Below are 144179 nucleotides of genomic sequence, written 5' to 3' on the forward strand. Positions count from 1 at the left end.
CTGTATTGGGACCACTCTATCTGTTTCAGTGTTATAAGATGCTTCAAATCTATAACACTACACAAAGAAACCATGTGACCACTGGCAAGTGCACTATGAGATATGTCTGAAGCTCATAGCAATAGAAATCTACCTATCTATTGCTTTCCCCTGAAGTCTAATGCCATTGTAATTTCCTAGTATTGATGCATGCTATAAATAGAGTTCACCTTCATGGAACTTTGGATGCTTGACTGATTAGTAGTGGAGAATTTATCTGGTTCCCTATGAGACATGGAAGACTGTCTCCCAATACTGACGCACACCTGGTGCTAAAGTCTATAGCAAAGTCTAATGTGTCCTTCTAGGTAAAAAAAATTTCTGTCCATACTTTTCTCAGTGAATTTGCAGAGAAAGTGATGTGAGTAATATGAATTGTTCTTACTATTCTTTTCAATGTATCTTTTCTTAATACTATACTGCAGCCATGTGGTGTGATCTCACCCCTTGTTTCTCAACTCTGGTGAAGCTACTTCTATCAGTATCTTAGAGCAATGATCTCCCCATTTATTTAAAAGGTCACTATGCTTTGAGTACCTTCAGATATCTGAAAGATTCCTCCTAAGAGGTGTTAGTGTAACTTGAGGTTTTAATAGGATTTTAAAAATAAAACTAAAACCTAACACCTAGATGCTATGTGATTATTTTTAATAGTTCTTTAAATTTTACCATTTATTTATTTAAATTGTTTCTGTGGGAGTGGCACAAGCCTCTAATACCTACACTCAGGAGGCAGAGACGGGCAAATCCAGGCCAGCCTGGTCCACAGAGCAAGGAGCAAGTTCCAGGACAACTAGAGCTACAAAGAAAATCCTGTCTCAAAAAAACAAAAACAAAAGCAAAAACAGAAACAAAAAGAAAAAAAAAAGAGAAAAAAGAAAGTTTCTTTTAAATCTGATTTTAATGACATCGTTTCCCACACTCCTTTCTCCTCTACAACCTTCTCATACACTCTTCCAGCCTCTTTAAATTCCATGTGTGCATGCATACCTGAGTGTATAAATGATCACCACATGCAGTGCAGAAGGGTGCACAGGAGAGGCGGGCATAGTATCAACTGACAGGAATCATATGAGGCTGTGAGCAGACGTATAGAAGCTGGGTACCAAGCCCAGGTCTTCTGTAGGAACATTGATGACTCCTAACCACTAATCCAGCACTCCTGCCCAAAGCTGCCATGCAGTTTTGATTATTTTTATATCTAGACAAGAGAGTTAGTTGTCTCACCTTTCCTTTTATTTTTCTACGTATAGAACAGAAAATGTTTGTTTTTATTTTGTGTCTTATACCAGAATTTATTGGGACTAATACTAAGTGAAATTGATTATGCTGCTAAAGGAAGTAGAACAACCTATCACTGTGTCTTACCCTGGAAAATATTTGCCTTCAGTCTCACACTGCTGCTATAAAATTATAACAAAATATCTGTGTTCAATTGCATTAAGACATAGCAGAAAGGTTAAATGATTCAGAAGGACACAGAATCTCAGATAGAACACTTCTACAAAAAACAAAATAAAATACAATAAATAACATACTGTGATTCAATAGTAACTAGACAAAAAGGTTGAATTTAAGGAACGACTTCTTTTAATGTTAGAAACCAGTCCTTTTTTTGGGTGATTATGAAAGCAGGAGATATTACCACAAATATATATTAAAGCCCATTGTTGCTTTTGTAGGATTCCATTTAATAATTCTTTTATTATCATTTACATCTTTTAACACTATAACAGCTCTCCAAGGTTGTTATTAGTTGCAGCTGAGCAGAAAGAGAAAAACCTACTCAGGTTTTTTAAAGAGCTATGCAGCATGGAACATGACGACATACTTAAAATACAAAGAGCTAAGGTATGCTAAAAAAAAAAAAAAAAGTCCATTTCATAAGCTCTGTGTCAGAGAGTAAAAAACAAAAACAAAACAAAAACAACAAAACCAAAACCAATGTGATATCTGGCCTTGCTGTAGCCAAGAACTCCAGAGAGGGAGAGACTTAATATATAAGCAGTGGCTCACATGTGAATTGTTCATTTTTCATTCTTAAGTCTTTCAAGATGTTATACTTATGCCATGTGCTGACAGTTGCAAGCCAAATTTGCTATAAACAAAGGGGCCACCCCAGTCATGATAGCAGTTTCCTCCAGTGAGGGAAAACAAAAATTTCTCAGAATGTACATTCTTGAAATTTGCCAACATGGAACAAATCAGTAAATCAGAACCAAACAGGATAATTGGGTCTACAGAAATTGAAGTCCACTCAGTTGCAAATGATGGACTTTTAATAAAAGTGCAAGATTTTATTAAAAAATATTGCCTATAGTGACATATTAATCTTTTGAAATATGCTGTGACTTATTGCATATATATATATTTACAAATAAATATATATCTGCAATAAGAGAGAAAGAGAAAGAGAGAGAGAGCACACACCACCATTTCTTCTCCTAAAGATAGGTGTGTTTTGTAAAAACGAAGCATATATTAAGTTTTCATTTTGTAGATCGGCTTTACCAAAGATGTAGCCAGTGTATATGTAGGCTCATCCACTACCTATAAAATAGAAGAAACATTATCAATCAGAAAGCAGTGAGATAATAAAAAGGCAAAATAGTCATATCATATCACATATATCATGTCTTATTTATTATATCATGTCAAGATAATGATACTTTCAGTTCTGCAGTTCAAGCTAAAGAAAGAAGTCATGTAAGAGCTTCATTACAAAGGAGACCCATGTTCCTATTCAAGAATGACACATAGAGAGCTGCATCCTGACCTCCAAGATCTGATAATAATAAGAACATGGAGGGTAGTTAATTAAATTTGCTGCCAAGCATCACCATTCACTCAAGACTGTTTTCCATAAAGAAGTGCACATGCCCAACATGAAAACTGAGCTCAGTGTATCCTCACAATCTGTAAGCAGCAAGCCACTTTCTCCCTAACATGCTACCTTATCCCATTCTTTACATTTATCCTCTTTTAAAATTATGCACACATTTTCCCATAGACTTACATTTTTAGAATATTATAAGATGGTTATTTCAGCAAACCTGCCTCTAATAATTCTGAGCCTAGTAAAGTCAACTTATTGCCAAGGAAAAATCTGTTTTGCGGAAACATCACCTTTAAAAGGTGTTATTTTTCTTTAAAATAGTGGAAAGTTTGAATAAAACAGGCACTTAATGATGTAGACACTAAGAGCTTTTAATTCTGTTATTAATTAGTAGTCTATGAGCCTAAGTAATCTTATAATCAAGGATCATTAAACAATGATAAAGTTATTCATTTAACTAGATAAAATAATAATTTGTATAGGCATGCTTTTTTATTTGAGCAGGATTTGATACATTTTTAGCATTCTGTTTAATCTATGATATCAACATATGTTCACATTTGTTCCGTTATAACTTGCTGGGCTAATGAGAAATATTAAAGTATTTTAACTTTGGAGGAGACATTTTTCTCATGATTTTATTAAAAGTAAATGTCTTTCACAAAATAGATTTAAAAGTTTTAATTTTATATGTGTGGGTATTTTGCCTGCACGTCTGTGTACCCTTGTGTGTGTGCAAAGACTGTAGACGCCAGAAGACATCAGCTAGTGGTACTGGAGTAAGCAGCCACCTGGTGGGAAAGGGTCCTTTAGAAGAGCAATGGTGCTCTTAGCCACCTGTCATGGCTCCACCTCTTATTTTAAGCATTATAATGTATATATGTCTTGCTAGCCTTTTAAACAGATGTAGTGCAAACAAATTTAAATAGGGTGACACAAATGATCCAGAACAAAACATTGAGTTGCATTTTCTACACCATTAAGATGCTCAGTTCCCATAAAATAAATATGATAACTATATTCCACACTACTTTAGAAAACATTAACATGGTTATCTTAGACTTCAATATGGATAGTTTGATATCTGTTATAAATTTCTAGAAAGCCTCTAGAACATATACCATAGTATTTACTCCAGGTTATTGGAAACATACATAGGGATAATGTGATAATTCATGTAAAATGTTTAGCATTGTCACTATTTGTTCAATATCAGTTATTGGAATTAAAATAAAACTTTCTGAAAGGTACATATTATGGTCAATTTTGGGCTTAAGTAGAATAAGTTTATTTATTTTGAAGTGATTTTTCAAACCAAGCATTTTCTACTCATACTTCATTTTTCTGACAGGGATTGGAGACTTCTATTTCAAAGTTTACTTCCATTTAGGCCAGAGAAAGTAGCTTAAGCTTCCATTTTTGTTCATGTAGAAAAATATGGGTATTAAAGTCTAGACACAGTGGTCACTAATATATAAAAACCCGTGTACAATTTTGCCAAAACTCTTAAGTATTATCCAAAATGATGTACTTTTTCTCTAAACTGAGTGACTCAGTTAATTAATTAATTAATTAATTATATTATTATCTTGTAATTTTATATTCTAACTCTTAGACAGTGATTTTTAATTCATCATCAGGATGCTATAGTATTAAGCCCTAATTGGAAAAAGGCATGGCTGGCATCTACAAGCATCCTCCCACAGTTTATGATGATAAACTCCTTTACACCTGTGTTTTATCAAAATTTATATATTTCTACATCTTCATCTTGTTCTTATGAAGTTCAATCTGCTAAAATTTTATAATTATAATTTTTAATAAAGTATAATTTTAATAAATTTTAAAATAAAAGAAATTAGAAACTCTAAATTTGGACAGAAGTTAGCATTGTGCTAATTTTCCTATGGTCATGATTTTAATCATTTGTTTCTTAATTTACAACAATTACATCAAAAATTGGGATATATATTAAGAAATCATAGCTGGTTAAACATGTCCAGAAATATTTGTGCCTTCATTTTTAATCACATTTTGATAAGATGAAAATAGTTAAATAATACATACTTTGCTTAAGAACACTTACTTATTTTCCATTCTTGGATTTGCAAGCACAATATGAAATCATAAAAGCAACAAACATCACCACTCCAATCCCAAGTAAGGCCATCTCTACCATGCCAAGGAGCTTGATTTTCCCAGTCACTTGTGTTTTGAACATTTCTGCTTTTTCATCACCAATGGTCCCAGTCTGCAATCAAAGAAACGATTAATGTTATTTGAGTAAATTAATCAAACAAAATAATTTTATATGATTTTCTTCTTTAAATCTATGCATAGGTGTCAGCTACCTGTGTCAGCAAGACAGTAAAATTCACTTTATGTCCAAAGTGGGTATGCTGGACATGCTGCTCAGATGTGCTGATGATAGGCTTCACATGCTGATGCCCCTGCTGATGCCCCTGCTGATGCACATGCTGATGCACCTGCTGATGCCCCTGCTGATGTCCCTGCTGATGCCCCTGCTGATGCACATGCTGATGCCCCTGGTGATATCCCTGCTGATGCACATGCTGATGATGCACATACTGATGCACATGATGATGCACATACTGATGCACATGCTGATGCACATGCTGATGATGCACATGCTGATGCACATGCTGATGATGCACATGCTGATGATGCACATGCTGATGATGCACATGCTGATGCCCCTGCTGATGCACATGCTGATGCACGTGCTGATGCCCCTGCTGATGCACATGCTGATGATGCACATACTGATGCACATGCTGATGCACATGCTGATGCCCCTGCTGATGCACATGCTGATGCACATGCTGATGACCCTGCCGATGCCCCTGCTGATGCCCCTGCTGATGCCCCTGCTGATGTCCCTGCTGATGACCCTGCTGATGCACATGCTGCTGATGCACATGCTGATGCCACTGCTGATGTCCCTGCTGATGCCCTTGCTGATGCCCCTGCTGATGCCCCTGCTGATGCCCCTGCTGCTGACCCTGCTGATGCACCTGCTGATGCCCCTGCTGATGCACATGCTGATGCACATGCTGATGATGCACATGCTGATGATGCACATGCTGATGATGCACATGCTGATGATGCACATGCTGATGCACATGCTGATGCACATGCTGATGCACATGCTGATGCCCCTGCTGATGCACATACTGATGCACATGCTGATGCACATGCTGATGCACATGCTGATGATGCAAATGCTGATGCACATGCTGATACACATGCTGATGCCCCTGCTGATGCACATGCTGCTGATGCCCCTGCTGATGCCCCTGCTGATGCCCCTGCTGATGCACATGCTGCTGATGCACATGCTGATGCCCCTGCTGATGCACATGCTGATGCACATGCTGCTAATGCACATGCTGATGCCCCTGCTGATGCACATGCTGATGATGCACATACTGATGGGCAGGAATGGTTCCTTTCCCACTGTAATCATGCTTTCTGGTACTCAGCAGTGCACAAGCATCCATTTGATCTTTCAGATATTTTGAAATATTTTGCAACTTTCCAAATATTTCCCAGTGTCAGGGAGAAATTGCAAAGGTCAACATCTGTACTTGGTTTAAAGGTTTGTGCATTGCATTTTCTAATTCTGTGACTATTCAGTTCAGTAGCTTACAGTAAGACAGTTTATTAAGCGACAGGATTGTCAGTCTCATGTAGTCTATCCTGACTCAGAATAATTAGTTCTTTACTATCACTGTTATATTCAACCAGCCATGAATTCTGTGGTGTTGCATTATTGCATGTCTCTTTCTTGAGTACTTGAGTACTCTTACTTGAGTATAAGTAAATATGTAAAATTATTTGTCTGTCTGAAAAGTAGATCTTAAACTTAACAAATGCATCTATGTAATCTAGCTTTTTCTCTAATAGATGTATCAAAGTGTAAGAGCATATATACAGGCAATATAAATACATCTTCACATAGTACTTATGTTATTTTAAGTACCAAAAGCTTTTATATAAAATTGTTTTAATGAATAATGAAATACTAACCTCATTTAGCCACAGTATAGGTACAATGTAAGGTCTCTTCAGATTCTTTAATGCTCTATAATACACATAAAAATAATTGTGAGTATATTTATACATACTTAAAATACATTTATAATAAATAAACTATCAGATATCAATTACTCTTGTACATTGCTTAAGTTCTTTGATTTTGTTCTGTCCAATGAATCAATTTTAATTCATATGTCTCTCATATTCTTTATTCATATATTTAATGTAGATTTCTAATTATATTTTGTGGGTTTATAGCTACATATTTTGGTCTACAAAAGTATATGACCTAGAAGTTATAGTACTAAAAATTGGATATAGGATGCATAGAAGTACCCCCAACAATATCCAACTAATAGTAGTTAAAATACACCATTTTAATAAGCATTAGATCTGATTCTTCTTCAAGTAAAATTCGTCCTAGAAATTTAATAATTCTATCATGACATAAAAATGAAAAAAACATAAGACACTTTCCATTTTCGTTAATCTACTCACATTCCTATAAGAAAATGCTACTAATGACTAAAAATGACAACATTGTTAGGGAGACTCACTCTATTTTTCTAGCTGGCTTGACCAATATGTTGACCTGCAGTCGTTTTGCAAATTGTAGAGTGAATCCAGTTATCTAAAAATAACAAAGTTAAATAATTACAAACTTCTAAAACATTTTTTATAATAGCCAGAATTTAGCTTTTCAGTTATATAATATAGCCATTTTGTATTTAAAAACAGAAAAATTCTTAAGGCTGAGAAATTAGAGTCCTTTAAACTTTGCTCATAAGTACATAAGAAGTCATGTTTTACATGTATTTATATGCACACATTGTATCTGCATACATAACATGTACACACACATATGTATTTGTGTATATATATATATATATATATATATATATATATATATATATATATAGAGAGAGAGAGAGAGAGAGAGAGAGAGAATTTCTTCGTCTTAGCTAATATTACGGTATTCTTTAGATTGTGAAATAAACATAATTTGGTTCAGAAAAAAGAACATTAGTAAAACAATATAAAAAGGCTAACTTGGTTCATTTTGTTACTGAACTATATGTCCAAATATTTATTTATTCAGAGTCTACCGTTACTTAAGGAGAAATGTGTCTCCACAGCTCTCAGATGCTGATAGCCAGTTCCAGAACATACACGCCTAGCAAGTTTTAGACCATTGAGAGCTACATTCATTGTCTCCTTTCAAAGGTTCAAAAAGAGCATCAAGAGAATTTAAATGTTAATAGTACTATAACCACTGTTATATATTACTCTCGTTACATATTTTTTCGAAACTTACATATAATCATAATTGTTTTAATCCCCAATAGCAGTGATTTCTCACAAAAGCAAATCCAGTTAAGTGTAACAACAACAACAACAACAACAATAAAAATAAAAATAATATAGGGTAATTATATTAACTTTTATCATTAGAATTCCTTGACTCTAGTAAAAGAATTATGGAACCATCTTGGTTCCTGGATCCCTCAGAGACTAGTCTACACAGGTGAGAGTGTGGACTACAGAAGTTACACAGCTTCTGGGAAAGGCAGAAGGGACACAGCTTCTGGGGCAGACCCCATTTCGGGCTCCAGACATCCAGGCACCTTCCCTGACAGAGGAGAGGTGTCTGTCCCGCCTGGGAGGGCTTTGCCAGAGCACCTGGGGGAGTCATCTTGGTTCCTGGATCCCTCAGAGACTAGTTTGCACAGGTGAGAGTGTGGACTACAGAAGATACATAACTTCTGGGACAGGCAGAATTGACACAGCTTCTGGGACAGGCCCAGTTTCAGGCCTTCATCTTCTGCCAGAAGGCAGGTCCGAAAGCCAGATATCTGTGCACCTTCCCCACAAGAGGAGAGCTTGCCTGCAGAGAGTACTCTGATCACAGAAACTCAGGAGAGAGCTAGTCTCCCAGATCTGATGACAGAGGCTAACAGAATCATGGGAGGAACAAGCTCCAACCAGAGACACCTATAACAACTAACTCCAGAGATTATCAGATGGCGAAAGGCAAACATAAGAATCTTACTAACAGAAACCAAGACTACTCACCATCATCAGAACCCAGCAATCCCACCTCAGCCAGTCCTGGATACCCCAACACACCCGAAAAGCCAGACCCATATTTAAAAGCATATCTCATGAAGATGGTAGAAGACATCAAGAAGGACTTTAATAACTCACTTAAAGAAATATGGGAGAACACTGCTAAAGAGGTATAAGTCCTTAAAGAAAAACAGGAAAACACAACCAAACAGATAGAAGTCCTTTAAGAAAAACAGGAAAACAAACAAACAAAAAAAAAGGTGATGGAATTGAAAAAACCATACAAGACCTAAAAAAGGGAAGTAGACACAATAAAGAAAACCCAAAGTGAGACAACGCTGGAGATAGAAACCCTAGGAAAGAAATCTGGAACCATAGATGCAAGCATCAGCAACAGAATACAAGAGATGGAAGAGAGAATCTCAGGTGCAGAAGATTCCATAGAGAACATGGGCACAAGAATCAAAGAAAATGCAAAAAGATCCTAACTCAAAATATCCAGGAAATCCAGGCCAAAATGAGAAGACCAAACCTACAGATAATAGGAATAGATGAGAATGAAATTTTCAACTTAAAGGGCCAGCAAACAAAATTATGGAAGAAAACATCCCAAACCTAAAGAAAGAGATGCCCATGAACATACAAGAAGTCTACAAAACTCCAAATAGACTGGACCAGATAAGAAATTCTTTCCAACACATAATAATCAGAACAAAAAATGCACTAAATAAAGGTAGAATATTAAAAGCAATAAGAGAAAACGGTCAAGTAACATATAAAGGCAGGCTTGTTAGAATTACACCAAACTTTTCACCAGAGACTATGAAAGCCAGAAGATCCTGGACAGAAGTTATACAGACACTAAGAGAGCACAAATGCCAGCCCAGGCTACTATACCCAGCCAAACTTTCAATTATCATAGATGGAGAAACCACAGTATTCCATAACAAAACCAAATTCATACAACATCTTTTCACAAATCCAGCCCTTCAAAGGATAATAACAGGAAAAAAAAAAAAACAATACAAGGACAGAAACTACACCCTAGAAAAAGCAAGAGAGTACTCCTTCAACACACCTAAAAGAAGATAGCCACAAGAACAGAATGTCAACTCTAACAACAAAAATAATAGGAAGCAGCAATTACTTTTCCCTAATATCTCTTAATGTCAATGGACTCAATTGCCCAATAAAAAGACATAGACTAACAAACTGGTTACACAAACAGGACCCAACATTTTGCTGCTTACAGGAAACGCATCTCAGGGAAAAAGACAGACACTACCTCAGAGTGAAAGGCTGGAAAACAATTTTCCAAGCAAATGGTCTGAAGAAACAAGCTGGAGTAGCCATTCTAATATCGAATAAAATCGAATTCCAACCCAAAGTTATCAAAAAAGACAAGGAGGGGCATTTCATACTCATCAAAGGTAAAATCTTCCAAGAGGAACTCTCAATTCTGAATATCTATGCTCCAAATGCAAGGGCAGCCACATTCATTAAAGAAACATTAGTAAAGCTCAAAGCACACATTGTACCTCACACAATAATAGTGGGAGACTTTAACACACCACTTTCATCAATGGACAGATCGTGGAAACAGAAACTAAACAGGGACACAGAGAAACTAAGAAAAGTTATGAAACAAATGGACTTAACGGATGTCTACAGAACATTTTATCCTAAAACAAAAGAATATACCTTCTTCTCAGTACCTCATGGTACCTTCTCCAAAATTGACCATATAATTGGTCACAAAACAGGCCTCAACAGATACAAAAATATTGAAATCGTCTCATGCATCCTATCAGATCACCATGGACTAAGGTTGATCTTCAATAACAACATAAATAACAGAAAGCCTACATTCACATGGAAACTGAACAACACTCTCCTAAATGATACCTTCATCAAGGAAGGAATAAAGAAAGAAATTAAAGACTTTTTAGAGTTTAATGAAAATGAAGCCACAACATACCCAAACTTATGGGACACGATGGAAGCATTTCTAAGAGGAAACTCATAGCTCTGAGTGCCTCCAAAAAGAAACTAGTGAGAGCACACATTAGCAGCTTGACAGCACACTGACAATCTCTAGAACAAAAGGAAGCAAATTCACCCAAGAGGAGTAAATGGCAGGAAATAATCAAACTCAGAGGAAAAATCAACCAAGTGGAAACAAGAAGAACTATTCAAAGAATCAACGAAATGAGGAGCTAGTTCTTTAGAAAATCAACAAGATAGATAAACCCTTAGCCAGACTCACCAGAGGGCACAGGGACAGCATCCTAATGAACAAAATCAGAAATGAAAAGGGAGACATGACAGCATATCCTGAAAAAATCCAGAACACCATCAGATCCTTCTACAAAAGGCTTTACTCAATAAAACTGGAAAACCTGGATGAAATGAACAAATTTCTAGACAGATACCAGGTACCAAAGTTAAATCAGGATCAGATTAATGACCTAAACAGCCCTATATTCCCTAAAGAAATAGAAGCAGTCATTAATAGTCTCCCAACTAAAAAAAAGCCCAGGACCAGATGGGTTTAGTGAAGAGTTCTATCACACCTTCAAAGAAGATCTAATTCCAGTTCTTCACAAACTATTCCACAAAATAGAAGCAAAGGCACTCTACCCAATTCATTCTATGAAGCCACAACTACTCTGATACCTAAACCACAGAAAGACCCAACAAAGATAGAGAACTTCAGACCAATTTCCCTTATGAATATCGATGCAAAAATACTCAATAAAATTCTTGCTAACCGAATGCAAGAACACATCAAAACAATCATCCATCCTGACCAAGTAGGTTTCATTCCAGGGATGCAGAGATGGTTTAATATATGGAAATCCATCAACATAATCCACTATATAAACAAACTCAAATACAAAAACCACATGATCATCTCATTAGATGCAGAGAAAGCATTTTACAAAATCCAACACCCATTTATGATAAAAGTCTTGGAAAGATCAGGAATTCAAGACCCATACCTAAACATGATAAAAGCAATCTACAGCAAACCAGTAGCCAACATCAAAGTAAATGTTGAGAAGCTGGAAGTAATCCCACTAAAATCAGGGACTAGACAAGGCTGCCCACTTTCACGCTACCTATTCAACATAATACTTGAAGTCCTAGCCAGAGCAATTCGACAACAAAAGGAGATCAAGGGGATACAAACTGGAAAGGAAGAAGTCAAAACATCACTATTTGCAGATGATATGATAGTATATATAAGTGACTCTAAAAATTCCACCAGAGAACTCCTAAACCTGATAAACAGCTTCAGTGAAGTAGCTGGATATAAAATTAACTGAAACAAGTCAATGGCCTTTCTCTACACAAAGAATAAACAGGCTGAGAAAGAAATTAGGGAAACAACACCCTTCACAATAGACACAAATAATATAAAATACCTTGGTGTGACTCTAACTAAGGAAGTCAAAGATCTGTATGATAAGAACTTCAAGTCTCTGAAGAAAGAAATCAAAGAAGATTTCAGAAGATGGAAAGATCTCCCATGCTCATGGACTGGCAGGATCAATATAGTAAAAATGGCTATCTTGCCAAAAACAATCTACAGATTCAATGCAATCCCCATCAAAATTCCAACTCAATTCTTCAATGAATTAGAAAGGGCATTTTGCAAATTCATCTGTAATAATAAAAAACCTAGGATAGCAAAAACCCTTCTCAAGGATAAAAGAACCTCTGGTGGAATCACCATGCCTGACCTAAAGCTGTACTACAGAGCAATTGTGATAAAAACTGCATGGTACTGGTATAGTGATGATAAGTAGATCAATGGAACAGAATTGAAGACCCAAAAATGAACCCACACACCTATGCTCACTTGATCTTTGACAAGGGAGCTAAAACCATCCAGTGGAAAAAAGACAGCATTTTCAAAGAATGGTGCTTGCACTACTGGAGGTTATCATGTAGAAGAATGTGAATTGATCCATTCCTATCTCCTTGTACTAAGGTCAAATCTAAGTGGATCAAGGAACTCCACATAAAACCAGAGACACTGATACTTATAGAAGAGAAATTGGGGAAAAACCTTGAAGATATGGGCACAGGGGGAAAATTCTTGAATAGAACCGCAATGGCTTGTGCTGTAAGATCGAGAATTGACAAATGGGACCTCATAACATTGCAAAGCTTCTGTAAGGCAAAAGACACCATCAATAAGACAAAATGTCCACCAACAGATTGGGAAAGGATCTTTACCAATCCTAAATCAGATAGGGGACTAATATCCAATATATATAAAGAACCCAAGAAGGTGGACTCCAGAAAATCAAATAACCCCATTAAAAAATGGGGCTCAGAACTGAACAAAGAATTCTCACCTGAGGAATACCGAATGGCAGAGAAGCACCTGAAAAAATGTTCAACATCCTTAATCATCAGGGAAATGCAAATCAAAACAACCCTGAGATTCCACCTCATACCAGTCAGAATGGCTAAGATCAAAAATTCAGGTGACAGCAGATGCTGGCATGGATGTGGAGAAAGAGGAACACTCCTCCATTGTTGGTGGGATTGCATTCTGGAAATCAGTCTGGCGGTTCCTCAGAAAATTGGACATAGTACTACCGGAGGATCCAGCAATACCTCTCCTGGGCATATATCCAGAAGATGCCCCAACTGGTAAGAAGGATACATGCTCCACTATGTTTATAGCAGCCTTATTTATAATAGCCAGAAGCTGGAAAGAACCCAGATGTCCCTCAACAGAGAAATGGATACAAAAAATGTGATACATTTACACAATGGAGTACTACTCAGCTATTAAAAAGAATGAATTTATGAAATTCCTAGGCAAATGGATGGACCTGGAGGGTATCATCCTGAGTGAGGTAACCCAATCACAAAAGAAGTCACATGATATGTACTCATTGATAAGTGGATATTAGCCCAGAAACTTAGAATACCCAAGATACAAGATACAAGTTGCAAAACACATGAAACCCAAGAATAATGAAGACCAAAGTGTGAACATTTTGCCCCTTCTTAGAATTGGGAACAAAACACCCATGGAAAGAGTTACAGAGATAAAGTTTGTAGCTGAGATGAAAGGATGGACCATCTAGAAACTACCACACCCGGGGATCCATCCCATAATCAGCCTCCAAACGCTGACACCATTTCATACACCAGCAAGATTTTTCTGAAAGTACCCTAATATAGCTGTCTCTTGTGAGGCTATGCCTATGCCAGTGCCTGGCAAACACAGAAGTGGATGCTCATAGTCAGCTATTGGATGGAACACAGGGCCCCCAATGGAGGAGCTAGAGAAAGTACCCAAGGAGCTAAAGGGGTCTACAACTCTACAGGTGGAACAACAATATGAACTAACCAGTACCCCTGGAGCTTGTGCCTCTAGAGGCATATGTAGCAGAAGATGGCCTAGTCAGCCATCATTTGGAAGAGAGACCCCTTGGTCTTCCAAACTTTAAATGCCTCAGTACAGGGGAATGCCAGGGCCAAGAAGTGAGAGTGGGTAGTTAGGGGAGTGTGTGTGTGGGGGGGTAGGGTATGGGGGACTTTTGGGATAGCATTTGAAATGTAAATGAAGAAAATACCTAATTTAAAAAAAAAGAAAAGAAAAAAATTTATGAAGTTCCTTGTATTGAAACCAAATCTGAATTTCATGCCATTTATCCATCAGAATAGGAAGAAATAAGTTTTATTCTCCTTGATAGTTTCACTCATATTAAGGATATGATCCAAGAATGTATATATATTTTTTATTTTAGAAGAATATTAACTAAATTCATCAATAAGAGAGTGACTTACGGGTTCCACATCTAAGTATGTCCTATGCTCATCTTCATTTGGATGTAAGCCTTCAATAGGTTCTGAAACATCTGGACTTGCATGTAGGAAATGTGGAAGCGAAATATACACAGGCTTTCCTGAAGACACATTTTAAAAGACAATTGGAAATGGATTATTTTATCACTCATAAATTATTTAAAATATTTACTAAAGTGTGAAGCTTTTGTAGATTAAGATATAGTTGTTTTTGAAATGCTGATAAAGCCAAGCTTGGTGGTGCATGCCTTTAATCCCAGCATTAGGGAGGCAGAGGCAGGCAGATTTCTGAGTTCGAGGCCAGCCTGGTCTACAGAGTGAGTTCCAGGATAGCCAGGGCTATACAGAGAAACCCTGTCTCAAAAAACAAAAACAAAAACAAACAAACAAACAAAAAGAAATGCTGATAAGAGCATTACATGTGGTTATTATTATGCAAAATAACATAAAACTCTGTGACATTTTAAGCAGCCAGTTTTTATTTCTTCATACTAATTTCTAGAATTCAAATGTTCACTGTTGAACCAAATTAGAACATGTTCAAACTTCAAGTGATGATACAACTACACTGAACATCTCATAGTTTGCTATTCCTTATCCTCCTTATTCTACAGTAAATACAAACACAACAAGGAGGACTCTGAGGTCTGTGCTTTTCCATTGTTACTGTTACACAATAACAACTTATTTTATTCACTGTTTTCTAGAAGGAGGGGAGCTACAACAATGGCAGATGATTAGAAAACTTGTTATATACTGGGGCTTTTTTTCTTTCTACCTAACCACCAAACCAATATGGTATAAAGAAAGAAGGAAAGTAGGGAAAAATAAAAACACGTAAAATCACAACAAAATGCACTACCACTAAAGATTATGTTCCGTTATGATTGCTTTCTTTCATTTTAAATGTCCAATAGAAAAGAATTATGGGTAAATATTACATCAGGTGCCTGGATACTTTATTTTCATTCATCCATGTTTTCTTTCTTCTGTACTCAACCACCCAACTAGCAGCCCTTCTCTAAGCTTTCTTGTCATATGAATTCCATTACTAACTCTTTCCCAGCTTAAGGTCTCTTCCTTTCCTTCCTTTCCTATTGTGGTTCTTATTGTAGTTTCAAGACCATTCACACACACACACACACACACACACACACACACACATGCTCACAGAGAGAGAGGGGGAGACCAAGAGAGGGAGAGGGAGATATTTAGCTTTAAGTTCTGCATATAAGAGAACATTTGTGTGATTTTTATCTTTCGGAATATGACTTATTTTGAATAATACAATGTTATCTAGTCCTATCTAACTTTTACATGTTACAATTTCAGGAATAAAACTTTCCAGCATAATAAATATAAAGTCACATGAACTTTGATAATGAGTATATCTACATACCTTCTTTGCATTTGCCAATGTCTAGCACACCATAAGATGTACAGTTATTGGAGATTACTTTTTCAGTGCAGAAACAATGGTTGTCTGGATTCTGGAGGGGTGATGCAAAGGCATTGGCTGGAAGAACAAATCTGTACACGGGGATTCCTTTAAGGTCGATTTCAGATCCGAACACAGCGTAGATAGACCTACATGGGTTTTCAAAAAAAGAGCTTCATACTAGAGAACTCAATCCTGTTCTGGATATCTGATTCTTTTTGATTAAACTAATTTATATTTTTGCTTTAACTTATGAAAAGTCATATATACCTGGTAAAAGTTTAAATTACTTTTTAATTCATAGGAAAAATTGTCAATGTTGTTTTTACACTTTAAGAAATAACATGGTTAAAAGCCTGGGTATAAAATATACATTCTTTGGTTCTTTAAAATATCTTCTAAGGTCAAGTTTACATGTAAACTTTCATGGGGGATAAATGTCAAAGAAGGGTTTTATACTAAAATTCTTCTAACAAATATTTATATGTCTTATTCAAATTATATACTTGTGCTCAATTTAGAATTTTCCATCTTTCAAACATGCTTAAAAAAAGAGCTACTCACTTGCTGGAATATGTACATGGTGGGCTTGGAGCAGATCTCTGTCATTTATCATGTCTACCATGCACAATTCTTTGTGTCAAAGCTCATTCAATATTCTCTCTGATCCACAGCTACCCTTATGTGACAAAGCACTGTTCTCAGTTATTTTATACATAGGGTAATGATTCTGGGGTGTGTAATCAATAAATCTGTCTATAGTCTCCTTTTCAGAGATAAGACTGTAGGTCAAGAGTAATTGTATGGACTTCCGTACTCATGGTTATACTCAGCCCCACCAGTTCAAAAACTTTGCTGTGTGAATCATTAACATAGTTCTGAAATAAATGTGTCATCTTCTTTAGACATCTTCAGAAAGAAAAGATCCCCTTTACACTTGATTTCTATATCTTGAAACTTTATCAGCAAACAGGATAAATATTACTCCAAGAAAATGGCTTGTACTATAAATGTTGAAATGTGTAAGCTAATTAGGAAGAATCAATAAATATAAATTCAATTTGCCACATTTGTTCTTAAGAAATCAAGAGAAATATTTGTCTATTTTAAAAAGAGTGTAAATAATTATGCTTCCAATATTTTGTTTTAAAACAGGAATGGGAAATATCTAATATTTACACTCCAGAAACTTACCTGCAAATGTCAGAGGAAAAGAATCTCAATGTCCGAGACTTTTCAACAAAAGGTGGAAAGGAGGCTGCGTCTGTTAAAAGCCAAGCCAGTGACAAGGATTTGCATGTGATGTGAATTTTAGGAAAATCTGTACATCTCTCTCTAGTATAGTTAATAGAAATAAACATAAACTGCATATAAAATTTCAAAGTTACCCAATAGGATAGTCACTTTTAGGAAATTATAAAGAGGTATGTTTTACTCAAGTATATACAAGGAAACATTTTCAACATATAATCAAAATATCTTTCATTGCTAAGGTATAGTATATGTAGTCTTACAGATCATTTCAATCACAAGGGATGTCCTAGCTACTTTTATCAGTTGACACAGCCTAAAGTGACTTGAGGAAAAAGCGTCCATTGAAGAGCTCCCTAGATGATATTGGCCCATGAGCTTGTCTGTAAGGGAGTATAGTGATTTGAAAAAGAATCACCCCATAGATTAATTTAAATGCTTAGTCATCAGGGAGTGTCAAGACTAAGAAGGGATTAGTAGGTGTGGCCTTGTTAGAAGGAGCAGATCACCCAGCTGGGCTTTCAGCAATAGAATGCTCACGAAGACAGAACTTGGTACCAGGAAGTGGGGTTTCGCTCCTACTGCTTGTTGGTTGAATGTGGACTTCCGGACTTTGGATTAGAAAAGCACTAGAGTGCTTCAAGTGGGTGTTAATGGTCCATACTCGCAGGAGCATGGAAGATGGTCCTAAGGAAGACTTGAGCTGTAGGGGCTTGACTCAAGATATTTGAGAGGAAAAGAATACTAGTAAGTGGCCTAGAGACCATTTTCATGATATTTTGTCAAAGATCAAAAAATAAAATCTATCCGGACCGGAGGACAGGTGCCCGCCCGGCTGGGGAGGCGGCCTAAGCCACAGCAGCAGCGGTCGCCATCTTGGTCCGAGACCCACCGAACTTAGGAAATTAGTCTGAACAGGTGAGAGGGTGCGCCAGAGAACCTGACAGCTTCTGGAACAGGCAGAAGCACAGAGGCGCTGAGGCAGCACCCTGTGTGGGCCGGGGACAGCCGGCCACCTTCCGGACCAGAGGACAGGTGCCCACCCAGCTGGGGAGGCGGCCTAAGCCACAGCAGCAGCGGTCGCCATCTTGGTCCGGGACCCGCCGAACTTAGGAAATTAGTCTGAACAGGTGAGAGGGTGCGCCAGAGAACCTGACAGCTTCTGGAACAGGCGGAAGCACAGAGGCACTGAGGCAGCACCCTTTGTGGGCCGGGGACAGCCAGCCACCGTCTGGACCGGAGGACAGGTGCCCGCCCGGCTGGGGAGGCGGCCTAAGCCACAGCAGCAGCGGTCGCCATCTTGGTCCGGGACCCGCCGAACTTAGGAAATTAGTCTGAACAGGTGAGAGGGTGCGCCAGAGAACCTGACAGCTTCTGGAACAGGCGGAAGCACAGAGGCGCTGAGGCAGCACCCTTTGTGGGCCGGGGACAGCCAGCCACCGTCCGAACCGGAGGACAGGTGCCCGCCCGGCTGGGGAGGCGGCCTAAGCCACAGCAGCAGCGGTCGCCATCTTGGTCCGAGACCCACCGAACTTAGGAAATTAGTCTGAACAGGTGAGAGGGTGCGCCAGAGAACCTGACAGCTTCTGGAACAGGCAGAAGCACAGAGGCGCTGAGGCAGCACCCTGTGTGGGCCGGGGACAGCCGGCCACCTTCCGGACCAGAGGACAGGTGCCCACCCAGCTGGGGAGGCGGCCTAAGCCACAGCAGCAGCGGTCGCCATCTTGGTCCCGGGACTCCAAGGAACTTAGGAATTTAGTCTGCTTAGGTGAGAGTCTGTACCACCTGGGAACTGCCAAAGCAACACAGTGTCTGAGAAAGGTCCTGTTTTGGGCCTTCTTCTTCGGCCAGGAGGAGGTCCAAATACAAGATATCTGCGCACCTTCCCTGTAAGAGAGCTTGCCAGCAGAGAGTGCTCTGAGCACTGAAACTCAGAGGAGAGAATCTGTCTCCCAGGTCTGCTGATAGACGGTAACAGAATCACCAGAAGAACAATCTCTAAACAGAGTCAACTATAACTACTAACTCCAGAGATTACCAGATGGCGAAAGGTAAACGGAGGAATCTTACTAACAGGAACCAAGACCACTCACCATCACCAGAACCCAGCACACCCACTTCGCCCAGTCCAGGGAACCCCAACACACCTGAGAACCTAGACCTAGATTTAAAAGCATATCTCATGATGATGGTAGAGGACATCAAGAAGGACTTTAATAAATCACTTAAAGAAATACAGGAGAACACTGCTAAAGAGTTACAAGTCCTTAAAGAAAAACAGGAAAACACAATCAAACAGGTAGAAGTCCTTACAGAAAAAGAGGAAAAAACATACAAACAGGTGATGGAAATGAACAAAACCATACTAGACCTAAAAAGGGAAGTAGACACAATAAAGAAAACTCAAAGCGAGGCAACACTAGAGATAGAAACCCTAGGAAAGAAATCTGGAACCATAGATTTGAGCATCAGCAACAGAATACAAGAGATGGAAGAGAGAATCTCAGGTGCAGAAGATTCCATAGAGAACATCGGCACAACAATCAAAGAAAATGGAAAATGCAAAAAGATCCTAACTCAAAATATCCAGGAAATCCAGGACACAATAAGAAGACCAAACGTACGGATAATAGGAGTGGATGAGAATGAAGATTTTCAACTCAAAGGTCCAGCAAACATCTTCAACAAAATTATTGAAGAAAACTTCCCAAATCTAAAGAATGAGATGCATATGAACATACAAGAAGCCTACAGAACTCCAAATAGACTGGACCAGAAAAGAAATTCCTCCCGACACATAATAATCAGAACATCAAATGCACTAAATAAAGATAGAATACTAAAAGCAGTAAGGGAAAAAGGTCAAGTAACATATAAAGGCAAGCCTATCAGAATTACACCAGATTTTTCACCAGAGACTATGAAAGCCAGAAGAGCCTGGACAGATGTTATACAGACACTAAGAGAACACAAACTGCAGCCCAGGCTACTATACCCAGCCAAACTCTCAATTATCATAGAGGGAGAAACCAAAGTATTCCACGACAAAACCAAATTCACGCATTATCTCTCCACGAATCCAGCCCTTCAAAGGATAATAACAGAAAAAAACCAATACAAGAACGGGAACAACGCCCTAGAAAAAACAAGAAGGTAATCCCTCAACAAACCTAAAAGAAGACAGCCACAAGAACAGAATGCCACCTTTAACAACTAAAATAACAGGAAGCAACAATTACTTTTCCTTAATATCTCTTAACATCAATGGTCTCAACTCGCCAATAAAAAGACATAGACTAACAAACTGGCTACACAAACAAGACCCAACATTTTGCTGCTTACAGGAAACTCATCTCAGAGAAAAAGATAGACACTACCTCAGAATGAAAGGCTGGAAAACAATTTTCCAAGCAAATGGTATGAAGAAACAAGCAGGAGTAGCCATCCTAATATCTGATAAGATTGACTTCCAACCCAAAGTCATCAAAAAAGACAAGGAGGGACACTTCATTCTCATCAAAGGTAAAATCCTCCAAGAGGAACTCTCAATTCTGAATATCTATGCTCCAAATACAAGAGCAGCCACATTCACTAAAGAAACTTTAGTAAAGCTCAAAGCACACATTGCGCCTCACACAATAATAGTGGGAGACTTCAACACACCACTTTCACCAATGGACAGATCATGGAAACAGAAACTAAACAGGGACACACTGAAACTAACAGAAGTGATGAAACAAATGGATCTGACAGATATCTACAGAACATTTTATCCTAAAACAAAAGGATATACCTTCTTCTCAGCACCTCATGGTACCTTCTCCAAAATTGACCACATAATAGGTCACAAATCAGGCCTCAACAGATTCAAAAATATTGAAATTGTCCCATGTATCCTATCAGATCACCATGCACTAAGGCTGATCTTCAATAACAAAATAAATAACAGAAAGCCAACATTCACATGGAAACTGAACAACACTCTTCTCAATGATACCTTGGTCAAGGAAGGAATAAAGAAAGAAATTAAAGACTTTTTAGAGTTTAATGAAAATGAAGCCACAACGTATCCAAACCTTTGGGACACAATGAAAGCATTTCTAAGAGGGAAACTCATAGCTATGAGTGCCTTCAAGAAAAAACGGGAGAGAGCACATACTAGCAGCTTGACAACACATCTAAAAGCTCTAGAAAAAAAGGAAGCAAATTCACCCAAGAGGAGTAGACGGCAGGAAATAATCAAACTCAGGGGTGAAATCAACCAAGTGGAAACAAGAAGAACTATTCAAAGAATTAACCAAACGAGGAGTTGGTTCTTTGAGAAAATCAACAAGATAGATAAACCCTTAGCTAGACTCACTAAAGGGCACAGGGACAAAATCCTAATTAACAAAATCAGAAATGAAAAGGGAGACATAACAACAGATCCTGAAGAAATCCAAAACACCATCAGATCCTTCTACAAAAGGCTATACTCAACAAAACTGGAAAACCTGGACGAAATGGACAAATTTCTGGACAGATACCAGGTACCAAAGTTGAATCAGGATCAAGTTGACCTTCTAAACAGTCCCATATCCCCTAAAGAAATAGAAGCAGTTATTAATAGTCTCCCAGCCAAAAAAAGCCCAGGACCAGACAGGTTTAGTGCAGAGTTCTATCAGACCTTCAAAGAAGATCTAACTCCAGTTCTGCACAAACTTTTTCACAAGATAGAAGTAGAAGGTATTCTACCCAACTCATTTTATGAAGCCACTATTACTCTGATACCTAAACCACAGAAAGATCCAACAAAGATAGAGAACTTCAGACCAATTTCTCTTATGAACATCGATGCAAAAATTCTTAATAAAATTCTCGCTAACCGAATCCAAGAACACATTAAAGCAATCATCCATCCTGACCAAGTAGGTTTTATTCCAGGGATGCAGGGATGGTTTAATATACGAAAATCCATCAATGTAATCCATTATATAAACAAACTCAAAGACAAAAACCACATGATCATCTCGTTAGATGCAGAAAAAGCATTTGACAAGATCCAACACCCATTCATGATAAAAGTTCTGGAAAGATCAGGAATTCAAGGCCAATACCTAAACATGATAAAAGCAATCTACAGCAAACCAGTAGCCAACATCAAAGTAAATGGAGAGAAGCTGGAAGCAATCCCACTAAAATCAGGGACTAGACAAGGCTGCCCACTTTCTCCCTACCTTTTCAACATAGTACTTGAAGTATTAGCCAGAGCAATTCGACAACAAAAGGAGATCAAGGGGATACAAATTGGAAAAGAGGAAGTCAAAATATCACTTTTTGCAGATGATATGATAGTATATATAAGTGACCCTAAAAATTCCAACAGAGAACTCCTAAACCTGATAAACAGCTTCGGTGAAGTAGCTGGATATAAAATTAACTCAAACAAGTCAATGGCCTTTCTCTACACAAAGAATAAACAGGCTGAGAAAGAAATTAGGGAAACAACACCCTTCTCAATAGCCACAAATAATATAAAATATCTCGGCGTGACTCTAACGAAGGAAGTGAAAGATCTGTATGATAAAAACTTCAAGTCCCTGAAGAAAGAAATTAAAGAAGATCTCAGAAGATGGAAAGATCTCCCATGCTCATGGATTGGCAGGACCAACATTGTAAAAATGGCTATCTTGCCAAAAGCAATCTACAGATTCAATGCAATCCCCATTAAAATTCCAACTCAATTCTTCAACGAATTAGAAGGAGCAATTTGCAAATTCATCTGGAATAACAAAAAACCGAGGATAGCAAAAACTCTTCTCAAGGATAAAAGAACCTCTGGTGGAATCACCATGCCTGACCTAAAGCTTTACTACAGAGCAATTGTGATAAAAACTGCATGGTACTGGTATAGAGACAGACAAGTGGACCAATGGAATAGAATTGAAGACCCAGAAATGAACCCACACACCTATGGTCACTTGATCTTCGACAAGGGAGCCAAAACCATCCAGTGGAAGAAAGACAGCATTTTCAACAATTGGTGCTGGCACAACTGGTTGTTATCATGTAGATGAATGCGAATCGATCCATACTTATCTCCTTGTACTAAGGTCAAATCTAAGTGGATCAAGGAACTTCACATAAAACCAGAGACACTGAAACTTATAGAGGAGAAAGTGGGGAAAAGCCTTGAAGATATGGGCACAGGGGAAAAATTCCTGAACAGAACAGCAACGGCTTGTGCTGTAAGATCGAGAATTGACAAATGGGACCTAATGAAACTCCAAAGTTTCTGCAAGGCAAAAGACACTGTCTATAAGACAAAAAGACCACCAACAGACTGGGAAAGGATCTTTACCTATCCTAAATCAGATAGGGGACTAATATCCAACATATATAAAGAACTCAAGAAGGTGGACCTCAGAAAATCAAATAACCCCCTTAAAAAATGGGGCTCAGAACTGAACAAAGAATTCTCACCTGAGGAATACCGAATGGCAGAGAAACACCTGAAAAAATGTTCAACATCCTTAATCATCAGGGAAATGCAAATCAAAACAACCCTGAGATTCCACCTCACACCAGTCAGAATGGCTAAGATCAAAAATTCAGGTGACAGCAGATGCTGGCGAGGATGTGGAGAAAGAGGAACACTCCTCCATTGTTGGTGGGATTGCAGGCTTGTACAACCACTCTGGAAATCAGTCTGGCGGTTCCTCAGAAAATTGGACATAGTACTACCGGAGGATCCAGCAATACCTCTCCTGGGCATATATCCAGAAGAAGCCCCAACTGGTAAGAAGGACACATGCTCCACTATGTTCATAGCAGCCTTATTTATAATAGCCAGAAACTGGAAAGAACCCAGATGCCCCTCAACAGAGGAATGGATACAGAAAATGTGGTACATCTACACAATGGAGTACTACTCAGCTATTAAAAAGAATGAATTTATGAAATTCCTAGCCAAATGGATGGACCTGGAGAGCATCATCCTGAGTGAGGTAACACAATCACAAAGGAACTCACACAATATGTACTCACTGATAAGTGGATACTAGCCCAAAACCTAGGATACCCACGATATAAGATACAATTTCCTAAACACATGAAACTCAAGAAAAATGAAGACTGAAGTGTGGACACTATGCCCCTCCTTAGAAGTGGGAACAAAACACCCATGGAAGGAGTTACAGAAACAAAGTATGGAGCTGAGATGAAAGGATGGACCATGTAGAGACTGCCATATCCAGGGATCCACCCCATAATCAGCTTCCAAATGCTGACACCATTGCATACACTAGCAAGATTTTACTGAAAGGACCCAGATGTAGCTGTCTGCCGGGGCCTAGCAAACACAGAAGTGGATGCTCACAGTCAGCTAATGGATGGATCACAGGGCTCCCAATGGAGGAGCTAGAGAAAGTACCCAAGGAGCTAAAGGGATCTTCAACCCTATAGGTGGAACAACATTATGAACTAACCAGTACCCCTGAGCTCTTGACTCTAGCTGCATATGTATCAAAAGATGGCCTAGTTGGCCATCACTGGAAAGAGAGGCCCATTGGACACGCAGACTTTGTGTGCCCCGGTACAGGGGAACGCCAGGGCCAAAGGGGGGGAGTGGGTGGGTAGGGGAGTGGGGGTGGGTGGGTAAGGGGGACTTTTGGTATAGCATTGGAAATGTAAATGAGCTAAATACCTAATAAAAAATGGAAAAAAAAAATAAAATAAAATAAAATAAAATCTGTCTAAGGCGAAATTGTTGGATTAATAGCAATGGCAAAGGAGATTTCCAGAGCATCTCATACTGACTTTGTCATGTGGTTAGTAGTGGCGTTGCTTATGTAGAGCTATCATGTAAAGAGGCACACAGAGCAAGGAAATATACATATGTTCATTTTGAGGAGAAAAGGAGCACCAGGAGCTAAGTCCTAGCTTTTAAAGAAAAGACTGATGCTAAATGGAATAAGGGAGTGGTGATCAATCACAGGGCGTTCCCACCCAGCTAAGCTTCCAAGTTGTTAAAAGAAATTAAAGAAAATCTCACACAGTGAAGGAACCCATCAATTACAGAATCTGATGAAAATGTAACTAAAAGAGAGGGCAAAATTCTAACCCCAGCAATCAGCAGAACTTGGCAGCTTCAGCTATCTCCTGGTTCTGGCTTTAAAGTTAAGGATCTAAGAAAGAGGTTATAAAATCTCCCTCTACAACTAATCAGTGCTGCTGAAGCCAGGCATATGTCAGGAATGTCCCTGCATGAAGGCCTAGAGAAGCTATTGCATGAAGCTGAGAAGGTGAAATTTGGTTTGCCTTGCAGATGCCAAGATGCCAGACATGGGATAAAATCCAAGAAGAATTGGAGATGTGGTGCAGAATCAGAGAGAAGTACGTTACTATCAACAAAGCTGAAAGGAGTCAGTCTGAAGTGCACTTTGACATCAGACATGGTAATGCAGAATTTAGAGTTTTCTCATCTGGTTCTCAGTCTTGCTTTGGTCCATTATTTCCTCATATGCTCTCTTTCTCCCACTTTGCAATGGTAATATATTGGCGCTCTTTTATGCTGGAAATACATGTGATCTGCTATTTGATTTTGATTTTACAGTGACTTACAGAAGAGTGGCCCCTGCTGATCACACACTGCAGCACTTGGGAAAGTGGACCCTTCACCTTGCCTGGGCAGCATAGTAGACCTGACCCTGCATGTGGGAGCTGCAGGTGAGCTGCCCCCAACAGTATAAGCACAGGAGCCTGTTCTGCCTCTTGTCTCTTGGAATGTGGCTCAGACTCTGCCTCTTGCCCGCTGGGATGTGGTAAAGACAGCCCCTTCCTTTCCTCATGCCTTCATATCTATGCCAGGTGGGAGAGCTTGCCCTGTGGTCATGAGAGTGGGAGAACTGGCCATATCATTCACCAACTTCAAAACTTGGGACAGCTGGCCCTGCGCCTTGCCTAGCCACAGGGTAGAGCTGGCCTTGTTTGTGGTGGTTGCAAATGAGCCAGCCCTGTGTGTGTGGAAAGTAAGAGAGCTGGAGGGTTGACCAGCCCTGATACCTCTCAAGCCCAAATCCAGGGCTTTGAATTGGCCCACTGCAACACCTACCCTATCAATGAACCGCTTGAGTGCATGAAGTGGTTGGTCCTACAAATCTAAATCTACAGGCTCTCCATGACATAGGACAACAACAGGATATCCAAAAGGAGTCCTAATGAGGTTCCAGGACTGATAGAGTATCAGAAGTTAAAGGTTTAATACCAGGCCAATGAATCATTTTAATGAACATTTTCAAGGAAAGAAAGTGTTATAAACCAAAGGCTACATGGCAGGACACCCTACAAATTCCACAAATAGAGGTTGCAAGGAGAGAGGGTGGGTATGTGGGAAATGAATGGGATTGGGGTACATTGTGTGAAATTCCTAAAGAATCAATTAAAAATTTAAGAAAAGAAAAAAAAAAGAGAATCTCAGAAGAGACAGCGAAGTTTGAACTTTTAAACAGCATTGAGACTATGATAGAATATGGGGACTTTTAAAGTTGGACTTAATACACTTTTATATTTTATGATATGGTTACAAGTCTATGTGTATGGAGTATGGTGGTTTGAATGAGAATGCCCCCATAGGCTTATAATTGAATGCTTAGTCATCAAGAAGTGGCACTGCTTAGAAGGAATTAGAAGGCATGGACTTTTTGGAGCATCATGGGAGGTATGCTTTCAGATTTCAAAACCCCAAGGCAGGTCCATTGTCTCCTACTTCTGGCTTACTCTCCAAGCAGATGTAGAACCCTTAGCTACTCTCTAGACCTATGTCTGCTTACATGCTCTTATGCTATGATGATAATGAACTAAATCTCAGATACTGTAACCAAGCTCCAACTAAATACTCTTTTATAAGAATTGCTGTGGCCATGGGGTCTCTTTACATTGATGAACACTAAAACAGAGAGTGTCTTGACTATTAATCAATGGAGGGGGACCCAGCATACTGTGAATGTTCCTATTTCCTTGGATGATGGTCCCGGGCTATATGAGGAAGTTAGCTAAGCAAGAACCTAAAAATGAACTTGTAAGCAAGCCAGCAAACAGCCTCCATACATACAATTTGCAAAAAAAAAAAAAAAAAAAAAAAAAAAAAAGAAAAAAAGAAAAAAAATCCTGCCCTGACTTCCCTCAGTAATGAACCAGAAAATTAAGATAAATAAATTTCTTATTTCCTGCTGGGTAGTGGTTGTGCATGCCTTTAATCCCAGCACTTGGGAGGCAGAAGCAGGTGGATTTCTGAGTTCAAGGCCAGCCTGGTCTACAAAGTGAGTTCCAGGACAGCCAGGGCTACACAGAGAGACCCTGTCTTGAAAAAAAAATCTTATTTCCTGCGGAGATCTCAATCAGAGGATTGTATCAGAGCAACACAACGAAACTGGGATTATAGCCATATTTCAAGCTCCTGAAAACCAGACTTGGATAGGGGCTATATAAATTACTGACAGATATATACAATGTATATTCACTGTTATGAAATAGAAGAAACCCTAGCAAAGCCACCATTAAATCTGTGAATGTGTTTTTGAAGTATCCCACTCTATTGCCAGGTTGGCACTTTTCTTGCCATAAATGGCTTCAGAATCCCTATTATATCAGCATTGTTCTAACTTTTAGCAGTGATGTGTTCATCTGACTTAATAATTTTTAATTTTTTTTTCTCACTAAAATTTCTCATAAATGTTTAAAGTATTTCTATACTTAAGATGATACTTTATTGTTTATTCAAATTTCAATGCGAATCTTCCATGGCAGATACCAGATAAGCAAAGAAATAGCCAGATAACTTTTCCATTTGTTTCACTAATGAATAAGTCCAAAGTGAACCGCCACTGGCTGTATTTGGGTAAAATGGTCTGACGACATATCCTTCAATTACATGTTCATGTGGTTTTCTCATCACGTTTTTTTTTTTCTAACTTTACGATGTGCTAGTATTCATTTATGTTTCGATGACTAAAGAATCAAGAAAATTATATTGCTCTTGTGACCGATGTTTTATTCTTTCAACTAGAAGACTAAATAGCAAATTTTAGTTTAAATTCTCCATGCTAGTAGGCATTGTCTACACTGTAGCATCCAGTGGTTAATCAACTAAAGGATTATATGTTGCAAACACTTAAATTATTTTTTCTGAAATATCATTGAAGATATGACATAAGTAAATCCACAAATTTCCATTTTCAAGAAATGTAAGATAGTAATTAGCAGAGTCATTGCTTTATTTTGTTTACATGTTCATGTATGTGTGGAGACCAGAGAGAAACTTTGTTCATAACTCTACAGACATTGTCCACCTTTAGTTTTGATCAGAGTTCTCCTACTGGGACCTGAAGCTTACTGATAAGGCTAGGCAGGCCAATGAATGAACTCCAGGTATATACCCATCTCAGCCTACCCACCTGTAGAATTACAACTACACTTAACCATGTTCAATGATTTTTCCACATGGTGCCTAAGAGTCTAACTCCGGTTCTTATACTTGTTATCATACTATCTCCTAACCAAATTATCTCCCCATCATCCAAGATTTACTTTTCTGAAAAGAAACATTCTAAATATGTATCATTTGTTTTAGTGGATGGGTTTCAGAGAAGATGTAATTTTTGATTATGATGGACACATGTTGGCATCGTTGTTTCAAAGGCATTTGCTCCTTCCTAGTCCTATATCAAGCATCCTACTCACAGCGATCATCTCCTAATTACTCATCTCTCTTTCTACTCCTTTTACCTCTGGAGTCTGCCTTTATATCCTTGGTTCCATTACTGAAGTTCCTGTAATTATCACTAATAAATTCTCAAAGCTCTGCTCTCTTCAGTTCAACTAATTCCTTAGATCAAGAACCGAGTTCTTGGTGATTTCTCTCTTAAACACAAAGCATCCATTACAATCTAGGAACGGCAAGTGTATTACAGAGCATTAGACTTATATAGCCAGTATTGAAACGCTTGACAATTTATTTGGAAAAGTGTCCATGGAAAACATTACTGTCATCACTCACGTTTTTCTACGCTGTGAGACAGAACAAAAGTAAGTAAATTTGCAATTGTGCCTTTTGAAAGGTAGCCCCAGGCTTCCTTTGTTATTTAAACTTTCATCATCTTCATTGTATCACTTTCCTATTGAGTAACCCCTCACCTACTTTGTAAATATTATGTATGTGCGTCTGACTAATTAAAGGCTTATCTTTGATTTACATTGCATCATGGTACTTGATTACCATTGTGTTGTACAACCATAGTTCTTACATGAAAGAACAGTGTGTACTTTGCTTCTCCTTAAGGACAATAATAACCCCAACCTAACTATAGCCTAAAGCAAAGATTTAATTGTTTCTTTGCATTCCAAGTCTAATGTAGAGAAACACATCTTTGCATATATTCTTCCTGATAGTAGAAATCTAACATTGTTTTATGTGTTTTTTTTTCTCCCTTCATGCTGACCATTTTGCCCTTCTGTTCTCCAACCTTGCTGCCTCACTGGGGGTGGGGAGACATTTTTCTTTGTGAAATTGTATTTCTTCACATCTACATTGCCAGTCTACTATTGAGGAATGATTGACTAGTAACTATACCTTTACATTTCTTTTTACCTACTTGTTGAATGACAAATCCTTAAGTGAGATACTTTACAAAGAACTTTTCTTGTAATGAAACAAGGCTTATTTTCCATGGTTAATCTAAAAAATCCTATCGCATTAAGGAGATGTTCCATTCCCACCCTACCCAAAACTAGACTCTGAATTATGATGAACGGTAAGCATAGCCCCTCCACCTGGATTTCTTTGGCTAGGAGAGCAGTAGACTTGTTGGGGGAAAGGTAAAGTTGTTCTCATTGTGGTTATTATAAAAAAGATTCTTACCTGTGCCATTAATCATGTCGCAATAGCTTGGCCAATAGGACAAATTCCTTAGGAATAAAAGAAAGAAGATGAATAAATACTCTTATTTCAAAAACACCATATTCACATTACTCTTTCAACTTTGAAACACTACTTTCATCAACATAATAAAGAATAGAGGTGCTGACAGCAAAGACTTAATAAACATTCCACCTCACTTAATCCATGATCGTTTGATCCCCTAACCTTATTGTTATGAAGGAAGTACTGGGTAACTTAAGAGGACAGACATGAACTTAAACAGCTAAATGGCAAGCTCATAGAAACTACTCAGATAGACATGGTTCTGGAAGAGAATAAGAGAACTGTAGATCTCCAAGCAGGAATTGGTTTCCTTGGGAGAAATGAATTATGTGGTAAATTGTTCAGTGTTCATCCTGATAGAAGAAAGGTACTAAAAACATTCCTGAAATGAATGCCATATAGAAGTGGGAAGAAAAAAAGGAAAAGAAGGAGCGAGCACAGTATCAAGCATTTGGAATCAGAGAATTCGAAATATGTAAATATGTAATGTTGACTTTATCCTCATTGTACTTTTAACAAGTTTTGTATTTTTCCCATTTTAGCATTATCAGAGATCCATATTAGAATGAGACAGGACTTATTTATCTTTTGTTATCTAAATTATGTGTATTTATATATGGGAGAGATTTAAAATATTAGCATTAAATCTCTATTAATCTTTTTTAGTCATTTGAATGAGAAAAAAAATTTAACGGTGTCTACCCCTAAAAAAGTCTACTAGGATATCAAAATACACTGTGGATTAATTTATTTAAAGGAAGCGGTGCTAGTTATACTCAGCCAAAACACATGCAGTTAAATCAACTGCATGACCCAACAACCTCAATTATTCGTTTACTCCTGCTACTTATTAGGTTTCTTTATATTTTAGTGATACCAAAAATTAGGCCTCTTTCGATGAATTATCAGGAACTGAGGCACAGAAAAATATAGGTTCATAAACCTATTGTGTTCTTTCACCTTTTCAAATGTGATATATTGTATATTGTGTTAATCTACCTTGAAATACTAATTTCATTTTCTATCAATAGAAAAAAGTTGGCATGGCAGTAAATTTGTTAAAGTGCATGAAATCACTTTAAACACTTATCTGTTTTGATTCATTTGGAAAATGTTGTAATGTATATTTTTTCATACATTCATTTTAAAAAAGCACAATATATTTGCCTACCTCATAGATTATATTGGTGTTTTAATTTGTTATCACTTAATTGTATGGATGTGCTATAATGTTAGATGTGCTGCAGGGGAAATATTAACTGCATTTTTCTGACAAAGAGAACCTATGAATAAAGGCAAAGATTTTATGTGTTCATACTGCTGACTGTCAATCAGGCTAGTTAGGAACAAGATGGTGGCATGAAGAGCTTCATGTCTGGCAAAAAAGGAAAAAAAAAAAAGATGCCAAGATTGCTCTTTAGCCATGTCTTTTTTATAGGTCAGCACTTGTGCATTAAAAGTAATAGTAAAGTAATACAAATAGCATATTAAAATACCCTAGTCTGTCTGTCTGTCTGTGTCTGTCTGTCTGTCTTTCACTCTTACGTAGTGTGTTTCTCTCTAATTTTTCTGCTTCTGTTTCTCTGTGTCTCTCTACTTCTCTCTCTCTCTCTCTCTCTCTCTCTCTCTCTCTCTCTCTCACACACACACACATACACACACACACACATACACACACACACACACACACATACACACACACACATACACACACACACACACACACACACACACACACATACACACACACACACACACACATTACTTACCTTTTCCCTTTATAGGACTCAATTATGGCAACTTTGCTTATGTTATCCTTTCCATTGAAAACTTTATAAACTCCATCTACAGTGTCATTGTACTGAAAAAAATATGAATAAAAGAATTACTCATGGATCAAGTTTTATTTACCATGTCATAACATATATGTAACTTACACATTTTTCAGAAAGGGGTCATTCAGAACCATTTTTTATCATTTGTGATATATAATACAATATGAGTTTTACATTTTGAGCTTTAAGTATTTTAATGTTAGAATATAAAAATTGCCTACAAATAAGTGTTATATGCTCACACAAAATATAAGAGAATAAGTAACCATGGCTATAGGTACCTTCCCAGCATTGCATGAATTAACCAGCTGCAATGGTTTGGTTAAATAAAATTGACTCTAACTCCTTCCAGCTTTTCTGTTAATATTTAACTAATATACCACTGGATAATCTGATGCATTAGCAACGAGGAATTGGAAAATGTAAGCAGTATTGCGACCCAGTGTCAGACTATATAGTGAGACTTGGTTAAACTGTCTCACTCTCATCCCATTAGGAATCCAAACCTTAAAAGCTGAAACGCCCTACAGCAAGGAGTCTACATCCTCTTTATCCCCAAACTGCCATTCTGTGAAGCTGTCTGGCAGTCCTCGCTAAGTGCAGCTTGCTCAATACCTCAAGGGAACATTCACAGTAACCTTTTAATTGAAATTTTACTAAAATTATAGCTCTAGAAAATGAGAAAAGCTATGATCAACATGTTTGATTTTGAATACAAAGACATACTAACCTTGATTCTTTAGAAAAAAATAAAATTAAATCCAATTTATAAATATTTACATATTTACAAATGAATTTTCAATTTTCTATAAGAATAAAATTTGATTAATTTTTAAATTAAAATTAATTTAGTCAAATATATTAAGTAATTTTTCACTATAAAAATTGACAGCATGTAAAATTTAGACTTTAAAAATAATGAATTATATGTTCTCAGATTAACTAGTAAGGAAATATGCAAAACAATAAATGTTTCTATTAACACTTGATTTATATACTTAAAAATATAGCAATCATTTATATTTGGTACTTACAGGATAAAACACACCAACTGTGGTACTTATAGGATATGGAACCAAACTGAGGAATGGATCTTTGTAACCCCACAAGAGTTCTTTCAAAGATCTTGTTTGGAACATAGAAGACTTGGACTTTTTTATAAGAGAGTTGAGCACAACTTGAACAAATGAATTTTGGTAGATATGTGGTGCAGCCTACAATAAAAAAATAATCAGTATCTGAGAAGTAAGTCCATTATATTTCTTAAATAAATTGATTAAATATAACAATCAAGTTCAATTAAAATCAAAATAAACATTCAAAATCTGACAAATCCTGCCTAGTCTAAAATTATAATTTCTGCCATTTTTCTAATCCCTTATAGGATTACTTTTTTAAAGAGCTGGTTTTAAATGAGACTAATCAATCAATTAAGTCAATTGATTAGGCTGATTGGGTCATCTATCCAGATAACAAAATAGCATGAAACATGGTTTTTATGAAGTTGTAAAACAACTAAGGCCAAATGATTAAGGTTCATATGCGATTGTGAGAGGCTCTGAAATGGTCCAAGCAACTGCTACTATGCACTCACTGCTACAGCCAGATTCAGAACTGTGAAGTTGTCATCCTCTGTTCCAACAGACAGTGAAGGCTCAAAGATGGCTCCATTGGGCTGTACAAAAGACACAGTGTGGTCCTCGGGGTCCTGAGTTATATTTTCCTTGGCTAGATAACGAACTCTGAAATAAACAGAAGTCAACAAAATGAGGGGGGGTCAAAATCCTGAGTAACAAATATCTCAATTCCTTCAACAAATACTATTTTGAACTCAGAACAAATCACAATTTACACTAACAGAATTTCATGGTAAATGATTAGCTAGTGAGACATCTCTGGCAAAGGTTGTTAAACCTGGAATAGGAAAGTAGAATAGAATGAGCTGAGTTAGAATAGACATGGGGCTTTGGACTGGGTAAAGTGGAGTGGGTTGAAAACTCATTTTGGTAGCAATTCCATGTGGTGGTCTAAGTAAATGTAAATATACATAAGAAGGACTAAAAGTAGCAAGTTTAAAATACTGAAGATCATGATAATGTGGTTTGAGAACTGTAAGTGCTTGAGTGTTGTTTAATTAAAGAGAGAAAAAGTTGGTGAGAATAAAAGGCACAAAGTGAGATTTCAGACATACAAGGGCAGCATAACCAAACAGCCATCTTTATCCTGAGGTATAGAGGGTCAGAGAGTAGGAATATATTTTTCATATTAGAAAGATCTCTCCAAGTGTGTAGTCTATCCAGCCTACATGTGGTTAAGTACATTCATGAAACCACCATTAAGCAACCAAAAGGCATTTCCAATTTAAAGGGATCCAGACCGAACTCTGTTCCTTCATTTTACACATAGAGTTCTTAGTTCCTTTTTTTTTTCCGTTTTTTTCCGAGACAGGGTTTCTCTGTGTAGCCCTGGCTGTCCTGGAACTCACTCTGCATACCAGGCTGGCCTCAAACTCAGAAACCCGCCTGCCTCTGCCTCCCAAGTGCTGCGATCAAAGGCGTGCGCCACCACAGCCCGGCTGAGTTCTTAAGTTCTTAATCTCTTGCCTTTAACACTTGTAATAGTTTTCATCACTGTGTTAAATGATGATTGCATTGTAGAAAAAGATTTTGTCGGTACAAAGCAGACATTAAAATGAAATAGGGTAGATCTCACTCAGCACATTAATCTATTGCTGGATATCAATTATAAGAGCTGAGTTACAACTACACTATTGAAAAACCATGAGCCTACAAGTTTGATAGGCAACTTTGCATTCTTATCAGATACAGATTATGGGTCCCCATAAACATAATGAGTTTGGGGTAAGTTCGGTATTTTCTTACTTTTTGGTATGTTTTAAGTCAGGCTTAAACTAAGCAGTTCAAATAAGTACAAAGGTGGGCCAGGACACCTGGCTCTCAGTGCTTCATGAAATAACCATATTATTTAAAAACATGCTCATGGTCTAAAGGACAGGAACAGTATTTTAATAGATGCTGTGCAAAGCTTTATCATTTATACTCTGTTGAGTAAGATGCTCAAGCAACCTAACAAATCTGAAACAACCCAAGGCACCAAATTTCTAGTAATGCCTGCACACAAAATATCTATTTTAAAATTAAAATACCTACTAATACTGATTCAAGTAAGGCTACAGAAATTTCAGAGATTTCAATGCAGGTATGACTAAGTGAAACTAAAGCTAAATCAGATTCATTTTTTTCCCTAAATGGCACTTACAACATCAAACCAGTAGATGGCGCTCAGGAAGAGAAAAAATCAGTAAAACATGTCTTAGGAAAGCTCTTATGAAAGAGGAAAATCACTCAGATTTTAAAATTAAAAAAGAAAAATGGATGTCTTCGGATGTATTGGTTAACAAGATCAAGGGCAACACCTTTTTTCACATGGTTACATGATGCCTTTATTACCATTCTTGGCAAAGAACATAAAATTTAAAATGTAAGATATCTAGAAGGAACTCCATAAACTCATAAATTGAGATATAATTTTGATATTAAACCATGCGATTTTATGCTTCGATCATGTCTTATGATGTCAATTACCGCTTCATCAATATCGTCTTCACAGTCATTAGCCAAATCAAACAGCGGCTCTGTTGTATGGGGCATATTTTTCTATAGCCTCAATTTAAAATGGATTCAGAGTGTCGTCACTGGCATGTCATGCTCGCCCCTAACACATAGAAGAACCTCAACATAGTATACATTTTTTTTTAGGATTTCTTAAATCTGATCTTCATTTGAGGCACCTAGGCAAGCTAAAGGAACTCCAGTTTGATGATCCCATGAGACAAGAAGCATACTTCGTCAAGGACAGTTAGAAATTGCCATGTGAAGGAGAACTTGCTGTCTGTGAATTGTACCTATAATTCCTGCTTCTTCCCAGCTTTCTTTGTTGCCTTCACAAGCGAAACAGATATATTTAATTTATCCCCATTCAGTTCCATACAGAAATAGGCTATAAGGTGTAGGAATAAATCCTATAGTGTGTGTGTATACATATATACATATACATATATAACATATATACGGTGTGTATATTATATATGTATGTGCTTTAATGGAGAATATAACTAGGCTAAATTGGTATGTTTACAGTCAATGTAGCTTCACAAATACTTTAAAAGCAAAAATCATTATCTCTAAGCAAACAAAAATCAAACATTAAAACATAAACCAGAGAATCACTATCCTTAAATGAGAGAGATATTCATGAAAGATCCTTAAATAATAAGTTAAATTCTTAAATAATAAAATATAAATTCTAATAACTCTCCTCTTCTCCTTATCATTGGTTGTTTTTTTCATGTTATACCTCTTAGGTATATATTTTAAATTTTATTTCTTAGGACTTATAATGGACTACAGATTTCATAGGTATAAACTATACCAATACATTTCTTCATATTTCTTATATCATGATATTCACATTATATTTTGCTAGTAAGTAATTATAATATCATGAAAAACATTTTCTTTTGCAGTAACAAAAACAGTCTTCTTTGGCAAAATTGTACATTGTTACAGGTATTTCAGGAAATAGAAGACTATTAAAACATGCAGTTCATAAATCATATGGTGGTAGAGAAGGCATAACCCTTATAACAACAATTGATATCTCTTCATAATTTGGAGAACTGAATTTTAATTCAGAAATATGCTTTGGAGAGAATAAAAAATGTACAATCCTACAATGTTCAAACCATAGTGAAACTGTGGATTATGAGATGAAGAAGGAATATAATAAGCTACTACATAAGCTCATCGTGTGGCAGAAGTGGTTGGGTTCTACCTTGAGATGAAGTCACTACACACATAAAGGATGACTGATTGTTTCCCTACATGTATTTATTCAAGATTCCACCTATAACTTTATTAAATAAAAGTGTATCAGAGCAAAATATTATGTTTTAAATTGCTATTTAAGCTAGGCAGTGGTGGTGCACACATTTAATCCCAGCACTTGGGAGGCAGAGGCAGAGGCAGAGGCAGAGGCATAGGCAGAGAGGCAGAGGCATAGGCAGAGAGGCAGAGGCATAGGCAGAGAGGCAGAGAGGCAGAGAGGCAGAGAGGCAGAGAGGCAGAGAGGCAGAGAGGCAGAGAGGCAGAGAGGCAGAGAGGCAGAGAGGCAGAGAGGCAGAGAGGCAGAGAGGCAGAGAGGCAGAGAGGCAGAGAGGCAGAGAGGCAGAGAGGCAGAGAGGCAGAGAGGCAGAGAGGCAGAGAGGCAGAGAGGCAGAGAGGCAGAGAGGCAGAGAGGCAGAGAGGCAGAGAGGCAGAGAGGCAGAGAGGCAGAGAGGCAGAGGCAGAGGCAGGCAGATTTCTTCTTCTTCTTCTTTTTTTTTTAACAAATTGTGTTTTGTTTATTTGTTTGTTTGTTTGTTACAAAATATTTTTATTAGGTATTTTCCTCATTTACATTTCCAATGCTATCCCAAAAGTCCCCCATACCCTCCCCCCCACTCCCCACCCACCCACTCCCACTTCTTGGCCCTGGCGTTCCCCTGTACTGAGGCATACAAAGTTTGCATGACCAATGGGCCTCTCTTTCCACTGATGGCCTACTAGGCCACCTTTTGATACATATGCAGCTAGAGACACGAGCTCTGGGGGATACTGGTTAGTTCATATTGTTGTTCCACCTATAGGGTTGCAGATCCCTTTAGCTCCTTGGTTACTTTCTCTAGCTCCTCCATTGGGGGCCCTGTGATCCATCCAATAGCTGACTGTGAGCATCCACTTCTGTGTTTGTTAGGCCCCGGCATAGTCTCACAAGAGACAGCTATATCTGGGTCCTTTCAGCAAAATCTTGCTAGTGTATGCAATGGAGTCAGCGTTTGGAAGCTTATTATGGGATGGATCCCTGGATATGGCAGTCTCTAGATGGTCCATCCTTTCGTCTCAGCTCCAAACTTTGTCTCTGTAACTCCTTCCATGGGTGTTTTGTTCCCAATTCTAAGAAGGGGCAAGTATTACCGGAGGATCCCACAATACCTTTCCTGAGCATATATTCAGAAGATGTTCCAACCGGTAAGAAGGACACATGCTCCACTATGTTCATAGCAGCCTTATTTATAGTAGCCAGAAGCTGGAAAGAACCCAGATGCCCCTCAACAGAGGAATGGATACAGAAAATGTGGTATATTTACACAATGGAGTACTACTCAGCTATTAAAAAGAATGAATTTATGAAATTCCTAGGCAAATGGATGGACCTGGAGGGCATCATCCTGAGTGAGGTAACCCAATCACAAAAGAACTCACACCGTATGTACTCACTGATAAGTGGATATTAGCCCAGAAACTTAGAATATCAAAGATATAAGATACAATTTGCTAAACACATGAAACTCAAGAAGCAGTAAGACCAAAGGCAGGCAGATTTCTGAGTTCAAGGCCAGCCTGGTCTACAGAGTGAGTTCCAGCACAGTCAGGGCTATACAGAGATACTCTGTCTTGAAAAAAACCAATAAATAAATAAATAAATTGCTACTGAAGTCTCAACACATAGCTGACCTCAACACTTAGTAGGAACTACAACTATGCAAAATCATTTTAGCTCTGTGGTTTCAAAACTGAGTATGTATCTGAATCACACAAAGAAGTTTAAAATGCAGAAAGTTTAAAACCAGTACTTGCTGTACTGGTTGATGGGTGTTGCTATACTTTCTGGCCTAGAAGCCATACCAGGATGATCACAGAAGTAAGATACCGGTTTCATTCTAAGATATCATCATGTATTCATAAAATTCTCAGCATGCCAACTGCACAGTTTGGGACATGACAGAAGTGTCATATAAAACCATAAGTTTTTGAGGAGGGGAGTTATTTTTGTTTGTTTGTTTTAATATTTTTATTAGGTATTTTCCTCATTTACATTTCCAATGCTATCCCAAAAGTCCCCCATACCCTCCCCCCTACTCCCCTACCCACCCACTCCCACTTTTTGGCCCTGGCATTCCCCTGTACTGGGGCATATAAAGTTTGCAAGTCCAATGGGCCTCTCTTTCCAGTGATGGTCGACTAGGCCATCCTTTGATACGAGGAGGGGAGTTATTTAATAGCTTTAAAATGATAATAAAGTCTACATTTCTTTTTCATATGATATATGATAACACTTGGGTAGCACATATAGATAGAATCTAAATCTATAGACTAAGATTCTTTACTTGTAGGGAAAACATTTTGATGTGAATTTTGTTGGCAAGGAAATAAGTATACTTCTATACAATGCGATTCCTAAGGAAGAAGAGTTCTCAGAAACAAAGTGGGAACACTTCACCTTCTCAAGAGCTCACTCACCTGTATGTGTAAGGACCTCTTTGTTTAACCTTGATTTTGCTGCTGTTCTTTGCCACGTCATCTGGGTTTTGCACATCAAAGATCCAAAACTGTCTGTACACAGTGGTGCCTGTTTTAACCCAGTTTTTGAAAGCAGTGGTTCCTTCTTCAAGGACAACTTCCTATGAAAAAGAAAAACAAGTTTGGTTTGTTTTTTGTAATGAACAAGAAAACTTTTTAGGATCTTGTTATGTTTAGTCAAAATAAAAGGACTGCCTGTGAGAACTTGTGAAACTTTGTCACACACTTGAAGCAGGAAGTCTATACACATAAGAACACTCTCTTGGTTAACATTTATGAAGAGAACCAGTGTGTAAATGGTGAAGCTATCCTTGTTGCTTTTAAAGCAACCTTTCAAGTGAACCTTTGGCAACACTCCCTTAGTCAACAAAACAGTAAGTTAAGCTAATTCTGAGTGTTATCAAACAAAAGATTTTGGTCAGGAATAATCTAACTCAGAATCTGTGTTGATGAGGCAAAAGAGAGAAGCTGAGAGACAACTTGAGTACTATTTGGAGCTTTCAACAATGACAACAACAACAACAATAACAACAAAATTTCTTTCTTCCAAAGTTGGGCAATTCAAGGGATTGTAACTAATCTTTATTAAATGAAGATCTTAAATCCTTGAGGCTTAATTACATAAATATGGGGATTTCTTCTTTGGAATCTTTTCCAATATGACCTCTGTGAATCATATGTTTGAGGATTGCTGGATTGTGTTTCTACAAATAGTACAGCTCCTTAATTAGTCATTGCATCACTAGTTCTCAAAGAGCAAAACGAGGAAGGGGTGGTGGTGGGTGTGTGTGTGTGTGTGTGTGTGTGTGTGTGTGTGGTGTGTTTATGTCTGTGTGTATGCATGATACACATTAGAAACCATGTGTATCAGTGGTGCTGAAAATATGAAGCAATTAAATATACAGCATCAGAACTGAAACACCTTTTATTAGAAACTGCCTCCTCTTTAGGAGCTTTGGGACCAAGTAGAAAGCCACTAAACCCCTTAGGGTCCCTTTCGTTGTCTGCAAGGTAAGAGAGTTACCATAGATGCTTGCCCAGCTTCTTTTCTAATGCCTTACTCTCAGAACAGGAAGTCTGTGTAGTCTTAGTAACTAGTGCAAACAAAGAGAATTTATTGCTTCCAATGAAGTAATTTGGGAAGAATGCCCATGTTTAAGAGTGTTCAAGAGGAAGAGGAAAAAACATCTTTCATAGAAAATTAGCCTAAGGGAGTCCATGAACATAGGAACAACCTAACCTACTTTCTTCTCCTAGAAATATCAATTCACTGAATGATAAGATCAGAAAAGGAGAGGGAGAAGTGACATACTTTTTGAGGTTTTGAGTTTCCTTGAAAGCACATGGATGGAATTAAGTGCAGCCTGGGCAAATAGTAGCAGAGTCTTAGGGAAATTTGTATTAGTGAGCCTTAAATCAGTCCTCTCTTGGTTCATGCTGTTACTGGTTTCCCTAACATACACATATCCTGATCAGCTGTTTAGGTGGTAGGTGTGAATTGAGTTTTCTGTCTTCAGGATATGAAATTACTTAATGCTGGGGATAATGGAAGCCATTAGAGAAAAGCAAGGCATCAGGTTAGAATGTGTTTGAAAGTGCTATAAATGCTACAGTACTGTAACCAATGTACACAGGAATAAGAGTTGATCATGTGATGCTCATATAGCTATTGCTTTTCTATGATAATATCCTTTAAAAAATAGGCAGCCAAAATTATTATTTCTACACCAGCCCAGTATTAGATCAAAGTTACAAAACTGATTATACCTAGCTTTCTTAAGATAAAGGTGTTTGTAAATATTAAAGGTGAAATCTGTATTAACTTATGTCACAAGACCGTGAATTTATATGCCATAAAAAATTTTAAGGCCCAACATAATAGTTAATGTTTATCTTTTGTTACATAAAACACAAAATTATTTTGTCCTTAATGAAAATAAGTCAGTATACTATTATGAGATCAGAAATGCAGGCAATGATGGTGCACGCCCTTAATCCCAGCACTCAGGAGGCAGAGGCAGGTGGATTTCTGAGTTTGAGGCCATCCTGGTCTACAGAGTGAGTTCCAGGAAAGCCAGGACTACACAGAGAAACTCTATCTCGACAGAGAGAGGGATAGAGAGAGAGAGAGAGAGAGAGAGAGAGAGAGAGAGAGAGAGAGAGAGAGAGAGAGAGAGAGATAGATCAGAAATGATTTCTGACCATACTTATCATTTGTTCATTGAACAGAGAAACTAGTAGAATGATAGGGTGGGGCAGCTATCACTCAAAGACTAAGGTGTGCACACTAACTTTGACAGTTGCTTGGGTGAGTACTCTTTTAATATAATGGCAAAACCAAGTGTGCATGTCTCCTTCATATAACAGTGAATGTTAGTGTAATAATTAAAGTTCCCTTATACTTTTTTGTATTGAGATAGGTGGCACACAAAATTATAAGAATTGCCCCATTCACCAAAGAACATGTGAAAACTGAGTCATGTTTAGCACATTCAGTATATTTTGAAACTAGATACTATTCTAGAAACTAAATATTGTAGATTTATGTGAGTCTGTGCAGATTATTTAACTTAGTTATATCTTAGTTTCCTTACAATGTAAAGTCAAGACATACATCCAATCTACCCAGGACCGGTTCTAAGTAGAACAGTATAGCTAATCTCTTTCAGCTTAGATGTGAGGCTCCATGGCACAGGAGGTAATTCTATCCTGGTAAAGTAAATCTAGTCAAATGCCCTAGTTATGGAGGTTGCAGACCCTAACAACTGCAGTTAGGCTGTATTATTAGGTCTTAACTCATTAAATTAGGGTATGATCAATTTAAATATGGATTAAAATGTGGACTTGTGTCCTTCCAGCTTTCTTCTTAATATTTTACTTCCATGCTCATAGACAAGCACTCCAGGGAAGGTGGCCTTGGCAGAGGATGGTGGTTATTATAGAGACTTATAACTGAGAAAGTGCTCAGAATAAGTGAATGTTTCTTGCTGGCTCAGTCTTGAATGAGGCATCTATAGGGAAAGAATGTAATGACATGGTATGGATGGTATGGCTGTTTTGCTCACAAACTCATCAGAGTTGTTAGTACCAGAATATAATGTGCAGAAGGTTAAATATAGCAGCATTTCATTAGGGATAGGGGGAGTTCTCATGTAAACAACACTAATTAAACTCATCCACCCTGTCACAAATAAAGAAAAAAAAATCAGGTGGAAATGGTGCTTGAAGAGAAAAGATATTGCTGAGAGAGGACAAAGAGGGTCATGAGAAATGAATATAATCAAAATATATTCTATGCATGTAGGAAAATATCACAGAGAAACTCATTGGTATGTACAATTAATATAAGCTAATAAAAGTTCTTACGTTTGTGGGTTATATCTGTAAAGTGAAAGAGAATTCATATAATTGGTTACAGTTGTGTTAAAAGAACAAATGGCTGTATTATTAGGTCTTAACTCATTAAATTAGGTTATGATCAATTTAAATATGGATTAAAATGTATTAAATTATATTGGAGCATTAAGATTTAAAGTTTCAGCCGGGCAGTGGTGGTGAACACCTTTAATCCCAGCACTTGGGAAGCAAAGGCAGGTGGATTTCTGAGTTCGAGACCAGCCTGGTCTACAGAGTGAGCTCTAAAACAGCCAGGGCTATACAGAGAAACCCTGTCTTGAAAAAACAAAAACAAAAACAAAAAACAAAAACAAACAAACAAAAAAGATTTAAAGTTTCAGAGATCCAAAAGTTATAATTTTAGGATTTATATAAGAACTTTACACGGGAGATTGCCATTCGGGGTGAGTCATGAACTACATGATAATAACCTGGGAAAGAAAAAGAAACATACATGTGCTGAATTCTGTTTCTAAAGCATTGATTGTGAGCCAAAATCATGTGCACTTGCATGTGGTGTCCTAAGGTCTATCCCACTTATCAGCCTTTGGGATCCCTAAACTCCACAGTCCTTTTTGAGGACAAATAACCCACTGAGTCAGGGCTCAGGTTAGGTTGTTGGCCAGAAATCCCTGAGAATTCATCCCTCTCTGATTCTTCATTACTGAGATGTCAACTATGAGCTACCATGGCAGCCCTTAACATAAGTTCTGGGGACAGAGCTCAGGTCTTCCCACTGTGTGACCAGTATATCACAACTGGGCCATCTCTATGTGCCCTAACCACTATTTTCATCAGCTAGGAAATATTTCATTTGATCGTCCCTTAATACCTGTTTTCCTCCTAAATTACACTCTTTTCCCCACACCTTCTTCATAAAACAAAAACAAAAACAAAACCAACCAACCAACCAACCAAACAAACAAACAAACAAAAAACCTTTTCCTTTCCTGTTTCCCTTTCCCTCTGACTATGCACAAATTCTTACACAACCCTGCTTTTTTTTTTTCTTTTGGACACTCAATCCCTAAAAGGCAGAATGCTTGTCTAGGTTTATCTATAATTTCTGAGCAATGATCAAATCTATCTGAACTCTGACCTTTGAGTACAGAGTGATACTTGCATCAGCCACTTGCCAAATATCTATGTTTACACGTCTTCAAATATGTATTCCCATCAACAAGCCAACGGGACACCTTATAATAAATCCATGTTTACACATTTCCTCCCTGATTTAATCCTTCTATCTAAAAGTTGAATGCATCCATACATAAATAGCTTTTCCTTGAACTTCCCCACTTCAGGGCTTTTGCCATGGAATGGACTTATAAGCAAAGAAATTTCTATTATACAAAAACTATTTTTAATTCTCCTTTACAAAGATTTGTGTGACAATACTTATTCTTCTGTAGCTTTTGTTTCTTCACTTCCTAACCCCATGCATTTAAGGGTCATACTATTCAAGGATATACCATTTAATCTCTAAGGAATAATTGATTTAATATCTTGAGATAATAAAATTGATGGAATAATCTCACATGTTTATTTATGACAATTAAATGAATTTTTACATGGGAAGGTCTTAATTATACCACCAGGCTATTGATGGTACTGCTCTCTAAATACATGTTTCCTTTTACTGAAAATAATATAGCAACTATGTTTATTACATCACCAATTTGTTATTCTTCTTATTGCTTAAAGCTTCTTAAATCCAAGTACACTTTGCTTTATACCCACCTTTTGTTTATTCTAATAACCTTGCTAAGTTATCTACCTTTTAATACCTTACAATATCCTTTGATCATGTTTTCCTCTCCCCCAACACCAACTCCTCACAGATCCAACCCTCCTATCTACCACCCAGCCCACCTGACTTCTGCTTGCTTTCTTGCTTTCTCTCTCTCTCTCTTTCTCTCTCTCTCTCTCTCTCTCTCTCTCTCTCTCTCTCTCTCTCTCTCTCTCTCTCTTTCTCTCTCTCAAATGAAAATCAAAACACAGAATCAAAGAAAAGCAAACCAGACGAACCAAAAAAACCTAAACCAAAGCAAAGCAAGCAAAAACTGCATGACAAAACATGGAATCCATTTTGTGTAGGCCAACTACTTCTTGGTCCTGCATAGGACCTTTCCTGGTGTGTAGTTTAAATCACTCAAATTGGTGCTGCATTGAAGAAAAGTGATTTTTTTTTTCCCAGCAGGTATCAACTATATAGATTCTTGGTTAGGGGGTGGGAATTTGTGTTCTCTTCCCTTTTCCTTGCTAGAGTTTTGTCTAGGTTGAACTTGTGCAGGTCTTCTGCATGCTGTCATCATCTCTGTGAGTTCATATGTTGCATATGTTGTGTCTGAAACCCTGCTTCCTTGGAGTCATCTCCTACCTGATTTATACAATCTTTCTTCCTCTGTGAGTTCATATGTGCATCTGTTGTGTTTGAAGCCCTGCTTCCTTGGAGTCATCTCCTACCTGACTTATACAGTCTTTCTTCCATGTAGCCCCTCCGTCTGCCCCTCACCACAGCATTTAGCTGCAGCCCACAGCTTCTCTCCTGACATTAATTAGTCTCATGGGCTTTTCAAATGATATGCTTCTTCAATATCAAACAAAATTTCAGTGTCTTCCTGAATATTCATGAATATTCTCATTTTCTTCCTATATGACATTTATTTTTCTATACTATACAAAATTTCGTTCTATATTCTCAAAGGTTTGTTCATTTTTCCATAAGATATACATTGTTTTAGATATTTCTTAAACTTTTTGATTTATTTTGCTCCCAATAATTCATGCTACAAAAATGAACTTTGATACAAATGATTGTCTAAAACTCTCTTTTTATGAGTTCTCATTATGATCTCAGATAAAATTAGCAAAGATTTATGCAGAATGCTGCTAGCACTCACATACTCCTCAAGAAAGTTTATATGAACAAGTTTTGAAGAAATGAAGAAAAGATTAATTATCAGTATTCAGCCACTGTTCTTGCTAGTTTATAATATTGTATACTTGAAGACTGTGACTATTTTGTTCAAAGAACAGTTCTAGTCTATGTGTTAACAGAGAAAATAATCTACGATGATCTGGGTGAAAACCACAAGTAACAAAATAAAAAGGCCTGTAGAAGTGGAAGCTCCATTCTCCCTCCCTCTGCTCTACAATTCTGGTCAAGCAAGCCTCTCCTCTTCCACCCCCACCTTTCTTGATAATTCTGTATTGATAATACTACCAAGAAAGATAATACTACCCAACATTGAGTTAAAGATCATATATAATATATTTATATATACATATATAATAGTATGTATAATTTAAAACATTTATTGCAGAATATAACATTTTTCATTAAATGCAAACATTTGGAGAATGGATGATTGTATAATTATGGAACAATATAGTGTGTGTATAGGAAATCTTACCTTTGATAACCTACACAGAGAGATGACAGCTAAATAATTCAATGAGAGGGAATATTTCTTTTTTTTTTTTTTTTTTTTTTTGAGGCAGGGTTTCTCTGTATAGTCCTGGCTGTCCTGGAACTCACTCTGTAGACCAGGCTGGCCTCGAACTCAGAAATCCGCCTGCCTCTGCCTCCCAAGTGCTGGGATTAAAGGCGTGCGCCACCACGCCGGGCTAGGGAGAGGGAATATTTCACCTCAAATCCTCAGCATTTGTAATGAAACAAGAAAAATTACAAAGCAGTAACTTCTATTTGTGAATAGCTATATACGAGGGTTTTATGTTAATTCTATTAAATCAATGTTCCTGTGAATGCAAATAATGCTTGCTTATATCTTGAAGAAGGCAATGTAGCAAAAAATTAACAAGTAGATAACAGACTGAATGATCTTGTCAATAACAGAAGTTTCACCACAAATAAATACATCTAATCAATTTCTCTGGTTCTTCTCTCTGCAGTGTAGTTACTGGATGTCTAGGTTACTAGAATCACAACTAATTTGGGAGGTGAGTGCTCCTGCCTATAACATTTGGGCACTATTAGCTGATAACTTTTCAAATGAACATGGGTACTTCTACACAGGGCAGAAACCTTTTCTCTACCGTTCACTTTGTTCTGGGTAGATTTATTTGTAACCACTATTTTCAAACTGCTGAATTTCTTTCAGGACCATAGCAAGTAGGCTTCCCCTTAAAATATCTTCAATTCACTAAAATCTCTTTGAATTTGAAGTTAATTACAATGAACTAGAGAGGGAGATGATTTTGTCCATATCCATATATTTAAATCATTCCAATTTGAGTTTAAGTTTGATTTATTGTGTTTTTGTTTTTGTTTTTGTTGTTTTGATGTTAGCTTGACGCATCCTACTGAACATTTTCCCTGAAAGTTTAACAAAGCCAAATCCTAAAGCGAGTAAACAGAGACTTCTTATTATTAATGACTATTACACCTATTTAAATGAGCAGTTTTCCAGAGCTTCTCAAATAGATACATGAATTTTCATGGTTAATTAAAATGCAACTACTTTTATAATCATACCCTTATAAAACACTTATTTGAATATTTCTATTCAAAAGCATGCCAGTCTACTCCAGAAGTAAAGAAAATTATTTCTACTAAATTACACGACTCTGATCTGAAGTCTTAACAAAATGTGATGTATTTAAGATTAGTAATGTATTCTAGTCCAATTTACATTATATTTATACGACTGTATGTGAGCCCACTTCGCATTACATTGTAATGTTTCCCAAATGCTTACTTTATCTTGTTAGGTTACAGTGATTCACCCTTCTTACTCAAAGCATAAAATTACCAGACAATATAAAACAAGCAAGCATCCAGAACAATAACACAATAACAACAAGAGACACGGGAGAATAAGTAAATGGTACACCAGGTTCTCGCAGTCGTTTTTACCCTTTTGATTGTCTTCTCAATAAGCATGTCTCCGACTGGCATGAGAATGCCTCCAAACACAGCCAGGACTGCACCAATAACAGCTCCAGCAATGAGCCCACAGTTCCGATCACAGCCCATTCTCCTCGTGCAGCAGAATCAAGGGAGAGCACTGGTTTTCTCGCCAACTCCCAGGTACAATCACAGTGTTTTCTACGTGGCCCGGTTCTACTATTAGAAAGAGGTCATAAAAAAGAAGCTTAAGTATTAGCACAAAAAGATCAAAGTACAAAGAAATCATGCTACTGATACAGATGATTTTGCCAACTAACAAACAAGTCTTTTTGTTTGTTTCACCACACTGGATTTCTAGGTTCTACTCCTTCTTTTTGTTCATAAAAAAACTCACCAGAAGCAGAAGGAGTAACAGAGAGAATGCTTGGTTTTTAAACTTTTCTGTTTTGCACATTAATCCCTTCGTGATTAACATACTATAATCTTATCTAAGGCGAGCCATATAAACATATTCCCATCCCAATACTCCTTACGACAGTGTGGCATGCTTTTTTATACCTTCACGCCCTATCTAGTTTCTCCACCCAAACAGAACCCTGAGTGCTTTGCCAGGAATTCTCCTGCAAAACAAATGTGGCTGGACTGATATACCTTGTCTATTAACCCATGACCGTAGTGGTAACGTACCTAATTCATGCATAAACAGCAATGTATGAGCTGTTTAAGAAATAATCTGTTGAGACTCTGAAAGGATCAGCACTTCAAATCATTTGTAAACTACCTGTCAAAACAACAACAAAAAAAATGCAGAGGAAAAAACATTATCACAAAATCAATACTACTATTTTCTTTAATATAATCATAGCATTAATGAAAATTCCACTTCCTTTCCAGTTTTTATGTTCATGCCTGAAACTTTCCCCATACAGTGTGGAAAACATTCCAGAAACTTTTAAAAGTATATGGTTTCTGATTTCATTATCAATGATTTTGACAAAACATATGCTAAAGAATTTGAAGATACAAATATAATATGTATATATTATAGTTGGTTTTTTGTTATTCTTAAAGATTCCCTTGTGTATCCAATTCTAGTAGCATTATTTTTTTCCTATGTAGAGATTCATGTCAATGCTCTTAAATACAGTAGTATTGCTACTATGCACTCCATGCAGGCAGTTTAATTTGCAATATCTTATTTTGTGTGGGTATTATATAACATTGGAAAGAAGCAATTTACAGAACAACAGGATCCTGCTGTAACAAAACTGATAGAATCGTGTCTTTTTGATCAATACTTGAAGAAGAAGTTGGGCTTCAGTGACAGTTTTATGATGGTGTTTAACCCTTCATGGTGTGGTGTATACCTGTGGTTTGTACTTTAGAACAGTTTTGTGTAACATCAAAATGCCCATAGCCAAGAGCGCTACACAGATGCCAATAGAACCAAGAAAAGATAAGGCACACAGAGAGCATTTATAAAATACTCTGAGTACAACCATAAGCCTTTCTCAAAGATGGAGAAGCACAAACCGCCCAGACCCTTTCCTGGCAACTGTACTCCCTCTGTAACCCCCGAGCTTCTCTTTGTTTAGCCCTACTCCTTTCATGCAGTTGGAAGGTCTGAGACTTTTCCTTGATACAATCTTACAAGCACTCACAGAACTGACTCACAGAACTGGTGTGAAGGCTGGATTCTGCCAACTGTAAAGGAAGAATCATACCTGTAAGGCAGAAATGAGAGCAGAGGGATCCAGCACTCAGCACAAATAAAAGGTTGGAGATGAAATAAACCCGACCTTTCTGCCTCCTTCTAAGAGGCAATAAAGAAATACTGGCTCTCTATATTTTGACTTTTCTAATGTTTCAAAATAGGATCTAAAGTGAAAGTGGCAATTTCCTATGTTAGTAGCCGAAATGATATTCACCCAGTTTTGGATGGTTTCCAAGTTGTTTCCTGGGAAACCAAAAGGTATGGCAACTATGATTACACAGCAAGGTGACAACCCAGAGATCTTTGTTCCTGACACACTTCATATCTGCCTAACTCTTCTTAGAAAAGTTAAAAGAGCCTCTTTAAGAAAATGTGCCCCCTCCCCCCCCCCCAAAAAAAAGGAAATGTGGCCCATGATCTTAGAACTGGGACAGGAAATCCTGTGTGTTATAGGAGTTTGGTGAATATAAATTACTTAGATCTAAGTAAAAGCACCTACTGAGTTACTTTACTTGGAAAGTTATTTAATGTCCATATGAACATCATTAAAATTATTTATTTGGGGCAGGGAGATGGCACAGTGCATAAGTACACTTGCTGCCAAGCCTGATATATTGATTGGCATCTATAAGGCAGAAAGAGATAATTAAACCCTGAAAGTTTAATACACACACACATACACACACACACACACACACACACACACACACACACACAAATTTTATAAATAAAAGCTAGAAATTATTTAGTAAAATCACTTACAATTCTGACAAGTAGAGTATAAAATGACCTTAAAATTGGACTATTATTGCTTTTGAACTAGGAGTGCACATATTTGTCCCTTGTTTGGATCTATATTACCATAAATATGAATTGTGAGTATTCCATTTCCACATTTTTCTTATTGAAGTATTTCTATTATTAAAAGCAAAAGGTTTCTACAAGAGATGAAAAGTTATAACAGCATCTACTGAAGCATCCAAAAAACAGAACCTGTTTTCCATTGCCAAGAAATCAATCACAGGACATGTACCCCTGACTAATAATCAGTAGGTAGAGGTAGGTATGGTCTGAGTTATGTCTGTTCAAACGGAAGTGAGAACATGCATGTGTCCCACTGATGTACAGTCAGACTTCTTAGAAAACGAGGGTATCAATAAATATATTTAGTTAGATTATTATGATAAACCTTAATATAAGCATTTATATAACATTCTTTCAACCATGTGCTGATATTTGACAGAGTGGAAGAAGTTAGCTTATCCACTGGTTCATATTTTCAATGATTGATTTATTATCATTACATCATGTCATAATAAAGTTTCTGGGATTGCCCTAAAAATAGGAAAGATCCTTTTTTCACTAGGGCTTACTGATTATCATTTAGTCCCTTAACATTTCGAGGAAGGAGGGGTTTATAGTGTGTTCGTGCTTTTCTTTCTCATAGTACATGACATAAAACTGAAGGTGTTTTATTGACCTCAAGAGATAAATGCTCAAGTTAGCACATTCTAGCCAGCACCTTGGCCATCCATACTTATCTTCAAAGAAACATATAGTCTTTTTAACTATTTTCTGTCAATTTAGATATTAAGGACTCCAAAATTTGGATCTGAGAAAATTACATTTCCTCAATAGCATACCTGCTCATATTTTACATTGTTATTTATTTTCTAACTTAGCATTAATTTTGCTAACATTAATTCTATAGTGCAAATATTTATTTACAACAAACTGTTTCCTGCTTAAAGTATTGAACTTTAAAAGACAAAGAATAATCAGGACCAGAGAACTGTTTGGACTAATCTAAAGGAGAAGAGGGAATAGGATGCCATGTTTTAAAATATCACTAGTTACAAATCTGTCAGCTGCTATTTCTTATCCACTGTACAAAGTACATTTAGATTGCATTTTCAGAACTTCAGAGTGAATTCAAGAAGCAGGAGAAGTGGTATTATTATTTTTTTTCCTGGTGTTGTCTGATTGTCTATTATGAACTTTGAAACACAGGGCCCTTTTACTAAATGAGAAACCTAGTAGAACCCAATAGATTGGGCAAAGTCTGAGGTAGGATGAACTATAAGCAGACTCCCTGGTAAATAGGCCAAAGTGTAGAGCAAATTCCCGGGAGGAATCTCTTAATTATTCCCACAGGTGTTTCAAACTCTGTTCCCTCAGAAACTCCACCTAGAAAAGACATGGCCCACAGGTAACGCATGCTGAGATGTGAACAGTGAAGATGACAATGTTCCAGAATCAGTCTGGCACATGGATTCTCTTTTCCTCCATCTACCAACAGCTAAATATTCTTATTCTTAACATAGGAAACCAGGCCATAAAACTCTAAAAACTGTCATCTTTTCCTATAGACCCTTCCTTTCCCAAGAAAAGAACAGCACCTACCCATGATAACCTAATATGGAAATACAACTTGAGGTAATTTAATGAATAACAGGTTAAATATGAACACAGGATTTTTAAAAAATTTATTATGTGTTTTTATACATTTACCCTCCACCCTGTCTATTGGTATTTATAAAGCCATGATTCTATAGAGACAATATATACATTTAAGCATAGATTAACAGGAAGGTGTAAATGTAATTTTATTTGCCAGATGCAATTGTCATCTCAGAGGCCTACTGCTGAATACACTTACCTTTTCTAGTTCTTTCTGAATTCTGGCTGCTTGATTCAACTCAGCTTTTCTGGCCCCAATTCTTTTCCAGACTGACTGACTCAAACTGGCTTCTCTCAGCTTATAGCTGAATTTCTCTGCTTAGCCTCAAACTAACTCTGTCAATCTATTCTAATCTTCTGTCTCTTTGTCATTCTTTGGCTCCTTCTGTCTTCACCTACAACCCATCTCTTTAAAACTATCCTGGTAAAGCTGACTCTATGAAGTGAATTGCCAAGAACTCCTCTCCACTGCAATGCCTCTCAACTCATTGATTCAACGGAACTGACTGACTAGAACTCAGAGGTCCACATGCCTCTGTCTCCTGAGTGCTGGGATTAAAAGACACGTACCACTATGCATGGAGCTAAGCTTTTCATTACACTAAACTTGCTTTATCCCTGGATGGTCTTGAACTGCTTAAACCCAAGAGAGCTGCTTGTCTCCTAGGATTAAAGATGTGTCTACATCCCAGCCACATCACATAGACCTAGGAGAACCTTGGATATGATCATTTGCTAGAGCAGCCATGTTGCTAGATTAAAATTCCTCTATAGGAAGATGTTCAGCTATTTGGTAGTAGTTGACCATGCTGAAACAAAAGACCTAGGAAAATTGTTATAAAATTATGTGTAGAAATAGAACTCTCTGGTTAAATAGCACATATGATTCAGTGTTAAATATAAGCTCAGAGAAGGGCTAAAAGGCAGAAGATGGTAAGGATTCAGTTGTGTTTTTTTGTAAATTATTTTGTTATTCTATTTTCTCCAAGATTGATATAGATTAAGAAAGATTACAAGTGTACACAAGAAGAAGTTAAAATGTGCAAATAATGAGTTTCATGTATTATGTAATATTATTTTAAGCAACTGCAATGTAGTAATAACTAATGTTTTGTTGCCCAATACCATAATTTGGAAAAGTGCAGTAATTGTAGTTATATAAAAACTGCATAAATATTTTCAAATTTTAATAAAATCTGATTGTATACATTGCACGTGTAATATTAAATTTTTGTTCAGTGGTGAAATAACTACTCTATCAGACCATGCAATTGAATATTTTAGAAAGTTAACTATAAAACTGTGAATTAAATCACAAAATAGTAACAAAATTGGTTCCTTCAGGAAATGAAAAGCAAAGTAGGCAAAAATATTAAAATTATTCAAATTTAGAGAAATATAACCATAATTTTTATTAATGGTAAGAGGAGCAACTGTGACTTTCAAAATTAATTCCAAACTTTTCAGTACACTCTGTACAAATACCCCACCCATTGTTAACTTTAATATTTTCTCCAGGCCAGCCTGTTATCTGTTAATCTAAATTTGGTTTATTGTTCTGGTTCAATAATGATTTTAGTGGAAAGGGTTTTCTACATTGTTCATTTATATACTCTAAAAGACTCTTGGAAAATCAACTAGTAAAATTTCTTGAGGATTTTATTTTTACTTATTTACAAAGTAGTATGTACAGCAAGGATCTCTTAGACTTTCAAAAGACATTGCCAACTTAAAATTATTTATGAAAGGACTGGAAAGTCTTGGATCCTTACATCTTTAGAAACATTTCAAATTTATTATTAAAAATTATGCCATTTATAGTTACTTAGTTAATAACAATAATAGTTAATAATTAGGTAGTTAATTTTTTTCTAAAATGTGTTATCTATTCTTTAAACCCAAAATTATGATTTAGGGAAATAACTTACTAGTATTTGAAATGATTTTTTTAATTTTCAAAGGCATTAATTTTCTTTCATTTTTACATTTAAGTAGTATACTGATACACATTAATTAAATTTAAAGTAATTATTTGAAATTACCCACTCCTTTTGGGAAGTAAAATATTTTTGTTCATTAGAGAAAAGTGCTCAGTAAATGTATATGTAATTCCTGCCTTACTCCTAACTGTGGAGAAAATAATCAAGTTCACCACAAATTGTCCACTGAAACTTCAACAAGCTAATGACACTGAACAACAGCAAATAGTTAACAAATTGCATTCAAGACAGAGTGCTCTATAAGATTTACAAGTTGTTTATATACTAATCTCACTGTATCAACACTCTTGAAAAATGTTCTTATATTTTAAAGTAAAAATCATGTTTAAATAGAGAAGTTTTGAATAAAACCCAAATTGGCCTATAAATCATTTTAAATATTGACAAAGGAGTGTTGAAAATATACATGATATCAAAAATCATAAACTAAAATATCACTTGTCACTGAACAATATTTTAATACTATCCAGCAAAAATATAGGTAGATCTGTAAATAACATATAAGCATTCAATAAAGCCTAAAGACTGTAAGAAAACAATGGATTTATTTATTCTTCATTTGACATTTTTCATAGTAAGTGTTTTAAAATGCTATTATCTCCTCTCAGTGTAAAGGCAGACAAATTTTTCTTTCTTTCTTTTTTTAATGTAAAGGGAAAATCCCATATAACTTACCTTTGAAAGGCTAGGAAACCATCCACCAGTTGCTCCACACATTTCAGAAGGCAGCTGTGAAGAAGAAAAAGTCCTCAGTAGAAAACCCCTACCCTGAATTCCTCACTACTTATGTGTGTGAGAGTTGAAACGAGCTTTAAAAAATTCAATGTCAGATGCTAATTTGTGGTTGGTTGCCAAGGGAATTGAAAAAAAGAAGAGAAAGAAAAAAGTCACACTTCACTGCTAGTTAAGCTCACAAGGGTCTATTTCTGGTGAAGACCCATCACCTACATTTGAAATACTCAGCAGTCTTTTTTTTTTTTTTTTGGCCATGTTCCCATCCAAGTAAGTCAGAGGCCAGAGAACCAACGGAACTGATTTGAGCCGCCCCTGATTTGAGCCGCCCCTTCTATACTTTGTTTTCCATTGTAATTGTTATTCCAGATGCTGGAGTGTAGCAGCAAGGGGGAAGTAAATTAGGGAACTGATTGGTCTGTCCCAACAAAGCCTGAAAATCTCAGGTCATAAAGTGCAGAGAAGAGTGTTTTTCTATACTACCTAGCATGAACCTGAAGACTTTCAGATTCATAATTTGGAAAACAATTGGAAACTCTTGTCAATCAACAGGGATGACAAACAAATTTTACAAAAGGAAATGGCCCATTGTTCTAGATGGAAGTTCTTAACTATTTGTCATTTTTTGTTGTTAATTTAGCTGAAATTTCAAGAGGATGGTGATATGCTTATAAAAAAAATAGCCTAAATATATTCATCCAAAATAGAAAGCACAAGTACCAAACAACTCTAATACTACTGAGCATAGCATGTCATCAACCTCAGCCATTCTAGATCTACAATGGGAAGAATATTCTCACAAAAAATCCACTAGCAGACAGGCAAAACCCTCATAAGGTTATCACGGCCAAAAGCTGGCAAGCTCACTAGAAAATCGTCTCCAGGTCGCTCCTGAAATGAAGCAACTAAGAGTCACGGGCAAGAATATATTTAGCTCATAAGCTCAGGGATAAGCCATTCCTTGGTCTTACATTGTGCCTGCCATTGGTGTGTGACCCTGGCAGATCTCCCTCTCACTTACAGGGGTGAAAAATGACTGGAGAACATCTGAAACTCCTTCTTAGCCTCATGAGGTTTCCCAGGGGATAACACCAATATATTTATTTAACTACTACCAAAAGGTCATTAACATACTTCAGGGTTATAGGGGTTTTGACTTTGATTTCAGTGGGAAAAGTGATGACACCATCTTGTAAACCCTCAATATAAGTTACTTATGCGTTTCATATTGAACGAGTTACTTATAGGAAAGGAAACCTTAAAACTGTGAAAAATGTATCTACATTGCATGATATGACAAGGAAAGAAAAAGAATACCTTAAGAAATATTTTAACCAGGATTGTGAATTTTCTACAAATGTATTATGGACTTCAATCTTTTTGATATAAATACTTTTTTTCCCTCAGATTTAATTCTCATGCATATAAATACCAACACAGCCATCTAGAGCTAGGTTTCCAACACAAGTACAGATAAAGTTAAGTCATAAAGAGAATATTTAACAACATTGGGAAGATCAATACAAATTTAGGAAGATAGGGGCACTAACAGAAAACGATATTTCCTGCAAATAGATGTGCACATGAACATTGCATTCACTTGACTGATTATTAGTCACACTAATGTCATATGTATCTTCTGACTTTCTCTGGAGAGTAAAATGTTACATCTTCCACTGTACATGCCAAAACACCAAATTTACATTCACTAAGACCACTGGTAGATGTTGTCCAACCTCATAGCCAACAGCTCTTGCTATTCAAGATGCAAAAGGCACACCATGGAATTGAATCCACAACATGAATTTTTTGTAATCTTTTTTTATTATTATTTGATATTTTCTTCATTTACATTTCAAATGCTATCCCCTTTCCTAGTTTCCTCCCCAAAAATCCCCTATACCCTTCCCCTCCTCCTGCTCACCCACCCAACCACTCTCACTTCCTGGCCCTGACATTTCCCTATACTGGGGCATAGATTCTTTGCAAGACCAAGGGCCTCTCATCCCATCAATGGCTGACTAGGCCATCCTCTGCTACATATGCAGCTAAATAACAACTTGAGCACTAAGGCAGTGTATGCTATGATCATTTAAGAGTAAAGAGTTGGGTTGCTTTTTATGTATGTGTATATAGAGAGAAGGTATATACATATATGTGTAATCATGTATGTGCATCAGTACAGGTGAATACATGTGTTGATATACACACATGTATGTGGAGGAGAGAGTACAACTGTAGGTGTTATTCCTCTGTATGCTATCTACTTCTTTTTTGTTGTTTTATGAGACAAGGTCTTTACTAGCATCAGGGACTCAGTGACTATGCGAGGATGTCTGGCCATAAGCTCCAGGTATATGCCTATCTCATCTCCCCAGCACTAAGACTAGAAACCTCACCTTTTCACATGGATTCTGAGTACAGGGCTGTCATCTTCAAATGCTTCACTGACTGAGCTATCTCACCAGACCCAGGTTTTCATCCTTAAATATCACTTGATTCAGTATTTTGAGCCAATACGTTCCTCAGGAAGTTCCCCTAGCCTTATAGATATCAGTTCCAGCCATAAATAAACAGATAATGAATGGTAGGATAGGACATCAATGGCCATAAGTCAACTGAGCTTCGATTCTTTGGGAAGTCTCCTTGGCATGGTAACATGAGTAGATGTTGGTTTGAATCCTATTCTTATAAAATATGACTAGCTAAGTGTGCACCAGGAGCTATGGAAGCATCCCTTACTGCCTGCTTTTGTTTGGTTTGTTCTGTGGTTGTCTTGTTATACATGAAAAAATGCCAAAGTTGTATATGGAATGGTGACATGTTTACACTGTGAGGTGATCGTCAAACTTAATGTGCCTTCTACAATCTTTCTTTTAGTCAAAAAATGATGAAAATTAAAAAGGGCATTAAACACTAAGTTGTTTAGTGTAAAGCACTTGAGAACGCCTGAAGCTGCCCGTCAGTCAGTCAGGGTTCTATTCCCGACACTCCCATTCCTGAGCCTATAAATCTTTCCTTCTTTCTTGCTTTGCTTTCCCAAAGATCACTTATCATGGCTGGAGAAGGCCTACACCTGATTAGCCTTTATGACCTGTTTACGCGCCTGCTGGTATGTTTTGTCTATGGGGAAGGATTATGTCTGTTTAGCGGTATTCCCCAGAGCATTGAACAGGATGGTAAGCACTCCACAATATGTGAGAAGCCTTCAATCACGGTCCACATGGACTCAGACAGACCTCTGAGTTTTAAGAAGTACATTGATCAGGCTCTGTTGTTGACCTCGTGGTAACTACTTAAGTAAATTATATCCTATTTTCTGAAGCCTATTTGTCATTTTTATCTTAACACTTACTGATAATAGTGCCATTTTTTCCTTCAAAGGTCTTTTTATATTTTTCTCTTATTTATTAGTAGAAAAGCAGAAAATGACCTTTGTGATTTTTAAAACTGTTCAACTAAAAATGTCAGCCTTTTAGATGGACAAAGGCCCTTTGCATATGTAGAGTTATTCAGCTGGGCCTTCATATAGGACTCCTCAAACAGCAGTAGGTGCTGTCTCTAACTACATTGCCTGCCTTAGAATTGCTTTCCCACTACTGGGCTGCCTAGTCTAGCCTCAACAGAATAAGATCAGACAGTCCTACTGCAACTTGTTATGCCAAGGCTGGTTGATATCCATTGGAGGGCTCAAGTTTTCAGAAGAAAAGAGGAAAAGAGGTGGATGGAGGAGGGGAAGGGAGGGGGAGAGACTGAAAGTATAGCAGGGAAGGGAAGTTGCTATCTGGATCTAAATTAAACAAATAATTATAAAAAGCAGTAAAAATAGTAAAAATCTTACCCTTTTAAAATATTTTTTACACTATAGAATTTAGTACTTCATTCATTAGTGTTCTGTTATTTGCTTTTAAAGGTCTTGGCACAGTTACAATGTCTCTCTTTGTTTTGAGATTATGAAAATTATACCCTTTACCCCGCAGTCTATGACTATTTAAAAATCCTTCATGGCAGTAGTTTAGACAGCTGATTTATGCAGTTCAACTCTTGTGAAAAGAGGAAGTGCAATAAGTTGACTACACAAATATTGGGACATATTTAAGAGGCAGATGACAGATGTATTACAAGTCTCTAGAAGAGAGGGGTCACATGATGCATGTCTAATTCTCATACATTCACAATAGGATCTGACACAGCACATGATATAGTCACCGTGTCACTGATGTCTTTCACCAGTGGAATGGAAATCCATACAGTCTACCTACACCCTCAAGCTTAATAAAACTCATATAGTGGCTATAACCTTTAAAATGTAGGTTTACATTAAAATTGAGGTTGTTGGTGAGTCACAATAATTGACAACTGTTAAGGATATTTGAGTTGCTTTCTCTGAAACTTCAACAAATTAAAAGCAACATCTCTGTATGACTAAAATTATAAATGTATATTTATACAAAAATTCTTAATATTAAGGTAGCCATAATCTGACAGTATTGACACACTGGGCACTTACTATCTGCTAGACATTGGACTATGTTTGGATTCTTTCAGTTGACCACCACGCTCTCTCATTAGACTTAAGAAAACACAAAGATCTCCCAGGGTGACGCTTGTGAAAACAAACATCAAGTCCTTTTGGGGGGAAGAAATAATGAATGGCCCAGTTAGATGGCTCATGGTAAAAAGTACTTGCCATGCAAACCAAAGTCCCTGAGATTAGTGCCTAGAAATCATGGTAGACGTTGGAAAAGACAGCTAAAAGCTGCATTATGACCTCCGCACATGAGACATGCTACATACAAACCCACACCCCAAACAAATACAGTAACTATGCATTAAATAAAATAAGAAATGCTAAATATAGTCTTCATATCTAGTTTGATGTATTCTTTTCAAATTAATGTTTAGAAATAAAATTAAAATGATTTGATATTATATTAAGAAGAAAATTATATGTGCACATTATAAAGAATGAACAGGTAGTAGTTAGTAATCAAATAAGATAAAATAGCATTCTAATGTCCTATAAATTAAATCAAAACATTAATTAACAAAGTAATACTAAGGAAATCATTTATTGTTTAATGTTCTGAGAATAATAAAGATTGTCCATGGCAGACTTAATTTACAAGTGTGTATTACATGGGAAATTATATACAATATGATATCTAGGCTTTTCAATGTCTAGCCTATTTAGTTATTAGAAGTATTGAATGCATGCTATATTACATTTGTCTCATTAGGATACAGAATATTAATTTGTTGTAGTACAATTCAAAAAATTACTGAAACTATAAATCAGATTGCTAATATTGCGTTCAAAAGAAAATTTTGAGGATCCTCTCAAAGAAAAACTACAGGATACTGAGGCAAGCTGTAGGCTAACATCACATGACCCAAATGAATCAAAAGAATTTGTGTCAGAAGCATTAAGAACACAGAATATCCTTACTTCCATGTTTAATAGAAGCCATAGTAGGAGCTATGCATAAGTGAGAAAGAGTAAACAGAGGCCAACTCTGTATTTGAGGAAGATTCTCCTGTGGGTTTGGCTAGGTCAACATGCAAATCTCACGAAGCAGTGAAAAGTATTGGCAGACCCAATTCTTACGTGAACAAGTTACTAACACAACTTAACTCTGTAAGGTAAGGGAAAGGAAAGTGATTGTTTAAACTATGAAAGATATACCCTAAGGAAGTTCATTTCAACATAATTTGTGAGGATATTTGTTCATATGATACAAGGGAGACCACAAGGAGGAAAGAAAAAAAGATCTAGTAAAACAAAGAGGACTCAGTGGACAATAGGTTAAAATAGCAGGACATAGCACTAAGTAACAGCTAAACCAAGCATTAAGACAGTATGTAATTAATAACACATGAAAAAGTGTTTATTCAGTGTCTTAATTTCAAGGTTACATGACAGAAAGTAAAGCATTTATTTTAATTGAGGAAAAACAAATATTAATAATGAGTTATAGCAAGGCCAGGCTATAACAGAATTACTGAAGTGTGTGTGTGTGTGTGTGTGTGACAGAGACAAAGACAGAGACAGAGAGACAGAGAAACAGAGAGAGAGAGGTGGGGGTGGTTAAAAGCAAATTTAATAAAAAATAATACATTAGGAAAAAGAATAATGGTTTGGCCCTTGGGTTGAACAAAATAATATGCTTTGTGATTCAAAAGTAATATCACAATTTTATGCTGTTTAAAGAGTAATATAATTGAAGCATATGATAAATGCTTTAAAAGAGAAAGATTTCCATTTTTCATTAAACATTAGACTTAGTGATTTTGTTCTGTTTATTAAGTATCATTTATGAGACTTGTAAGTTTGTGCTAAAAATAAAATGTCCATAAATAACTTTTGATATTTGTATCTTATATTTAAAGTCCCAATGGCAGAATATAGCTTCTGAAAGAGTTAAATAAATATACAGACACAGAAGCAGAGTCACTGAGTGTTCCCAAGGCATGGATGGAAACTTAATTAGACTTCCTTGTAAAGCCAGGGGAGACATATTCTAAGAAGTAGCTTACCTAACAACAGCTCAATTCAAATGTTACCACATAGAAAATAGTACGTCTTTTATGCTTTTTGTTGTTATTGAATGAGGAAGTGTGATCCTTCCCGCACCCTGACATTCAAAGAACCACTTGACACAAACATTGCGTCTGAGTGACACAGCAACCTCACATAGGTTTTATATGCATAAAGCAATGTGACCCGCCTTACAGTGAAATAAACGCTCATTTCTCTACTTTGGATCTTGAAGATATCTTCTCAGAAAAGTCAATAACTTATGTCTTTCAAGAACCTGCTACTTCTTAAACCAAACCTCAGAGATCTTTAAATAGTATGCTTAGGGGATCGGAAAGTTGACTCAGCAGTCAAGAGCACATGCTGCTATCGCAGAGAATCAAGATTTGCATCCTAGCACCTTCATGGTATTTCACAACTTCCTATAACTCTAGTTCCAAAGGATCTACTTGATACATTCCTTTAACCTCCAGTCACACTAAGTACACATGTGCAGATAGATATACACAAGCAAAACAGTTGAATCAATAAATAAATCTGAGAAAAACAGTGTGCTTAGGATTTTCAATCCTCACATGAAAAGTGGGAATGTATTATACTCCAAGAATATTTTTTGTTTCAACAAAGCATGATTCAATACTTTCCAAACTACATAGACATGAAAATTTTATATGCTGTTAATGTATAAACATATAGAATATACTGAATGAGGTCATAAAGTCTCCAGAACAAAATACTTTTCTTGGATTGCTATGAATCATTTAGATGCCCTTGTTATTGTTACTATTATTATTACTATCATTATTATTATTACTATTATTATTATTACTATTATTGGTGGTGGTGGTGGTTTTGAGACAGAGTTTCACTGTGTAGCATTGGTTGTCTTGGAACTCATCTTGTAGACCAGGCTGACCTTGAACTCACAGAGATCTGCCTGCCTCTGCCTCTGGAATGCTGGGATTAAAATTGTGTGCCACCACTGCTCTTTATTTCATTTTTTTTTTATGAATACATCTCAGAAAACAATAGACTCCAAAAGAGTAACAAATGTCAGGCTACCAGTCTATAATGAATATGAGAGTATAAATTCCAAATCACCCTAAAATAAAGAACCTTCCCATGGATGTTTGTGTGTGTGTGAGTATGTGATTTGTGGTGGACGTTGTTACTTGAGTAGATTAAAGAAGTTCAAAACTTGTGGAGCAGAAGAGGAAATGATCACGTAGGAATCTCTACAATTAACCAGTGGGTAACAGAAGTTTAAGTCATTCATCCTTTTCCTGGCCCTGACAGCATAGCAGAATCATTAACGATTGCTTCCCATTATTGCACGATGGCAGTGATTCAAGTATTTCACCCTGTGAGCTACAGAGAAAAACAAAATAACATCTTTCTGTCTCTTTGGGGTAAAATTAGGCATCATAAACCCTATCTTTACGCCATTGTCTGTCAACTCCATTAACTATCTTCTCTTATCCTCATGAAGGTAACTTTTCTCTTTTGCTCCTGGTTATAACTTTTGTAAACAGTAATAGGTTGTGGAACCTTATGAGCTGTGGAGTGTCACCTTCAAATGACTTTACTACTGAACGAGTTCTGTGACCTTTGCAATAAATAAGGAGTAAAAAGGTCATGCTAGACTTTCAGGACACATCTTTGTTTGTTTGGGCTCTGAAAGCTCACAGCCTCTTAGCTATGGATAGCAAACCATTCTACAAACCGGTCTTGTTCTATAATGCCTCTAGCTCATGGGTGAGAGCATAATGCTCATGAAATCAGAGTACATTTTGTGGTGCTCCTTAACACTGTCTTTATTAGCAACAGTGTTGCTGTTCGGAAGGGATATGCTAAGGGCCAAGCTCTATGTATAAGACTGGTAGGACCATCCTCAATGTGTTCTACGCTCTAAAAATACCTTTTTGGATGTGCTCCAACATATTGCTAGGCCTGTTTTTCCTCTCATTTTCAACAACTCCTTGGGGAAAGCTTGATAATAACACTACTTGGAGGAAAGAGGATGGAAGTAAGTAAAAAACTGTAGTGAAATGAATCAGTACAAACAGCAAATAATCACATTTTATGCAAACCTATTTAAAGCTATGAAGATGAACATCCCAGAAGATAGATTGCATAAAACGTTTTTAGAATGGTCCTAGATTTTTGGCCTTCCTTAGTTGCTTTTCAGTCACTGTGTACTTGTTTATTTTTGAGTACTTGAGATCCTGTTTTGAATTTAATTTTCTTTCCATATGGCATCTGCTTTTAAGTATGTGAGTTTGGGATTACATCCAAACCAATATATTCCAAGTCCACATACATGCGCACAAGTTCTTAAGTCAGAAGAAACTGTACATTCCTGTGGTCCTTGACTCCTTTAATTGATATGCTCATTTTATCAGTTTAGCGGCTGTTTATACTATGCTTTGCTGCTTCCGGTGAGAGCTCACCACATCTCAATAGAGTGAAATGTGTCTCCGCCAAAACTGCAGACAATCTGATGCATATTCTCATGCTTCCTCTCTTGACTTCATACATGTCACTCTGTAGACCAGGCTGGCCTCGAACTCAGATATCTGCCTGCCTCTGCCTCCCAAGTGCTGGGATTAAAGGCGTGCGCCACCACTGCCCAGCAAGGGTTTCTTCTTGAACCTAGAGCTCATGGATTCTTCTAGGATGGCTATACAGAAAGCAGAAAGAATCTGCCTATCTTATTCTTTTATTCTCTAGTGTTCAGATTACAAATGTGCACTACTGGGGTTGGCTCTCACATGAGTGCTGGGGATCTGAACCCTTGCCCTCTGCTTGCACAGAGGAGCTTCACCAGCCTAACCACACAGACTTAAACAAAAACAACTAACTTGTAATCAACCATTTAATTCATCAAATGTGGTCAAGAAGACTGCTTGAAATTTTGTTTTGTTGTTGTTGTTGTTTTTTTGTTTGTTTGTTTTTTTGGAACAGAAAAAAAGAGAAAAAATTCTACACAATAAATATGTAGTAAGAAGCTGTATGACTACATTTTAAAATTCTGTGTGTGTTAATAACACTTTAGTATCCCTACCATAGAAATCACAACATATCCCCAAGTTCAAATTCTGAGTAGCAAGGTAGAAGGTTACAAAATGAGTCTCTATAACGTATTTACTAGGAATTGTTTTGTAAATTTGTATAATTTATCCCGCTGTTTAAAATTGTTAGCAAACCACAGTTTTCTCCAAATATTCACTGAATATTAAATAGCCTACTATCAAGATATACATTTACAAGAGACATGTTTATGTTAAATACTTGCCTTTTCCAGTTATCTGATACAAAATTTAAAAGGGTGGTAATTTCCCAGATGTAAATTTTTTGGTTTAACAGACATTAAACATACAATGTGACCAATAAAAGCTGTAGTTTGCTTAAACAAAAACTGAATGTGATTATATATATATATATATATGCAGGTATATATCATATTTATGTCACATTAGCAAATATTTACATGGGTAGCTTGAATTCTTTCATTCTATAAAATATTTGGCACATAATTAAAATGAACAAATGAATACTACTGTAAAATATGCTCTCCCTGAACATTTTAGATGATCTTGTATGCAAATTCTATAAAGAAAGTCTATAAAAGAATGCTTTAAATTGATAGTTGTAAAAATGACTTTCAAGATGTAAAGCAAAAGGAAACATGGCCACCATGCATTCTTCTGAAACTTTTGATGGCAGGCAGAATGTGTCAGCTATATCGGCTCTTAGAACTTATTAGCTCAGTGATGGTAGTTCATATGTATAGCTCCAGCACTTGGGAGGCAGAAGTAGAAAAATCTCTGGGAGTTCGAGGCCAGCCTGCTCTACAGAGCAAGTTTCAACACAACCAGAGCTAAAAGGGAAACCCTGTCGTGAAAACTAAAGCAAAACAAAACCAAACAATACAAAGTGAATTTTATTGTAAACTGTTAACCATCTAAACATAGATAAAATATAGATGGGTTTGTACTTTCAGAGGAACTGGGAGGAGTAGAGAAAAAGGAAACTGTTGTCAGGATATATGTATGAGCTACAAAAAAAATGTAATTTCTTTTCTTTTTTATTTCTTTTTGTTTTTGTTTTGTTTTTGTTTTTTTGAGTTTTGATTTCTGAAGACAGAATTTTTCTGTGGAGCCTTGGCAGAAAAAGGAACTCACTCTATAGACCAGGCTGTCTATGAACTCAGAGATGGCTGCCTTTGCCTCTCAAGTGCTGGGATTAAAGGTGTGAACCACTGCTGTGCAGCTAAGAATCTATTTTTATATAAAAGGGGAAAATATTTATGTAACACATGATTTTCTTAATGAATGTTCATTAGAATCTTAAAGAGCTCTGGGTTAGGCTTTCAGTAGACTATTGACTCCAGGAAACAGCCCAAAGTTCTGTGTGTGCCCTTCTCTACATTGAGGCATATTACTATCTACAAAGACACCATCTACCTGTGCTAACATACTAAGACGTTCACAGAGGCTGACCATTTACAAAATCACAAATATGGAAAAGTATAAAAATTTTAGTATCTCTATTAATTGAGATATTTTCTGTAATAACCTAAGTCAAGTTGTTTCTTCTCTCAAGAGAAATATTAACAGGGTGAACACTTAAATATCAAAACAAAATGCATAAATGATAATGCCCAGGAGGAAAGAACAGCAATAGAGCCTGTGGCGGCTTGTCTCAGGAGAACCTCGGCTACTGATAGTGATAAACACAAAGTTGGAATTAATACAGAGATAAGCTAAGCACAGGACTTACACAGGGAGAGCTCCAGAAAGAGCAAAGATTCTACATGGTCCGAATGTGAAGAACGGTGAAGTTCCTCCCTGACTCTAATAGCAGAGCTAGCCACAAAAGACCACATTCTATAAACACACTGTGATGAGGAACTTCACAAACTAAAAGGATGACAGTCTCCCTGTGCCTTTGCAGTGACTTCCAAAATGTGCTCACCAAAGGAATTTGGTTTCTAGTATAGCAGATTACATAGTTATTAGTGTAAGATCTTGAGAAACTATATAACAATATACATATATATGATCTGCAAATGAGTTAGGAAAACAAAATAAAATTAACAGTAAGTTGTACTATATTCATAGAATATGTAAATATAACTAAGGAGTCAAATTTATAAAACAGTTGATATACTATTTTAGTAACATTCTGTTTTAATTTTGTTTTCATATTTTATTGTACCATACGTAGTTATCTCTCTTATAATACATACATACACACACACACATATATATATACACATATGTATATATATATATACACAAAGGAAATATATATATATATATACACATATACATAGAGAAAGCAAACAGCACACATCATTAATTTGAAATAGAACACATATAGGAGTAAAAATCAATTTCATGTATAAGCTATTAAAATAGCTACTTTCATATCTGAGTGTATTAACATACCATTTATTCTGGTTGCATAACTAACAAAATTACTGAGATTATGGAAGCTATTATCTGAATATTCTTACCAGTAAAGTATGGAGATGTAGCAGAATGCCAGCTAAGTTTGCAGCCACTGATAACTTGGGTTGCCATAGCAAGCTCATAGCCACTGAGTTTCTAAGCAACGTAAGGCTCCACAGACTGCTCTAGGACTCTACTGATCTTTCATCATCTTTAGAGAACAAATATCACTGTTGTGGTACCAAATCCAATAAAGGATTCTTTAATTATCCAGTAAAGCAGTGACCCTCACAGGTCCCCTGTGTGGATATCCTTGGAGTTTATGAAACAGTATTTGCACTGGGAATTCTTTGAATGTTTACAGTGCTAAGTGCATAAAATTAAGTTTAGAAAATAATCAGTATTTCATATCCATTCAACAAACAAGATAAAACACAACATCTAGCTCTTCAGAGATAGTTATTTATATCATTCTAAAGTTAATGAGTTCATTGTCACTTAATATAAAATATGTTTTGTAGCATTACTACACAATACAACACTGGTTTGTAGTTAGTATTTAAAGCTTTAGGTAAGCTAGATTATATGAAGTAGAAATTACCTGAGATTGTGAAAGTATAGTTTACAATATGTAAGTACCACTTCTAGTTGCCCAAGGGAGAAAGAGAATTGGACAGATCTAGACACAAGCACAGCTTTGATTTGGGGGGAAATATGTGTTAGCATTATCTCCTCCAATCTAGAAAGACATTCAACCCTGCATTCTCCCAGTGCCCACTGAGGCTAAGTATGCCTGTTGCCCCATGGTCTAATTCCCTAGGCAATATTGCCAACCCTGTAATGTAACTACAGTCAAGCTGTTCAAATATTGCTATAGAGCATTGCATCACAATGTAAGTCAAAACATAAAGCACTGAGTAGTAGAAGTATTATATATAGCCAATAAAGCAATTGTGCCTACAACTTTGCTTAATTTCAATACCTGATTTCGTATACCTTCGATTATCAGCAAAGTATTACCATGAAAACACCTTGGTAATAATTTGTGGATTGAACACTTTTTAATTTAACTTTAGGATTTTAGTATTTCTTATTACCCTATTAACTATTTCATTATGTTTCAGTAGCTTATGTTAAATGAGTTACATATCACAGTGATGAAATTTTTAACTTGAGAAAAAAAAGACAAAGTTGCAAAATCACCTTACAAATATTTCCCAGAGGACCTGTTGACTTGCACCATGCCAGGAAAGCCAGTAGCAAGGACTGCCTGTGACCTCTGTTTATTATAATCGGTCACCAGAAACAGGCAAGGTTATAGTCTTCTTTTTGAAAGATTTCAAAGACAAACACTCTGCTGCAAAATCTTCCTAGGCTAAAGCCTTGGTTATAATGTTTATTATGATTCCTTCTTTAGAAAAAAAAAAAGACTATCCGCTGTTTAACAGTCTTCTTGGGATACATAAATAGATAGGCAGATAGGTAGATAAACAGGCAGATAGACAGATAGATAGGCAGATAGAGAGACAGACAGATAGATAGACAGATAGACAGAAAATAGAGATGTATTTAACCCCATTAAGATAAGATATGCCTCTAATACAACATATATGAATATAGATAAATAGATAGATAGATAGATAGATAGATAGATAGATAGATAGATAGATATACACATATATATGGTATTATAATTTTAAATATTTCTGAATCCTTTTTAATCGCTTAGTAACCTAAACATCACTGTCAAAATTAGAGTATAATTAGTATAGCTGACAAAGTGTCTACTTTCCTTCTCAATTACAGATTTAAGCAGGATAACTGAATACATATAATACTTCCCACTTATCCCCCTTTCTGTGAGAAAATCCCAATTATTCTCTAAACTGTACAAGAACAAATCAAATAATCCTATCAAAAGAACTGATTTTAGATTTGCAAGCACAAGTCTGGATCACCAAATTTTTGTCTAGTTAAGTTTTACTTACTACACAGAAGTAATCAGCTAGAAGTCCGATGAGAGAGTGCAAGGCCACAAGTTTAAAGGAACCATCAAAATGCAGTTGCAAGGTTACAGAGTCCCTGATATCTCCAGCCCTGTTTGCCACAAGTCAAATCACTGCTGCTCACCACTTAGCCCCACCTCCAAGTGTCCTAGAATGGCTGTGGAATTTTGATTGACACTCTAGTGCAGCAGTGAAGTTTCTGAACCAAAGTAAACCTGGCATCCAGCATTTGCTAACCTACCCAGCTTAAAAATGAACTGCTCCTTAGGAAAGGAAAGGAAAGGAAAGGAAAGGAAAGGAAAGGAAAGGAAAGGAAAGGAAAGGAAAGGAAAGGAAAGGAAAGGAAAGGAAAGGAAGCGAGAGAGAGAGAGAGAGAGAGAGAGAGAGAGAGAGAGAGAGAGAGAGAGAGAGAATCTGTGATACTTAAAAGAACAGAGGAGTAGATCCCTCTCTAGGGAAACACTCCACTTAACATCCTCACAGCAATCCCCTTGACAGTATGCTGTATCTTAGCAATACATAGGACATTATAATCATAAAATTAAAAAAAATTTTATTGATTCTTTGTGAGGTTCATATCATGCACTCCAGTTCTCCTCATTTCCCCATCCCCTCATATCTACCCTTTGCCTTTGTAGCATCACCCTCAAATAAAACACACACTCAAACACACGCGCACACACACACACACACACACACACACACACACACACACACACACATACACACACCCCAAAAGCAGAGAAAATATCTCATCTCATCGTGGGAGCTCTAGCATGCCGGGGTGTCCCACAGCAATCTCTCTGTTCACTCATCTTCACTTGCAAATGCTCATTGCACTGGCCTAGTATGAGATCGCTGCCTTCTGTGACACCATCAATACTGGATCCTCTCCAGGACTCCTCTGGGTTATCCTGTTGTTACCCTGTGTCATAGAGATCCTGCAGCTTTGGAACAGCACGACTGCTCCTTTTGTGCATTGCATACATTCACAGATATTCACAGATAATATAGATTTAGGTGTAGGCCAATTTAGAGCTCAGGATCTGGGCCTAGATAGTAGCTGAGTAGGTCAGTTCCCTGGGTCTCCCTTAGTCTCACCACCAGGGAGAGCTCTCAAGCACTGCTCTGACTAGGCAATTTTGGAGACCAGGTCTACAAGGTTTGGGTCCTGAGACAGGCAAGGGGGATAGACTCAAATAAAGACATGGATCACTTACTGACTTTCAAGCAAGTGGTCCCAAACATCTCAAGACATCTTTACTTATACAATGGCAATCCTGCTGACCTGACCAGTGACTTCATCGGTTATTTTACTTAAAAGAAATCCTAATAGTAGCATTATAAAATCTCCATCATTACAAATCACCCCCAATAATTTGCCGTCCTCCTTTCTCACTATTGCCAGGACACTCACCCACCCCTGACTTTATGTTGCACTACGAACCACAATTTTAGGAAGCCAAAAATAAATGTCTAGCTAGACATGCCCTATAGACATGAACCCATACACAGCTGATAGCAAATTTAGTTATATAGTTAAGCAAGGTGAGAGACAGATTAAGTATTTGTGGGTATAAGTCCAGTTATCAAATAGCACCCTCTGACATAATCCTTTATTAATTTGCACCCAGAGACATGCTTACTGTACCAAGCAACCTTTTGTGATATACACTTATCAATTTCTGATACCATTTTTCCAAGAAGCATTTTTAAGTCTCTACTGATCAGACATAGTTTCCCTATTTCCTAAGTCTCAGTTGTTCAGACAGAGCCTCCCCACTTTAAATTTCCCTTGGTCAGACACAGCTTTCTCAAAACAGTTATGGAAGCAGAAATTACTGTACTCCAGAACTGCCATGGTCTTACTCAGCATGACTGTAGCTCTTTTTCAATGGACATGATTACAAGTCCCATCATACCCAGGATTAATTGTCACATCTGGAGGATTGATAGACACAGAAAGAGAAAAGGAGGGTTTTACCCCTCAAAAGAGTTTTCAGAAAAACAGAATCATCCACAGGGCTTTCAGCCTGCATGATCCTAGCCTTGTCCATGACCAAGAAAGTGAACTAAAGATTGCTATGAGAATAGAGAACATAGCAAGAACAAGGACAACTTATAGCACATGCGACCTAGGTAATAATCATAGAGGCCACCAAACTTGTCAATGCTCCTTGCCAAGTGAGAAGGAGTCTCCATGGGTCTTGCCACAATAGAGTGCCAAAACTAAAGCACTCGTATGCTTTGACCTGAAGATGCTGCATGCCCACATCTGATGGCTTGAATATGCTTGGCACTATTAGCAAATATGGCCTTGTTGAAGGAAGTATGTTACTGTGGGGGTGGACATGAGACCCTCCTTCTCACCACACAGGAGCCAGTCTTCTCCTAATGGTCTTCAGATGAAGATGTAGAACTCTCAATTCCTCCTGCACCATGCCTGTGCATGGTGCTGCCATGCTCCTGCCTTGATGATACTTGACTGAACTTCTGAACCTGTAAGCCAGCCCCAATTAAATGTTGTCCTTATAAGAGTTGCCTTGGTCATGGTGCCTGTTCACAGCAGTTAAACCCTAACTAAGACACCAGCACCATCTCCCCCCCCCCTTTTATTTTTTAATTGAGGATTTCGGACATCATGAGATACAACATGGTGACCTAAACTTACTTGTTGGAGGATAACTGCGAAAAAAAATACAAAAATAAGAAACAGAAATAAGAAACCACTGTTGAGCAGTTCCTAGATAACTGAGAAAAGACTAGAAATCATATTAGAAACATAAGACTGGATGGAACTGAGAAAGAAGGCAGCCACCTATTCAGCCGAGGGAAGCTGTTAAGAAGCATGCAAGACTGCTGCAATCTGCTCACAAAGCATATGAATATTTAAATCAATCTTAGAGTTATTTCATATGTATCTATAATATGAGTCTGAACTTGGTCCCAAGTATAATCTAAGGGAGTAACACAAATTCATTTATAATTATTCTGACAGGCAGTGGTAAACCTAACCTTAATTTTGAATTTGACTTTCCACATACAATATAGCTTCCTGTAAAACACTAATTCTATCTATACCTTCATCAATTCTTTCCTGCATAAAAAAAGCTATGAAAACATTTTTAGAAAGTGTGAAAACATGTTCTGCAGTATGGACTTGCTGAATCAAGGCTGTGGTGGAAGCAGCAACAAAAGGTAGAGATCAAAGAGATCCACCTTTCAATTCCCAACATAAGAGCAACAGTAAAAACACATGAACTAAAAGAGCCACACTCGCCATTGCATACACTCCAGGATCATCAAACCATGGAGACAAGTTTGCAGGCAAAAGAACCTAAAGAGGTTGCCTAACAATAAAAAAAAAAAGAAAGAAAGAAAAGAAGAGAAGAGAAGAGAAGAGAAGAGAAGAGAAGAGAAGAGAAGAGAAGAGAAAAGAAAAGCAAAGAAAAGCAAAGAAAAGCAAAGCAAAGCAAAGCAAAGAAAAGAATGCCAGGGGAAAATGTCTGATTAGTACAATTTGTTATAACACAAGTAACACGGGAGGCATCATAAAAGGAATTTTTTTCTCAAATATTAGAGCACTGAGCAAACTTTCAGTCAAAATTGCAAAAGAAAAAATAATATAGGCTTAAAACCCAGAGTAAAAAGAAGAACATTTTAGCAAAGGACATTTAATGACAATCTAGTTGGTTGCAGAAAAAGTTTATATAAATGTCTTTGGAGGACAAGATGGTCAGATGGTTTAGCTAGAAAAGTAGAAGGCACTCATCCAGCAGAAAACCAATAACTAATTGGCGAAAGCCTTTTAAGTATATCCTCATTCCAGGAAAGCAAACATTACTGGCATTCAAATAATTCCTATAACCATAACCATGACTAGGAATAGAGCAATTATATATGTTGTCTGGGGATTCTTTAACATAGAAGTAACTCCTTTCCTGGGAAACACTCAGCATAACCATTGTGGGTAGCCTCTTCCTGGATCAACCATATCCCAATTGTGATTAAATTGTTCAGCTGGCAAACAGCTGGAGAAGGAACTAGGGGGTATCCTTAGCATTGTAAGGGCCCCAGGAGAAATCTCATCAGAAGGAGAAACAAAGTTCCAAGTCCAGGGGTATCTGTCACCATCTGGTCCTCTTTTAGGAAAATTAGTCAACAAGGTTCTATAATTAAGAGAAATACAACCATGCTGAAGAGAAATCTACAGTGGCAAAACAGATGGGTGAGCCATCAGCATATCCAGTGTAATTTAGAATAACATACATCTTGTGAGTAACAAATGCAACACAATCCCACCCCGCATCCCATCGGTTTAGGGTCCTTTACCACAACTATAAAGTCCTCATGATCCCAAGTGACAGGATGGAACAATGATGGCTCAGGAACATAAGTCCAGAATTGACCTTCCTCGGCACAAAAAAAAAAAAAAAAAACAAAAACAAAAAAAAAAAAAAAACCCATAAAGGAATACCTGAACAGTGAGCAAAGCAATTGCAGCTATAAACAAAAAATGTGAGGCAAATTCTTGGCTCGTGAGGGCTTTGATCTGACCCCAAGTGAACAAAGCAGTGTTCTGGGTGTTGTAGACACAATGGTGAAGTGAAACTTTCTCACCATTATCTCCTCCTCTAGAGCCAGTGGGAGAAGTGTGGGTGGACCCGGCTAGCTCCCCAGTAGTGGGTGTTTGTGTTACCCATTCAGCTTGGACAGCGGTGGAACAAGGTATTTTGCTGTGATGATGTCTCATCATCAAGAACTCAAACAGGTGTGTCAGCATCCTGGGTAAAATATCCAGACCCTTTCCAATGAAGGAAAGTGAGTCAGGTCCAATTTAGCATGAAGACCCTGGGGTTCTACCTAGAAAAGAAGAGGATGCAGAGACATAGGGAAAGTGGAACAGTCTCTAATAATAGCATGTGCTGTTTCATGTGGAATGTGAAACTCAAGTTGAAGAGCAGAAGTACTTTGATGGTGCAGAGCATGGTCTCTATGATGTTCCTGCATTGAGCAAACAGTGGGCTGAGTAAGTCAATCTGCCAAATGTCAAGGACCAGGAAGCTAAAAAGGAGCATGAATGTGCTCAATGAAAAATGAGAAAGACTGAGAAGGAACTGCAACTTGAAGCTGTAGTAAAAGTGAAAATACAGAAGTCTATGTAGCAAGAAACAAAGCATTTTCAAGATGAGGAAACAGTGTAGCAGGAGTCTGCATATAGGTTAAAAGTCTTGTCTTAGGGGCAATCATATACTACAAGAACTGCTCTGAGCTCTACCCTCTGAGACAAAGTTTCCTCTGTGGAAAAGGAATGTGGCTTAGCATTAATGATAGATGCTGCTGTGTCATTAGAAGAGTCATGTGTAAATACCAAGGCTGCATGAGAAGGTAAAGGAGAGATATGGCAAATGGGAGGGAAAAAATGTTTATGGACAAACTGCAAAAGAGGGGACAGAAGCAAATGATATTTATAAATATCTGTGAAACCCAAAGTAGCAGTCAGCCAATTATCAGATTCAGAGAGCAAAATAATTACTTGTTCAATACTGTAATAGTAATAATCTCTGAAACATCTTGACCAAAAAATTCCTTGCTTCTATGTCAGGCTTTTATTATGACTGTGGCCACCAAATCAGTGTATGAAGCTAAAGCCTTCTTGGAAGACACAGGTAAATGAAGCCATTCCAAAGAACCCTCCTGTCATAAACAGCCAGTAGGTATATTGTATGTTGAAATAAGGACCAAGAGCCTGGACTTAATATAATAAAGTCTTGTCACTTTATGTAAGGCAATAGCTTTTTCTGCTATCCTTGGGGCCTCTTGGGCCCCAGTGGTAAGTGTCTTAGGATATCTAGGCTCTAAATAATCCCTGACTATATCAAACAGAGGTCTAAATTAGGAAGTGGATAATTTTAAATATGGTCTGAGCCAATTAATATCACCCAATAGTCTTTTAAATGATTTAAGTCCTGTAGCTTATCTATTCTGATCTGTAAAGACTGAGAGGTGACAAAGTCATTCTCTATACTTCTTCCTAAATAAAAAATATCAGGGTTCAATCTGGTTTGATGTTGGTGGTGTTTTTTTTTTTTTTTATTTTGAGTTTTTGTTTGTTTGGGTTTGGTGGGGGTGTGGGGGAATGGGAGGGCAACCCTAAGCCCAAATTTATCAAGTGCTATTATGTAAAAAGCAACAGACAGAGTGAGAGATTAAAATATATTACTTTCAACAACAGGAGTGCTCCAGGGACCTATCTTAAGTTGTTCCTCTGCCAGTTGAAAGGCTACCTGCAACGTTTCCTGTGTAAGGATCCATAATTACAGTAGCCACTGCAAAGCTTCTGAAAATCCTGTTCTTAGGGGAGTTTACATTTAACCTTTGGTCTCTCTGTGCTCCTGTTAGCTCTCCCTAGAGGAGGCCAATCTGGATTATGATATAGAGCTGCCTCTGTTTCTAAATCAAAGACATCTCTGGTATCTGTGCCATAGAGGTGCAAAACAATCCCCCACAATGCAAAAGTAGGAATAGGGACTTCTTCATCCTCATGTTCTGAGAACTAAGCCCTAAGATCAACTCCTACTCTCTCCGAAGCATCTAAATCAAGAGTTCCCTAGTAGGCAAACTAGGGACAAATTTTCTGAACAAAATGTTAAGACCCTAAAGCCCAATTAGTAGAAACTTTAAGAACTTTAGGTTTGACTATTTGTTTTATGATATCTGCATTGAGAATAATTTCCTTTGACTCACGCTTTCCCATTCTGAAGGACAGGGAACAACACTTCTCAAGTTATTATGTAATTTCCTTTGATGTATGCTGTCCTTTTCTGAAGGACAGGGCACCACCTTTCTCAAGTTTCTTTTATTTCCTATGATTAACTCTGTCCTGTTCTGAAGGCGAGGGCACCATACTTCTCAGGTTTTGATTCTCTGCCTCTTCCTCAAACCAGGCTCCTCGTGGCAGATGTGCAGCACCCTTAGGCAGAATCCTAGCTCCTTCAGTCCTCATGTTCACCTATCATCTCCAGGTCCCTGTTCAATGTCACTTGCTGGAGACCAGCGCCAGCTGTCAGGCTCAGGTCCTGAAACAGGCAGGGAAGGTTGCCTCCAGTGAAGACACTGACTACCTGTTGATTTTCAAAGAAGTGGTCCCAAAAATATCAAGCCATTTTTATTTATACAATGACAATTTTGACCACCTGAACAGTGACATCTTTGGTTATTTTATTAAAAGAAATCATAATATCACCATTATGAAAGTTCTATCATTACAAAAAGGTCCCAATAGATACCCTGTCTCCTTCAACATCACCACTGGGTCAATTACCCTCATTCCCAAATTTATTTTGTTCTACAATACACAATTTCAGGAAGCCAAAAATAAATGTCCAGTTAGGCATGTCCTATAGACACGAACACATGTCTAGCTGGTAGTAGATGCATTTACACAGTTATACAAAGTGAGAGACAGATTAAAATTTTGTGGGTATAAGTCCCATCATCAAATAGAACTCCTCTTTCATCGACCTTTTTAATTGCAGAGACATGCTTACTGTACCAAGCAACCTTTTCTGATATACACCTTTCAACTTCTGATACCATCTTTCTAAGAATCATTTTTAATGATTTGATCATTAAAAATGATTGATCAGAGATAGCTTCCGCATTTTATGTCTCTGTTGATCAGACATAGCATCTCCATTATAAGTCTCTTGATCAGACCTAGCTTCTCCATTTTAAGTCTCTTGATCGGACATAGCTTCCTCATTTTCTAAGTCTGTGTTGATCAGTCATAGTTTCCTCAGAACAGTTATGCAAGCCAGACCCACTCTTCTTTACAATTGACCCAGGCTTACTCAGTATGACGGTAGTTGTTTCTTTAGGGATATGATTACACGTGCCAAAATACCCAGAATTAATGGTCATATCTGAAGGATTGATAGAGGCAGAAAGAGGAGAAAAAAGTTTTATCTCTAGAATGAACTTTAAGAAAAACACAGTTTCGTCCACAGGATTTTCAGCCTGCATGATCCCACCTTTGCCCATGACCAAAAAAGTGAAACTAAATATTCCTATGAGTATAGACAGCATAGAAAAAGCGAGGAGAGCTTGTAGCACATGCAATATAGGTAATAAGCATAGTGGGAAAGGATTTCCATGGGACTTGCCACAGTAGCGTCCCAATAGTGAAGCAATCATATGCCTTTCCTTGCAGATGCTGCATGGTCACCGTGTGGCCACCCAATACTGCCATCTTCAGGGTCAGCTCTCATGCTTTCATGTTCTCAGAACAATCCAACTACCTCCATGACTCCAGAGTCAGCTTTCCTGTACCATCCTGTCTAGTGGGACTAGGAACTTTCTCAAGTTCTGCTGACTGTGAGGAGCTGGACCAGCCCTCGTCCTCTCACACCTTCGAAGCTGACTCACCCATGCATTCACTATCATGGCTCTGCTGTGGTGCTCAGGCTAGGGCTAAGCCTCTCTTCCTAGTGGCACAGCTAGTGATGGGACAGCACTAGGTCTCTCATCACTTCAGGGCTAGCTGTCCCCACATCTGCAGGTGGCAAGGCATGAGGGGAAGAAGTAGACATAACCCCTGTACCCAAGCCACCTCATAGGAGAAGAGTGGATAGTGGCCAGGAACTTTCTTGTGTTCTCCCTCTCCCTACATCTAGGGCCAGCACTATAGTGCTGCCCAGACAAGTGCAGGGTTCACTCTCCCGAGCGCTGCAGCTATACAGGAGCAGGAACAGCTTATCAGTTCTCATGACCTCTTAGACTTGGGGTCAATTCTTCTAACTGCCACAGGTGGTGAGGGGTGAGGGGGTAGAAGGGCATCACCCCAGCACCCACGCCACCTCCTGAGAGACAGTGGCAGGCCAGTCGTTTCTTGCTCTCTGAGGTCAGCTCTATCCCACTCATGACCTTAGGCTGGTTCAGCCACATCCTACTACTAGGTCCAGCTCTACTGTGTTGACTAGGCAGGGTACATTCTCACTCTGCTCTCCAAAGTGCTGCCAACAGTGAGAGATGGGGCCAGCTCTACAGAGCACTTCATCTGAGAGAGGTGGGATCACAGCTCTTAGACATCCACATGAGCCCCTAACCTGGGAAATCCCCTGTGTTCTATTGTGGTAATATAAACCAAGAACATTGACAGTGACCCCTGGCACTGCCCAAATAGCCACAGACTCAGACATGGACTTCAGTAGCAGCTCAGCCTATGGCCTCACCATGTCCCCAGGTGGCAGAGCTGGCCATTCACAACAGGCTATTTGACTCCACCCTCGAGTCCCAGTTCTACCTCCCTTCATATTTCTCTTACTGCTCCATTCTCTCTTTCATCTGACCACCACATATACTGTGGTGGCTCATGCTGCAGGCTGGCCCCCGGGTGATATCCTCCAACCATACTGCATGCCTTGGTAGCAAGTGGGTGTCTATGGCCCACCTGTATCTTGTGCTAGAAGGCAGGTCTATGGGTGTCCTGAAGGTCTTCCTCCTGTGTATCACTGCTGGATTTGATATTTATGAATTCTAGGCATAAGATAGCATTGACCACCAAGCCAAGCATTAACCTAGGATGAAGAAAGGACTGCCATCTTCTCTACCTCTGACTAATATAAGAACACTATCACCAACATCGTGTCTCTTTGCTCATTGTTAGGAGGGTGTAATCGTAATACTTAGAAAGACATGTGCACTTGCATGTTAGATGAAGAACATTACTGCCTCAGTTAGGGTTTCATTGCTGTGAGGAAACACCATGACCATGGCAACTTTTAGAAAGGAAAACATTTAATCAGGTCTGGCTCACAGTTTCAGAGATTGAGTCTATTCGCTTCATAGAGGGAGGCTTGGAAGCATGTAGGCAGACAGTGTGATGGAGAAACAGAGAGTTCTACAGTTTGATCAAGAGACAAGAGAAGAAAACTCTCTTCCACATGGGATGGAGCCTGTTCTCAAAGCCCACCTCCACAGTGACACACTTTCTCCAACAAGGCCATACCTACGCCACTAAGGCTACACCTCCTAATAGTGCCAGTCCCCACAGGCCAAGAATTCAAACATAAGTCTATGGGGGCCAAACATACTCAAACCACCACAATTACCTTCAAGGATAGTATTGTTCATGAGGACAGCACTGCAGAAAGGACAGCAAAACTACCAAGCTCAGACTTAAAATAATTTTGATCTTTTGGAACATATGCCACTGAGGATAATAGTATTTGGTAAGTCTAATTCTCATGCATATATGTGTGTGTGTATATGTGTTATATCAAATAAGGTTTTATATATATATAGATATAGATAGATAGATAGATAGATAGATAGAGATGTAGATATAGATATAGATATAGATATAGATATAGATATAGATATAGATATCACAAAGATACTCCAAAACATAAGGTCATTATAATATATCCAATATGCTAAATTTGCTAAATAGTATATTTATATATTAATGTTATTTAGAATGTTAGTATAATACGCTAATGTGCTAAATAAGACCAAATATTCATGATTTTTCTTCCTAATCATTTAAGGATATAAATCTCCAAGGAACAATATTGATAATATCCTTCCTCATGAGTTTATTTACTATGTGAACCCTTTGTGCTTAGAACACTGCCACAAAGAGGAAGAAAACAGATACCTGCTGCCAATTGTTCTGTAACAAGTATCACTATAGTTCTCCATGAGGCATTGGAGACACCAGTCCAATCTCATAAAGGATGCATTATCCTAGTTTAGAGCATTTAGTCTAGAGCTGGCTGACTAGCATTTAATACTTCCTAACTTAGTTACATTTATAGCTTCGCAAGACTGATATCATGATATGACCATGAGATTTTTACTGAAAAAAGAATGATTTTAAAGCTTTGTTAATTGAAAAGAAATATTACTAAATTCTACCCTCACATATCGGGGTTTAAAAAAAAAGCAGAGTTTTCAAAAACCCGACTTGGGTTCCATGTGTGGACTAGTTGTTGATTTTATAGCAGGCATGAATGTCTGGGATCAGAAGATCAGCTATCTACAATTAGCCTTTTAAGCACATACCTTGGATTAACTGCCCTTTATTGAATCTGCTAACACAGCCAAGCAGATGTCCTGATAGCTTCTGTCAAAACTTGCTTTTCTTAGAAATTTTCCAGTGGCTCACCTTCAAGAGATACATTTTATACTTAGGGGACTTTGTACCAGAAGGTTTTCTGGAGATTGGAGGCCAAGGGATGATGCCCATAAGTTGTGTTCTTGATTAACAAGCATTACGTTTTGGGCATGACACCTAGTATGACATAAAATGGGCATGGTGGTACATGTCTGTAGTTCTAGACTAATCAGTGGAGGTGGAAGCAAGGTTATCAGTATCAGAAGCTCAAGGTAATTATATAGTAAAATCAGTGGCAATGCAGAGTATGGGCAATCCATCCATCCATCCATCCATCCATCCATCCATCCATCCATCCATCCTTCCTCTCTCTCTCTCTCTCTCTCTCTCTCTCTCTCTCTCTCTCTCTCTCTCTAACAAACAACCATTGCCAAAATAAAGAACATGAGCTTCCTCAATTGTCAAAAAGCTACATCTATACAGACATGAATGCTTATTGCTTTAACCCATAACCCTTCTCATCTACTCTGCTGTGATGCATTTCTTCTCATCTCATTGTCTCCATATTACAGGAGGAGAACAAACTCTAGGAAATTACTACCTGATCCTCAGCATTTGACAAAGGAGGATCCAGAGGTCCAAGAATCAAGAAACACTTGGAAGTCACTTAGTGACTTGAAAGCCCACAGAGCATGCTGCCTTGCTCCTGGGGTGGCATGATTTCCTCTTGTTCTCTCTTTTGTCATCTTGTATCTAAGGTTTTGCCCCAAGCTTTGATAAAGAAGTACTCTCATTCTCTGTCATTTATCATTGAGTTTGGATGACATGGATTCCCCTAATTCACACCTCTGGGATTATGTATATTGCTTTGGGTTTTCTATGCATCGTCAATTGTACTCCGATGCTAGGACACTAATTAACTTAAAATTTCCCATTTCAGTGGACTTTGATATTTAATTGAAACGTTCTTTTAATTATTTGAAATTAATATGCTTCAGTTGACATATCCTGTACTAATTGTATGTTTTAGGACAATTCTCATTATTATCATGGACAGATTACAGCAAACTTGTCTTTGGTCATTTACTTGTAAGAAAGTAGTCTTTCTCCATTATTTCTATTTCCTGGTCCAGCGTAACTGAAAGTAAGTAAACTGTTTAATAGAAATAAATTTCAACATAAAGAAAAATTGACATGAAGTACACAAGGATTGTGCTAACAGAAGGCAGACTGTAGTAAAACATAAGAACAGAAGCAGTCACGAAGGGGGGATGTGTAAGAGAGAGAGAACATGGCACAGGACAAGGGAGCTTGACCCCTTTCTCAGGTGAGTCAGGAGTCAACTAGTTGTCACCTGCCAGTGCAGAGGAGGAATGGAGAGGGAGGACATTTCACCATCCCTAGAGAGATTTAGAAACATCTTAAAGAAGTTCCCAAGGAGGAACATCTGTTTTTGTGACTTCAGAATCAATGAGAAACTTTTCATTCAATTTAGGTACTGGTAGAAATAACTTAATAACTTATTTATTTCACTATAGAATTTAAAAAGGAATTAGTATCAAGTTGCTAAACATGCTAACTTCCTACAAAAATATTTTGTCTCAAAATTTATAATTAGTGGTAAATACCCAACACATTGAAAACATTTAAAAGCCTTTTTTATTTCGATACTTGGTATATTGAAAATTTAAAGCAAACCCATTTGGATATAGAAAAAGAGGAAATATATATTGTAATGTTATAGAAACATAGCAACTTGAATTTGAAATGATAAGGCCAAAATTAAAGGGACATATAAATAACTGGAAACACCTTAATTAGTTTTTAAAACTAAAACTTTTTAAACTAAAAAAAAATGTCTCTAGGAAAGTGTTTATGGCAGCTTTTAAGTATTACAGTGTTTATAAAGATCTTAGCATATTTTCATCTGATTTACAGTATATAAAAGCATGTTGCCCTACAGCAAAGTCATGGAAAACCGACACTCATGATTAAGGAAACAAATAAACAATCAAACAAACAAACAAAAACAAAAAAACAAAAAAAACCAAAGCCTGAAGATGGATGAATAACAAATAAAACATGACATAAGTATTGTATCATTATTTAAAAGCCAGTAAATGCCAGCAAAGAACTTTTTGTAAATATTTAAAATCACAAAAGAAAAAATATTGAAATAAAACTCTTTATTCTCCTCTTTTTCACTCACTCTACTCCTAATTTGAGGAGAGCCTATATTCTAAGTCTGTTTAGTCATAGTTTTCTAAAAGCTGTAATATAAACTCCTAGGGATCTTTTTATCCTTTTCTATTAATAACTTTTTTAGTTCCTACAGTTTAGTCATTTCATAATTACCCAGACACACCAAATGGACACAAGGCTCTTCTGGTAGCAGACATTCCTAATCTTTAGTAACCTTCCTAGAACTGAGGCTAGCACGGACAGTGCGAGGACAGGAATGCTTCTCCATGTGGAAACTACTCCTGGCCTTTGTCCCCAGTTTGTCCTGGAAGCTCTCCTATTTCTCAACCTCATTAGGCAATAAGAAACAGCAGGTGGATTACTCAGTCATATGAGGGTTACTGATCACCCCAATACCAAGGCTGAGCTGATTTAAGTTTAATTGAGTATGCCAATGGCCAAATATTTAGATATCTGAGTAAATTTTCAGAAAAAGACAGCTAGGGAAATAACATTGTAAATCAAATAATAAATTCTACTTAAAGGTTGTCTTATAGCCTTCCGATCCAGAGGCTAAGTAAAACTAAGGCTATTGTGTTTTAAAAGTCTCTGCGCATGTGGACAGAATCTGATTGGAAAGAGGGTGGCAAAATTGTGTAGTGTACTGACTGACATTTCAAATAATTGCATCAGTGTTACGCCCCTATGCCTAACTTGCAAAATTGTAATAATCCTTTCAGAAATATCTTTAATAAGAGGCCTATGTTGTGATATTATATTGTTAGCCAAGATAGTGCTTTCCCCATGTTAGAGAGCATTCCAGAAAGAGGTGCATCATATAAAGTAATCTTGCTATCACTGCTTGAAGGTAGTGCAATTTTCTCAATCACTCAAGTAGCAAAAGTGATACTGTGAGGTTGGGAAACTTACCAAAGTTTTAGTGGAGTTGAATGAAAAGTGAAATGCCTGCTGCTCAGTTCTGAAGGTTTCTCTATATCACACCGTTACCAAATACTGTCAACATGAAGCAATGTATGATAAGACCACCTACAAAGGTGGTCTTTACTCCTGAAACAGTGTTATACATGATAGAAAATAATACCTAAAATAGGAAAATAAAATTCTGTCTAAACTGAAGTTGTTTTTGCATGACTTACTTAATACATTTGTACTTTCCAAAGCATTAAACTGCTCTAAAGAAAATAATTACGTTTTAAAATGTTGAAACAAAATGAAAATTTAAAAAGGAATTAATTACATGTTTGCATTACTCAGAGAATCAGAATGTTCCTCCTGACAAGTGGAATGTGAAACAGTAAGTTTACTTAGACCAAAGGAGAGCTATAATGGATAAGGAAACTGCCCTCATGGTCACTGGCAGGACAGAACTGTCAAAAGGGGTGTTTGTGAAAGCAAATGTCATTTAAACAAAATGCAATTTCAGAGCACGAACTCAGGTCTGCAATAAAGTGAACTTATATTCTACATTTTATTTTACCAGACATCACCATTCTGTGCTATCCAGGGTAATTTCTATTATCATTAAGATGCTTGAAAATATTGACAGGTCTAGTCATTTTATCTTTAAAATTCAAGCCCTATTTTTCTCAACAGGTATTTCATTTTTAAAGGTAGGAAGACAGGACATGCACTTTCTAAATTCAGTGTTATGGTATCCCTGTGTCCTCATGACAGGTATTTTCTAGATAGTAACAATCTTTTCCTTGATTTAATTATACAATCTTTCCAGAGCATTGAACAAAATTTTAAGATCTAGAAGTTCTATGACTTGGCATTTAGCCAAAATACCTGTTTGCTTTACCCAGCCCATGATACTTCAATGTTTTGTACTGTTTGAGAAATACTTCTGTTCTGAGACTCCCACAGCCACCCATTGGATGAAAGACATGGGCACTTTGTCTTCGGGTGAAATTACAATGGTTTTCCCTTTCTAAAAGCTGAATTAGTATCATAAGATCGGTTTCTTAGCTCCACCAAATTCCCTTTTCCAATTTTCAAATTCATATATATCCAATCCAAAAAGAGATTGAAGAGAGTAAGAGAGACAAAGTTTTAAATTAATGCCAGACTATATTGGTTTGAATATGCTTGGTCTAGGGAGTGTCAGTATTAGGAGATGTGGTCCTGTTAGAGTGGGTGTGGGCCTTTGGTAGAAAGTGTGTTACTGTGAGTGTGGGCTTGTAAACCCTTGTCATAGCTGCTTGGAAGTCAGTCTTCTCCTAGTGCCCTTCAGATGAAAATGTAGAATTCTCAGCTCCTCCTGCACCATGACTTACTGGATGCTGCTGTGTTCCCACTTTGATGATAATGGACTGAACCTCTGAACCTGTAGACCAACTTCCACTTAATGCTGTCCTTAGAAGAGTTGCCTTGGTCAGGGTGTCTATTCGCAGCAGTAAAACCCTAATTAAGACATATGCAACAGCATATTTGAAAGGGTAGGAGGAGATATGTAACTTGGAAGTTAAGAGAGAGAGAGAGAGAGAGAGGGAGAGGGAGAGGGAGAGAGAGAACAACAAGCACTGTAATCTGATGAATACATTCACAGAATCACTAAAGCCTTAATCTGCTCAAGAAGATTAGTTGGACCTAAGTAGAAGGAAGTAAAACTAAGAGTAAATAAAGGTTGGTGCTGAAATAAGACCTTGTGTGACTGTGTTAGCATAGCAGTTGGTGGGATTGGAGAAGGCAGGTGAACTTCTGAAGCCTTGTTTGATTGAAAAGCTCACAGCTATGGGTACAGGGAAACAGACTATAATCAGCTCACATATGTGGGTGCAGGAAAATGAATATCATCAATCATCAATCAATCATCAATGCCTGCCTGCAGTCCAGTGTGAATCAAGGGCTGAAAAAAATGAAATTGAATATTGGGACCAAGCATCCTGGTTAACATGCCATACTTAGACGCAGCATTTATTTTCCTTTTTGCCTGAAATTCTCACTAGGATGCAACTAATACAGTTCATAGGAAGATGAACATACATTTTCCCAGAGATGTAGATGACAAGGAACAAAAGCTGAGACAATATTTAGAAAGGAGATGTAGAAATGATTAGCTAAAAAAACCCTAAAAGTATCAGATTTAAAACGCTTCACCTCAGACAGAAAGCATATCAGAAGTCAGAAGAATGTGGCAAATCATTTTAGGAAAGACAATGAGCTAGCGAAAAGGGAAGCCCAGGGATCCACGTTAGAAAGCTTTAGGAGAAGTCTTAAACTCCAGATTTCTTAAACCATCAGCATGGCCTGTCTCTTCTCATGTACACCTTATCAAAAGACCTGAGATTTCTCTTTTGAGCCAGACAGTGACATAAGAACAAGAGGCTAATCTTGATCATGTTATGGATGAGATTGTGTCTAAAAGAAACACATGGACAATTCTATACTATGACCACTTTTCCAGTGCTATTTGCTGAGTTCTACCAAACTGCTCATTTTAGGATAGCTTTGCAGATAAATAGAATAATACAAGAAAAAGCAATGGTTTCTGCAATTTTTAATTTTTAAAAATTATAATAATAATATTCATTATTTGAGAATTTCATATATGCACACAAAATATAAGAGCAAAAGCAATTGTTACATACTTCTGCTAGAAAAACATTATAGCAACAATATACAGTAGCAAAACAAAACCAACAATAAAAAATGGTGTAAGTTGATCAGTTAGAAATACAATGTGGAGAGGTGGTATGGATATGACATAATATCGCTGCAATAATACAAAAGCTGTTTTTTCCAGATAAAGATTCTAACAATCAAATTTTAAGTGAACATGTAAAAGAAAAACCAGGTAACTCAAGAGTAGTACATCTGGAAGTTCAAAGTGATTCTTCCTAGAGACAAGAAGAATAAGGTTTGAGGAAAACAGTGTAATTCTCTCTCTCTCTTTTTATTTTAAAATATAAACATTCTTTATCATTATATTTTCATTATTTAAAACAAATTTCAAATACAAATATATTTTGACCATATTCTTTCCCTCACTGAAGTTCCTCCAGATCCTCTCCTCCCTCCCTACCTACTCAACATTAAGTTCTTTCTCCAAAAAGAAATAAAAACATCTGGGCACGATGGCTATTGCCTTTAATTTCAACACTTAGGAAGCAGCAGCAAGTGACTCTGTGAACTCTAGGCCAGCCTGGTCTACAGAGCAAGTTTGGAGGTTCCAGAACAGTCAGGGCTACACAGAGAAACCCTGTATTGAAAAACCAAAAAAGAAAAGAAACAAAAACTATATACAACAACATCTTCCACTCCATAAAAGAATAGAATAGAAAAGAAAAGAGCACATCCAGAAAGAGAGAGAGAGAGAGAGAGAGAGAGAGAGAGAGTCAAAATTGTAACCAAATAAAAGCAAGCATCAGAGCGCGAGCACACGCGCACACACACACACATTTCTGTTTGTCAACTACATTTATACATGGGTCCTCTATTAAAGAGGTTGATAAACTGATTTCCCCTCTCCCAGCAGGTATAAGTGGCAGTTCAGTTGTTAACCTCTACCATAGCAGCTAGGTTTTCAGTCATCCCTTTGTTCAGTCATTCATGTTTTTCATTCATTCACAAAATAAAATACAATAAGATAAAATAAAAGCTATCACATCAAAGAAATCTGAACAGAAGGAAAAGAGCCCAAGAGTAGGCACAAGAATTAGAGACCTGCTCATTTGCACACCCAGGAATCCTATAAAAAAATACTAAACTGGAAACCATGATACATGTGCAAAGGATTGATGCAGACCCATGCAGACCCTGTGCAGAGATTTAGTCTGTGACTCCCCATGAGCTTTGCTCGTGTTGATTTAGAGGGCCTTGTATTCTTGGCTTCCTCTGTTCCCTCTTACACTCTTTCAGCTGCCTATTGCATGGGGTTTCCTGAGATCTGAGGAGAGGGATTTGATGAGGATGTCCCATTTAGGTCTGAGTGTTTCAGGGTCTCTCACTCTCTGAATGTCTGGAGGCGGCGCTTTATATTTGTCCCCATCTTCTGTAGGAGGAAGCTTTCTGCTGATAGTTGAACAAGGCTGTGACCCAACTATAGCAGTTTATCATGAGAAGTCATTTTATTGCTACATTTTGTTTTCCTTTTTTAGACCAGTATTATTTGATTTTACCCTAGTTCCCTGGTCCATCTTGTCTCAGGTGTCAAGTAGTGTCAGATACGGGTTCCATCTTGAGGAGTGGGTCTTAAGTCAAATAAGATATTGGTTGGTTAATCCACAAGCTTTGTGCCACCACTCCCTAGTATATCTTGCAGACAGTACATCATTGTAGATAAAGGAGTCTTGGTGTTAATATTTCTTTTTTGAGAACATGAACAGTAGGTCTTGAACCAACAATACTAGAATATCAAGCATAAAGTTTCTATATAGAAAACTACTTGATATTTCCAGTTTATAGAGTTGTGTAATTGTTGTCTTAAAAAATGGGTACTTGCTATTAACTGGTAAAAAGCAATTTATTGAAGAGCAATTTATCATTTTTTCGTGAAAATGTTATAAATGCATACTATACTGTATTTACATAATTTCTGATCAACATTCCTCCATCCCTGTTCCTTCCATGGGTGTGCTCATTCTCAACTCCATGACCATTTAATTATGATTGTTTTACACACACACACATATATATATGTATATATATGTGTGTGTAAGTGTGTGTGTAAATGCACTTTGCTGAATCCATTTAGTCTTGCTCATATGCATATGAATTTTCAATAAAAATCACTCATTTGATAAACATTTTGACACAAGATTATAGGTGAATTGACCAGTGAATGATAACTCTTGACTATTGTTTTCAGTTCCAGCCATCTCTAATCTTCTCCACCACTCTGGGGATTTTCCCATGGTTTCTCCATTTTCTGAAGAAATTCTCTGGAGATCAGGCTTCCTAGTGTACATCTATATTTTATATTTTGTATTTTATGGAACAGTGAGTCCATGTGCTACTTGTTATCAACCTCTTGACAATCTCCCTACTATTCAGCTTCTTGTTTCTTCTTGAGACACTATTGATTCTTCCACTGTGGTTTTGACCATCCTGCACACTGTGATGGCTTTGGTCTGAGTCCTCCTTGAGTTTGCCCTCCAACGACTCTAGGTGCTCATAGTTCTATTTCCTTAACCTATGATGAACATTTGAAGTATATGGGACCCATTCCTGTGGCTCACCACTATATGAGCTTGGATCGAAGAAACAGGCTTATTTCTGCTTTTATAGAAACACAATAGCATAGAAATAGAGGTGTTCAGTAGGTGGGGCTACTGCTTGACAGTCACAGAAGCAGCTGTACTGCCATGTGCTCATTCAACATAAAATTCACGTTTAGTAACTTGCCAGAAGGGAAAGAATGAATAAATTATCCACATAATATTAGGGTAAAGTTAACTCTTTCTATAATGTAAATACTTAGAAATATATTTTAGAAAATTAATTTTTCTAAACCTTAGCAGATTGTCTGATAAATGAGTTGCTAATTAATATCTATTATGGATAAAAGTCACCCCCACACAAAATTGTTATACAAACATTGCTTTCCTTATAAGAAAGATTATAAAGTATTGGTCTTGCTGATGGCTATAAAGTCAATGTGATAATGTAATAATAGTCTCTTATGAAAACTGTGTCTAAATTTCTTTTATAGCCTGTTTCAAGCTTAGCTAATTTTCTCTAGTAACAACTTGTTATGCATTAACAAATAGGATTTTCTTAATAACAAAAAGAATATGAAGTAATGGCGCTCACAATCCTGAAAGAGTAAAAATTTTACCTAAATCATTTACAAAACTAAAAGTTGAAGAAAGGAAAATGTAAGATTTATTGCTTTCAGATGAATACCAACATATAAACAGCGTTATCATGTAATATTTTTAAGATGCCAGGAGGAATGGTAGAGATGTATGCATGTTTGTACTGGCAACACTTGTGTGATTTTTTACAAGCCATTGGCAAAAATAATATTTTATAATCTTTCTTACAGAAAAAGCAGTTTGTGTGGGTGACTTTTATCCATTAGGCATTAATTAGCAAATTCATTTATCAGACACTTACATTTGCTAAAATTAAAAAAAATAATTTTCTAGGTTCTAATTCATAACTTATATTTCTAAATGTGTAGTACTGAATTTTTCTCCAGTTTATATCATTGGTTGCAAATGTTTTTATCTATTATTTTTCTGTAGTTTTAATAGCCCTTAAACAACTCATCAGTATTATTAAAAAACACATTTAAAACACAATTATATTCTATTGCAAATAAATATTATTAAAGTTAGATGTTAGTTATATATTATAAATAAAATTTCATTGAGATTTTCATTTATGATTTCTACATTATTCTGTACATATAAAATAAATTCACAACAATTTTTGTTTGGAAGTGGAATATTTTAGTAGATTCACAGTGTACTAATTCAGTTACTAACTTCATAAGCTTATACTATTTTCTCTTTTAAAACTGTCTTTGTTGCCATTACCATCTCTAAAGGGATAGGAAATCCACAGGAAGACAAACCAAGCCAACTAAGCTGGACCCTTGGGGCTCTCAGAGACTGAATCACTAACCAAAGGACATACATGGGCTGGACCTAGGCCTCCCTGCACATATGTAGCAGATGTGTAACTTGGTCTTCATGTGGGTCCCAAACAACTGGAGCAGGGGCTATACCAAAAGCTTTTGCCTGTGTGGGAGATACACACAGCTGGGCTAGCCTTGTCTGGCTTCAGTAGGAGACTTGATATGCCAGGGTGGGGTTATACCCAGTGGTACCCCCATCCTCTCAGAGGAGAGGGGCATAGGGGAAGGATTATGGGAGGGGTGACCATAAAGGGACAGTGAACAGTATAAAGTGAATAAGTTTAAATATATATATATATATATATATATATATATATATATAGTCTTTGTAAATAACATTAAAAGCAAAATTCGTGCTGATAGATCACCTCCACAATGCTTAGGAACCATCACAGAAGTGGGTCTGGAATGAATGTAAGAGCCAGACTAAAAGGAAGAGGGTTGTCATGGGTCAAACACATGACAAACCTTTGTACATATAAACTGAGAGTAGCAGGTAACTGACTAGCTGGGCTTCCTATGAGCAAGCTGACTTGGGCTCCTTAGATGGTACCCATGGTAGGTTGTACATCCCCAAGTGATCCCACTCCTATGCACTAATCAGTGGTGCTAATTGGTTTATGTATGCTATTGGTTAAACCATAAAGGGAGCACTAAGTAAGGAGAGAGGTGTATCGAAATTTTGCAACTGGGATTTTAGCTGGAATTTCTCTGCTTGCTATAACCACCTATTTAATGCTGCCATCAAATATTTTGTATTGCATGTTTTATTATTTTATTGGTTTTTTATTATTTTATTTTGCATATGAGTGTTTTGTGTGCATATATGGAGTTTGAGGGAATATACAGTTGGTATAAAATCAAAAAAGGATATATATATATATATATATATATATCCATCCCAAGGAATAGGTTTTAAAATAAATAAACTTTAAAATATAGAAAACATCAATGTAATTTTATATAAAAATTAGAAACAAAGATTCATTGATTTGGACCACAATAAAGCAAATAACCACAACATTAAAATGTTGTTTATGTAGCATCTAGGACGACTGCTTCTCTATTTAAGAAGTAGAAGTATAATATTAGTATAAATCTTTTCTTTTTTATTTTTTTATAGAAAAGTTACAGATTTTTACTTATTATTTGTTTTTATTTATTTATTTATTCATTCACTTTACATCCCACTCACTGATGCCATACTGTTCACCCTCTCCCACAATCCTTGCTCCTATACCCCTTCCTCTTCTCCTCTGAGCAGGTTGGGGTCCCCCTCAGTATCCCCCCACCCTAGCACTTTAAGGTTCTGTGAGGTTAGGCACATCCTTTCCCACCAAGTCCAGACAAGGCAGCCCAGCTAGAATATATCCCACAGAGAGGCAACACCTTTGGGGATAGCTCCCACTCCAGTGTTTGGGACCCCCATGAAGACCAAGCTGCACATCTGCTACACATGTGTGTGGAAGCCTAAGTCCAGCCCATGTATGTTCTTTGGTTGGTGGTTCAGTGTCTGAGAGCCCAAGGGTCTAGGTTAGTTGACTCTGTTGGTCCCAATCCTTCTTGTTCTTAAAATTGCTTTTTCAATGTCAAGAGAGAGTTAAAGAATGAGATCAAATATCATGCTTCCTGGTTCTGTAATGAGAGAGACAAGAAGTTGCCTGTCAGGGTCGAACTAATGCCTGCTTTCTTCTGTCTTTCTACGATTCATAAGGGATTTTCTTACATATAAGCAACTAAGCAATCCTGTAGAAGACAAATTTACTGATGAGAAACAGCTGACTACAGAAAGCTGCACCTAGTGGAGGCAAAAGGTTAAACACTATCTGTATCGCTCTCATCTGTATCTCTATGTCTATCTTTTTTTTTTTTAGGTATTTATTTCATTTACATTTCCAATGCTATCCCAAAAGTCCCCCACACGCTCCCCCACCCATTCCCCCAACCACCCACTCCCACTTCTTGACCCTGGCGTTCCCCTGTACTGAGGCATATAAAGTTTGCACGACCAATGGGCCTCTCTTTCCACTGATGGCCGACTAGGCCATCTTCTGATACATATGCAGCTAGAGACATGAGCTCTGGGGGGTACCGGTTAGTTCATATTGTTGTTCCACCTATAGGGTTGCAGATCCCTTTAGCTCCTTGGTTTCTTTCTTTAGCTCCTCCATTGGGGCCCTGTGATCCATCCAATAGCTGACTGTGAGCATCCACTTCTGTGTTTGTTAGGCCCCGGCATAGTCTCACAAGAGACAGCTATATCAGGGTCCTTTCAGCAAAATCTTGCTAGTGTATGCAATGGTGTCAGCGTTTGGAAGCTGATTCTGGAATGGATCCCTGGATATGGCAGTCTTTAGATGATCCATCCTTTCATCTCAGCTCCAAACTTTGTCTCTGTAACTTCTTCCCTGGGTGTTTTGTTCCCATTTCTAAGAAGTGGCAAAGTGTCCACACTTTGGTCTTCGTTCTCTTGAGTTTCATGTGTTTTGCAAATCGTATCTTATATCTTGGGTATCCTAAGTTTCTGGGCTAATATCCACTTATCAGTGAGTACATGTTGTGTGAGTTCCTTTGTGATTGGGTTACCTCACTCAGGATGATGCCCTCCAGGTCCATCCATTTGCCTAGGTAGTCAGCTGTTTCTCATCAGTAAAATCACAAGTAAGCGAATAGGGAGTCTGTGCTAGACTATGAATAATTTGTAATATACCCATTGTGTCTTGGTTAGGGGTCTACTGCTCCATTGTAAATGTAACTTTTATTCACCAGATGCCATTATCATCTGGAGGCTTCCTATTGAATAAGATCACCCTTTCTGGTTCTTTCTGAACTCAGGTTGGCTGCTTCAACTCAGCCATTCTGTCTCAAACTCCCTCTTCAAGAGGACTAATACAAACTGGCTTCTCTTGGCCTCTGACTTAGTTGCTCTGCTCTGCTTGGAAAACCTGCCTCTGAATTCCAGGAGCTGAACTGCTCCCAACTGAACTAAACTGAACCAAATTGAGATGCACTCACTGAACTGCCCCCCTTCTCCCTTCATTGCTCTTAAGTAGCCTCTCCTTCCTGTCTGCTCTTGTGAGAGCTGGGAGGACCCTATCTCTGACTCATATCACCAATTCTTTCTGATTCGTTACTTTGTCTGCTCCTCCCTTAGATATTATTGTTTAGGATTAAATGTGTATACTAAGGGTATCTGTGTATTCCAGCCAGATCAGATCACACAGGCCTAGAAGGTCTTTGGATGTGATTGCATGCCAGGACAACCATGATACTGGATTTAAATCCTTCTACATCTTTTGCCACTATTTGTCTGTCCCTGTTGTCTTCAGTTGGAATTATGTTTGGTCATCGCACTGATTTTATCTGTGTTCACAGTGTGTTTTTGCTTCTCAGGTCGAGTGTTAGTCTGCCTTGGCCCATTGCCCACCTCACATTTGTATATAAGCCAACTGGGAAAAATATAGGGGAACCAGCAGTTCCCAGAGGAGATTTCCAACTACCTCTGTGTGCCTGAAGATGCTTCCCTTTTGAAGCCCCACCACCACCACCACCACTACCATCACCACCAATCCCTCTGCAAAATATTGTTAGAGGCTTTACAGACAGTGCTTCTCTGTAAAGCATGACCAATAATTTATAGTAATGGTTCTTTCTTTATTGCCCTTACAACTGTGTTGTGAAATGTAACAAAAGATTTTAGAAGCGGTTCCAATTACAGGGAAAAATTAACTGCTGCTGGGCCACAACAAAACTAAAGAGTAATAAGACAAATATATATATATATATATATAAATATATTTAATGCAAAGTTTTGTATGACACAGAGCACTGACAACCTAAAGAGACAGGGAAACTTACATATCTTTATGGCAAGCCATGTAGAAATATCATCAGACACAGGATATGACCCAGTCGTAATAAACTAGAGGCAGCTAAGCAAAGCCAGACTGTTAGGATTCTTGTTGCAGCCTTTAAAGCTAAGATGTTTCTTCCTTCTGGATATAAATGTTTTATGATCTGCTCAGAGGGGACATGGGAGGGAAAGAGAATGACAGTTCTACTTCTGCTGCTTTCTCAAAAGCCGAAGTATATTTTTCAGTGCACATTCCTAACTCAATTTAAAATGAAGTAAATGTTTTCCACAATTGTTTACCAAAAATCTCAAAAGTAATATGTGAATGAGTGTTGGTAGACTGAGTGTAGACTTCCATGTTGAACAGGCAGAGCTACATGAGGATATCCACATGGAGACAGGGGATTGGGGAGGAGATATGGAATGTGGAACAGTTGGAGGGTGGATGGGGCAGTTGAGAGAAGGGAAGGGGAATAAAATATGGAGTGTAAAAAATAAAATATAAAAAATAAATAAAAAAGAAGACAAATTTACTGTTCTCTAATTCAGTTCAGGTCTGACACTATTGAAAGTGAAGATAGTCTCGAATAAATCTGCATTTAATTTTGGGCAGTTGATGTAGGTGACTTTAAAAGTCATCAGTACTGGCTTATATTGTTTGTTAGATTATTATAGCTAACCATTGTCTTATTCTTCCACTGGCTTTTCTGTAGCTGATACTCTGACACACCAGTCATGGTGACAATGGTTTCCTAAGCTGCATCTAACATCTTATGGGCTGCTGTTGTCCATTAGAAAAGACTGATCCTGTACTTGGGCCTGAGAAATCACAACATGCACAGGTGTCTTTTTTATGTAACTCCAACCACTAAAGAACTCTAGAGCTTCTGTCTTCTGAGTGTGTTTCCAGTGAAAGCCATGAAGTTGGATTATATGCAGAGCAACACACTACAATTTTTCCTTGCCTTCTTGTACAACCTTGATTCTTTGTTCTATAAACATCTCTAAACACTTCTTTCTGGAAATGAACTTGACATTTCTTTTTCTATGGTTACCTGGTGAATAAATCCCCTTTAATGAACTCTGCATTTCAGTGAATGATACACTAAGTGATGGGCAAAAACCTAGCTTTGGTACCCCTACCTACATGGAGACAGACTCAGACCCTTTATAATGAAATCTCCATCCCCAGTGAACACATCCTTCCAAGCTTTGCATGCTGGTTCACAGCCATGGAAACATTTTCTTGCTATATTTTTACTGTTTGTAAATTGGGTTTATAGTGTGAACGTGATTAATTTGCTAGACCAGATGAGGGAACACAGAGGAATGCTTACCACAGTTGCCAGCTTATAAGAATGGATATAATAAGTGGCATGAATGGGGAAAAGGATAGATGGAGCTACATAAGAAGAGCTACTGAGTTTCCATGCTGTGTTACTTTTAGTTCATGTCGCAGGTCCAATTATATAGAAACTCCTCAAATGTACTGACTAGTGGTTTGTGAAGACACTTGCATGGGCATAACTGCATGAATCTATGCTGAAGAGGAAGCTAACAGATCACTGAAACACTGGCTCTCTACAAATTCTCTTGAAAGACAAACGCAGCAACTCCCAGAAATGAGGAGAGTCCTAGCACCTACTGTCAGCTAGGATGAGGACAGAGAAGTTTTTAAATCAACATGGGTATAGAAATGTGACGCAAGATTAAAATTTCTGTGATTTGTCTTGATGTAGAGGAGTTCTAGTTTATATGGTATATATTAGAGGCAGAGTTATCAATGAAGACAACAGATACAGATGAAAATGTTTGTATCTTAATGTCTTAATTTACACAAAGATTTTCTTCTCTCATGATAAAAGTTTCAAATTTCCCACATCTTGTTTGGTTTCCACAACCTCAAGCACAGGATACTTCCATGCTCATTTTCAAAGGAGATGCTGAAGTTAGAGAATTTATTTGTGGTCATGAAACAATTGTGCTGCAGAAATACCATTTAAGTTCAAATACAGCCCAATACCACATATATGCAAGTTTTACCTTTGAAAATAGCCATTGGGGAAACATCATGAATTTTTATAAAGCAATTTTGTAAAGCTTTTAGAAAGAGAGTTATAAAAAAAGGAATGAAAATGTTCAATTTCACATTAAGAAGGAAGAAATCTCTGAAGGAACAAGCACCAGAATTCAAAGAAAAGAAAATAGTTTTAAAAGATACTGGGTTTGATGAGGGGAGGTAGGCTAAAATAATGAACTTGTTTCAATTCGTGAGCACACATTTTCTAGTACCACAAAAGGAAGAAAAGATATTAGGGGCGGAATGTGTCATTTCAGAAGCAGGAAGGGAGTGACACATTTGGAAAACTGACAAGAAGCTAGCATATTGGGTGCTGACCAGAACTTTGTGTGCCTTGTGCAATATTCTAAGGAGTTTGACCTTTATGCTGAGAGCAGAATGACACTATTAAGTAATTCTAAGTAAAGAATGTTAAACAGGATACGAATTTGTAACTGAAGGGGATATGAAAAGGAGAAAATAGGGAAGATTATTCACCCAGAAGTATTAATACAATAACACCAAAACCACATAAAGGTCCTGAACTGACATGTGTAGGCAGTTCTAGAAAAGTACGTCGTGCCTAGTCTAGACGGAGTGTGGATTACCTGGGAATGTGCTTGACGTTCAATGTGACAACAGAAAGAGCTGAAAAAGCAAAAAGCAAACTTCAAACACCATTATCATACATGAGACACATGCTTTTCCTAACTGCTTCTGAGGATACTTTGAGACATAACAGGCAGGGTAGAGAAAAAAGAGGCAGTGGAAACCAGATAAGAAATCAAGCAACAGTCTCAGTAAAGGCAGATGATAAACCACTAAAGGTCAAAACAGCGATCTTAGTACTTACTGTACACCAGCAGCTCTGCTTGTTGGCGGAGCAGTTCTGAATGGCAGCGGAGATAATAAAAGGTGACTTTAAGGCTTCAGTTAGTGTTATGACATGAATAGAACCCTAATTCTTCCATTTTCTCAGTTTGTATAACAGTGATATATTTAGCTACAAAAAGCTTAACTTCAGTGTGTTGTAGAATAGTAGTTTAGTGTCTCAAATATAACTTAATATAAATATAAGGTCAAGTGGGGGGTCTTGAGTGGAAGATAGAAGAGGTAAGAGTTGGGAGAAAAAGTCAAGAGACAAAGTGCCTTCCCAAGGCCAGAGACCAATAAGCAAGGGATATCCACCATTCTTTTTTACATCATCTGGGATCTGGAAACAGATTCAAACCTCTACAACCTCTCAAAGGGGAAGCAGTGAATGATATTACATAGACTTCTGGCTTCATAGCAAGTGTTTAGACCATCTTATTAGAGAAAGGGTATACAATACAAAAATGTATCATGATTATTTAAGTATATAGGATGAAAGAGGGAGAGATATAGGAGAATGAAAGCAGCCAAACAAAGTGCAAGACAAGGAGATTCTCCAGGAAATGACCAGGCCAAATTTACAGTTGAAAACTTCTATAATGATTGAAGGAAAAAGCTGTTAAGACACTGGCGAAATGAAGAGTAGACATAAGCAAAGAAATTTACATAGTTATGTTAATATATTTAAGGTATTTAAAAACTCAACCATAGAGTTAATTGCATAAAGAAAATTTGTATTTTTTTTCCAGTTCAAGTGACTCTCTATTGCAAAACTAGGCATACAGAATAGCCTTTGACCACCAGGAAAGTTTGCATTTTTCATTGTAATAACATTGCAGACAACAATGTTAATCAGTAGATGTATACAAATAATAATAACCATATGTAAATCTGATGCTGAAGAAAAGGACTCGAAGAGTAATATGTCCCCAAATCACTAATACAACTTTATGTTTATTTGTAATGCACATTTTATATTGCTACTAACAAAATATCAACTCAATGGTCAACACATGATTCGTTAGTTTAATATTGTAACAATCAGAGTAAAGCATTAAAAGGGCAATTATGGGTTGTATTGGATATAAATAAACCTATGGCCTGAGCAGCTTTAATATTTCAAAGTATTTATTCTATACATGGCATGCCCAAAACATGTGCACGCATGAGCACACGCACACATATGAGACTCTAGGAGGAGTTATAAGGTTTATTTATATAATTATGGAAATGTGTGTGAGACAATAAAGATAACCAAAAAGAAAGCATGAATTTGAGAGAGCATTAAAGGCGGAAGGAGAACTTAGAGAAAGAGGAAATGAGGGGCACAGGAAAGAGGAAAGGGAAAGAGGAAAGGGAAAGAGGAAAGGATGCAATCACATTTTAATTTTTTGAAGTTATAATAAAAATGTAATATTTTAAGATCACAACACAGTATTGTATTCAATAAATGGTTATTTTAGGTTTTATGAAATAGTCATATGTCTGACTTGAAAGCAGCAACAATGAACATCCACCCTGGGAGAGGATAGTCCTTGAATAGAAAGAATGAACATTTTATTTGTTTAGATGTCATCATCAAAAAAAAAAAGGCAAACTGTGAAGTTTAATCAAAATAGCTTTTGATAGAATACAAAAGGTTGATCATCTTTCATGCCTCTTAACAATCACACTCGTAGCAAAACAACGACATTTTCTATTGAAATATCCAGTGTGTTTTCTCTATCTTATGAGCTAGAGAGGAAATTACAAGAGGAACTTTCTTAGAATCTTATTCCAAACTTGTGTAGAAATGGTGTTTTTTATACAGCCTTTATAATGTAAGTTTGCAGGGTGTTGTGGAAAACAGCCAACTCGTGAGAGCTGACCTAGTCCTACCAATAGACACTGTTTGGCATTCATAACTAGGCTTTCATGTTCTTCTTTAGATAATACCTCTCTGAGATCATAATGAATAAATACTAAAGAAAACCACTCTATAATCATATGTGAACACAGGGAAATTATGAACATCTAAGCCACAGAAACCACGACTTTTTCCACACACTGTGACAACTGCTTCCTTGTCAATTACATCTTTAGCATCATTCTAGTCTCTCCTCTGCCTAGAGAGATTAAAATTGTCTTATCTCACCATCAACTTCAGCTCCCCAACTTTATATTCCTTCCCTAATTTACCAACTGTAATTAAATTCCATCCAATTTTTTAAAAATTTTAGAGTTTCTGTTATTGTTTGGATGTTAATGGAACCAAAAATTCCATATGCTGAAAACATTGTCTTATGAATCAGTGTTCCAACTGGGACAACTGAGAGCTGTTTAAGACATGAAGGCCATAAATTCATGAATGGATTAGTCCATTCATGCATTCATAATTCAAAGGGATATTATAAAGGTATAGAAAATTTAGAAGGCAGAATTAGTAAAAAGCAGGGAACTGGTTTCCTTTGCCCCTTTTCCTATGCTCTTTCTCTCCACATTTGCTCTAGCAAATTAACTTTGTTAAAATTCACTTTACATCCTGATTGAGAACCCCATTTCTCCTCTCTTCCTAGTCCCATGCTTACAAATTCTTCCCCTTTCCCGCCCCTTTGGGTACCACCCCATGCTGCTCTGCTATAATGCTCTGATTCACTGCAAGTCCAGAAATAATGGAACTTCTACAGCATCTAATGACATCATTTCCCCTTTAACTTGTTATACTCAGCTATTTCTTTTTTTCAGTGATGGAAAAATTGCTCAACACAAGTGCTTACTGAGTCACTGTCACTTTGACATACTATATGTTACCTCCTTGTAATAATTAACATCTTCAACCACAGATGTTTTCTGGCAGTCAGCAGAGACAGTGTTAATAGGAACCTAAGTATGAGGAACTCCCAATGCTCTGTATGTTTGGAAGCATAACCTTTGAGAATTTTCAAGAAATCTAAATGTACCTTCTAAGAAGGAGAAACTCTGGGCTAAGAGGAAGAGTAGTGTTAAGAAGTCATCGGGAAATCACCAGGAGGTCACTGGGATAGAGGCTACCTACTCAGGAGTCATGCAGCACCTTAGAGCTTTTTCATAGTTCTATTTCAAAAGAAGGCCAGGAACTGTTCATCTATATGAGCAAGATATCACTCAAAGGAAAAACCCTGGCCACAATGTTATGATGTTGTTATTATAGAAATGTCCATCAGAAGAGTATAATATGGTTTGAGAACAAAACATTCTTCTATCTAGTAACAAGCAAACTCATGATTTTTGAATAGCATTTAAAGAAGAAATAGACAGACACAATATAGAGAGGAAGTTAAAATCTTAAATAATCTGTGTCTCAGTAAACAAGGCACAAATTTCTGGGTTTTTTTTAAAGCAACAGTGATAATAATTGTTACATTATAATTATGACAATTATTTTAAAGCAGGCATCAAGAGTGCCAAGTTCAGTACTCCAGTGTCTACTACCGGTTTTTGAGAAATAATATTCTAAGCCTAGCCTGGTTTACTCCACTGTCAGAGCAAGCTGCATTTTTTCACTGCCTTGTGCCCTATATTTGTTTTCCAATCCCTAGTAGCCTGGAAAGATTTAAAATTAACTCAGACTCTGAGCACGGCACTCCCTGTATGATGCATGTCCTTCCCTAATCTTATCTTGCCCTCAACCCTTTGCCTACATAGCAAGCACCTGCTGGCCAGTCATGCCTGCAACCCAAACCATATTCTGATATGTCTCTCCTCACTGTCAGATTAACACCAAGCACACAGACAAAGAGTGTGTCAAACCTGTTTGATCTTATTTGCATTTTCTGGTTCTGAGGCTTTTATCCTGCCTTTTAAGTTGTTTCTGGTATAAATTGGCAGAATATATTTGAACTTTACAGTCCTCACGTTGCTTGGAATTTACTTTTTATTTTCTTTTTCTAAAATAATATTGTTTATTTTTCGTTTAATGTGTATGAGTGTTTTGCCTGTAAATATGCTGCACAGTATGTGTGTGGTGCCCAGGCAGGCCAGAATAGGGCACTGGATCCCCTGAAATTGGAGTAACAAGACAGTTGTGAGCAGCCATGTAGATGCTGGCAATTAAGCCCTGGTCCTCTGGAAGGGCAACCAGTGACTCATCTCTCCAGTCCCTCAACTATTATTTTTTAAAGATACAATTTCCTCTGTTGTTTACACTCAAACTTCATGATGATCTGCCTGTCTCAGCCGTCCCAGTACTGTGGTTACAGAAATTAGAGACCTCATTCACATGATTCTGGACTTTATTTTGGATACAAATAAGCACAAGCCTGGGATCCTCCCCAAGTAGATCACAAGTCATCTGAAGGACATAGTCCTAAACCATTGATTGAGTTAGAATGTGACAGACACTCCCAGGTGTTGAGAGTGAATGCCAGAGAGAGCAGAAGGAGGTGCTGTGGCACAGGTAGTGGAAGGAGCCATGACATACTTGAGGACTGCAGAAGGCAAGCCCAAGTATAGGGTGGAGTGGCGTGGTTTTGGTAAGGTTTTAGTATAATGTATGAATCACTAAGAAAATGGGCTTTAAAAATATCTTGGGCCATGTAATAGCATCTAGTGCTGCAAATTTCCTTCAGTAAATTTTCATTCTATTATATTTAAGTCAAAGAACAGAACAGCCATTGAACAGAACCAGTTGGTGGTAAGACCAGAGTAAGCTGCTAAAGAAACTAGGAAGGAAATGTAGAGCTGACTTAGCACGTGGGTGTAGAAAGGAGATATTGGGAAAGGTTTCAGAAACATGGACAAGTCATGGATCACCATGACAATGAAATTGGTAGCTGGACCATGCACACATTTAGCTAGTTGGGGGAACTATCCCAGGTTTGAGGACTAAGTATCAAAATTAAAGGAGGTACCACTGGCACTGAAGAAAACATTTGGTTAGTACTGTTTGAGTTTTTTGAGTTAGTACATGTTTTCTAGATGAAGAATCCTGACTCAATCTTTTGATCTTTCTGCTTAATCATTTAAAATAGTATTAATATTTAGTACTTTTAATTTAGTGTAAAAATTGTACTTAGGCTGTTAAATTAATTAATACATGAAAGTCACTGGTATAATCATTATATATATATATATATATATATATATATATATATATAAATATATATATATATAAAACAATATTATCTATAATGTATATATATATATATATATATTAACTCACTAATTTTCTAGAATTACCCTATGAAATAGGTACATTTATCACCCAATTTTACAGTACAGGAGCAAAGTCACAAAGAGTTTTACTAACATGCCCAAATTCACAGACCTGGGGACTTTGGAAGATCTCGGCTTACACCTACATAAAATAGTAATAAGAGAATACTTTAACCAATTATTTATAATTATTTTCATTAAATAATAATCAGTTGCATAATTGTTATCATATTCCATTGTGGTTATCCAATGAGGTCAAATAAGCATATTCTACCTATTTATTTACAATGTAAGAATTTATAGAGTATAATTTATATGCAGAGTATAAATTATTGGCTTTACTGATGTCTAAGACACATTTATGTACAACAAGGCACACAGATTCAGAGGTTATTTCTCATTTATTTTAATGGAAGCACAGTCACCATGAAATTTCAGAATGGCAAGCATGTATATTGAAAGGATTTAGACAGTTTTGAGTCAGCATGCAGCATGCCAGCATCTGAAACTAAAGCCACTAGACATAGAGATACCTGAGTAGACAAGGAAGTGGTTAGAGATACAAGATGTAGACCAAACAATGATCTTAGATAAGATCTTTTAGGAGAAGGGTTGGTGTGAGGGGCTAGGCTTAGATAATGTGAAACCTGGAAAGAGAATTACAGTGAGTATATAAAAGCACTTAAAATGTCTATTAGTCTGAGTCCTTTGCAAAAGTCGGTAGACATTGATTTAAAACTATGTGCAGACTCATTCCCACTACTAATGTTTGATGCATTTGAAGGAAAACAACATGTAAGCACTAGGGAATAGTTGAAACTAGACTTCTGTCCCTAAGTCTTATAAAACAGACCGAGATTTGTTTCTGTGCCATGGAAAATAACCACTCAGCATTCTCTTTTAATGAAAGACCATTCATATTGATTCAATTGCTTTTGTTTACTCTACAGAACTTCTGCTTCAGAAATGCTCCCCGTTACTATGTACGGAAGCTGTGGATGGGAGATTTGAGAAGATAAAATGCATCCTGGACACTCAAAAGGAATATTAATGGCTTAGGGAAAATAATGAGATGATTATGGTCAACTCTTTTATGTTTACCCTCCAGTGCAAAGAGTTTATTTTCCTTTGCTTATCCTTCTGTTTCCTGGTGTTGGTTGATAAAACAATGTTTTACACTATACTGTCATAGGCTGCAGGGCAAGGATGCTACACACAAAAGCATAGAAGACAGAAGGAGTAAACTTTGTGTTATCTTTCAATAGAGTTAGAAGGAAACCAAGAAAGGAAATAAGAAATAGGTGATAGTTGGATCTCTTTTATTAGTCAGCCACAGCAACTACACCCAGAAAAATGTTAAGGAGAATGTGGTCGGGCCAGAAAGACGATTGACTGTACAAATTGTAGTCGCTCACAAAATAAAAGCAAGAAAAATCACAACCAGACACGAGAAAAAGCCAATAAATTCTTAAGAATATCTTTGGATAAACAGTAAGAAATATTGATTTCAGTGTTTCCATTGATTTTATCTTGAGAAAGGTACACATAGCAAAAGGAGTCTAGAAAACTGAGCATGGAAGAAAGATTGTCTATGTCATGCATGCAAGGGGAGAAAAAGGACTCAGACATTGTTGGCTTAATCAATGAACTTGTGGACAGAATCGCTGGAGAATGGTCAGTAACTATGAGGTGCCCATAGAAGCACAGAAAAATTGTAGAGCATTTTTCTAGTAAATTTTAGAGCTATTTTTGAGTGGATGAAAAAAATGAAAGTAAATCAATAAATGTCTATAAAAGATGCTACCAAATCCAAAAGAATGAAAGAATGAGAAGAAAGAAAGAAAGAAAGAAAGAAAGAAAGAAAGAAAGAGAGAGAGAGAAAAGGAAAGGAAAGGAAAGGAAAGAAAGGAAAAGAAAAGAAAAGAGAAAAGAAAGGAAGAAAAAGAGGAAAGAAGGAAGGAAGGAAGTTAGTTTAAGCCCAAGGGTACTGAGATAGGTAATTCTCTAACAACTAACTCCATATTTTATTCAATTGTTTTTCACAAATCTCTGTGTTTTAAGGAAAATGCACGTGGATGTTTTACAAAGTTATGAAACATGAGATGGAAGAACCTCATTCTTAAATTATTCAAACAATTAATTTATTCTAACTAATTGGAGTTCTCAGTGAACATTTCAGATTAGAAAACCTTTACTTGCATTTTGAAATTAGAAAGAGTCTATTTAGTGGGTGCTTGTTCCTGAAATACTGCTGATTCGAGCAAGTGAAGGCCTTGCCATTATGAGACTGTCATTTTAGCCAACAGCACCCACTCTGAGCAATACTGTCCACCTCTGAACGGGTGTGGAGGCAAGTCTCACTTCACAGGACACAGACTTAATTAACATTGCCTACCGGGCGTTGTTCTAAAAGTTCTCTAGCATTGTAAAAGGAAGCCAGACATTTGATGAAGAAGGGAAGCAAACAACTCCGCCCCATACCGATTTATGCTGCTCCCTTAATGTCTCAATTGCCTGTTTAATACATTTTTCCTTCAGCAGCTTGCTCCAGTGTCTATGGGAACGGTTTAGGAAAACTGTACAAATACTTTCAATGTTTTCATTAATGTTCTGGTTTTGTTTATATTTTATTTTGTTATGTTTTTGTTTTTGTTCTAAAAGTTTTATTCTATATGAGCAAAACTGAGAAGTTATGAAAAGGTATTGCTTAGTTATAAGAGGCCAAGACAGTCTATTAATATTCTGTATTGCCTAGAAAAGACACCATAGGACTCATTTCATGAGTAGGTGAGTCTAAAAGACAATAATCCCATCACCAACTGATGCTTTATGCTTCACTCATGAAATCGCAACGGAGAAAGGCTGGTTTCCCTATTTTATGTTTGGGGTTCTAAGCCATGAAACTCCTGTATCAAAAAGTGATTCTCTGACATCATTTCTCAACTTCCCAGATTCAGATGGAGCAATTTCACTTTATGATGACATTGATTACAGCCCAAATAGAGAAGTACAAACCTTCCAGAAAGGACAAAACCAGTATCTAAGTGAATTGTAATCAAATTGAAATGATCTTAATTAAATCACCTTTTAAACATGAAAGAATGATCGACAGTCTATTTTGTGGTGGTAGTCCTTTTCTTTTGTCCAGACAGAGACTCATTCTGTATCCCAGGATCTGTGGCCTGTTAGAGCGATTGCCTCAGCCCCCTGACCTGATGTTCTACACATTCCTGATGGCAGTGTGAAGAACATGTCCTCTCTGCCCCAAAATACTTTTAAATTTGCTATAAAAAATTTGAAAGTATAAAATTTATACTTGAAATATTTGGAGACAATGTATATCAAGGACAGATAATAATAATAATAACAATAACAATGATAAATGTCAAAAGTTGTCCTTATCACATTTTTTAAACCTTAGAAGCACTGAAAGGCGAAGCAGTTTATTTCTAGAAGATCATGCTCTGGCCCTTGATGAATGCTGCCAAGTTGTCTCAGATGTCCCTTCCATCGCCAGTTTTCTGTCATTTCTTCTTTCATATGGTAGTGCTTCTGTGACAAAGATCTCTGGACACACCACATCTTCAAATACTTAGTAGAGAATTACAAAGCACCTAACTAAAAATGCTATGTAATTTTGCACATGGTCCATTTTTAAAGGACACAAAATGGAATTTAACCTCTTCTTCCCTTTTATAAAAGCTTATTGGAGCTGAGGGTATAGCTGTGCATGAAACCCAGGGTTTGATATGCAGCAACGCATAAAGTGCTTGGAACCCCATACCTATAATCCCAGCAATTGGGAGGTAGAGAAAGAGGATCAGCACTTCCATTATCCTCTGTCTACATAATGAGTTTGAAGCCAGTCTGTCTCAAAACAAACAACAAATAAATGACTTGGATCTATGGGAGACTGTTAGCCCTTCATACACAGTGTCTTAGCTACTTTCTGAATCTCTACACAAAACAAATGATATACTAGAACTGTTTACTGAACTTAATTCTTTCTACATTCCTGTGCAGTAGAGTTTCAGACCATTTCCTGTTTTCACTAGCTGTTTATAAGAGAAAGGATTTCTAGGACTAAACACTGTTTCTGGTATCCTGTTGTAAAAAGTAAGGCACACTACAGCTTCCCTCCAAACAATGCTATCGGGAAAATCACAGTAACGCACAAACGCATTCACAGAAATTCTTTGTCCTTAACATTTCTCTTTTATTCAAAATGGATTTTTTTTTCTGACATCATCTACTCCTTCCTTCTCCTCACCTCCCACCCAGATGGACTCCCTTTGTTTATCTCATTAGAAAAGAAAGAGGATTGTAAAAGATAATAACAATTATAATGTAATTCATATAATACAAAAGACAAGACAAAGAGTAACACATTGGAATTGAACAAAACAAACAAACAGAAGAAAGAGTCAAAGAGAAGCCACAAGAAAGAGACCCGCTTATTCACATAGTCAGCAACCTCATAAAAAAGCTAACCTGGAAGCCAGAGATGGCATGATGTATATGTAAAGGGCCTGGTGCAGACCCACACAGACCCTCAATTTACAGAAATTCTTAATTTTAAATTCAGTAAATTTTTTTCATCAAACATAAAATAACTACGATGGTAAATTTATAGACACTAGTAGTAATATTTGATTAAATTTTTAAGTGTTCATCTTAATGAAGAGTAGGCTCCATAAGCACCATGCATGTCCGTCACATCAACCATCTTACAGTAGGTCGTCTTTGCTGTCACTCGCTGAACGGCCAACCCTATACTTCCCTCTGGCACTAACTTTGCAGCACTTGAAATGTTTTTTTCCATTTGCTTGTTTTTGTTCTTTTATTTTTGCTTCTTCTAACAACAAACAACCTTCGGAGACCTGGAGCTTGTCATTTGGCTTTTCTTCCCAAGTGATGTTGTTTTACTATCCTCTGCTTCTTGATTTCCTTTCTAAGTTATCAGATCAGCCCATTACAAAGCTGTTGTTGCCCTTTCTGAAAGGATCCAGTTTCAAATAATTGGTGTTTCTGGGGTACATCATTTAGAGGCATTTCTCCTTCCCATTCTCAGGCTCACAGGAGTCTCACTGATCCACAAATCCACTTGTATTACTTAGGTACACCTGAGAAGAAGGCAGGTGGCCTGTTTGTCTCCATTTGATCCAGATTCCTTCCAACCAGAGAGGGACACAGATGTCTACACTTTCATAATAATAAGCCAGAAGTAAGCAACCATGCCATTATCCAGAGACAAAAAGCCAGTGACCTTTTCCCAGTAAAGAAACATATCTAATTCAGTCCTAAACTCTACAAAATCGATTGGAAAGTTAGAGTGAATTGCTTTTTTTGCACAAGCAGCTATTCAATCCATAAGTGAGCACACAGTTGAGTTTACTTTATGAAACGTTGACACTTTTTGTTTACTTGGCTGTACATGAAACACACCTGCAGAAAGATATCTGCTATATAATCAAACCTTCCACTGACCCACAAAGGACCTATCTGGGAGACAACAGTCAGTGTCAATTGTGTGATCATCAATGATGAGTATGTCTTTCCCATTCTTCCTAGGAGTTAACTAGCTAAGAGTACAAGCTTTCCCATTATTTTTTTTATTCACTAAATCAGGAGTGACACAAAGCCAGAAAATGCTTTCAAAGCATGCAAACAAAGTCTACTCAGCCTCTTTTCTGATTTTTAAGAACGACATTTTGTAATCTTAAAGCAAAAATTACAAAGTCTAAATCATGGTTTTAGAGTCATATGACCAAAATATTAATATTCAAGAAGGTCTAAAAAAAACAGATTTTAATAAGATATGAAATAAGATTTAGGCATAAAACATAAATTTTGAAAATAAAAAAGAAATATAAAATTCAAGGATAAGTCTGTTTCCACAAATTCTCAAAAGAAAATGAAATTCCCTAGCCCCCTCCTAAAAAAAGAAAATTACAGAACCAACTGGGAGATTTGGCAATGTAAAAATAAGGGCTCAAAATAAAATGTCCCTAGCTCCTTAACTGCAAGCAAATAAACTTCTTAAGAGAAGTATTGCACATTAATTATTATACCAGATGGCACACATCAGAAAGTTCACATAATTAATTCATAGATAACAGGATATCAACACAAAGACACAGACAGCTATACTCCTAAATAAAATTTCGGCTCACCAACTTCTAGAACAGCTTGCTTGCCCAGTCACAGGATCTTAAGATTGGCTTCAGGGAGACTGTTGAAGGAGACACAGAAAGTAAACACACCATTTCCACAGCGGAGCAGCTGAGAATTCTGGGAGGAGGCACGGGGTCTCAACCATTCATCTATCTTCTAGGTTATCCTGACGCCTGACAGCCATTGACATCCTGAGCATTCCAGTCCTTCAGACCCACGCCTACTAGGAGATAAATATAGGTCTCTGACACCTGAGCCAAATGAAATGAAAGCTAAAGTGAAAAATCACCCTCATTTTGTGCCTCAGTTGAGGAAAATAAAACCCTTAATCCTCTTTCTGCTGAAACCCTGTTGTGTTACTTAAGAAATAGTTGCTGTGCTTATGAAATACAGAAATACTAGTCAGTTTGCTTCTCTTCTGATGATCATTCGCTTTGATAGAGACAATCTTGGGTACTTTCTTGATCAAGCGTAATAGCAGGACTGCAGTTTAGTCAACAGATAGGGTTTTGCTCTAACCACTTGGGGAAGCTGTTAGATGCCAGTCCCTACAATGTGTATTTACGTTGTAAGCTTTCTTAGGATGTTTCCCCCTATTTTTAACAGTGCCACCATTCTTCTTTAACTCAATTAATGTGTCAGAATGTGCCACTCATGGCTGTGGTGGTTACATCTGAACTACTGTTATTTAAATATCTTTTGGATGTTTTTTGGCAGCTGGGCTTAATATTACTAATAGGTACAAGAATTAAAGCATGGCCCTCAATCTGAATAAATCTGGTAATAAAAGTTAAACTCTGATCCAATAGGGGCATGTATTCTATCAATGTATCACTAGTTTAGTAAATAATCCATGTATTAAGAATTTCTTCATAGTTAAACAACTGAGAGAGGCCAAAAAAGCCCAACACAATCAGACCTACATGCTCCTGTGATTCTTTTGAGATGATACGTATTTTCATTTAACAATTCAATTCTACAAAGGCCTAAAAAGGTACTAAGGGGAGGAGAGGGCATAGAGTTCCACATCTTATATGAAATTCTGATGCAATAGTACTTGCCAGATGCTTGGTCAAATCATTAAAAACAACACTCTCATAATATTTTAACTACTGTTCTCATGTGCAGAGAAATCCATCTGCTTAGCATTTTGCCGTGTGTGAGTGACAATCAGTTTTTGTTCCCTTATCCCAAATGAGCCTTTCAATCAACTTAATAGTTATAAGGCAATTCTACAGTAAAGAAACTTAACTAAAAAATATAAATGTGGCATGTCTAAACTGTGTAGTTTTGACTGGATCTTAGTTGTTGCAGGCTAGCCATCAATTTCACCTGTGCTTTAGCTTTGGTCAGATTAGTTATTCTATGAGCAATTCCAACATTCAAGTATTTGTAGTTATATACTAATCTATTTATTTTTGTTTAAGCAAATTTAGAGAAAGCATAGAAATCTTCCCCCCCCACCCCGCACCCCCTAAAGAACTGCTCAGATACCAGGTAAGTTTGAGAAGCATTGAGCCAGAAAAAACACAAAAAGGCAAGACAGTAATCTCCACTTGTAGAGGGGTCTCTGACATCTCTGGTAGTTGTGTGTCAAGTTTCTCCTGACAACATTTTTTTAAGACTTTTTAAGCATTTCTGGTAAAAGCACCCCAGAGGCAATCTGAGGTCTAATACGTGACAGACTGAAAGGGTAAGCAAGTGACAATAATTTCAGCTGCTGACTTCTTTTCTCAATACCAGGAAGAACTTTTAATGTGAAGTTTGAACCATATATTCCAAAATATAATTCAAGATAATTCATTATTATAGAAAACATTTTATGCCCATCATTTAGATGAAAAATTACTTTTATTTTTATTTGAAGAAAACAGTTGAAAATACTGTCCAGAACCTACCAGTAGTTACAGAACACTATGGGCATTCGGAGCATTCTGAGCTCTAAGCAGGGATTATTCTCTGTAAATAAAAATAGAAGTTTTGAATGTTCTATTCAAAAATTACAGGCGAGTATTATTTGCTCATTGGTTTCTGTACATAAGTTTCTGGGGAGTAGAATGTGATGGCTGAGAGCAAAATACCCATAGCCAGGGTTGAACTTCCAAGTGCTGAGGCTCTCTGTAATATCACTGGACAAGACCACTGACCCCATGTGCTCAGGTCATCACCAGAGATGTTTTTGTTGTTTAATGTATTAGTTTTGAAAACAACACTTCACCATGGAATATGAGTGTAACCTAAACTTAACCTGTTGATTGTTTTTGTAGTGTTTATAAACCTAAAACTTTGAACAAGTCAATATAAGCCCTTCCGGGGGTCTTTGTTGTTCAATGACTGGCTTAACCTTCAGCTGTTGAAATAAGATTCTCATAGAACATTATCGTGTACTACTCATTCCTGTCTGAAAAATCTTACTCCAAAGAAGCAAGGAAATCCACCTGGACCTTGACAATGCCACTCTGATGTTGACATTGTGGTAGCGTTTATGCTCTCTTCCCTATTCTGGAGGGATCTTTTTCTCTTATATGTCTTCCTCTTCCACTTCACCAGCATTAATTATTAATGAAGTTCCCTTACTCATTAATCAATATGTCAGGCTGCATATGTTTGGGGAACATAAAGTGATATAACATGGTCACTTTCAAAATCATTTCAGACAGGCCAAAAATGTAAATTACAAATATCCTCCTTTGTATTCCCTTGTCCATTGTTTTAGAGTTCATGGTGAACTGTTTCGAATCCTTGGCTCAGTAACATAACACGGAAGGAACAGATTGTAGCCTTCTAGGGGAAAAAATGGCATAAACTCCTTGACCCACTTGAAAACAATGTGTAATTGTCACTGAGATATGAAAACCTTAACCTTGCTAACTTGTGTTTCAGAAAAACATTTTTGAGAAACACCCTTGGATAATTATCAGCTTGCTAAGCATGAACAACATAGGATCAAAAAGATATTTGGTGGCAATATTTACAACTAAATATGCCAGCAAAATCCTGTTGGAATTTTCTGTAGGTTAATAAGACAACTTTGCATACCACTCAAAACCATCCTTCCTAAGAGACATTACTTAAAGGAGAATTGTGGCAAATGTTTCCTATTAGACTTCTCTGCTTAACTTGGTCTCACATCTGCCATGCATGTTATATCCTTTTCCTAACCCTCAGCTTGCGGCAAAGGCTTTGTTGGGTCTCTTTCTCCTTAATTCTTTTGGCTTTGGAGGAGAAGAGTCCTAACTTTGTAATAGTACATTAGAGCTCTCAAGGCCTCATAACTTATGTAAACAAGGTTTGCCTCACACTCATAGGAACTCTCCTGTCTCAGTCCTACAAGTGCTGTGATTAAGAAGAAATGTGTGCCATAGAACTGACTTTAATTTTTTTTTCTTGAAAAACTTAAAAAAGAACCTAAATAGTTTCACTCCACTACACGTGGTAGAATGCCCGGAAGGATTCATGTTAACTAGTGGATTTAGTCATTCTACAAAACACATAGATGGTAAGAATCACACTGGCTATGATTAACATGTAATATTTCTGCTTATATTTAAAAATTGTGGTATTATATTTGTAAACTATTAGATTTAGAAGAAATTGCTTCCTATTTGCTCAGTATTAAGAATGGAGATTGAAGGAATCCATACTATTAAGATTAACTTCTACTAAGATCTCTAGTATTTTCCCAAAGCTTAAAATTTTCAGTAGCTTTATAAGCCATTTAATCCCTACCTCCATCCTCATCTGCACTGATTACAAAAACCTCATCAACAATTAACATAACACATCAGAGCCAAGAGAAACACTGTTTTGTTTTGTTTTTCATCAGGTGGCCATTTATTCTTTGATACAGCAGGAGGCTACATTAACATCATGTACATATGAACATCTTCTTTTAGGTGATAAGTTGGGTACCAAAGATTGTGCATCTATTTTATTATTTGGTGAATGCACATCTATATATGGATGTTTTGCATTTGTGTACACATAAAGGAAATGAACTGAGGTATAAAAGTAAATAGGTTTTAGTGGGCAAACAATTAGGAAAGTATTTAAAGACAAGGGCAAGCAACTGCAGTGAACCATGGAGGGAAAGGAGCATGATAGGTTAAAACAACTAAAAGCACAAAGACGCAGGATGAGAAAGAAGAGCAAAGAGTAAGAATAGATGGCATAGGAATATGTATGGATTATCCCTACTCTAGGAACAAGAAAAATCCTTTGAAGTATTTTAATGCTTTGAAGGACTCTAAGGAAGGCATAATAAAATCTCAATTGCATTGATAAAGTCTGTGTGAGCAATGCTAGTGGATACAGAAAGGTAGAAATGGATGCCAGAAAGAAAAAAAAAAAAAAAACTGAGGCTGGATAGAAGGGAGACTTGGCCAAAGTGGATCTAAAAGCAAAAGGGAACACATAAGGATTTTTGAAAATGTATTTTGAATGCAAAATAGACATCCAATTATGTGTTGGTATGAGGGAAATTATGAGGTTCATTTAAGAAGTCTTCTATGGAGTTGTAGAAGTCGTGTTCCTTGGGCAATCACCAGAAAACATGAAGCTACAGTGGCTGGCACAGACCAAGTGTTGAAACACCATTTTATGGATGAAAATGAGAATAAGTGAGAGAACAAGTTATTGAGGAATTGTGTCCGAGGAGATGCCAGTGAACAGTGAAACATGAAGAGCAGCAGTCCTGGATGCTCTCTGAAGTTCCAATTCAGACTCAACCAACACCACATAACTTGTTATTTGAACAAAAACTGAATCTATACTGGAAATCGACAGACATTTTCTTGTCATTATCTCTAAGTAATTCAGAAGTTTATATTTTATTTATATTAGTGAAAGTATTATAAGTAATCTAGAGATAAGTTGAGATATAGGAGAGAATGTGTGTTGCCTATAAGCATGAATTTTTTAACACAGGTTGTGGATTGTGGAAACATTACCCATTGAGAAAGAAAAAATGCCCTCAAGGAAAAATGGGAAGTTGTGAGGGTGTGAGTTACTGTTTAGTTTTTGTTCTCACAGAAAGATTTCACAAGGTATAGCAAACTAAAGGGCACCTTTAACTCTTGTACACCAATAAGTAAAATAATCCAGTACTTGAAAACCAACCAAAACTGATTTAAAGAAATGTTGCAAGAGCTTTATACACGTCTGGGTATGTGTATAGAGCTTGTAATCTAATGGAAACTCAAGTCCCTCTGGACCAAGGGGAGAGAATATACACAGGACACAAGGTCCCTCTTCCAGCAGAACAAAACAACAGGCTGCTAGCCAATTATGGTAGCAGCCAAGCAGATGTCCCCACTGGTTTTTAAATCAAACACGGAGCCTGCATTTGTTACAGTGATTGCTTTTATATTGTAGGCACTTTCTGTTTATAAAACTGTTTTGAGGTGTTCAGGTAACTTATCAGCAATAATAATAATCATCTTCAAACACACTTCTGATATATTTGCTTGGTGAGCAACAATACACAGCACGATCCACTTTTCTTCTAGAGAAATACACGCAGGTGAAGAAGCACCGATGTGAAGTCCACGGTAATTCTCTAGCACTGACATATTTAGCTACGAGAATATGTTTCAATATATTGTTATTCTGCTTCTTGTAAAGTTCAGATTCCTGTTTTGTTTCTTTGTTGTTTTTTTTTTTTTCCTGTATTTTCTTGATCCCCTGTTGGGGCTATTTTGCTCTATGAATATTCTAAATATAGGTATCTATTAGTTTCTAGTCTTACTCTTTCATTTTTCTTCCTATATTTTTTCTTCTTTAATATTCTCTCTTTCCTCTCTCAGCTTCTGTTTGTGTTTCTAGAATGATCCAAAATTTATTTCTTGATCCACAAAGTCTATTTTAACTGTAAAAATGGTCATTGAAAATTTTTATACTCTGGTATATTGTATTTTTTAAAGATTTATATATTTTATATATGTGAGTACACTGTTACTCTCTTCAGACACACCAAAAGAGGGCATCAGATCCCATTACAGATGGATATGAGCCACCATGACATTGCTGGGAATTGAACTCAGGACCTCTGGAAGAACAGTCAGTGCTCTTAACCCCTGAGCCATCTCTCCAGCCGTATTGTATGCTATTTAATCTCTTTGATAATATAAATACGTACCATTTTTAAAATTAAGACAAAAATAAACCTATCTTATCCTTGGGAGGCAGGCAGTGAGTTTCAAGCAAACTGGTCTACAATCCCAAGAATATCTTAAAAGAAAACAAACAAAAATGTTTAGTGAGTGATTTTATTGACTCCATATTCATTGTGGCATATTTGGAGTAAATGCCCCATAGACCAGTTGGAACCATCAATCATTCTGTTGAGATGACTGTGGGAATTAACCTGCTCTCAAGAGCATAAATGATATCAAATTAAGTGAGAATGTAGAGAAATGGTACATATCTACTGCTGTGGGTGAGAGTACAAACTAGCATAGATACTACAGAAATCAGAATATTATATGAGGGCCCCCAAGACCTAAAAATGAATTTACTACTGTGCAATTCTTCCAGTCCTGGGCATATTATTAAAGGTTCCATGTCCTACGATATAGGGATACCTGCTTACCCATGTTGACTGCTCCTCTGATTACACATCTACTCCCTGAATGCAAGGAAGACTGCATTTGTAAAAGAAACATTGCCAAAGCTTAAATCGTACAGCAAACCCCACACATTAATAGTGGGAAACCTCAATATGCCCCCCTCACCAATTGACAGGTCATTGAGACAGAAACTAAGAAGAGAAATTACAAAACTAACAGAGGTTATGATTCAAATGGACCGAACAAATATTTATAGAACATTTCACCCAAACACAAAAGAGTTTACCTTCCTTTCAACACCTTACAAAACCTTCTCTAAAATAGACTGTATTTGAGGTCACAAAGTAAACCTCAACAGATGCAAGGATATTGATATAGCCCTATGTGTCTTATCACATAACCATGAATTAAAACTAGACTTCAAAATCAACAGAAACAACAGAAAACCTACATACTCATGGAAACTGAGCAACTTACTACTCAATGATCACTGGGTAAGGAAATAAATAAAGAAATTTAAGACTTTCTAAAATTGGATGAAAGTGAGTTCACAACATTTGCAAACTTATGGTACACAATGAAAGCAGCATAGAGAGGAAAGTTCATAGCACTTAATGTTCTCATAAGGAAGTTAGAGAGTTCTCATACTAATGAATCAAAACTAAATCTGAAGGCTCTAGAAGAAGAAAAAGAAGATGATGATGATGAAGAAGGAGGAGAAGGGGCAGCAGCAAACACACTCAGGAGGAGTAGACAAGAAATAATCAAACTCTGGGGTGAGATCATACAATTAGAAACAGAGAATGATACAAAGATTTAACAAAAACAAGAGCTAATTCTTTGGGGAAATTAATAAAATAGACAAACCCTTAGCCGAATGAACTAAAAGACAGTCAGAGAGAAGGTACCTAAAGTAACAAAATCAGAAATGAGAAGGGAGACATAACAATGGACACTGAGGAAATTCAAAGAATCATTTGATCTTGCTTCATAAACCTATACTCCTCAAAATTGGAAAATCTAAATGAAATGGATGATTATCTAGACAGATACCAATTACCAAAGCGAAGTGAAGATCATATAAACCATCTGAACAGCCTTATAACACCTAAGGAAATAGAAGTAATCATTAAAAAATTAAAAGTCTCCTAACAACAACAACAACAAAGCCCAGAGCCAGAGATAAATGGATCTTGGTAAAAGTAAAGATCAGATAAACTATCCGAATAGCCCTATAACCCCTAAGGAAATAGAAGTGCCATTAAAGGTCTCCTTACAAGGACAACAAAAAATAAACAAGCAAAGCCCAGAGACAGGGGGTTTAATGCAGAATTTTACCAAACATTCAAAGAAGAGCTAAATCCAATACTCCTCAAACTATTCTACAAAATAGAAACAGAAAATACACTGCCAAACTCATTCTGAGGCCACAGGCACGCTGGTACCTAAACCATGCAAATACTCAACAAAGAAAGAGAATTTCAGACAAATTTCCCTTATGAATATTGATGCAAAAACATTCAGTATAATACTCACAAACTGAGTCCAAGAACACATCAAGACATCATCCACCATGATCACAGTAATCCTCATAGCATCTCTCACTTTTCATATATTTCTGTTATCTAGAATTTTTAATTTTCTAGCTAAATGTTGGTCTAAATTCAATCATGATTGAAAAATAATACCATATCTACTCTTATCTGTTTACAACTTATTCCTGACTTTAATGGGTACTCCCATGATAAACTGTACTATAAACTGTACAGAACTTATTACAGTTCTGTAATAAGCCACTTGCTAATGTCCACATATCTTGAGGAAATTTCAATTTACGCTACAAGACACTTGTCATAATACATTTCTACAATATGCATTATATGGAATGTCTATTATATATACCATATCATATGTAGTGATATGTTAAATATAACTGCCACCCTGTAGTTTTCTTAAGTAGAACACAAGCATTAATGTATTTAGTACCAAACTTGCCATGTCTTCTGTGTATCTGTTATGGTTGTATTTGGTGTTTTTGTGAGACTCCTAAATGTAGGAGGGGGGTCTCTGAACCTTTTGTCTACTCTTGGGATCCTTTGCCTTCTGCTGAGTGGCCTCTTCCAGCCAGCTGATATGAGGGTTTGTGCCTAGTCTATTTACATCTTACTATGCCATGTTTGGTTGCGATCCCTGGGGAGAGGAGGATACTCTTTTCTGAAGAGAAACAGTAAAGGTGTGGATCTGGGAGAAAAAGTGCAAAATAGGAAGAGTGGAGGGAGGGGAAACTGTGGCCAGGATGCATTATATTGAAGAAGAATTCAAAAGAAACAAAGTCAGTGAGACCATCCCCTCTCTGATACCTTCTTGAACTTCATAACCCAACAAAAGTTTCTTGGGCACATTTTACATAATATTAAAAATATGCTCTCAGTTTTCTTTCAGATTTACATGCGTATTTACAAAAGTTAGCATACATATTTATCATCATTGGAAGAGTGAAGAGTTGAGTATTTATTTATTTATTATTCATTTATTTATTTGTTTGTTTTTTTCAAGATGGGGTTTCTCTGTGTAACCCTGGCTGTCCTGGAACTCACTCTGTAGACCAGGCTGGCCTCGAACCCAGAAATCCACCTGCCTCTGCCTCCCAAGTGCTGGGACTAAAGACGTGCGCCACCACCGCCTGGCTGAGTTGACTATTTATTCATTTTTGCTTAATCTACAGTCATTTATGATATTAAACAATTATCTATCTATCTATCTACCTATTTATTTATTTATTTATTTATTTATTTAAGACAGGGTCTTTCCTAGTGACCTTGGCTATCCTGGTACTATCTGTATAGATCATTATTTGAACATAGGTCAAAGGTCAGGAAACTGGTGAATGTACCCATTGCACCTAATTATGGACAAAACATTTTATTGATAGGCACCTAAGTACTATTTAAACGCAGAGATCAAAATTAAATCAAAAGGGAAAGAAAGAATGAAAGAAAGAAAGAAAGAAAGAAAGGAAGGAAGGAAGGAAGGAAGGAAGGAAGGAAGAAAGAAAGAAAGAAAGAAAGAAAGAAAGAAAGAAAGAAAGAAAGAAAGAAAGAAAGAAAGAAAGAAAGGCAGACAGACAGAAAGAACACTAACTTTAGATAACTAAGGAGTACTGAGAGTGAGAGAAATAGTCTTCTCCAGCAAGGAGCACTCCAATTAGTTATCTAATGCCAAATGGACAACCCTGAGATCATTCACGCAAGTAACATTATATTGACTGAGCAGGTTATACTTAGGAATATACATACATGTACATATGTGTGTGTATGTGTGCATGTAGCAACAATTTTTTAAAGAGACTATGAATTTGAAAGACAGTAAGGAGTAGTATGTGGGAGGGTTTGGAGGGAGGTAAGAGAAGGGGGAAAAAAGATGTGATTAAATTATAGTCTCAAAAATTAAAAAAAAAAGTGGCTAATAATGTTGCCAATGGTTTATAGTGGAAATGCTAACTATACAATCATATTAAGCATTTGATATAAGCAGTCGTAACTGAAAATATGATTGTTAGTTTTTATTTGAATATTAAAATAAACATATAAATATTTTCTATTTAAATTGGAACATTTTCCCATGGAATTATTTTAGATTGTGTTTACTGTCAAGGGTTCTTTCTATTTTTTTCTTAGCATCATCTGGTATTACCATACACTGTGGCTTTTTTTTTTCCCTTGTCTTTTCCACACTTAGAGCTTCCTTCCGTCTCCTTGAGGCAAGGAAGTGCCAAGTCTCCAGTTCAAGGTTTCAACATGATAATGTCCCTCAAAGCAGATGTTGGTTGGCTTCCACGAGAGGAAGAAAAGGCAGTACATAAGTATCTGTCACTTACTCTAAAGGAAACATCTGCTCCCTCACATAAGTGATAGAAATTTAAGCTAACAATGGCTATGCTATACAAATGAGTGGATTCAGCAGTAAGGATTCCAAGACCCAACTCTTAATCAAGGTTTACCAGATATTGCTCCTTCTAGGAGACTTCAAACTCACAACGTTTTTCCCTTTCATATAAAAACAGAAGTGCATAGGAAATACATGAAGTGTGTGTGTGTGTGTGTGTGTGTGTGTTTAAAGGGATAATAGACAGGCTTGCTTGGTCCCTCCTGCCCCCAGAAACTATGTTTCTTTCTGTACAGTTCAGGTCAGTGGCATCTGAATTTTTTCTCACGAAAAATAATATTTGAAGGTCACTGGTTTTTATCTTGCATCACTTTTTTTTTTTCAGAACTGAAACCTATAATGATAATAAATGCCAGTGTTTATTAGCTTTTAACTATGTGAACACAGAGTCCTCAGTTAGGATTTAGGTTCATCAGGACCTTCAATACTAAAGGGAACATGAGGTCCACAGACAACAATTAGCAGATATGCTAAAACAGAGAGAGCTTGGACTGAGTCAGAACTTAGATTACAATTGTAATAAACAAAGGTAAGAGAAATTGAGGTGGGAAACAATCTTTTATTTATTTATTTATTTATTTATTTATTTATTTATTTATTTAGGGGGGTGGTTTCAAGACAGGGTTTCTCTGTGTAGCCCTGGCTGTCCTGGAACTCACTTTGTAGACCAGGCTGGCCTCAAACTCAGAAATCTGCCTGTTTCTGCCTCCCGAGTGCTGGGATTAAAGGTGTGCGCCACCACAGCCCAGCTAGGAAAACAATCTTATGTTGGCTGTTTTGCTTGCAGACATCCTATCACTACCAAGATCCCTGAGTGGGCTTATTTAGTTATTTGGTATTAATTATACTGTTCAGGTGTCCAGGACATCATTGTTTAAAAAAAAAAAATCAGAGTCCAGAAATAAGTCTCTAATAGTAGCTCAAATGAAAACTTAGTTTATTGCTTATGAAATATTGACTTTGAAACTCATCCTAGTTAGGTGCTGGTGACTTTTCAGTGATTTTGGTAAACCCCTGTTTGTAACAAATATCAAAGAGTTATAACTATCTGATTGGATGAATTATTCCCATGATCTATAAGGATGGCAATCAAAAGTCAGGTATGTTACAAATGAAGGATATACTACCATCCAATACAGTATAAGGTCAGTCTGAGAGTGGCGACCTCTCCATTTCCCTTTTGAAATAACAGGCCAAGTGACTACCTTATAAAAGCATCCTTTATTCTCGTGAAGCAAGTGTTATTTGTAGGCTTACTGCCTCTGTGGGCTAACCTAGGCATCATCCTAGAAGCTTCTACTCTCCATATGGGGAAGCATCAAGCTGTGAGAAGCTGCAGGACCCCCACTCCAGGGGTGGGGAAGTGCAGTCTGGAGTCCTGCAGAACTGCAAGGACACAGCTCTTGGGTCCCCAGGCCTGCATGGAGGCCAGGGACCGCAGGTTCTAGCTCTTGGGCACTGCAGATGCTGCTGGATGCTGTAAAAGAGCTGAGAACAGAATGGGGCCCAGCTCTAGCCTAGGGCCAAAGGGAAAAGGGTGGGAGGAGAGAGCTCCAGCTGTTTGCAGGGGCTTATTCAGCAGGCAGCTTGACTTGGTGGAAAAAGTGGCCTGGAGTACAGAGAGGCCTCCTGTAGGAGATTAGATCCGGCTCTTTAGAAGGGAAGACCTGCTCCATTGCTCGCCAAGGCAGATCCCAATGAGAAGAGGCGGATCATGGTTTTAAAGCAGTTGTGATGAGTGAAATGGTACCCTACTTTCTCAGGCGAGCCTAGAGTTAATTACCTTTTGCATGGAGGAGTGTCTGAGAAGGAGAGCTTAATTGTCTAAGCCCTTCAGGCCTTTAGGTTCCTCATTAAAATGGAGATCATGTCCTCTACCTGTGGAGGGGCTTGGTGTGTTGCCCTCCATGCCTAATGGCCACAGACCTATGGAAAGCTGCAGTCTCAAGTCAGGAGCCTGATGTCTAGGAACATGTGGCAAACTAAGTTGTTATGCTATCATGTCTTCATATATTGTTAAATAAAACCAGTTAACATGTTTATCATTTTGTACACCAGTTTTCTGAGAAAAGTCTGAGGCTTCTAATTTTTTATCAGCACACACACACATATATGTGTGTGTGTGTGTGTGTGTGTGTGTGTGTGTATGTGTGTGTGTGTGTGTGTGTGTGTGTGTGATTTTTCACCTTCCCCAAATCCTCATAGACCTTCCCTACCAGCCTACCTACCCACCTATCCTTCTCTTTCTTTCAAAAAGTACACAAAAATGAAAAATAAATTAGACAAATTTGAACCAATGTTTAATGAAAAGAATGTATGAAATTTTTCTTATATTATGACTGGCCACAAAATAGATGTAAGGTGACTCATCTGAACTGTTCACACTATCACCAACATCCCATCATCATCGATTTACAAGTCCTAGTAGCAGTCACAACACAGGGAATCATGCAGTCTTTGTCCATCTTTCCTTGGATAATTTTGCTTAGAATAATATCCTCCAAGATCATTCACTGTGCCACAAATGGAAATATTTTTTTCATAATTAAGTTATGTCAAAACTATTGCCAGGAAATGCTGGAAAGTGTCCTAGTCAAGCTTTCTGGGCCTTAAGTTTCCTGTCTTTTATCTTTAAATTTTAATATTTTTTAATTTAAATAGTATTGTATTGACTTTCTTTTCCCTTTACTCCTCCAGTCTCTTTGGCTCCCCTTCCTTGAACTCCTCCCAGGTTCTCTGTCTCATGCTATACGTACGTAACAATAATAACCAAAGAGAGGGAGATTTTCTGTTGGTAAGTGAAAATAAAAATATCTGCTTACTGATTTTATAGTAAAGCCATTTACTTCAGCCAGACAGCTATCCATTTTTCTGGTATCCCACTGTCTTAGAATCAGTTTATTCATTGTAAAAAGTTCTTGTGGCTTCTTAAAACCTTCCCTTCTTTATAATAAAGTATAATTTTGCTGTTCACTTGCTAGTAATCAGAATCTCAAAGTCAGACTTAATTGACTTGGAGAAAAATTTATTTTTATTTCGTTGTTCAAATTCTGTCCAAAGTGAGCACTGGTCTTTCAGTCAAAGCAAAGGTCGGAATAAAAGGGTCCTGTGCAAAGCGATGGGAAGGTGATGTCTGGGGGCCAAAAAGCCTAAAGAGCTGGAGACACAGAAGCAGCAGCAGGTATGCAAGACATGCAATGCCCTCCATACTTCACAGCTAAGTCCTCCTAGGTTCCCTACTGTGCAAAGCCCGAGGCTGCCACAAGGCAAACCCAGTACACTAATTTGAAAAGTTACATATTAGAAAAATGAAAGCAGGGGAAAGCAACGGCAAAAAGACCATGTAAAATTCTGGGTTTGCCTGTTTCCATTAGCAAATAAAATGCGCTGTTTGAAGGATATAAATGTCTTTGTCAGGGTTTCCTTTGTTGGAAAGAAACACCATGACCAAGGTAGCCCTTATGAAGGACCACATTCAATTAGGCCTAGCTTACAGAATCAGAGGTTTCGTCCATTATCATCATGGCAGAAAGCATGGCAATGCCCAGGCAGGCATGGTGTTCCCGTTTTGTCTAGGCTCTACAGTACCGTTACCTGGCAACAGTCAGGTGTGCCTGATTCACTATAAAAGGGACTACTGCCCCCCCTTTTCTCTCTTTTCTCTTTCTCTTCTCTTGCTCTCTTTTCTTCCCTCTTTGTCCCTTCTCTCCAAATTCCCCTCCACCCTCTCCACATGCTTATGACCAGTCTCTCTCTCTCTCTCTCTCTCTCTCTCTCTCTCTCTCTCACACACACACACACACACTCTCTCTCTCTCTCTCTCTCTCTCACACACACTCTCTCTCTCTCTCTCTCACACACACACACACACACACACTCTCCCCTAATTTAAAAAAAATGAAAAAAATAAATAAAAATGGAAAACAATTCTAAAAAAATATTGTAAGTAACAAGTCAATTAGTAGTGCTAAAACTGGGACTTTTAAAGGTGGTTAACTGAGAGATGTGAATGCAACTACTAATTACAAAAAAAATTCTAAGTACTTAAAATGCTTTGAAATATCCTTGAACAGTTATAACGTATCTTCTACAAGTATCGATGGGAATCTATGTACACTACTAAAATGAAAAACAGAAAACAACAATATGAGGCTCCATAGAGTATTAACAATTTTTCAGTTGCATTAAAAATCATCATAGCTTTCCTCCAGATCAAGAATCATAGACAATCATTTGTTAAAAGAATCAACATCATTATTTATAATAGAAATGTAACTTATTTAGCATATTCTCATGGAATAGAATAGCACACAAATAGTCATGGAATATAAGAGAATCATATATTTCTGGCCCTCAAGAATTTCACAGTCTGATGACAAAAAAAAAGTGACATGAAAAGAGAATAATAGTAAAATAAGACTACATGACAAATCAGGGTAGAAATATATTTTTGAAGGACTGAGGATGAGACCAATATAGTTTTCAGGAGTGCAGGAGGCCAGCTTTTCAGAAGTAAATCTTGACTTGTGTGTCAAAGCAAAAGTAGCACAAAGCTGAGGAGCTAAACACTCCACACACCTCAGAGAATTGCTTCCATCGCACAGAAACATACCAGCTTAGCTCCATTCAGAGCTGCAGTACTCTTGCTGCTACCCTAGCAGCTCATCGTACAGTTTTACCCATTGGCGCTCACCATGTGCGATAAGACATGTTAGAGGACATTGTTAGCACCCTAAATTAAAACTCGTAAAACTGTTCTTTGGAATGATGAAAACCTGGAATAATGCAGTCAAATATCAAAACTTAGCCATAAACACCTGAAGCACAAGTTTATTAAAATTTCAGAAAATTCAAAAAGCATGTATCAGAAGAATGAAGACAAGAATGGAATGTGTGTGTTTTCAAAGGAGTTTAAACTTACCTCTGTTTGTTTTTTTTTTCCTTTGTTTTCAAGAATTAACTAGAATTCTAAGTCAGCCAATTTCACCTCAGCCAGTCCTCTTACTTATCACCCCCTTAGACAAATGGATGGATCTGGAAGATATCATCCTGAGTGAGGTAACCCAAACACAAAAGAACTCACATAATATGCACTTTTTAACGTTTTATATGTCACCGTATGACATTTTTTTTCTGGCTTCAAGAATAGTATTTTTTGACTATTCTAAAGTGTGTCTACTATCTATTTTTATTAATTCAAATGCTTTCATCATTCAAAATTTAATACATAATCCATATCTTATAATAACCTAATTCAGAAGGTAGCTAACATCTCTCTACTACCACTCACGGGACAGAGAGCCAGAGCTAAGAGCAGAGCTTAGCTGTTTAGAAAGCCTCCACAGAAGGATATTTAAGAAGCCTCCACAAAAGAATATTCTAAAAACAATTAGGAAATACCATCCATTTATCAGCAATAAAAGAGCTGATCTGACTGCAGTGACATGAATCGAGTCCATCCACAGGTATACAGCTGAGTTTTTTTGTTTGTTTGTTTGTTTGTTTGTTTGTTTTGTTTTGTTTTTTAAGTTCTAAGAGCTAATATTTTATAACAGAAAAAAAAAAACAAAACCAACGTGAGAAAGCTTTCCTTTGCGCATGCTCACTGAAGAGCTGATTATTTTAAGCAGGAGAGGTCTTCAGCTTCCTATTTTGATTGGGACAGAAAACATTTCATGGAATCTCCTATCAGAAGTGTAGTTGTCACCGGTCGCTGTATACACGTGTGCTTCCCTTCGCTGTAATGTGTTTCTGATTAGAAGGGCAAGGGTCACATTCTGCTGAAATCCAGATAGTTTTTCCTGTAAGATAAACCTATCTTTCAATTAAAATATCAACATTCTTAGCTTCCAAGTCATTGTCTCCAATCTCTCTTAAATAACTACCCACCCATGACTAGATTGGTTCCCTGGGCTCACAGATACTACGAGTGGGAAATATTTTTAGGGGACCTCTTAACTCACTAGACACTAAATCACTAACTTGGTACTGAAAAAGCTGGCACATCTAGGTCAGAGGAAGTCCAGGCTTTCAAACCAGGCATAACCACTATGCTTCTGCAGGCTTTGTTTATCTGATTCATAATATTCCTTCCTTGGTACTGAGAATTTAAGGGATTAGATCCATAATTTTGTCATAAATGTTTGAAAAGATGAACTACTTTATAATACACACACACACACACACACACACACACACACACACACACACACACACTTGGAACAAACAAAAGACCTTGAGCTTATTTTGTTTTATCTGGGACCTGAGTGAGAGTTATACACATTCCTATGTACATTTACCCATCTGAAATAGGACAGAATAGGATTATCTGTACAAAACATGGCTTTGAGGCGTGTATCACTGTAATTGAATACGATGAATACTATTCTATCTAACAAATGTTTCTCCTGACAGTTGCTGACAGGGGACACTATTATACTTATTTAAGAGGAGTAAGGTAAAAACTGACTTCTGCCAGTGAGCTCTTGGTTGTTTCATATATGCTTATGAAAAATTCCCAAATCCTTTAAGAGTTAGAGGAATGACATGTGACATAGTGTGAATAATAACTGTCCCTCGGTGGTTACCATAAAGGACAAAGCAGAAGTACATAAGCCCAGAGAAGAGACATATGTATGTTGGGGAGGAGGAGTAGCCCTTCATATCCTGTCAAGTGCCGCCCCCCCCCCCCCACACACACACACATCTGTAACTTCCACATGGTTAGAGCCTGAACATATGCAAACATGATGCCATGGACTTTCAAGAAGACATCTGTCCATCGTGGGACAGAAGCTTGGGAAGCAGGGTAGACTCATAATGGGACAAATGATAGAAGTTTGGACTAATTGATAGAGGGAAATCTCCTGCCAGTCAGAAATCTAGCCAAAGGGCTCAGTACCCCTTCTTTGCTAGAATGAGTTCAGGACTTTGTTTAGTTTTGGAATGGGAACAGGTGCTCTTATCATCTACTATCAGAGCAAAAACCTCTGTGTTCTAGAAGACGTTGTTTAGCTCCTTGCCCTGTCTTGTGAAGGGGCTGATGATCTAGGAACTATGACCAAAAAGAAAAGAAAACATACAGAGGATTTTACACGAACCACCAGAACAGAGGAAAAGACAAGAGATACAACTCGGATGGAGCATGTTTTCTGTATTAGGGAAACACTAACACTCGATGAGAACAGAGTGATGGGAAATGGCCGAAGTTTGAAGGTAAGTAAGAACCCACAGTGGCAGGTAAGGAAGCAGGAAGGGAAGTCCGTCTTAAAAGGGGTATGGACCACAGTAGTGGTTTTAAATTCATGCTGTGTGTATTGGGAAATATCATGGAGGAAGGCTATGCAGGCAAAGGAGGGGAAGCTAGGGAGATTTGATCCAGAAGAATCTATGTTATTTCCAGATTTACTACCCAGACATGAGCTCAGGAGAAACACAAATGGCAAGGTAGGAGCCACAGGATCTGCTGTGCTGGGCATAGTTTGACAGAGAGGGAGACAGGCATTTCCCAGGAAAACAAACCCAGGGCGTTGGAAGGACCGCATAAATCAGCTTGTTTGCCTGCTTTATTTTTAGTTTACTTAATTTTTTACCAGTTCATTGTTTTTAATTATTTTTGTGGTTACATACATTCTTTTTGAATTCTATTATTTTTGAGATTATAATACAATCACACTACATTTTCCTTCTCTTTCCTCACTGCAAATCCTCTCAGAGACACCCTTGCTCTCTTTCAAATTCGTGAACTCTTTTTTCATTAATTGTTGTTGCATACCACTTTATTTTACATACATAAAGACAAGCATAAAAAAGTTAGTTGACATTAAAGTAAATATGCATGCATTTCTATGTTCTTGTTTCCCTAAAATAGCTACAATTTATCTTTCTTACTCTTGGCTTCTGAGGGAAATAACTATATCTGATGAAATTAACATGCTAATATATATTTTTATTAGTGTTTAAATTAATATGCAAAATAGTTTCACCAGCAGTTTTAATGCATGTTTACTTTAGATCTTTCCCCAATGTCCCCCCTGTCCATCCCTCCTGCTGCTGATGTATTCTCCCCTAACCAACTACTTTCAGTATTCATGAAGAGGCTAATTTTTCATTATCATAATATTTTACACTTGCATACCTTTAAAAACTCAATACAATAACAACAAAATATAATAAATTCATAAACCATAAGCCTAATTGAATGGGAAGAGACCCCTAAGCTTACAGGAGATTTCATCATATTTCTCAAGTGAAGACTTGAGGTGTTAAGGAAGTATGAAGTAGACAGAAGGTTATCCTGCTATGAAATAGATCCAAGATATAACAGAGTGAAAGTGTCTCTGCCTGAGTGGAATCTGTATTTCATCAACAGAAAACATTCTAAGTGATTCTGAAATCAACATAGAGAAGTCTAAATTATAGGAAATTTTTGATTTACAAGTATTCTTTTAGTGATATGTACTGCATATCATTTGGAAATACATGCTAACATCTATATATTTCTAAAAACACTGTTTTTTTTACATGTATTGGCATACTACAATTTTGAAGTGTCTCTTCTCATCTTTAATAGTTGTGAAAATAGAAGCAGACTATATTACAGACTAGTTAAGCTGATAAATGGAGAATTCAGGATTTGATCTGAGAGTACATTGCTAGAATCACATTTTAGCTACCACATTATGCCAGTTTGTGAAAGGGATTATTTTGATATTTGTAACAGAAAACAGCTAAAAGAGGTTATGACAGGAATTAGGGTAGGAAAACATGAACTAAAGGTTATATGGTTTCTTTTACGAGTTTTGTGCTTTTTCAAGTTTTTAATTTAGTTTTTGCAATCTAATTTTAAACCTTTAAAATATCAATTTAATTTAAACAAGTACATAAAATTTATCAAAAGATACAATACCTAGAATTTAAAAATCATTAAATGATACTAGTAATATGGATTTTTTTCTAGTTATACTAACCAGAACACAGGGGAAGCTTTCTCTCTTCATCATTGCTAATATAAGACCAGGAAGCTTAAACTACATTTTAACTTTGAAATGTAGAATTATTCTGCAAATATTAACAGTCTAATATTTTCAAACTTCATATCCATCTATATCAATGAGTATACTATTCACGAGAATGTCAAGAATGAAATATTCAGTCCTAAAAAATGAAACAAAAATTAAAGAGTCTAAACAATTCAAACTGTTATAAGAGTTTATTTATTTTTTCTGTCTGAACTTAGATTCCAAGAACACAACTGAAGAGAAAATAGCCCATTATGTAACATACATAACACTAGGAATTAATGGCTTTACTGTGTACAAGACTTAGAGTTCCAAGAAGAAAGAATAAGATTGTGTACTAGGAAAGAGAATTATCTACATTTGAACAAGTTTTAAATACTTAAGCCCCATGCCATCCTCTGAGTATGTGTTGTATTAAAGACTGATAAATAAAATCAAAATAAGACTTTAAAACCTATAGCTTATGAAACATAAAATTAACTCTACCACTCTTCAGTAAAGCAAACAAAAATTCAGATGTGATATTTGATATATAAACAAGCATAAGCAAATGAGAAAACATCTTCATGGCCACAATTTAATACTGAGCTGTCCAGTAAATTGTTCAGGTTTATCCGAACAGGGAATTCCCAGTATGTGGGGGATGGGGTAGAAGCATGCAAAAAATATTAACCATCCAAAAAAGAAGCTAGGGAAAATCAGGGTCAGGAGTTCACTTGTTCATTATTATTTTTTTAATCATTCCCATCAATTCTAGGAGAAAATAGGGCAGATGGAAAATACACATTAAAAATTATCTGAGGTATTTCATGAAACAAAAATCTGGCTGGCAGTCTGACAGTCCTCAACAATCAGCCACAACCAGATATTATAGTAATTTGGAATCCATTTTCAGTTTTCTATACTTCTGTCGTCCAAGGGTAGAGCTGTGTGTGGCAGACACTGTATGAGATATTCACATATCAGTAACTGGGGCACACAAAGACTTGGAAAGTACAGATAGGCTTATGCTTTAAACATTTGACTCTGCCCTATAAATCTTTTTGCCTGGCTATAAATCATAGCCAGATGTTTGTGTCCTTAATGGCAGCCTTTGTGATAACCAGGATTATAGTAAGAGAACTATTTTAAAATCTGACCTGTGTGAGGCATTTGAGTAAATCATTGAATTCAAAGGAGTTTATGGGAACCTCCAATCTATAGCCAAAAGCACAGATGACATCTTGGAATATAACTAGCCTGGGAAGCAGTGGCAAATTTATGGGACTAAGCCCTAATCCTTGAAGTCTAACACTCAATAGAGACAGAGTGTCAGAACTGACTTAAACTGAAAGATGCTGAGGGATCGCCTCCCCAGACCCTGCCCTCACACACACACACACACACACACACACACACACACACACACACACAAATGGTGAATTGCTTGGTGTAAGAGAAAAAGAAGAGCCCTTCCGCTCGACTCGAGACTCGAGCCCCGGGCTACCTTGCCAGCAGAGTCTTGCCCAACACCCGCAAGGGTCCACACGGGACTCCCCACGGGACCCTAAGACCTCTGGTGAGTGGATCACAGTGCCTGCCCCAATCCAATCGCGCGGAACTTGAGACTGCGGTACATAGGGAAGCAGGCTACCCGGGCCTGATCTGGGGCACAAGTCCCTTCCGCTCGACTCGTGACTCGAGCCCCGGGTACCTTGCCAGCAGAGTCTTGCCCAACACCCGCAAGGGTCCACACGGGACTCCCCACGGGACCCTAAGACCTCTGGTGAGTGGAACACAGCGCCTACCCCAATCCAATCGCGTGGAACTTGAGACTGCGGTACATAGGGAAGCAGGCTACCCGGGCTTGATCTGGGGCACAAACCCCTTCCACTCCACTCGAGCCCCGGCTACCTTGCCAGCTGAGTCGCCTGACACCCGCAAGGGCCCACACAGGATTCCACACGTGATCCTAAGACCTCTAGTGAGTGGAACAAAACTTCTGCCAGGAGTCTGGTTCGAACACCAGATATCTGGGTACCTGCCTTGCAAGAAGAGAGCTTGCCTGCAGAGAATACTCTGCCCACTGAAACTAAGGAGAGTGCTACCCTCCAGGTCTGCTCATAGAGGCTAACAGAGTCACCTGAAGAACAAGCTCTTAACAGTGACAACTAAAACAGCTAGCTTCAGAGATTACCAGATGGCGAAAGGCAAACGTAAGAATCCTACTAACAGAAATCAAGACCACTCACCATCATCAGAACGCAGCACTCCCACCCCACCTAGTCCTGGGCACCCCAACACAACTGAAAATCTAGACCCAGATTTAAAAACATTTCTCATGATGATGATAGAGGACATCAAGAAGGACTTTCATAAGTCACTTAAAGATTTACAGGAGAGCACTGCTAAAGAGTTACAGGCTCTTAAAGAAAAGCAGGAAAACACATCCAAACAGGTGATGGAAATGAACAAAACCATACTAGAACTAAAAGGGGAAGTAGACACAATAAAGAAAACCCAAAGCGAGGCAACGCTGGAGATAGAAACCCTAGGAAAGAGATCTGGAACCATAGATGCGAGCATCAGCAACAGAATACAAGAAATGGAAGAGAGAATCTCAGGTGCAGAAGATTCCATAGAGAACATCGACACAACAGTCAAAGAAAATACAAAATGCAAAAGGATCCTAACTCAAAACATCCAGGTAATCCAGGACACAATGAGAAGACCAAACCTACGGATAATAGGAATTGATGAGAATGAAGATTTTCAACTTAAAGGGCCAGCTAATATCTTCAACAAAATAATAGAAGAAAACTTCCCAAACATAAAAAAAGAGATGCCCATGATCATACAAGAAGCATACAGAACTCCAAATAGACTGGACCAGAAAAGAAATTCCTCCCGACACATAATAATCAGAACAACAGATGCACTAAATAAAGATAGAATATTAAAAGCAGTAAGGGAGAAAGGTCAAGTAACATATAAAGGAAGGCCTATCAGAATTACACCAGACTTTTCACCAGAGACTATGAAAGCCAGAAGAGCCTGGACAGATGTTATACAGACACTAAGAGAACACAAATGCCAGCCCAGGCTACTATACCCGGCCAAACTCTCAATTACCATAGATGGAGAAACCAAAGTATTCCACGACAAAACCAAGTTCACACAATATCTTTCCACGAATCCAGCCCTTCAAAGGATAATAACAGAAAAGAAGCAATACAAGGACGGAAATCACGCCCTAGAACAACCAAGAAAGTAATCATTCAACAAACCAAAAAAAAGACAGCCACAAGAACAGAATGCCAACTCTAACAACAAAAATAAAAGGGAGCAACAATTACTTTTCCTAAATATCTCTTAATATCAATGGACTCAATTCCCCAATAAAAAGACATAGACTAACAGACTGGCTACACAAACAGGACCCAACATTCTGCTGCTTACAGGAAACCCATCTCAGGGAAAAAGACAGACACTACCTCAGAGTGAAAGGCTGGAAAACAATTTTCCAAGCAAATGGACTGAAGAAACAAGCTGGAGTAGCCATTTTAATATCGGATAAAATCGACTTCCAACCCAAAGTTATCAAAAAAGACAAGGAGGGACACTTCATACTCATCAAAGGTAAAATCCTCCAAGAGGAACTCTCAATTCTGAATATCTACGCACCAAATGCAAGGGCAGCCACATTCATTAGAGACACTTTAGTAAAGCTCAAAGCATACATTGCACCTCACACAATAATAGTGGGAGACTTCAACACACCACTTTCTTCAAAGGACAGATCGTGGAAACAGAAACTAAACAGGGACACAGTGAAACTAACAGAAGTTATGAAACTAATGGACCTGACAGATATCTACAGAACATTTTATCCTAAAACAAAAGGATATACCTTCTTCTCAGCACCTCACGGGACCTTCTCCAAAATTGACCATATAATTGGTCACAAAACAGGCCTCAATAGATACAAAAATATTGAAATTGTCCCATGTATCCTATCAGACCACCATGGCCTAAGACTGATCTTCAATAACAACATAAATAATGGAAAGCCAACATTCACGTGGAAACTGAATAACACTCTTCTCAATGATACCTTGGTCAAGGAAGGAATAAAGAAAGAAATTAAAGACTTTTTAGAGTTTAATGAAAATGAAGCCACAACGTACCCAAACCTATGGGACACAATGAAAGCATTTCTAAGAGGGAAACTCATAGCGCTGAGTGCCTCCAAGAAGAAACGGGAGACAGCACATACTAGCAGCTTGACAACACATCTAAAAGCCCTAGAAAAAAAGGAAGCAAATTCACCCAAGAGGAGTAGACGGCAGGAAATAATCAAACTCAGGGGTGAAATCAACCAAGTGGAAACAAGAAGAACTATTCAAAGAATTAACCAAACGAGGAGTTGGTTCTTTGAGAAAATCAACAAGATAGATAAACCCTTAGCTAGACTCACTAAAGGGCACAGGGACAAAATCCTAATTAACAAAATCAGAAATGAAAAGGGAGACATAACAACAGATCCTGAAGAAATCCAAAACACCATCAGATCCTTCTACAAAAGGCTATACTCAACAAAACTGGAAAACCTGGACGAAATGGACAAATTTCTGGACAGATACCAGGTACCAAAGTTGAATCAGGATCAAGTTGACCATCTAAACAGTCCCATATCACCTAAAGAAATAGAAGCAGTTATTAATAGTCTCCCAACCAAAAAAAGCCCAGGACCAGATGGGTTTAGTGCAGAGTTCTATCAGACCTTCAAAGAAGATCTAATTCCAATTCTGCACAAACTATTTCACAAAATAGAAGTAGAAGGTACTCTACCCAACTCATTTTATGAAGCCACTATTACTCTGATACCTAAACCACAGAAAGATCCAACAAAGATAGAGAACTTCAGACCAATTTCTCTTATGAATATCGATGCAAAAATCCTCAATAAAATTCTCGCTAACCGAATCCAAGAACACATTAAAGCAATCATCCATCCTGACCAAGTAGGTTTTATTCCAGGGATGCAGGGATGGTTTAATATACGAAAATCCATCAATGTAATCCATTATATAAACAAACTCAAAGACAAAAACCACATGATCATCTCGTTAGATGCAGAAAAAGCATTTGACAAGATCCAACACCCATTCATGATAAAAGTTTTGGAAAGATCAGGAATTCAAGGCCCATACCTAAACATGATAAAAGCAATCTACAGCAAACCAGTAGCCAACATCAAAGTAAATGGAGAGAAGCTGGAAGCAATCCCACTAAAATCAGGGACTAGACAAGGCTGCCCACTTTCTCCCTACCTTTTCAACATAGTACTTGAAGTATTAGCCAGAGCAATTCGACAACAAAAGGAGATCAAGGGGATACCAATTGGAAAAGAGGAAGTCAAAATATCACTTTTTGCAGATGATATGATAGTATATATAAGTGACCCTAAAAATTCTACCAGAGAACTCCTAAACCTGATAAACAGCTTCGGTGAAGTAGCTGGATATAAAATAAACTCAAACAAGTCAATGGCCTTTCTCTATACAAAGAATAAACAGGCTGAGAAAGAAATTAGGGAAACAACACCCTTCTCAATAGTCACAAATAATATAAAATATCTTGGCGTGACTCTAACTAAGGAGGTGAAAGATCTGTATGATAAAAACTTCAAATCTCTGAAGAAAGAAATTAAAGAAGATCTCAGAAGATGGAAAGATCTCCCATGCTCATGGATTGGCAGGATCAACATTGTAAAAATGGCTATCTTGCCAAAAGCAATCTACAGATTCAATGCAATCCCCATCAAAATTCCAACTCAATTCTTCAACGAATTGGAAGGAGCAATTTGCAAATTTGTCTGGAATAACAAAAAACCTAGGATAGCAAAAAGTCTTCTCAAGGATAAAAGAACTTCTGGCGGAATCACCATGCCAGACCTAAAGCTTTACTACAGAGCAATTGTGATAAAAACTGCATGGTACTGGTATAGAGACAGACAAGTAGACCAATGGAATAGAATTGAAGATCCAGAAATGAACCCACACACCTATGGTCACTTGATCTTCGACAAGGGAGCTAAAACCATCCAGTGGAAGAAAGACAGCATTTTCAACAATTGGTGCTGGCACAACTGGTTGTTATCGTGTAGAAGAATGCGAATCGATCCATACTTATCTCCTTGTACTAAGGTCAAATCTAAGTGGATCAAGGAACTTCACATAAAACCAGAGACACTGAAACTTATAGAGGAGAAAGTGGGGAAAAGCCTTGAAGATATGGGCACAGGGGAAAAATTCCTGAACAGAACAGCAATGGCTTGTGCTGTAAGATCGAGAATTGACAAATGGGACCTAATGAAACTCCAAAGTTTCTGCAAGGCAAAAGACACCGTCAATAAGACAAAAAGACCACCAACAGATTGGGAAAGGATCTTTACCTATCCTAAATCAGATAGGGGACTAATATCCAACATATATAAAGAACTCAAGAAGGTGGACTTCAGAAAATCAAATAACCCCATTAAAAAATGGGGCTCAGAACTGAACAAAGAATTCTCACCCGAGGAATACCGAATGGCAGAGAAGCACTTGAAAAAATGTTCAACATCCTTAATCATCAGGGAAATGCAAATCAAAACAACCCTGAGATTCCACCTCACACCAGTGAGAATGGCTAAGATCAAAAATTCAGGTGACAGCAGATGCTGGCGAGGATGTGGAGAAAGAGGAACACTCCTCCATTGTTGGTGGGAGTGCAGGCTTGTACAACCACTCTGGAAATCAGTCTGGCGGTTCCTCAGAAAACTGGACATAGTACTACCGGAGGATCCAGCAATACCTCTCCTGGGCATATATCCAGAAGATGCCCCAACAGGTAAGAAGGACACATGCTCCACTATGTTCATAGCAGCCTTATTTATAATAGCCAGAAGCTGGAAAGAACCTAGATGCCCCTCAACAGAGGAATGGATACAGAAAATGTGGTACATCTACACAATGGAGTACTACTCAGCTATTAAAAAGAATGAATTTATGAAATTCCTAGGCAAATGGATGGACCTGGAGGGCATCATCCTGAGTGAGGTAACACATTCACAAAGAAACTCACACAATATGTATTCACTGATAAGTGGATATTAGCCCCAAACCTAGGATACCCAAGATATAAGATATAATTTGCTAAACACATGAAACTCAAGGAGAATGAAGACTGAAGTGTGGACACTATGCCCCTCCTTAGATTTGGGAACAAAACACCCATGGAAGGAGTTACAGAGACGGAGTTTGGAGCTGAGATGAAAGGATGGACCATGTAGAGACTGCCATAGCCAGGGATCCACCCCATAATCAGCATCCAAACGCTGACACCATTGCATACACTAGCAAGATTTTATTGAAAGGACGCAGATGTAGCTGTCTCTTGTGAGACTATGCCGGGGCCCAGCAAACACAGAAGTGGATGCTCACAGTCAGCTAATGGATGGATCATAGGGCTCCCAATGGAGGAGCTAGAGAAAGTAGCCAAGGAGCTAAAGGGATCTGCAACCCTATAGGTGGAACAACATTATGAGCTAACCAGTACCCCGGAGCTCTTGACTCTAGCTGCATATATATCAAAAGATGGCCTAGTCGGCCATCACTGGAAAGAGAGGCCCATTGGACTTGCAAACTTTATATGCCCCAGTACAGGGGAATACCAGGGCCAAAAAGGGGGAGTGGGTGGGCAGGGGAGTGGGGGTGGGTGGATATGGGGGACTTTTGGTATAGCATTGGAAATGTAAATGAGTTAAATACCTAATAAAAAATGGAAAAAAAAAAAAAGAGAAAAAGAAGAAAACAATACGTGTGGTCAGAAGCACAATGTTTGATAAGCCTGAAAAATTCAGCTTCAGATGGAGACGATTGAATTTTATGTAAAGAAACATTTGAATGAACTTGAAGATTTATCAACAGTGGCTCATAGAAAGGTCACTCAAAAGGGTCTTATGAGTTCAATGGGGCATGCCCTGTAAGGAACAGGACAAGTTACTAGACCTTGGATCTGCTATCTATAAGAGATCAGTGCTCAATTTGGATTTCGTAAGCAGTTTATTTCTAAGAAGAGCATTGGAACTCTATCAAATGAGTTGCAAGCTTTGAATACAATATATATTAAGGGAGTATTCTGAAGAATCTCAATATTGAGACCCAAAAAGCATGCTGAGGGTAGCAGACTAGAAACTTGTGGAGAAATCAAGTCTATGACTCCAAACCGATGTAATAGTGGAGAGAAAAATAATCTTTATTTCATATTTTTGTAATGAGACATTTGTGGTCTATATATTATTGTTCTGTGTTTATATAGTTGCATATATTGTAAATAGCAGTAAGGATCAGATCCCTGTTATTGTATAAACATAACAAGTAATAATATAACTTAGTGCAAATAGATCTGTATATCCATAGAACCTACTGTATTGGCATGTGAAGCCATCTTTAAAGTAACACGAAACAAGATACGTTGCAAGTGAACTAGTATATTTGTTTTTATTATTTTAATGTACAGTAATTTTGTGCAGAGTTGTGAAATTTAAAAAAATGTTGAAAGTGGAAAAAAAAACAGGAAAATATGGTCCTTTTTATCTTCTAGAAAGGTTTATAAATGTATCCATTCTAGTTAAGAACACAGACTGGCTGGTGTGCTGTCTTAAGCCTTTAGTCAACAGCATTTGGGGCCAGAAGCAAGCAGATTTCTATGTGTTTGAGAACATCCTGGGCCACACAGTGATGTCCTGCTCCCCTGCCCACACACCAACAAGAGTACAGACTGCACACCATTTCATGTTTTGCACTTACAACATATGACTTTACGTTACCCGAACTTTTCTGAGGACACAATATATACAATTTTGTAAAGTTTATGGAACCATTTTATGGCTACCACAAAGTAAGATTGTGCCTGCCTGCCACAATTCAGGTTACCACTGTTATCTCCACTCTCCTGAAGGCATATGTGTACAAACACGTTATAATACATCTTTTTCTATATGATAGCAATGAAGGTATAATTACACCTATCAAAATCTCTAAATCCTCATCTTTTAAATACATAATTTTTCCTGTTTTCTCTCCAAAAGGATATTAAGAGTTTTTCAGCAAGGCATGGTAGGTTGGGGCTAGTTACTGGGTACCTATTTCAGTCTCTGCAGTTTCTTTCTTCTGTGGAACTTGCCCACAATCATTTTGCCTATGACAATTTCCATACCCTCCTTCACAGACAAAGACTGAAGGACACACTGGAACTGACATGTTCACCCTTTAACAAATAGTTTGAGCCTACTTTCTGTGATAAGGAACAAAATCCTTTTCTATGGAACCATACTACCTAAATAAAACATTGAATGTTACTGCTCCACCAAATATCCCATGCCAGATTGAAAGAAACGTACTCTAGTAATCAAAGTAATTCCAATAATATATATCTTTAGCCAGATTTCCCTCAATACACCTCAAATAGACTCAATCTACAATTCTTGACATTGAGGCTACACATTTTAAAGAATGCTTTCTCCTTTCTTCAAATATCTGAATTCCACAGACTGTTACATAATTATTTATTGTAATATTCTGACTCATATTTCTTAATTATTTAGGAAAGACAGTTGGAAATGGTGAAAGCTGCTTAAAGATAAGTGAGATTCCTAACAGCTTTTTCTTAGACACTGGCAATATAACCCAGTCACTTAATAACCAAGAAAGAAGATCCTCAGAAAATTCAGACTATTTCCAAACATGATTATTTCTCATTTCATGTTTTTCAGTTAGTATGCTGGCCCATTATTAGCATTATTTATACGACGACCCTAATCTGACAATTAAAGTTATCTTTAAACTTTTAAGTGACAATGTTGGCTGACTCTTTTTCTAGTATGAGACGGGGAACGCAAAGCTTCATCTGTGGTGAAGAACAAACTCTCTGCAAATGGGCTACAGCTTTGTGACTCTAATTGTTTTATCCTGCGATGAATATTAAAAGACACCCACCAGGTTCAGTAATAATTAATTCAATTAATTAATTAATTTAATTCAGCATTAAAGAGTGTTATATTTTAACAAAATCAAACAACAGATGTTTATGTCACTGTTGTGTAAGCAGTCTAAATTTTAAGACATATACATGAGTCTTTTTTGTTTAGGAGTTAGCTTCTCTGGGGAGTCTTTTCAATGAGCAATAGAAGTTCCTATGGTCCTTATCTATTAAACTAAGGCTGCTATGTAGTGTATGTGGACAATATAATTTTCATCCCATAGTTAAACTACATTAATTCTTAGCTTTCATCTGTAACTCTGGAAGTCACAAAATTAGTCCCATCTTTGATATATCAAATTCTATTTAGAAATTGGAAGGAAAATGAGGTTTAATTGGAATTTTATATGCATTAGTGTATTTTTTATTTCAAAATTTTAGACAAATATTTTTGGTTTTCAGTTAAGTACATTTACATTCAGATAGACCGAAGAATATTGGTTTACTATATAATTAGTTTTAGTAAATAGCATAATTGAGATTAAACACTAAATGGCAATGTATAAAGACTCCCCTCTCAGCTATGTAAGACATTTACCAGAAGAAAAAACAACCAATAATAACCTATTTATAAAAATAAGTATCTAAGATAATAAAACATTAGAACTGTAGAAAAGAGAAGAAATTTACACATTTTAGGAATGAAATTGAATAAAGGTCATCAAATATTTTGAAATGACAGATGAATCAAACTCAGCATATTTGTGTCAAATGGAATGTGTTCATCAAACAGCATGAATCTCCGCATGAATCTCCGCATGATCTCGGGGGAAACAGGTATTTGCTTCCTCGCCCACATGGAATGAATCCAGGACCCTCCAGTGTTCCTGACCATGGGTGTGTCTCCTGCTTAAGTCAAGGCTTCCTGTTTTAGAGACAGCTGTGGCCTTTGCTTTCCATCTGTCAGGTAGGAAGTAAAAATTGTCCCTCAGGGACAGTTCTTGGACGATACACTTAACACTTCACCTATTTCCCACTGGCTATAATTTTGTTGCACAGCTCCTCTATCTACTGAAGAAACAAGTACACACATTCCTTTTGTGTTTCCCCTAGATAATCAGCTACTCCTTTAACACTGAAAGATAATTGCCTTTGGAAAAAATCTGGGTTGAAGGTCAGTCAGAGTTCCTGATGTCTCGAAGACTTTTTTTAAAATTTTTTTTATTAGGTATTTATTTCATTTACATTTCCAATGCTATCCCAAAAGTCCCACACACATTCTCCCACCCACTCCCTTACCCACCCACTCCCACTTCTTGGCCCTGGCGCTCCCCTGTACTGAGGCATATAAAGTTAACTTTTTTTTTTGTCATCTTTAATAGTGATAGATTACATATATACCAAAAATTGTTTTTACCAAAAATAAATCTCTTTATGAATAATGATCAGCCAATGTTTGATTTATGTGCCTATCTTTTAGAACTATATACTCAGGATGATATAAAAATTTCTCAGCTCAAGAGAGTCACAGGTAGAAAAAGCCTATGAAGCCCACTCTGAGGAAAAGTCCAAAGTATGAACCACTGACGGAGAGAAACTGAAGCCTCCACTCAGGCAGCAATGCCGTGAGGAGTGCAGCAGAGTCACAGGTGCTGGGGCCTTCCAGTTTCCAAGGCTCCTTCCTTCCTGTTCTTACAAATCTGCAGACTCAAAGCTGGAGAGAGAACAATTGGTAACGTACATGTCACACAAGACGAGAACCCAAGTCAACTCTCCAGATTCCAAGGTTTTAAGAAAATCCAGGTGAAGGGCTAGAGAGACAGATAATTGCTCCTCTTGCAGAACTGAACTGAGTTCAGTTCCCAACACTTACCTGAGGTGGCTTCCGACTACCTGTAACTCCGCTGGCATCTAACACCTCTGCTCTTTTTTTTTTTTTTCAATTTAGCTATTTTTTTTAATTAGGTATTTTCCTCGTTTACATTTTCAATGCTATCCCAAAGGTCCCCCATACCCACCCATCCCCCCCAATCCCCTACCCACCCACTCCCCCTTTTTGGCCCTGGCGGTTCCCCTGTACTGGGGCATATAAAGTTTGCAAGTCCAATGGGCCTCTCTTTCCAGTGATGGCCGACTAGGCCATCTTTTGATACATATGCAGCTAGAGACAAGAGCTCCGGGGTACTGGTTAGTTCATATTGTTGTTCCACCTATAGGGTTGCAGTTCCCTTTAGCTCCTTGGGTAATTTCTCTAGCTCCTCCATTGGGGGCCGTGTGACCCATCCAATAGCTGACTGTGATCATCCACTTCTGTGTTTGCTAGGCCCCGGCATAGTCTCACAAGAGAGAGCTATATCTGGGTCCTTTCAGCGAAATCTTGCTAGTGTATGCAATGGTGTCAGCATTTGGAAGCTGATTATGGGATGGATCCCTGCATATGGCAATCACTAGATGGTCCATCCTTTCGTCACAGTTCCAAATTTTGTCTCTGTAACTCCTTCTATGGGTGTTTTGTTCCCATTTCTAAGAAAGGGTAAAGTGTCCACACTTTGGTCTTCGTTCTTCTTGAATTTCATGCGTTTGGCAAGTTGTATCTTATATCTTGGGTATCCTAAGTTTCTGGGCTAATATCCACTTATCAGTGAGTACATATTGTGCGAGTTCCTTTGTGATTGGGTTACTTCACTCAGGATGATACCCTCCAGGTCCATCCATTTGCCTAGGAATTTCATAAATTCATTTTTTTAATAGCTGAGTAGTATTCCATTGTGTAAATGTACCACATTTTCTGTATCCATTCCTCTGTTGAGGGGCATCTGTGTTCTTTCCAGCTTCTGGCTATTATAAACAAGGCTGCTATGAACATAGTTGAGCATGTGTTCTTCTTACCGGTTGGGACATCTTCTGGATATATGCCCAGGAGAGGTATTGCGGGATCCTCCGGTAGTACTATGTCCAATTTTCTGAGGAACCGCCAGACTGATTTCCAGAGTGGTTGTACAAGCTTGCAATCCCACCAACAATGGAGGAGTGTTCCTCTTTCTCCACATCCTGGCCAGCATCTGCTGTCACCTGAGTTTTTGATCTTAGCCATTCTGACTGGAGTGAAGTGGAATCTCAGTGTTGTTTTGATTTGCATTTCCCTGATGATTAAGGATGTTGAACATTTTTTCAGGTGCTTCTCTGCCATTCGGTATTCCTCAGGTGAGAATTCTTTGTTCCGCTCTGAGCCCCATTTTTTAATGGGGTTATTTGATTTTCTGGAGTCTACCTTCTTGAGTTCTTTATATATATTGGATATTAGTCCCCTATCCAATTTGGGATAGGTAAAGAACCTTTCCCAATCTGTTGGTGGACTTTTTGTCTTATTGACGGTGTCTTTTGCTTTGCAGAAGCTTTGCAATTTTATGAGGTCCCATTCATCGATAAAGTTAACTTTTAACGTGAAGATTTGTCAACTGCTTTTTTAGCATCAAATGAGATAATCGTGATTATTTTCTTTCAGTTTGTTTACTTAGTGGATTACATTGATGGGTTTTTGTATATTGCATCATCCCTGAAAACCTGGGATGAAGCCTACTTGTTTATGGTGAATGATGTTTGTGATGTGTTCCTGAATTCGGTGTGCAAGAGTTTTTTTATTAAATATTTTTGCATTGATACTCATGAGCAAGATTGGTCTGATGTTTTCTTCTTTGTTGGGTTCTTGGTTTAGGTATCAGCGTATCATGGTAACTGTGACCTCAAAGAAAAAAATTAGGTAGGGTTCCTTCTATCTCTATTTCGTGAATTAGTTTGAGGAGACTTGGTAGTAGGTTTTCTTTGATGGTCTGGTAGAATTCTTCACTAAAACCTCTTGACCCTGGGCTTTTTTTTTGGTTGGGAGGTGTGGGGAGCCGCCCTCACATTCGCCGTTGCAAGATGGCGCTGACATCCTGTGTTCTAAGTGGTAAACAAATAATCTGCGCATGTGCCAAGGGTAGTTTTCCACTACATGTGCTCTGCCTTCCCCGTGACGACAACTGGGCTGATGGGCTGCAGCCAATCAGGGAGTGACACGTCCTAGGCAGAGGATAATCCTTAAAAGGGACGGGGTTTCGCCATTCTCTCTCTTGCTTTTGCTCTTGCTCTCTTGCTCTGGCTCTTGCATTCTTGCTCCTGAAGATGTAAGCAATAAAGCTCTTGCTTTTGCTCTTGCACTCTTGCTCCTGAAGATGTAAGCAATAAAGTTTTGCCGCAGAAGATTCTGGTTTGCTGCGTCTTTCCTGGCCGGTCGCGAGAACGCGTGTAAGAGGGAGGATTTTAATGACTGCTTCTATTTCCTTATGGATTATGAAACTGTTTAAACACTTTACCTGACCTTGATTTAACTTTGGTACATGGTATCTGACTAGAAAATCATTCATTTTCTCTATAGGGAGAAGCTATCTGGTTTCATAAGAAAATATCTAAATGCTTATTTGTATGTGCATGTGTGTATGTATATATGTGTATGTGTTTGTGTCTGTGTACATGCACACGTTTCTTATTTTGTTCTGTCTTGCCCTTCTTTTTGAACTACAGTGGCTTCTTACCCTTAGCTAGAGATGAACAATAGATTAGGATGAAGGTAGAGAAGAGAAGCAGAAGGTGAGAAGCCTAAAATGGAAATGGAACCTGAAAGAGGAATGGCATCCAGTGAACATGGAGTTAGTTGTATAGAACATAATTCCAACATATGCTCTTCCTGTAAACAGGGCTCATAGGAATGAACACATATGACAAGATGTAGGCCTCCCTCATATGTGTATTGTGTGTACATAGAAACAGTGAGGAAAAAAAAAAAAAAAACACAGGAGACACCAGAATGGTATTTTACTGACTTGGGCATACTTTGTGACTTGGGCATACTTTGTGAGACTAAACAAGTTCTTTAAACTCAATAGCTTTAATTACATCAGTGTTTAAGACTCATTTGCCTTACAAGACAATTTTATTAAGTGACATATTAATAGAACATATTAAGTTCATATTAAACATATCATTTAATAGTATATTGAATAATATTGAGTCCATACATAGACTAGTATGTGGTCACCACTTACATTTTCAAAGGTTTTACATTCATCAACACTTTATTTCAAATACTTCACAGAAAAGAGAGAGTTAAATGTGAAATATCTCTGTTGAAGATTATAATGGGTATGCTTACTTGAATAAAACTCAGTAACCATCAAAAATGTTATATGCAATGTCACTCACATGTGTTACATATGAGTGAAAAATGTGTCTTAAATAATGTAGTGTTCGGTACAGCCTCATATTCCATAAGTGCCATGTTACCCTCTCGGTATGTTTTCCTTCTAAGTTCCATTTCAGGTCAAATATCAATTATGAGCTCTATGTCATGAGCTATTTTATTCGTAAATTGACTTGTGAATTCTACAAACAGTTCGACATAGGGCTCAGCCTTTGGGTTGATATTAGATGCAGTTATCTTCTGTGTGAGAGAACCCCCTGTCTGGAAGATGGCCTTGTTGGGCATCAATGGGAGGAGATGCCTTGCTCCTGTGAAGGCTGGATGCTTCAGTATAAGGGAATGCCAGAGCAGGGAGGCGGGAGTGTGTGGGTGAGTAGGAGGAGCACTCTCACAGAAGCAGAGGGAGGTGGAGGTGGAATGGGATACAGGGTTTGGGAGTGATGGGGACCTGGCAAGGGGATAACATTGAAAATGTAAATAAAGAAAACATCCAATAAAAAAAAGAAATCCCTGGCAGATTGATTTTGGAAATCAACCTGATTCTTTGCAGTAAAAGGAGCTATCTGGAGCCTGTTTGTCATCGGGGAAATGAGGGAGGATGTCACTCCCAGTGTACAATGGGCCAAAGTGTTTATTTCCTCTCGTGCTGATTAAATTTTAAAGGGAAAGGTTAAAGTGTGCAATACCCCACAAACAGAACATTGGGCCCATATGGTCCTGCATGTTCTGTAAATTTGACAATACTGTGTGAAAGGACCATTTCCAGGACCTCCACAGCAGGAACTGAAGCACGCTCTAAAATTAGATGGCAATGGGGAAAGTCTCTGAGGGAGGTTCAAAAATGTTCTTTTGTTTGTTTTCTTTTGTGTCATTAAGTAAATGTTGTAAATCATTAGGTCAAAGGTTCTGGGATGTTTCCAGCAGCCAACTCCCTTCAACACAGAACAGGAATTCCAAAAGAATTGGAGGGAGCTGAAAGGAATGCTTGGCTAAGAAGAGCAGGGACAACAGTAAGCTAGTATTCATTAAAAGACAACAGCCAGAAGAAACTTTGCCAAGCTCTCTGCTAAGGACAAGGGCTAGACACTGACAAAAGTGACAGTTGAGGATTTACTGAACACATCTATGAGAAGCTTTATTTTGAGGGTGAACTCATGAAAGTGGGAGGCAAAAAAGGAGGATGAGCAAGAAGAGGAGGAGAAGACAATGGATTTAGGAAGGGAGATGAGCAGGAACACAGGAGACAGAGAAGACAGAGAGCCTCCTTTAGTCCCTGCCCACATACAGATCCCTAGCTACCTCACTAATCCAAACTGATCTGGCTCCAATGCAAGGAAGCTGCTTCTAAAATGTCCTTACTGAATGAAGTTCTCCCTCTGCAGTTCCTCCACGTGGAACAGTCACTCATGCCTCAGCTTGCACTACAGCTGAGCGGCTACATGCTAGTCAGTTA

General features: G+C 37.4%; 1 protein-coding gene across 12 annotated transcripts; it reads right to left on the reverse strand.

Annotated features, from left to right (window-relative positions):
• Window positions 1-929: 929 nt before the first annotated feature.
• Cd36 (CD36 molecule) lies at window positions 930-108199 on the reverse strand. Of its 12 annotated transcripts, none has more exons than NM_001159558.1 (16): window positions 107951-108199; window positions 54858-54911; window positions 48696-48789; window positions 48015-48224; window positions 39680-39840; window positions 33913-34060; window positions 33353-33532; window positions 32253-32344; window positions 30421-30467; window positions 17469-17538; window positions 16236-16423; window positions 14819-14937; window positions 7492-7565; window positions 6926-6980; window positions 4962-5126; window positions 930-2589 (listed from the first exon to the last, which is right to left on the reverse strand). In NM_001159558.1, exons 4-15 carry the CDS (start codon window positions 48132-48134, stop codon window positions 4962-4964), a joined length of 1419 nt encoding a protein of 472 aa, NP_001153030.1. In that variant the 5' UTR covers window positions 48135-48224; window positions 48696-48789; window positions 54858-54911; window positions 107951-108199; the 3' UTR covers window positions 930-2589. The 12 variants fall into 12 exon arrangements, with proteins under 12 accessions (NP_001153030.1, NP_001153029.1, NP_001153028.1 ...); NM_001159557.1 differs by lacking the exon at window positions 107951-108199 and adding an exon at window positions 68897-69032 and having other exon boundaries at window positions 48015-48221; XM_006535624.3 differs by having other exon boundaries at window positions 1607-2589; window positions 48015-48221; window positions 107951-108034.
• Between the last annotated feature and the right edge of the window lie 35980 nt (window positions 108200-144179).

The sequence above is a fragment of the Mus musculus genome, chromosome 5 (assembly GCF_000001635.26).
Source record: "Mus musculus strain C57BL/6J chromosome 5, GRCm38.p6 C57BL/6J".
NCBI classification, from domain to species: domain Eukaryota; kingdom Metazoa; phylum Chordata; class Mammalia; order Rodentia; family Muridae; genus Mus; species Mus musculus.

What these genes read in the sequence shown, in the direction of transcription:
- Cd36 (NM_001159558.1), bottom strand. Translation starts at nt 48,134, where the DNA reads ATGGGCTGTGATCGGAACTGTGGGCTCATTGCTGGAGCTGTTATTGGT. An exon ending in GAGTCCTATAAAGGGAAAAG is followed by an intron (nt 30,468 to 32,252) that starts GTAAGTAATGTG and finishes TTTATTCCTAAG; the next exon opens with GAATTTGTCCTATTGGCCAA. An exon ending in CATTGGCAAATGCAAAGAAG is followed by an intron (nt 14,938 to 16,235) that starts GTATGTAGATAT and finishes ATGTGTCTTCAG; the next exon opens with GAAAGCCTGTGTATATTTCG.